The sequence below is a fragment of the Raphanus sativus genome, chromosome 4 (genome assembly GCF_000801105.2).
Source record: "Raphanus sativus cultivar WK10039 chromosome 4, ASM80110v3, whole genome shotgun sequence".
In the NCBI taxonomy this organism is placed as follows: Eukaryota; Viridiplantae; Streptophyta; class Magnoliopsida; order Brassicales; family Brassicaceae; genus Raphanus; species Raphanus sativus.
In genome coordinates this window covers 13,619,372-13,757,795 of record NC_079514.1, presented here as the reverse complement: position 1 = coordinate 13,757,795, position 138,424 = coordinate 13,619,372, and the positions used below count along the sequence as shown (strand labels likewise).

Genomic DNA, 138,424 nt, shown 5'->3' with positions numbered 1-138,424 from the left:
CTTTTCTTTGTCTATAAGCTGGCTCTCATGGAAGCTATGACCGAAGGCAACTCTAAACACGATACTCGCTGTTAGCCAGAAAAGGGTTTTGCTCAAATCTACTGGAGATTGATCGACCGCAGACTCGGATAGTTTCTTGACTAGCAAGTTACACTCTTCCTCTCTGATATATCCAAAAGATTGAACCTTTTTCAAACATAATACCTCACGCACCAAGAACTTACGTCGCTCTTTCCACTCTTCACTGTATGGTGTAAAACCGATATCTTTAAAATCTCTAGAGATTAGCCTCGTTCCGACAAGCTTAGGCCTGCTGCAACAGTCTAGGTCATGAGTTTTGAGGACTTCTTCAGCTGCTTCTTTAGATGAGATTACAGTTACAGGGATGAAACCTAAGTGGACAAGTATAACTTGTCCTGCTCTTTGGGCTAGACGTTGGAGTGACCTGTGAGGCAACTCTCCAACTTGGTGTAAGCTTCCGATGATCGGAAACTCTGGAGGGCTTGGTGGGAAGATTCCATTTAGAGCGACTGATCTTCTTGCCGACAAAGATCAACCAAGTGATGCAGGTTATGAGAAAAAGGCAGAGCAAAGAGATTGCCATTTTTTTTTTCCTAGGTTGTGGAAAAAATGAAATTTGATATTGCTCTTTAGTATTGTAAATTAATAGATCCAAGCGGCAAGAAGAAAACAAATTTATATGTTGGGCCTTGAAAGCGGTAAACGTCAGCAATGAATGCTTCTATTTTATTAAATTTTATTTTATTGGAGTCAAGCTAGTTTATCTGCTTCAAATTCATTTGAAATTAATTATATGAGATGAGTTCTTCATTATGTTTTGCGTAGGACTGGCGCTGGTTGAAAGTGATGCAATGAAGATGTTGAATTTGGGAAGAAATGACTTGAATTGATGCAAGTTGAATCTATTCTTCTTTTTTCAACAGAAAGATATTTTAGACTAAGAAGAATCTAAACCTGCTAAGATGGTGAAATTGAATCGACATAAAATTATAGCTGAATTTGAATCTATTCAACATGTTGATACCCACTTACATAAATCATTGTCACAATCCAATGAAGGTTATCGGAAAATGGAATTTGATGTAGCTCTTCTGTTTTTAGTATTCTGATAGTTACAAGCGGCAAGAAGAAAACAAAAATTTATTGGATTCAAGTTAGCTTTATCTGCTTGCTTCAAATCATTGGCATATACTCTATAGTAGTGTATGTCTTATTGACTTATGACATTTGCCCATTTTAAACTAAACATACATTTTGGGTTTAAGGAGATGATGGACGGGGCTCATTATTTGTCCTCCCTAGGTTTTTTGTTGAGTCTAACTCAAGATAGCTGAGATTAAGACGACTCAGACACCAACAACTACTTCATCCCTTCATGAACTCAATCACCACTGATAGAACCTTCAGAGTCGATGTCAAGCACAGTTTGATCACCACTCGGGTAACCAAAAGGATAAGACCCAAACCAAACCTTGTTTTCGGTTCGGATTGGTTCGGTACCTGATAATGTTCCATGCCTAATTGTTATTTGTGAGACCGAATTTTCGAAAGCAACCAATAAAATTCTTTCTCTCTTCGTTCACAATGGAGGCTTCTCAAGAACCTCACCTTCCAAACTACACGAAAGACAACAATGTTAGCCAAGAAATCAAGAACTTGATGTCTTCTCTTTCTTCAGACAAAGATTTCATGGGCTACAGTCTCTACAACTACGAAGGCTCTCGGTACTATCCCAACACACTCCTAGTGTTCTTGACGTCAAAGATCATTTCCACCCATAAGAGAGAAGATATCATCCTTGCTTCTTGCCAAAGGTGATACCACTTGACTCAATCTCTAGTCTTAGCTGTTGTAAATAGAGAAAAATACGTGAAAATCCCCAAGTACATCATATACTCTTCCAAAACCCTCATGATCCCTTGTCCTATTTCTTGAGCTTGAGCTATACGCTGGTGGCCAAACTCCTTATCTCACAAAGTTTCCTTCTCCTATGATTGGAAGAATGATCTCACTCCTCAAAAGGCGAAAACGATTGAAGAGATTGTTGGATGTTAGACTACGAGGCTTGGTTTTGACATTTCAATAAAGTTGTTTTGATATGTTATGTTGTTGGCCTCGAATTTAATCATAGGTAGTGAAGTCTTAAGGTTATTATTACAAACCAGCGAGGTTATTATTAATTAAAAACTACCTCCAAGATTCTAAATCAGCACCACCATATTAGACAAAAGGGTAGGGGGTCAAATGACTAATTTCCTCACACTTGCGGTACCTGCAATGAAAACAACAAAGCATGGTTTGGATTTCAAATTTATATATTTGATACCATGTAAGAAGAGTAGAAGAAGCTTGTAAACAAACCTCTTGATATGATCAAGTATGGAAGGCCTTGCCCCTGGTGGAATGTTCACTTCTTGCTATGATCATTTTCATTCATCTGAAGGAAAAAAAAACGTGTGAAGTAAGAAGAATAGATATAATACTCTTTGTATTGATCAATGAACAATCAATCAATCACGTTATACAGTTGTCCTGACATAACAGTGAAAGCAGCAGTGTAGAAGAGTGTGGGTGCAGGTCGTACTTTAAAGCCTTGTCTCACAAAAGAGAGTGCCAACCCAGCACCTGATGCTGAGACCAATCTGCAAAGTTGTCAAAAATGTCTGTTGTTATATACATAAAAAATGTCTCATCAATCAATATCACAATCCAAAGAAGACGTCTTGAAAGCATTGAAAGCATAGATTAGGGAAGATTCTCAGCAACGGAAAGTGCCATAAACAAAGATGATAAAAAAAAAGTAAAAATGTTTGGAAAGAATGAAAACTGTACCGAGACTTAAGATCATCTTTGGCCTCTCATAATGGATTCAAATCCAAACAACGCAGCGATCAATACTGAAAACTCCCGAGCACCCATACGACCACACTGATTCAAGGCAACCAAAATTCTCTTTTGATTAGAAAAATGAAATAACTACTTGGGAAAAATGGGCCGGGGTTTAGTTAGGGTTTTATGAAACCTGAGCTCGACTCAGTGGGGCTAGGACTCGAAAGCAACGCCTGACCTCTGGGGGCATGGTCATTCCTGCTATACCGCCGTAAATAGCTCCCCCGGCACCCCCGATTGGGGTAGCGATGACGGGTTCCATCGTTAATGTTCCTTCCATTTTCATTTCCTCTCTCTCTCTCTCTCTCTCTCTGAATCTTTTTTTTTTTTCATCGTCTATGATCACACCCAGCTCTTTTTATACCGTAACCTAAAGCAACAACTAACCATAGGTGAGGTGGTAGAGTTAACCCTTGGTACTGTAACCACAGTCCATGATTCACGCAAAGCAGCAAGTTACTTACCAGCATGCTTTCTTGGTCTCATCTGAGTGAGAGAGATCACGTGGGTTTACGGTTCTTACCAGCAAGGCCCTTGATTTTCCTCTTCAAATACAAACTCTCTACTCTCTTCTTCAACTAAAGCTGATAAGCTCCATTTTGTTAATAAACAGCTCTTGGATTCAAACCAACTCCACAAAACACAAGCATTACTTATTGACATTTCTATAAGGTTGTTCTATCCTCTATTTCTTTACTTTCAACCACACATTAAACTGCAGCAATTAAAGTTATTCTTGGCTTCCAACTTTCATTCCTGGTTAAATCTCAAATTTAACCACATGGATGTGGTCGGTGGTGTCCCTAAGAGACCTGAGTTTAAATCTGCGCCAATCTATGTGGCTAGGCAATATAAGGTATTTAATTTTCTTTGCGAGTCTGTGATCAGACTTCCAAAGGACTAGTCGGTTGGGTCATAACCCGCTGGATATCCTATTATACAAAAAAATATCAAATTTATTATTAATCAAGTGTTATATATAGAAAGGCTAACATGAGTTCATGGTGTGTGCATGTACTACACTACACGCAGGGATGGCAATTGGGCTCTCCCGTCTCGTCCCGTCCCATCTCCAACCGCTGCGGGTTCGGCTTCTGCCGGTACACATCAGGCCTGTTCCACGTGGGATGCGGCCTTCAACCTAACTGCCCAATTCCGTACCGCGAAATATGCAGGCCTTCGCGGGCCATCCTGCGTGATATCAAATATTACATTGCTTGTTTCTACATGCACAAACAAACATAGACAAGAATTGAGTTTCAGCTTGCACATGATCGAGCATATTTTTACAAGATCAATACATTAAGTTTATACAAAATAAATGTTTTTATTATCATTTATGATAGCTTGAAAAAACTCCACCATCAAAGGAGCTCCATAATGTCTAATTCCCTTCTCTCTCTCTCTCTCTCTCTCTCTCTCTCTCTCTCTCTCTCTCTCTCTCTCTCTCTCTCCTCTCTCTCTCTCTCTCTCTCTCTCTCAGGTGAAAGCAGAAATGGAGACTTAGGATCGGGGTCCCGCGATTTAACCCATCTCGCTTTCGGCCCGTCCTGCTTTGAGCCCATCCCGCTTTGAGCCCGTCCCGCGAGGCCCACAATTTTGCGGACTTATCAAATGGAGACTCAATCCCGCCCCGCAACAAGCCTTTACGGGCCAGGCCCGCGGTCCAGGTCCTTGATTGCCATCCCTAACTACACGAACCTAAAATCTTTTTAAAAATAACTATCTATATTTAATATTTTAGTGAAAATTAATATTTCTTAAATTTTTGGATTAGTTATCGGTTGACAAATATCTCTAAATTTTCATGAATATGTTAAACTTTCATCTCTTTTTAATATTTTTCTTTTAAATATTTCTTGTCTTTATTTAATTTTATTTGTTAAAATATTGATTGAAATTTTACCAATCTAAACTATTAAAACAGAAGTACAAATAAAATTTGACCCTGAATTTTCCTAAATAATTACAAGTGAATGACTGAATGCCACTGAATTACTAATAATTATTAATGGGTTAAGAATTATTAATTTCATGCTATATGTCAAACGTAATCCATTGATGGACCTAAGTAACCCATTAGTCATTCACCTAATGTAACTTAATTATATTTCTTTTCTTTTTCTTCTAAATCAACAAAAAATTTTGGTCAACAATCTACACTAAATTCTGACATATCCATTGATGGACCTAACAAACACTTTTCTTTGGCATTTGGGAAAAAAACGTAATACAAGAGGGTAAATATATACTCTTGACAATACATTTTGTAGTATACGATGGCAATGTCTTAATATTTTGTTCTCATTCTTCAGTTATACAAATAATATGAACTTTATATCCTCTACAAATAACTAAATATTATTACATAATAATTATACGATATTATTAATAATAATCGAAACAGATTTGAAAATTTCTTTTTTTAGAAAAAAGAGAAATACTTAGGTTCACCCTAAAATGAACCTGTAAATTCACCCAACAATAGGATTTCGTTATTTCATATTCAGTATCTTTTAAAAAAGAAACAAAATATTGTCAAGTTTTTATTATGTTTTTAAAATAAAAATAAATATAAAATAATTATAGTCGCAAAAAAAAAAGATTTTATATTTAAAATACCGCCAACAAAACACTAAACTCTAAACCTTAAATCATAAACCCAGACCCTAGGATAAATTTTAATCTTTGGATTTAAAAAACAATATTTTAACATAGTCAGCAAAAAACACTAAACTCTAAACCCTAAATACTAAACCCTTGGATAAACCTTAAACCCTTGGGTAAACCCTAAACCCGTGGATAATCCTAACTCTAGAATTAAGAATTTATCCAAGGGTTGAGATTTACCAAGGGTATAAATTTTATCCAAAAGTTCAGGGTTTAGGATTTAGTGTTTGGCTGACGGTATTAAAAATATATTTTTAATGTATTTTTGTTTGCAATAATTTTTTTTTTAGTTTAAAATATAATATAAATTGACAATATTTTATTTCTTTTAAAGATACTGAATATGAAATAACGAATCTTATGTTGGATAACCTATAGGTAACCTAAGCATTTCCTGGAAAAAAACAATTTTAAACTTAACTCACTAGATATGTTAAAGATATTCGCCTTCATTTCACTCACCTTCACATTTCCATATTTTACGTTAGTGTGATAGACTCCAGATTAACCTTCCATATCCCAATTGCTCCGTGTTTAACAAAAAACATATTCCTTGCCTCATAAGAACCCTACAATCAATTAATATAATTATTAAGAACCGGTTTAATTCAGTATTCGCATTTATTAAATATGATTTCATATTTTTCCATATTTTATGTTACCGTTGTACACTTCTAACTAACATTCTTATTCCAATCGATTTATGTAATTATCAAAAACAAAAAACCCGCACGGACGTACGGGTCAAAATCTAGTTCTTATTAAAACAGAAACATTATTTTGAACCTAACATTTAGTCATCTATACTATTATTTGAGAAATAAATTTGCTGATTTGTTATATTCTCCATAATTTAGGATAAATCACTAATTTAATTAATATTATTATTTAAATTTTATTTTAATATATATAGATATGTTTATCATGATATTGATAAATAAATATTAACTAATTCTACTGACATATATATACAAATATTTTTGACAAAGTATTTTACTATATATACATATCATGATATTTAGGATATTTAATTATATATATATAATATTATTTATTTTAACAATAAATATTAACAAATTCTACTAATAATATCGTAATTTCTAAGTATAGTCAATAGTTTTCATAAATAGATTTCATAAATATTTTTAATAATATTTATATATTTTAATAAAATAAACAGTTTTGGAAACATGATAATTACAAATATTCCATCTACCTAAATATTTGATATTATTATTATATAAATTTTCCATGATTTTAGGTGAGTCCATGATTTTAATAAATAATTTTAATATTATTTATTTATTAGATAATAATTTTAATATATATATATCTCGCACAATACACAAATCTTAACCTAGTAATTTAATAAAACAAAGCAATAAAATTGAGTTTCAAACTCATTTGAAAATAATTTTATGACGATGAATTTTTAAAACAAAATAGACTAGACTTTTGACATTGGTCCATCTTAAGTAAACATGTTTGATGGTTTAACGAAGACTAAATTTTGATCCGCGCTTTGAAAGCGTGGGATAATTTTTCGATGAAAAATGTTATATAGTTGTGTTTCTCTTCATTATAAAGTAAATTTCAACATAAAATCATAACCCGCAATCCGAACCGAACCCAAACCAAAAACCTGATTCTTACCCGATCTGAAATGTAAAAAAATATCAAAATGGATCTTGTAGGATGGTACAAATAATATTTGAACCCAAAATGTTATTAGCCGAATCTAAACGAACAACTCAAAAAACGAAAAAAAACAATTAAAAATCTGAAACAATCCAAATGTCCAAATTTATCAGAAATATAAATATTTGAAACATAAATATGTACTTCAAAATCCAACATGGATCCGCGGTCGAACCTGTAAATCCTGCGATCCGGTATGTATTCCGGTTTGGGTTTTAAGAAAAATCCATTATTTAAAAACTCGGTAAATTTCATAAAACCCCGCTGGAATCCGGAACCTGGTTGAACCAATACGTAACTTTTAGTTTTTTTTTGGAATTTTCAGTTACATTATTAGGATCTTTTTTTGTATTCTAATTAAAAGTAAAGTTTTTAGTTTTTTTTTTCATAAATAAAAAGATTATATGATCATGTGGATTATAAATATATTAACAAAATTAGGTTATGTGGTTTGACATTAGTTTATTTTGTTATAGTTTATTACAATTTATATTACTTTTGGCTTATTTTGAATAAATTTTAATTTTAGTATTCACATTATACATTTAAATACTTATAGATTTTAAGTCTTGATATGATTTTATGTTATGTCATGTATAACTCTTAACTTGTTAAAAATTGTTAAAAAGTATTTTTTGATATTTTGTATGTGGAAGGAAAAAAAAATAAAGTTAAGTATTTTCCAAATGGTTTTTAAAACATAAAAATTTCTTATATGTTCGTCTTCGGTCGATCCAATAATCCGTGACCCGGTAATTTGCAGTTTTGGATCGGATTTCTAAGCAGTGAGTTTTAGGATGTGATATAAATTAGAATCAAGATGGAAATGTTATATCCAACCATAATTCATACTTACAAATTTACCAAAAAAAAAACCTAAGATGTAATATAAAATAAAACCAAAATTCAAAATGTCAAATCCGTATTCCAACAAGTATCTGATCGTCCAAAATTAACTTAAAGTATGATATAGAATTTACAATTACATAAAATAATAAGGAAGGTTAATTAAACTATATTATTAATATTATAAAAAATGCAGTGTATATGAAATGTCAACGTCAAATTTTTAATAGATATACTTATACTTATATTAATTAAATTGATTTTGTTGGCACATATGTAGGAATTTGTTGCATATCTAGTAGATATATCATTATTAATAGATATTTATTACATTAAAAATATTATGTAATAATAACTAATAGATTTATTTTAGTTGGGCTGTTGTAATTTTTTATAATCCAAAACATAGTCGATAAAAATCGCTCATGTTTTAATAGTATTGATGGGCCGGATTTATGTGTTGTCTTTGGAGTTTTCTAGGCTTGGATTTTGGCTGTCCAATCAGATTAGGTTCATGTTCAATCAGGTTTCAGTTTTCTGGAAGCATGAAATTTGATTTCATTTGGATATTTTTAAAGTTCTATTTGGATTCGATTTGGTTTCGATTCTGGTTTTCTCAGATTCAATTCAGATATATTAACACATCACAAATCCAACTGAACCCATTTTAACGTCGGGTTTGGTTCTATATCAGTTTCGTTTAAACAAATATTTATTTGTGACTCGAAAGTACAAAGTTTAATTCACAAACTTGATAAGGGTAAATAATTTACTCCAAACACAGATAAGAGTCCTGTAAACGTAAGAAATTAACATTATGTAAACTTTTATAGTAATTGGTAAAATTGTCTCCGTTTCCAAAGTTTTTTCACCCACCAGATATAATATATTGTTGATTTATTATGAAAATGGATAAGAGAAGAGCAAGTACGATCGTGATACTTAGCCAAAAAAGTGCGATCGCGATTCGTCAATGTTATTGCATGCATAGCAGTATAGCACACAATCTGAATTTGTCCTTTGTTCCAACTTTTTGTCTTCTCGCAGTAGGTTCCCCGTCCATTTGGTTGAAAAGTTCCTCTGAAATTTATCTTCTATTATTTTCACAGAGATTTGCCTTATAATATGTCAAGATATGTAAATTAGATAAATTGAAAGGTTTGCTCGTACACGGAATTGAATATTCAGCGGGAAAAATGTTTGGATAAAACTGAAATTAATGACATGAAAAATTAGATAAATTGAAAGGTTTGCTCGTACACGGAATTGAATATTCAGCGGAAAAAAAATGTTTGGATAAAACTGCAATGACGTGAAAAACTCTAAAAATGCATGGACAGACACGTCTCTTTCCACCTGGTAAATGTGAAATGATTGATCATACTTGTAAATAATTTAAGAAATCCTATGTTTTTGCTTTATATTATTAAATCGTGATTAAAGCTAAATTTTATTAAATAAATTTGCATTGAATTTTAATAAGTTGGTGTTGAATTTCTTTTTAAAATACACACAATAACTTGGATATAAACTCTACAAATTTATAAATGTCAATTAAAATTCAGATGTTAAATTTTATAATCAGTGGATTTTAAAAGATCTAATTCCTTATAAATTTTCAAAATAACTAATTAAAATACCTTTGTCCATAAAAAAGAAAAATTTGTCCCAAAAAAAATAATTAAAATACCATAGCACTTTCTTTAATAACCCCATTAGAAAAATAAAAACATCAAACCCAATAAGAAAGTACAAATTAAAAATAAAGAGAATAAATACAGATAACAATACAATACATCAAACACCACACAAAATATTTCACACAACTATCTATGGACCAAATTTAAATCGTGTCAAGATTTTACAGATTGAGTTTGGTTGGTAACGTGGTCAGAAGTGCATGATGACAAAATGCGTTATTGTGGCTTCCACATGTTACAATGCACCTAGTTTAAATCGTGTTAATATTTTGTGGTTGTAAGATAGTTTGGTTAGTAACAAGTACATGATGGCAAAAGGCGTTCTTGTCGTTACCACAATGTGTTTTATACTATCCACATGTTTCAAGAGGAAAATAGAAAGCCAATGATGTGTGTCCTATGTCCATTCATGTACAAGCGATCTTGAAGGTCTAATAGGATCTAGTAATCCGTTTATATGTGTTAACACATCCAGTTATTCCAACGATTCAGAAAGATCGACAAACAAGGCCACAAATCGCATATGCAAACATAACAAACATTATTGACATCCTTACAGCAACTGCATAATGTTAATTATTTAAAACATTAGTTTGTTCTCATCACATAACTCGAACTGGAACTAGCTTCAGAGGTACTTTCTTGACGATAGTAAGAGTACCAGCTTCTTCCATGTCTATGTCGTCAATGGTCATCCCATCAGGCAAGCTCCAATCAAAGAAGTAAAGCAAGTTCAAGAGTCCCAACTCTACAATAGCCATCCCCATGGGCATCCCAGGACACATCCTTCTACCAGAGCCAAATGGTAAGAACTCGAAATGTTGTCCTCTATAATCCACAGGCTTATCAATGAACCTCTCGGGTTTAAACTCCTCCGGGTTAGTCCAGAGTTTGGGGTCTCTTCCTATCGCACCAGCGTTGATCAGGATCTGTCTCCTTGGGGGAATATCATAGCCTTGCACTTTGATGTGAACCACAGTTTCCCTTGGGAGTAGAAGAGGAACTGCATGGTGTAGTCTGAATGTTTCTTTGATCACCATCTTCAAGTAAGGAACTCTATCGATATCTTCTTCCGTGATTGTCACCTTGTTGTTGCCAAGGCGTTCTCGGATCTCGCCTTGAACTTTCTTCATCAGTTTAGGGTTTCTAGCGAGCTCCGTCATTGCCCATATCATGTTGATGGCCCCTGTGTCTATCCCTGCCAAAAATATATTCTACCAAACAAACAATATAATCTAGGTTACAACCGATTCAAAAATAAATAAATTTATATATCTATGCTAATGTGTTTAGAGAAGTTGGAGAAATATTCTTGACTTACACTGACGACCCCTCTGATATGATCTACCGTAAAGTTTAAGGAATCATTTTCGCCTTGTTTGTGAAGCACGTCCAACATAGCATCGATGATGTCTTCATGTTCTTTTGTTCTTCCAGGACTCAAATGATCATCGACCACACGTCGAAACAGATCATCGAGCTTCAAGAAAACATCGTTGAGCCTCTTGTGCTGTCCTGAAAGCCGGTCAACGAGCCATCCAAGTCCAGCAAGTGGGAAAAAATCGGAGCAAGTGAAGCTACCTAGGGCAGTCTCTGCTTCGAACACGAGCTCTTCGATCTTCTCTTTATCGATAAACTTGCTCTCGTAGAAGTTTTGTCCTAAGGCAACTCTAAACAAGATACTCGCGGTTAGCCAGAAAAGGGCTTTGCTCAAATCAACCGGAGTTCGATCTACGGAGGATTCCGACAGTTGCTTGACCATGAAGTTACATTCTTCCTCCCTTATACGCCTAAAAGATTGAACCTTCTTCAGGCAGAAAAGCTCACGCACGGCTAGCTTGCGCCGCTCCTTCCACTCTTCATCGTACGGTGTGAAAGCGATATCTTTAAAGCCCCGCGAGAGTAGCCTTGTCCCGACAAGCTTAGGCCTGCTGCAACAGTCTAGGTCATGAGTTTTAAGCACTTCTTCAGCTGCTTCTCTCGATGAGACCACAACCACAGGAGCGAAACCAAAGTGAAGAAGCATCACAGGTCCGTATCTTAAGGCCAGACATTGGAGTGACCTGTGAGGCAGTTCTCCGATCTGGTGTAAGTTTCCGATGACCGGTAACTTAGGAGGGCTTGGAGGGAGATTCCATTTAGAGTGTTTAATCTTCTTTACGACGAAGACTAGTGTAACGAGAGTAACGAGGCAAAAACAGAGCAAAGGGATCGCCATTTTTTTTTTTTTTTTTGTACTATAGAATCGAGAAAATGAAAATGAAATTGCTCTCTTTTTGTCTCATCTATATAGTTCAACTCGGCAAGTTGTCGTCATAGCAGAGTTATCTGCTATATTAAATAGCGCATATTATTTATCTACTATATAAAAGTCTAGTGAACTATCTCATTGGTATAGACAAAATCAACCTAAACCTCAGCGGGTTGTTTTGATAGATTGAGATAACTTTCAAATATAAAATATAACCGAATATATATACTATGAATCTGTTTTTGTTACATCCTATTAATCTTTTATTTTAAGGATTTAGTACTTTAAAACGTTTTTTCTAAAACGTTAATTATTTCCCCCAAATATTTTATTAAACTATTTGTTATCGTGAAACTATATTCATTCAATATTTTATTAAAATATTTGTTATCGTGAAACTATATCCATTCAATATTTTATTAACTACGGTTGTTTAAAAATCTAAACATTTCGAAATTAACTTTTTAAAAAAATCTTATAAAATTAGTATCAATTCATATAAAGTTAAGGTTTAAAATTAAAGTTTTAATTTGCTGTTACCTTTTAAAAAAAACAAAAAAAAAACAAGTGGTTAACATAGAGTTGGAAAAAAATTTGAATCCGAAAAATCAAACCAAATCCAATCCAAAAATAGTATTATTGAACCCAAATTGAAATAAGTTAAAGATTTCAGCAAATTCAAAATTTTGATATCTGAAAATGAGAACTGTTCAATCCAAACTGAAATATTTTGGGTATTCAAATCCGAACAAAATTTATATACTTAAATAAATTAATTATTTTCAGATTTATTATCCGAACTATATAAAATATTTTGAATTTGTCCAAACTATTTGAATATATATATAAAAAACTATTTGAATATATATATATATAAATGAATATCTAAAATAGCTAAAAATCTCAAAACATAAAAGTACTTGAAACATCTATTGATTATTTATCCAAATATTCAAGTTAATTAGTTTTTATGTTAAGTTTAGATTTTTTTAATACATTATTCAAATTTATATGTTATATATTATTTCGTTTTTAGTTTTTTTGAAATTTTAAATATATGAATTTTAAATTTAAAAAATAATTTAAATAGATTATCAAATCTAAGTTCGCAAAGATTCGAACCGAACCCATTCGAAATTTATAAATACACGAATAAGATTAAAATATTTGACCCTGAAAACCTAAAACCCAAATAGACTCGAATCAAATCTGAATGGATACTTAAATATCTACTCCTTAGCCATTAACATCTAAATAGTACAATTCGATAAAAATAAATTAATTAACTATTAAAAATTCAAAATAAAATTATATAAAACTAAATTGATATAATATATATATCTTTATAATTAAGTTAAGTTTTAAATATCATTTTTAAAATAAATATATATCTGCGCAAATGTCCGGATTCAACTCTAATACAATTTATAATTATGTCACCAGATTGAATTTTCTGTTGCAAATAAGGAATGGAAACCGATCAAGTTATCTAGAGGTGGGCCGGTTTTGTCACATATTTGTTTTCGGATGATCTGATCTTGTTTGCGGAGGCTTCAGTATCACAGATCAGAGTTATTCGAAAGGTGCTAGAGAAGTTTTGTGGAGCATCGGGACAGAAAGTTAGCTTGGAGAAATCTCTAATTTTCTTTTCCGAAAATGTTCATCGTGATTTGGCCAATTTGATTAGCCATGAAAGCGGTATTAAAGGTACCAAGGAGCTGGGAAAGTATCTAGGAATGCCGGTTTTACAGAAGAGAATCAACAAAGAGACGTTTGGGACAGTTGTTGAGAGAGTATCGTCTAAGCTGGCTGGATGGAAGAGGAGATTCTTGAGCTTAGCAGGGAGGATAACTCTTACTAAGTCCGTTCTCTCATCAATCCCGGTCCACACAATGAGTTCAATTGCATTGCCTATGTCGACTCTGGTTCAGCTGGATAAAATTGCTAGATCCTTTATTCGGGGTACTACTGAAGGAAGCCGTAAACAACACTTGCTGGCTTGGGAGAAAATTTGTAAACCAAAGCGAGAAGGGGGACTTGGTATACGAACAGCGAAAGAGATGAATATTGCTCTCTTAGCTAAACTCGGATGGAGGGTTTTGAATACACAAGATGGACTATGGGTACAAATCTTGCGCAAGAAGTTCTGTATGGGTGAGATACATGATGTATCATGGTTGGTACCTAAGGGGAACTGGTCACCGACGTGGAGAAGCATGGTATTGGGAATCCGAGCAGCTGTGATCCCAGGGACTGTTTGGATACTAGGAGATGGCCGGCAAGTACGATTTTGGAAGGATAATTGGTTATTGAATGAACCTCTCAACGTCACAAGTATGGTGGACATTCCGGAAGAGTTGATAGAGGCAAAAGCTTATGATTTATGGCAGCCGGGGCTAGGTTGGTTACTACAACATATTGAGCCATATATCTCGATGCAGAACCGTTTACGTTTAGCCTCGGTGGTGATTGACGATGTTACAGGGGCGAGGGATAGAATGTCATGGGGAGAAAGCAAAGACGGACTCTTCTCTGTCAAATCAGCGTATGCGCTCTTGACAAAGAATGAGTCTCCGAGACAAAATATGGAAGCTTTTTACAGTCGGGTCTGGCGGGTTATGGTACCAGAACGAGTTAGAGTTTTCCTATGGCTGATATCTCACCAGGTAATCATGACTAATATGGAGAGGAAGCGCCGCCACTTGAGTGAAAATGGGATGTGCCAGCTGTGTAGAAATGGAGATGAGACGATCCTCCATGTCCTTCGTGATTGTGAGGCTGCAAGTGGGCTATGGAGAAAACTTGTGAACCAAGGAAAGCAACAGAGATTCTTTACACAACCACTCTTCTCGTGGTTGTATGAAAATCTTACTACGGAGGAGTCGACGAACGGAGATCAGTGGCCCGTAATGTTTGCTTTAACTGTGTGGTGGTGTTGGAAATGGAGGTGTGGATACGTGTTGGTGAAACCGGAAGATGTCGCGATAGGGTGAAGTTTATCAGAGACAAAACGCAGGAAGTGATTCTCGCAAACAAGAAGCTGAAGCCTCGGTCAGCTGGTAGGACACGAGTGGAGAGGATGATCAGTTGGAGTAAACCAATAAACGGATGGTGCAAATTAAATACAGATGGATGTTCTAAAGGTAATCTTGGGATGGCGACAGCAGGTGGAGTTATGCGGGATGAGCATGGAGAGTGGAGAGGAGGTTTTGCAATCAATATTGGTATATGCTCAGCTCCACTGGCGGAGTTGTGGGGTGTGTATTATGGCCTCTATTTTGCATGGTACAAAGGGGTCCGGAGACTTGAAGTGGAGATTGATTCAGAGAGTGTGGTGGATTTTCTTAAGACAGGGATTCATGATTCTCATCCCCTGTCATTCCTAGTACGGTTGTGCTATGGCTTCATATCAAGAGACTGGTTAGTCAAGATTTCACATGTGCATAGGAAGGCTAATTGTCTAGCAGATGGATTAGCTAACTATGCGTCCTCTTTACCTTTCGGCTACAGTATTTTGATTTTGTTCCGGAGCATGTTGCTTCCATTTTGTCTGATGATATTCATGGGGTTGCTAAATCTCGGATGATTTTCTTGTAAGGTTTTTAAGTTTGAATAAAAATAGGGGACTTTGTCCCCTATCACCTACCAAAAAAAATATAGTCAATGGTTTCGCGTCATGCTAAAAAGTAAAAGGACACCCACTAAAAGTCTAAAAAGTATCACACTGATATTGTAGTATTATCAACTTGATTTACCGATATTTTGACATATCATGTGTAACTTTACAACATTTAATACATTATACCGATCTAAAGGTTTACTATAAGCATAGCTTCCCAAAACACATCCACATAATATTACAGATGTCCAAAAAATTGCTTTCCACGTACGAATCATATCAAAAGAGATTATGTTATCACTTGACCACCCTGCAACGTCTCTGACTATGACATTTTCAACAAGTCTCATCCTTGCCTTTTTTTTTGTGCACTCTCCTCCTTGCCTTGGTTCCTTCATACATCTAATTTGTTGCTCAATTTATCCTTGCTTTTGGTAAAGCCTTGTTGAATCAGTGCCGGTCAAGGAAACTCTGGGCTGGGCTGAAAGCAAATTCTAATTATGGCCTATTAATTTTAAAAAATCACACATAAGTGTTGGAAGTTTCCTTGGTCCAGTGGTTTAACTAAAGGTTCATTAATGCTTTTACATTAGAAAGTCTGGGTTTCGAGTCCAGTGAAGACGAAATTATGCGAATTAAGGGAGAGAAGGCTTACAAGAGGTTCTGCAGCATGGCGCAAGGAGTACCGTCAGGCATGGATACAATAGAGTGGTTTAGGTGAGATGATGCAGTCAGTGACGGGTAGAATTGTCGGCTGTAAAATCGTTTGTAACGTTCTCATAGTTTGTAATAACATAATTATCCAGAATTAAGAAAAAAGAACATTAGCATAAGCATTATGTTCATCATTATTCAATCAATATTTATCACAAAAACATTTAGAAAAATATTTACAAGATGATAATGCATTTTCAAATGTTCTTTACTCAATGCTCTCATATGGAGCTTTTGGTAGAGCATTTAGAGTTAGAATATATTAAAATTTTAAAATTATTATATATAATTAACTTATAAGAAATTGCCTAGGATAACTCTAAAAAAAGTTTTTGTCACAAATATAGCCCTCAAAGATAAAAAATGACCAAAATATTTTATTAAAGAGGTAAACTTACATTTATAACCATTGGGTTAACTAATCTAAATCTTGAGATTCAAAGTTAAGGGATGGAGTTTTGGGTTTATGGTTTAAAATTTTATAAAATTAGAAATAAATACTAAAATTTTGGAAATAAAAAATTTAAAATAGTATCGAAAATCATTATATTTTTTTTATTTTTTAATAATTTTTATTTATTTATTTGTATTTATATATCTAGGGTATATAAGTCTTTTGCCCCCCTTAAATGAAACATTTTAGTCACTTTCTTTTTTGTGTGCTATTTTGTGACAAAAACATAAAAAGGTCTATTTAGGAGCCTTAAAATTATTTTTATTTAATAATATAAAATTATTTTACAATCAAAAAATAATTTTATATTTAAAAAAATAAAATGTGCTATTAAATATTTTAATTTTTTAAATAACAATATTTTATTAAAATTAATATAATTATATAATTACACATATCATTCATTATTTTTAATAAAAACATAGCATAATATATATTATATCATATATTATAAAATAACCATATCTATATTATTTAGAAATAAATAAATATGTGTCATATATTAATTTTTATGATAATATTATATATGAATCATTTGGTGCTCTACCAAAAAATAATGATAATCTATAAATAAATTATATATAATTAATTTTTTATTTAATAATATCAAAATATTATTTTATATGCAAAAATAAAATTTATATTTTTAAATAAATTTTTTACATTTATTTATTTTAAATAATAATATTTCACATTTAAAATTTAATTTAATTTCTATAATTAAATAAGATTCATTATTTTAAGTAACAATTATATTATTAATATTATAATTTAATATATATTATTTTAAAATAAATATATTATATACTAACTTTTATGATAATTTTTAAAATTATATAATGTTATTGCTTTACCAATCACTTTATTAAAAGTTTTAAAGAAAGCATACATCTTCTGCAGTATACAACTTCTATAGCATACTGCTATTGTTTCTTAATCACCGGTAACAATCGAGACCATAGTCAAACTACTACCGCAAAGGCTTCGAACCTCTCACCTTATTGGACTTCAAACCTCTCCCTTTATGCTAGCCAAATAACAAGTTTGACCAACTAAGTTACTGAAACACTAATCAGAAAACAGCTGAAATTTTAGATATTGTAAAATGGGCCAGAAGCACGTTCTTGTGCCGCTTCTTCCCAGGGCCGGTACTTGTTGAATACATCAGCAACTTGATCATTTGTTTTGCAGTACCAACATTATTTCTACATTATTCTGTTCTTTTCTTGGATAATACACATTGATATTGAAATGTTTGGTTTTGCCATGAAAGACCGATTTTTTTGAGATAGCAATAAGTAGTTTTATGATCCAAACTGCTTGATTTACCCAAATATTTGCTGCAACATATCCTGCTTCTGCTGTTCCTGAGCTACAACATCCTGTTTTCTTAATACCATGAAAACATTCTGATTTAAAAGTGAAAAGAAACATGTTGTACTTCTCATATCGTCAAATAAATCCAGCCAAACACCATCAGAAAATCCAGCAATCTTAGGACTATGAGAACATGTATACTTGATGCCTTACACTGTTGTTCCTCTAATATATCTTAAGATTCTCTTGGCAGTTTGAAAATGAAATTCACTGGCACAATGCATAAATCTTGAGAGGCTTCGTAGAAGTCTTCTACTTAAACATTTCCGTAGAGGTCTTCCACGAAAGACTTTTCCGTGAAAGACTTCTATGTCAATGTTTGATAAATTTTTATTTTATTTAAAATTAAAATGATTTTTTAGTTTTCTTGTTAATTCATGTATATTAGTCAATATTGGAGCACATGAATGAAACTCATAACTTAATTGGTGATAATTATGAGGCTACCGACATTCATTTTATTAATGTTTTTAACTAATGAGAGAAGATTTATGGGGAAGTTTTCTACGTTAGTTTTTCTACAACTTGTATTTTCAACTTCAAACATATTTTTAACCTTCAAAACTGTTAAATAATTTCAAGAATATCAAGTCATGTGGTTTAATGTGTCTTCTTAGATCATAATTTATATTTTTTTAACACTCATGAGATTTAAATTTCTGTTAAAATTTAAGTTTTCCGCTTAAATTTTGATTTTCTTCTTATATTTTAATTTCCCACTTAAAATTCTCCGCTTCAAATTTTAAGTCTTATGAGAAGTCTTCTAGTGAAATTGTTATATGTTTTAACTTTGAACTTATGTAATATTTGATCTTTTGTGAATTTAACTAAGTGTTTTGAGAAGTTTTCTCCCTTAATTTTAGTAAATTTGACAAAAAAATTATACAATTGTGTTTTGCTATTGAAGTTGTAATAATTTCAATAATGTTAAGTATTTTTAGCAAGACAATATTGTAGACCTGAATCTATTTACCAAATTCTTTTCATTAACATCTCTTCAAATTTACAAAAGCACAACTAAAAGCTACACATACAAATCACAAAATATAACATAAACAAAACTATTGTTACCCATGGAGTTAGAGATTATTCCTCCACAACGATAAGTTTGCACTCCACTTGATATGGGAGAAGACTCTGTCAGAAGACTTCCATAAAATCTTCTAGTGCATTATATGTAAAAAAGACTTCGCTGAAGTCTGACTCAGATTTGAAAAATCTGCAACTCCAAAAATGTTCAATTGGTTCAAAACAGAGAAATGAGTTGAAGATGAGAAATATCTACCTTTATGGAATGCACGAAATATATCTAAAATTTATAGATCTATTTTTAAAGAAATGGAAGATGAAAACTATGTAATAAAAAACCTGAAAAAATAAAATAATTAATAAAAAGACATAAGAGAAAGAGAAATTGATATAAAATTTGAAGTTTTCAAGTTCAAAGAGATTAGAGAGAGGTTAAAAGGTTTTAGAGTAAGAAACAATACATTTTTGTTGCAGCCATGTGGTTTAATGTGTCTTCTTAATTCATAAGATATACTTTTAACTTTTATGAGATTTAAAATTCCAATTTTCAATTAAAATTTAAGTTTTCTGCTTAGATTTTAATTTCCAGGTTATATTTTAATTTATCACTTAAAATTTTAAGTCTTCTGAGAAGTCTTCAAGTAGAATTGTTATATGTTTGAACTTTGAACTTATGTAATGTTTGATGTCTTGTGAATTTAACTAAGTATTTTTAGAAGTCTTTTCCTTTAATTTTAGTAAATTTGACTAAGTTTTGGTGTTATCGTGTTTTGCTATTGAAGTTATATCAATAATTTCAATAACGTTAACTACTTTTGGCAAGATAATGTTGTAGACATGAATATATTTACTAAAATCTCACTAATATATCTTCAAATTTACAAAAGCACAACTAAAAGAATACACATACAAATAACAAAATATAGCATAAACAAAACTATTACACATGGAGTCAAAGATCATTTCTCCACAACTATAAGTTTGGAATCCACTTGACATGAGAGAAGACTCTGTCAAAAGACTTCCAGGAAGTCTTCTAGTGCATTATATATTAGAAGACTTCGCAGAAATCTGCCAAAGTCTGACTCAGATCTGAAAAATTTGCAACTCCACAAATGTTCAATTGGCTCAAAACAAAGAAAATGAGTGGTAGATGAGAAATATCTACCTTTATAGAACATAAAAAAATTCATATCCAAAATTTATAGATCTATTTTTAAAAGAGTGGAAGATGAAAACTATGTAATATAAAACATGAAAAATAAGATAAATTAAGGAAAAAAAGACATGTGACAAAAAGAAATTAATATAAATTTTGGTGTTTCAAGTTCAAAGAGATTATAAAGAGGTTGGAGAGTTTAGAGTAAAAAACAATACATTTTTTGTAGCCATTTGAGATGAAATGGAAGAATGTGTAAATTTTCTTTGTATAGAGAGAAAAAAAATCTAATAAAGCTAAATATTTTCCATTTATAAGACTTTTATGGAAGTTTCCTAATTCTAAATTTACTATTAGCCGAGAAAACTTCTCCAAAATTCTTCTAATATATTATTTATTAGAAGACTTAAGTCACTAAACCCTAAAATCATATAACTAAGTAAACAAAATAAACACTTCATGAAACTTAATATCAACTTTTAAAGTGTTTAATATACTCAAAACTAAATACATATAGTTTAATTGGTTTTATAGCTAAACACAATATGAAAAACCAACGCATGTTCAACCAGTAATTAAATGATAAAATAATAATAAATGTTATCTATTACAAAAATAAAAATTTCAACACGGACGCACAGACCAAAGTTTAATAGGTTAAGATAATATTTTCAAGATTATTAGCTGGAAATTTACAAACCGTTTCTATTAGGACATGATTACATAAATACAGATGAAAGCACGTAAATATATATAAAGAAATATGCTTAATTTATAAGGAAAATTGTTTTTTTAGTCAAAAAAACAACAACTATGTCCTCTTAATATAATCTCTTTTGTTTTATGTCCTATTAGGCTAGATTTTTTCTAAATGACAATACTATCCTTAAATTTCAATTAAAAATTCAAAATTACAATTAAAAAACTAAAAAAGTTAAAAAATAAAAATTAATAATCTCAATTATTTTTTTAGCCCCAAAAAACGAATTTCATTTCTTTAAAGATTTTCTTTTTTTAAAGATTTTGTTTTTAAAGTTTTTTTTTACTAAAAGATATTTTTTACAAAAAAAATATTTTTTTACTAAAATATTACTATAAAATTGTTTTTTTTTTAAAAGAAAAAAACTTTTAAATTTTTTTTTAAAAAAAACTTTTAGTAAAAAATATATATTTTAGAAAAAAAATTTTAGTAAAAAAATTTTTTTTTAAAAAATATTGTTTTACTAAAATATTTTTTTCTAAAATATATATTTTTTACTAAAAGTTTTTTTTAAAAAAAAAATTTAAAAGTTTTTTTTCCTTTTAAAAAAAAACAATTTTATTAATAAATAAAGAAATAGAATATTCTCAAATATTCTCTTCTAATATTATCCTTATCCGTAGAATATGTATTCTAAAATAGGTAGAATACAATAAACATGTAAGAAATCGATTTCTACTAGTTTTAGATTTATAGTAATATGTAAATTCTGGTTTCTACAGGTTTTAGATTTATATTAATGTGTAGATTTTGATTTCTAGAGATTTTAGAATTATAGATTAAGCGTAGAATGTGTTTTGAAAATATTTTTAGATTACATTATTTACGTAGAACACATATTTTAAACTGAATAGATTCAATGAAAAAAGTATATTACACTTTCTACTATGTAGAATGTCAATTCTACCTTTTTAGAACAAAATATAAATTATGATTTAAACATTTTTTAAACTGAAAAAAATATATCAATAAGTTGATATAGGTATTTCATCAGTATTTACTAATTTTTAATTTTTTTTTGTAAAACAATTTATTTGATTTATTTTAGAAAATAATAAAGGGTATTAAAGAAAAAAAGGTACAAAAGAGAAATTAGATTAATAGGACGTAGTTGTTGTTTTTTTTGCCTAAAGAAACATTTTCTCCTGATTTTTAAGCAGATACAAATAACTTTGCTCTTGGAACTGGGTGTCGTAGACTCTTATCCACAAAGAGTTGTCCAAATTTGCTATTATAACTGGGGCGACGTAGACTCTTGTCTAAGAAGATATCTATAATTGGACTTCTCTATTTAATCAAATATTTTTCATTACATTAAAAAATGTTTTAGTGAAAGGAAACTGACAATATACGTGTTGTTTATGAAAACGTATCTACGACAATTAATGTAAATCTCCTATACGGCTACACCCGGCGGTAGGCCAAATATTATAGTATTTGCTAGCCGCCATAATTTTACATTAATCTGTTTAATATCTATTTGTAATTTTACTTAAAATCGGCTTAATATTAGAAATGATAGGCGAATTGATATTTTAGTTGAGTGGCAAGGTGAGAAGTACGGGTCTGAAACATAAACATGTTTCAAGTTTGATTTTCTTGACACATCAAATTAAATCATATTATTTTGATAATCTAACACAGATAGAGATCTTGTGACCGGATGATAGTGGACATGGTTGAGTTGCAAGCACATTTCAGATTTGATATTTTTACTATGCAAAATTAAATTATATTATTCTGATTAACTAACGCAGATATAAATCTATATTTTCAGATTCATTTAAAAATTTCAGACTTTAGAACCCATTTAAAATCTTTGGAGAAAAAGTCCATGGCGAACATTATCTCCACTTGATTCAATCAAATTAAAAATTTAGTTTAAAAAAGCATAATTAGTTTTTTTTACACATTAATATTTGTTTCCAACAATACACTGGCTAAAACTCGTTTGAAGTTTATTTTTTCGATTTTAGAGAATGGTTGTTTAGAGGAATTATATAAATTGCATGATTCAAGGAACTAAGTCTGAATTGATTGTATCCTTTTTTTTATTGTATCCTTGTTTAACTAAGCCTGAATTGATTGTATCCTTGTTTAACTTAATTAAAAATAACTAAAGGACATGTCGAATTACATATTAGTATGCTTTTATATAGAAAGTTAAAGTTGACTCAAAGCCATAAAGGTAGCCTCTTATCTTATAAATAAATATAGATTTAATACACGTGATTAGGTCCAACATTCCAACATTAGGATTCTTCCATTCAAGTAATGCCGTGTTTCACCCAAAAAAATTTACTTCAAAAACTGAAGTTTAAGGTTGAATTAATTAGTACTAATGTATTAATCCTTATATTTCATAATAAGTATTATTCTAAAAACATTTTCTTTCTGTTATGCAAAAAGTATCACTTTGTAATTTCAATACATATTATACTCACTTTCAGCTAGGAGTGGACAAAATATTCGTGAAATTTGATTAGATTCGTTATTTATTTCGATTCGATCCGAAAAATCTGAATATCCATAACTTTACGAATCCAAACAAATACTAAAATTCAATATTCGTCAAATAAAGAGCAAATCACAAATACTGATCTATAAAAACAAAAATCCGATCCTATCCATAGTGTACATATGCATATATATAATTTATCTTTGTATAGATTTTTAGTTATTTATCCACTAAACTAATTATTTGGTGATTAATTTTTTAAAAGTATGTAGTTTTTAAATACTTTGTAATGAAATATTACTATTTTATATTAAAAATTATTTTTCTTTTTATGTTTTCAAAAAATAAATTTTTATTATTTTTACCAGATCGACGGATTGAATTGGATATCTAGTAAAATATACTGAATTTTCTGGATATTATATATGTGATTTGATCCACTCCGTACGAATAATCTATTTTTTTTATCTGATTCGCTTTGTGCCTGCTCCTACATTCTGTTGAAAATTAATTACAAATTACATTAATTTTATAAATAATTTATTTATCTTAAATATTATTGGTTAAAGAGATGTAATTAAACTTACTTATATTTCTTTCATGTCAAAACGACATTTATATAGAAATAAAAGAAGAAGTATCATGTAAGTGTGTAACATGATTCTTTTTTTTTTTTTTTTTTTAATGTAAGTGTGTAACATGATTCATGTACTTAGAAAGTTGAAGTTGACTGAAACCCGTCAAAAGGTGGCTCATACCTATACAGTACTTAAAACGTGTGTAGGGTTAAAAACACGTGAGCGTTGCTTTTAGAGCTGGGAATTTGATTCATTATCCGCGGGCCCCGCCCCGTTTGACCCGCCGCGGGGCGGGTGCGGGTCGAGTGATTTGAAAAAAATTGTTCGCGGGTGCGGGTGCGGGTCGAGTGATTTTAACGCGGGATGGGTGCGGGTCGACCGAATTTAAACTGCGGGTACCCGCCAACCCGCAAAATTAAAAAAAAAAAAAATTTCTTTTAAAATATGATTTTTTTTAGTAAAAATTATGTTTTTTATTATAAAAATAATAAAAAATACGAATATTTTTAAAAATTTAATCAAAATATATTATTTATATTATTTTTTAAAAAAATATTAATTAAAATAATTATTTTTATTATTTTTTATATTATCCGCGGGTCCCGCGGGTTACCCGCTAATTTATGCGGGGCGGGGCGGGTCTTACATTTTTAGATGCGGGTCAAGCGGGTCGAATTTTTGAATCGAAAAAATGAGTCGACCCGCAGCGGGGCGGGGCGGGTCGGGGCGGGTCGACCCGCAAACCCAGCACTAGTTGCTTTCTTCCCATACATGTAATACTGTGTAGTACCCAAATAAGGACCTCATACAACTTAACTGCCTTCAAAAATATAATTATTCTAAGACCATGATTAATAGGAGTTATTAGAAGTGGAGTTCTTAACGTAATTTAAGAATCGGATTTTAACTTTAATCATGTTCTAATTCAAGAAATTAAGCAATAACAAGATACTAGGTAGCTATTTCATTTTTTTGGAAAGAAAAAATGATAAACGGAACCCATAATAGTTGAAAATGTAAAAAAAATATGATAAGAGATAATAGAACCAAAAAACCTAGAAATTTTTGAGTTCATTTTCTAGGTAAACTTATAGGTTCATCCATTAATGAGAATTGATTATTTCATGCGCAATTTTTTAAAAAAATATATATTTAGAATTTATAATTTAGGGTTTAAGGTTTAATAATAATTTTTACAGCTAATACTATTTTTTATTTTCTTTTTTGTTTAGATAACAAATTTTAAATATTTTTATTTTCTTTTTTGAAAAAATTTATATATGAATAATCAATTCTAATTGGTTGATGAATCTATAGGTTCACCGAAATTTCTCCAAAAAACCGTTTAATAAACAGACATTTATTTAATGCTTTCAAGAATTTAATAAACAAACAAGTGACGTTAGGGAACCTACACAAAACAATAAACAGACAAAAGAATTAATCGTAAGACTGCGAAGAGCCGAACATAGGGAATTCAAACGGTGTCATCAGCCATCAGTAATGAATAACTGGAACCAGCTCAAGCGGGACTTTCTTGGCTATGACGAAAGCTCCAGCTTCTTCCATGTTAATGTCTTCAATAGTCATACCATCGGGCAAACTCCAGTCAAAGAAGTAAAGAACATTAAGTAGACCGAGCTCCACGATGGTCATCCCAGTGGCCATCCCGGGACAGATCCTACGTCCTCCACCGAATGGCAACAGTTCAAAATGCTGACCCTTGTAGTCTATAGGGTTATCTATAAACCTCTCGGGGATAAACTCGTTAGGGTTCGTCCAGCAATTGGGATCGCGTCCTATTGCGTAAGTGTTGATCTCAATCATTGTGTTTTTAGGAATGTTGTAACCTTGAATCTTGATGTCAGACATAGTCTCTCTTGGGAGCAAGAGCGGAGCTGGTGGGTGTAGTCTGAAAGTTTCTTGTATCACAAGTTTCAAGTAGTGCACTTTCTCCAAATCTTGTTCCGTGATTTTTTCTTTGTTGTCTCCAAGAGTTGCTCGAATTTCTTGTTGGAGTTTTTTCATCACTTTTGGATGTCTTGTCAGCTCTGTCATGGCCCATATCATCGTTATCGCTCCTGCGTTTACTCCCGCCAAAAATACATCCTGGTCATATAATAAACAAGTTAATGTTAGTAACAATATTTAAATGTCAATATCATGTGTAGACAAAATTATGTGAAAAGATTGCTATACTCACCGACATGACTCCTTTAAGATGGTCATAGGTGACTTTAAAAGAGCCTACTTTGCTCTCTTTATTGATCATATCCAACATGACACCAATGATGTCTGAATGATCTTGAGATTGTTCAGGCTTTAAATGATCATCGATCACATGTTGAAAGAAATTTACTAAGTCTTGCAAATGCTTTGTGCAAATCAGAATGTTGGCCAGAGATCCGGTCTATAATCCACCCAAGACCCGCGGGGAAGAAATCAGTGAACGCGAATGAGCCAAGATTGGTCTCAGACTCGAGCACAAGTTCTTCAACTTTGTCCATATCGACAAAATCGCACTCGTGGAAGTTCTGTCCAAAAGCGAGTCTACATATGATACTCGCGGTAAGAGAGAAAAGAGCTTTTCTCAAATCCACCGAAGTTTGTGTCTCGGCAGATTTCGAGAATTTCTTGACGAGCAATTCACTCTCTTCTTCTCTGATATACCTGAACGCTTTAAGTTTTTTGGAGCTAAAGAGCTCGAGCATCGCAAGCTTTCTCATCTCTCTCCAATCATCACCGTATTGAGCAAAACCAATGTCTTTGTAGTTGTAAGAGAACAACTTGGTCGCGGTTAGCTTTGGTCGGGTACAAGTCTCGAGATCATGAGTCTTGAGAACTTCTTCAGCTGCTTCTCTTGTGGAGAAGACAACCACAGGGACCACGCCGAATCTAAGAAACATCACGGGTCCATACTCTTGAGAGAGTTTATGAAATGACTTGTGAAGAGATTTTCCAAGTTGGTGTAAGTTTCCGATGATCGGAAGACCTATAGGTCCCGGGGGAAGCTTCCCCTTAGATTTTGAGAGCCTTTTGAAGAAAATAAAAAAGAGAGGCAATGACAAAATGAAATAGAGAAACATCGACATTCTTGATTTGATATTTTTCTGTTGTTGATCTCGTTATTGCGTGTTGTTGTTAAGTTGATTTGTGTTTTGAGTGAATATTACGTGATTAGCAGAACTATATAGGTATTTTCGAATCAAACGCTCAGGTACTCCTGCCCGAAAAAAAAAGAGCTGTGATACTCCTGCCCGAAACTGCCCAAATTTAGAATTAAATAATTCTTTATTTAAATACGAAAATTTATTAAAAGACCACATGACCAACAGAAACTTGCATAATTACAACCCAACCAGGACCATTTCGCGGACCATCCAGACCCGATCTATGAAATTCGGATATCTTTCTCTATAACTTTTGAAATCTTTGTAAGAATTGGTGTGATTGTAAATATTGGTGAAACTGTACATCGTAATAAATCATCAACAATATTCTGTATATAATACTAAGTTGAACTAAATTTAACTAAATCGCACTTTTAGATTTCAAATGTTTTATTATGTTATTTTTTGGACAGAGTTGTTGTTATTGATATATCTATTGAATTTTGAATTTAAAAATAGTTTATATGCTATAAATAGATTTTGGCCAAACTTAGAAATGTTGTACATATTTAATAAAAGTAGAAATGTTGTAAAAAGTAAAAATGTTGTAAAAGTTGATAAAACTAATCTCCAAATGGCTAGTGAAGTTTATTTGTTAAAATAAAAGTAGAAATGTAGTTAATTTTTTAATGATATATTGAAGTTAAAATATACAAAGATTAGTTTATAGAGAGAAACTAGATGATTGAAACTAGAGACATTACATTAAGTCAAACATAGTGAAAGTAGATAAAACTACATGCCATAAACTCGAGAAATAAACACCACAACTAATCTTCAATTGGCCAGTTGGCAGCTGTCAAGTGAATTTCATTGCAGAAGTCCCAAACTTCACATTGCCAGAAACAACGATCGCACCACAACACCGGTTCTTCTATTGCGGAGGAGCAGCGGCAATCATTTGAGAAGATGAGATTCTTTATTCTTTCAAGTAGTGACATAAACTCTTGAGGTTTCTCGTAACCCCAATGGCCTGAGGGTAGAACAGTCCGGATCATGCAATTCATCCGATGAACAAACTCACGACTAAAGTTAGGATAATTGTGAAACAACCCTCCATCATCTACACTAAACGCTAAGTTCAGCATTCCATCTACAAACTTGGCCAACTCCAATCCTCTCTCAGCAGCAAGACGGATTTTCTCTATTCCTTCATCAAGTAAATGAAGTTGAAAGAACTCATGCATACCTCGTAGGTAGATGGCCTCTGGATTACCGGCTTGGTAGCACCTAAGTCGGAATGTTCTTACAGCATTAACCTCTTCAATCCAATCATTAAAGCCAAAGAGATTAGCAGATTGGTAGAAGTAGTCGTCTCTGCCTATTTGATTGAACCCGGAGAAAGCAATTCTAGCACTACCGAAGTCCCGGATGTGGTTTGTTGCTACCTTTGAGAGAATCTTATGGAGGATGGAAGGAGGGACAGATTCCAAGTAGAAGTTCGACATAGAGTACAAGGATGATGAAAAACTTGAGAGATATTCGTTTAATCGAGTAAATGGAAAGATTTACGTGTTATTTATAATAGAGATAAGATTGCATTTACTATCCCACTTAAGGGTGTAATTTGATAGACGGCTTAAGACACGACTTTTCACTGCAAGTACAGGGAATAAGAACATGTATGTTTGAATAAAAATAGGTGTGTTTGAATAAATGAAACTATGTAAAAAACATTAGGTGAGAAAACTAAGAAATAATAATTGAAATATTTAGTTTGAGAAAAATCTGTCATTTCATGATTTATGACCTAATTTATGACCATAGCTTCGTGACCCTTGATATTTGCAACGCTACACGACTTCTCACGCACGCTTCTGACAGTTTAAGTGAAACTAACTGATATTAATTGTCTAAATTTATGAAACTAAGTAAAATTATATTGAATTTATAGTGTAAATATATGGAACTATGTAAAAATTAAAAAATTTAGGTATTATATTGTTTTATATTTTGAAAATAAATATAATATTATGGATTATTTACTGAGCAAGCAATAAAAGAGATCATAAAAATGGTTGAGAAAAATCCAGTAATTAATGGTATTGATGGACAGATGAGAGAGTAATTAATCGATTGAAAAAGTCTCTAATAATAATCATTACACTCGCAACCCCTCGCGACTCTACACTACACTTGCATTGAAACCAAACGTGAAACGTCACAACACTACACCGTCTAGAATCATCACCATTGCATTTAGTTGTAGTTAAACTCCAACACTGCAAATTCTCTCATTTCATCTCATATCCGAGTTCTATCTTCTCTTCTCTCATCTCTGAGTCAAATTCTCTCATCTCTATTCAACAAGATGACAGACTTCTACAATAAGCTTTCCCAGATTTCCGAGGCTTCTTATAACCCCGACGTCAAGGCTTGGCGTTTCAGAGTCAAAATACACAGGGTCTACCCTCTCTATTCCTCGGTTACCAACAGGGTTATGCCTTTCTATTCCTATGTCCTAGCAGATGAAGATGTAAGTGTTTTTTCATCATCTCTCAAGATTTTCATCATCTCTCAAGATTTTCATCATCTCTCAAGTTTTTCATCATCATCTCTCAAGTTTTTCATCATCATTTAACTTGATCCTTGTACTTTATTTATGTAGGGGTGCAAGATGGAGATGACCGTTTATGGGGATTATGAAAGTTTTAGAGGCCTCGAAAACAGGGAGGGAGAATGGGTGGAAATCTTTCGGGTAGGAGTTGAACGTTCCTGTGTAGGTTTCAATGCAACTAACTCTCGGTTCAGACTAACTGCTTCGCGACTCACACAAGTCCGCATGATCGATCCTCTGAACAATCGGCTTTTCATGGACTTCAAGAACATCCATGCAATCCCTCACATGTCCCACAAGGAACGAAACTATCCCATAGGTATGAATGCTGCTAAAATAAATATATTCACATATAGTCGTCACATATTTAGTTTCAGAACTTTGGTAGATGTAAGTGAAACTAAGTGAAACGAACTGATTTAGTTGAGTTACACTTATATGGTAGATACAATTGGAGTGGTCTTCAATACGGAAGCCCGTTTCGATGACCCTGCAAGACCAAGGATGATTTTTTACATAAGGGACAACATGTAAGTAGAAAGCAACATATGATCCAAGCAAAGTTTATTTATATTGTAATTGGCACACGTTTTCTTTATTCTGAGAATCTCTTATTCTGAATAGTGACAGCCAGATTAAATGTGTGGCAACTGGCAAGCAGGCCTATGCCTTCCGGGATGGTCTTGAAAATGTGGAAGGTGGACAGGTGATTGTGGCCCTTAAGATGTGGAAGGTCTGCAAGAGTTGGAGTAAGTGTAGTTTCTGTGGCTAGTTTTAAATATGATAGTGGACTAAAACGTTTACTAAAAGCATTTACATTAATACAGATTTATTTGAGGCTCCTGATCTATGGCTTCAGACCGAAGGTGGACTTTCAGACTTCAGGTTCAATCCGCGTTTGACCGAGGTTGAGGACTTCAGGCAGTCTCTACTGAACAGCGACCCTTATGTTCAAAAATATGGGATTGAAGGTCTTGTGTAAATTGTTGTTTCAACTTGTTTCACTTAATCTCACTTGTTTGAACTTTTGGTTTCACTCAATCTAACTTAATCCTCTGTTCGACTTTTTCGTATAAATAGGTCAGATATTGACTCGATATTGTGTTAGTTTCACTTTCTCAATTGTCTAACATACTAAAAATAAAAAATAATACACTTTTTCGATAGATCAAACAAATTCCAAACAACATGGTTGTTCAACTTCGCATAACTTAAAAAAACATAGCTTAGCAATAACAGTTAGTTCTAGGAATTGGAATTCTCTTAGGAATTTCAATTACTTTTTGTACATCATAATTCCTAGAACTAAAACGATGGTAAGAAGAACACAACCTCCTGATATCTTTATCATGGGCATCTTTTTGGGACCTTCGCGGATATCTCCTTCGTTCCTTATTGTTGCTTTGAGACTCTGAACTTCTTCTTCGAGTATTCGAACTTGGTAGTCCAGCTGCTGTATCTCATCGGTGAAGGCTTCGTCAACCCATTTGAAGACATGATTGTCGTTCTCGAGCTACATGATTTTTTTTAAAAAACGAGTTAGCGTGATTCATAAGCGTTCCATATGTAAACAACAAACGGATGTACCCTCTGTGAAGCCGCAAAGAGACACCGATAATACCGGCGATATGGGTTTGGATTGCTTTTGGAGATGAGCTCGGTGACGCCCACCCCGCACCAACACCCAGTAGGTATCCCCGGAGTTCGTACCCGTCTCCGACCATCGGTCGTGGATGATGAAGCGGCGGACATCTAGGTTTTGGGAGGAGAGGGAGTGAGGTCGAGGAGAGAGATTTAGGAAAGAGAGAGAAAATGAAGATAGCAAATGGGGAAAACCTAAAAAATGGGTGTTTAATACTTCGATTGAACGATTCTGGGGTTTTAGTAAATTGGGAAGAGGGAAATTAGAAATTCGAAAAGCTGAGCGGGAAAATTAATCCCAGGGTTTTTTCTGTTGTAAGTTTCACCAAGTACTCAGTTTTACAGAAAGCGTCAAAGTTGCACTTTTTAATTATTTCTATTTATCTTAGTTATACTCTACTTAAATTAATGATTTGGTGGTTACACCAATGCAATTATGTTTCCTAAGTTCATTTCCCATACGATCACGTACATATAAACTTGATTTCGTGCCATAGAGTTATCAAATCTAACTCAGTCAGTTTCAGCGATAAAGCTATGACAACACATTGTATTTCCTATACAATTGCTACGAGCAATGAGATGGAATTTTAATAATTTTAATAATTCTTATTAAATCATAATTAACATAACACTACTAATAAACTAAAAGCGTACTACTTCCATGACTTATAAAATTAAATTAAAAACTTTAGAGTTTACAACCATGTTATTCAGTTTACATAACGTAGTTATACCAGTTTCACTTAGTTATACAACACACAAATAAAATTTATTTCACCTCAAAACGTTCCCATATGATAAAAACACCAAAACCGAAAGTGAAAGGTAAACATCAAAACAGAAAGTGAAAGGCTTAGAACTTAATTTAGACCACTTCATACATCAAAACTGAACTGAAACCGAAAAGGTTTACAACATACTCTTCTTCTGTTTCTTGTGGGGATGTTCATCGTCCTCCAAACCTGTTCCCACATTTTCTTCTTCTCCATATCCACTCTCACGCTCACAATAGTTCCTACTACAACAGCTCTCTCCAACTCTCGACAGTTGCTCGGTTATTTGAACTATTTGTAATTCTTCGATGTCCTCCACATGCAAAATACTTCTCCTTTCCTCTCTATCCACTGATGTTAGATAAACAAACACATCTTCATCATCCAAAATATACGATTGCCTCTTAGGTTCCACTACCAATGGAATGTAACCCAAATTGAGCCTCTTCGTAAACGGATCTATTCCGATCTTCCTGCATATCTTCTCTTTCAACAACGAATAAGTGATCTCCTCCAACGATGATGTATTAAAGGATATAGCATACAAACGAGCATCGGTTGGAATCCATTCATAATCATCTCCATCCTTAGAATAATGTCCATCATAATCAAAGTGTATGTTCGTCGAAAATGGAGACATTGTCTGCAATAAAAACATTTAACCACTTAAAGTTATACTTGTTTTTTCAGTTACACCATTCACGTTATACTTGGTTACACAGTTACACCATCAAAGTTATACTTCGTTATACTTGGTTATACCATGTCACAGAGTTGTGTCAGTAACCAAATAGAGTACTGATAAGCAAGCAAGCACCTCTAATCTTCGATTGAATCATCATAATACCCTCACATTCAATCATTCCTTTCCGATCCTCGATTAGTTCATGAAACCCAAATGAATAAGAATTTTTCAATTAAAACTATAAATTTGGAGTCGAGTCTTCAATTCCAATTCAAAACCAAATTGTTATCAGCTTTGATTCCCGACATTCAATTATGAGTTCGTCTATGGTGAGATACATACCCTGTATAACGGAATTAATAGCTCGATGATCCAGCATCCAAGCGACGAGATCGAGTTCGATTGGGAGGAAGAACAAAGAGGGAGGGAATGATCGGAGTGATCGAGTCGATTCCGAGTCGACTCGGGAGGGGCGAGTGGAGGAGAGGAGATGGGATCGGAGTGATCGAGTCGAGTCCACATTCGATTAATTTATTCATTAAATTGGTCGGGGGTATTTTAGATATTAACCACATTCTTCAAGAGTATGAAAACAGATAAGAGTATAGCAGATCACATGAGAGTATGGTAGATCACTTTTTGCCTCATTAAGAGTACCTGAGCACTCGACTCGGTATTTTCGTACGTGCATGGTGTTAATGTTGACTAAGTCAGAAAAATTCACCAGATTAAAAAGTTTAGTTTAATAAAAGGAAGCTGACAACTTTACGTGGTCCATTAATTCGCATGTCGTCTAGGACAATTATTTAAAATCCCCGATGCCCGGCGGCCAAAATATTCTAGAATCGGTTGCATCCCCAAGCTTCCCTTAAACCGGCTTACAGAACCGGTTTGGTTAATATATATGTAGCTAGTTTAGTCGTTTAACTGAAATTGATCCTTTTTTCTGAAATGGCTTAAGATTAGTTGCAATACTTCCAGTTTCTTCTTACCATTGAGTAATGGCATTTTCTTAGCCTAAACTAATAGTTTCTAATAATACGAGTTCCACTAAAAAAAAAAAAAAAAAACGATTTAGTGGAACTCGTATTATTAGAAACTATTAGTTTAGGCTAAGAAAATGCCATTACTCAATGGTAAGAAGAAACTGGAAGTATTGCAACTAATCTTAAGCCATTTCAGAAAAAGGATCAATTTCAGTTAAACGACTAAACTAGCTACATATATATTAACCAAACCGGTTCTGTAAGCCGGTTTAAGGGAAGCTTGGGGATGCAACCGATTCTAGAATATTTTGGCCGCCGGGCATCGGGGATTTTAAATAATTATGTAGCTAGTTTAGTCGTTTAACTGAAATTGATCCTTTTTTTCTGAAATGGCTTAAGATTAGTTGCAATACTTCCAGTTTCTTCTTACCATTGAGTAATGGCATTTTCTTAGCCTAAACTAATAGTTTCTAATAATACGAGTTCCACTAAATCGTTTTGATATTTGTTTTCCGATTTACAGAAGGTTCTGTTAGCTAGACAGGTCCTCTGTATTAAATAACTCTGTTAGCTAGAGGAAACTAAGTTTAAATTTATTTTATCATGGGATAATTCATAATTTCATTAAAAGAACAAGTTGAATTAACTTGTATCGCACTTTCAAAGTTAAACTTGGTGGAAAGCAATTGGCGGATTACGTCTACCACCCGCATATGTACTCCATAAAAGACCAATGTTTGTTACTTTATTATAATAAAATATTAGTAGCCATAGATCTTTGCTAAAAAAGAAAGTAGCCATATATCACTTTATAAACACATATAGAACACGTGATCAAGTCCACAATTAGCTATCCATCATTCAAATAATGCTGTAGAAGAATCAAAAATTGTAGACTCAATAGAATTCCAGAAACAAATGAACCAACTGTATTAAGAGAAAAAAATAACGAAGGAAATGCGAAATCTATTTAACAAAATCCCATAAAAAACCAGCGAGCTTAGGATAGTGGCACCTGAAGGATTACTCCAATACAGCGTACGAATTTTGCTGGCCATCGAAACTGTCTTAAATGGTAAGAATATATGGCTACTGCAAATTTCGTGGGATTAGTCGGTTGACCTCGATCTCTGGATTTCCACGCTTATAAAAAAAAAGAGTTATTCTTGGGTTCACCCCTAGAATGAACCCAAGGTTCACCAACCAATCATATTGTTTTATTTTCTATGTAGATTTTTTTTAAAAAGAAAATAAGATATTTAGCATTTATTTTTAAAAATAAAAAAATAAAACAAACAAAAAAATAGTATTAGTTTGAAAAGAAAAAAAATTAATATTATTAATACAGTCTACACTAAATCCTAAATCATAAACTAAACTCTAAACCATAAACACTAAACCCTAAACTTTTAGGTAACCTCTAAACCTTTGGGTAAACCCTAAACTCTTGGATAAAATCTAAGCTCTTGAATAAATCTTTAACTCATGTCCTAAACACTAAATACTAAATAATAAACTTTTGGGTAAATTTAAAAATTTAGGATTTACTGTTTGTGGTTTAGTGCTTAGGACTTGAGGTTAAGATTTATCCAAGAGTTTAGGGTTTATCCAAGGGTTTAGGGATTACCTAAGAGTTTAGGATTTAATGTTTAGAGTTTAGAGTTTAGTTTGTGATTTAAGTTTAGTGTAGACGGGGTTAATAATATTAATTTTCTTTTTTTTGGAACTATTTTTTTGTTTATTTTATTTTTTTTATTTTAAAAGTAAATGCCAAATATCTTTTTTCCTTTTTAAAAAAAATCTTCATACAAAATGAAATAATATGATTGGTTGGTGAACCTTTAAGTTCACTCTAGGAGTGAACCCAAGTATTTCTCATAAAACAAATCCATAAAGAATGTCAATAATCCCTCACTAAAAACTTTTTTATCAAAAACCCAGATAAAAACTACAAACTAGAGTATATTTTAGTTTTTTCTAAGGCAGATTAAACTAGAAGATCTTTAACTACTAGGTAGAGTTTCAATTGTTGCTAAAAAATACTTGTAGTTAAATATATATAATAACCAGACGTCCTTTCTTTTTATTGTGGCCACATGTTGCATAATCCTCCATTGTTCTGACCGTAGATAATTAGATATCTATGGTCATTTTTCATATGCCCACGGTAGATTTAGATTAATATTAGTTGAATATAGAATATATAACAAAAAGGTACGTAAGACATTATGAACTAGTGTTTTTTAACAAAAAAATAAATAAATTTATGATTAGTCTTATTTTTTATCAAATTACTTTTAATAAGACTAGTAAACGTATAATATTATAGTTCATGAAAAGTACTAAAAAGGTAATTTAGAATTTTATAACATATATATATATATGCTTATATCTATCTACCTACAAATATTAACTGTTATCGCATAATTAAAAAAAAGAACTTAGAAAAAATGTACTGGAATTAATAGGAAGCATTAGAGTTGAAAACGACAGTTACGGACGTGAGTGTCGGAATTATAGATACTTGAATCAGTGACCACCATAAAGAGGACGGGAGTGTAACTTGGATGCATGCCCCTTATACAACTCGTATCGGCTGGAACTTATGAGTCGAAGACGGAAACTTCAGAGGTTGTTAAAGCTAAGTTCAAAAAAAAAAAAACTTCAGAGGTTGTCGTCGTGTACACTAATTGCTACGGTAATGAGAGTAGTCTAGAAGCAGATTGCACCGGGCTTATTTGTGCTATGCAACCAATTTGGATATGTGGACCCAGATGGAAAGAGATTAGTATGTAACAAATGTATTCTGACCCCATCAATTTGGTGTAATTAAGTCCCAAAAGATGAAGATAATTGTTTGGTTAGCTTTTGGTATCACCACCAGTTTTTTACGCATATGTTATTCTTATAAAATATAAATCATCTAACGCCATATATATTTGTTAATTTTTTGGTTTAAAAAATCTTTTAGGCTGCTGTATATATTGAAATCTAGATTTCGCACCCACGTACACACGATAAGATCGTACTACGAAGATCGAAAATTCAAAGTTTTACACTAACACTTCTCGAGAGATTACAAACCTCGAGAGATTACATTGACGGTCAAATGTTTGAATAGTATACTATCTTAAAATTTCTAGAAATCAAATACTAAAGTTTAACGTTCATTATTCACATACATGTACACACCCGTATTCATATAGTTAAATATCATAAGTATTTATGATAGTGCACGTTACCCTAGTAGACCGGCATGAAGACTAATTATAAAGAAAACCCTAAAGTTTTAACATCACCAATTGTCAATAGTATTACAAATCAGGGAAAGATGGCGAACTAGTGAATTAAAACTAATACTATACTCTGATCAATTATATTTAAAAATTGGAAAACTAAACTGCTAGAGGTAACCTTAGCTCACGCAGTTTAGGAAACAGACACGACACAATCTGTGACTTTTTTCTTAGAGGAGTCATTGGTTCCCGTTTAAAGTCAGCATCCACGAAAACTGTTTGATTGAAGTAAAGATACCTAAAATTCAAATCTCGCAAAATGGAATACGTGAATAGATATTGTAAAATAACACAATGACATAGTCCTACGTCACGTATAAACTTTTTGTGTTTTTGACATATACGTCAAGTAAAATTTTGCTTTTCGTTTTGAAGTTTGTTTGACCAACGACTCGCATACGCCAACAAAATCTACTACTGCTGCTTCATCGGAGGTGCCAAGGTTCACGTAATCGTACGAGAAATGTAACGTTTCCTCCCACGAAAATGAAAAATATAATTTCCTTACTTCTCATATTATAAAAACTAAAATAAAGTAGAATTATTACCATGAATGAAAATAGATGAAATCATTGATATGGGCAGCATCACAAAAAACAATCGTATATATAATTTTCTTAACTAAATGGCCGTTTATTGAACTTATCTTATTTATATCCTGCACCTTAATTACCAAATACTAGTATGTTACAAATATTTTAGTTCATTTTTCCCTTGATTGATAATCATGTTTTTATCACTTAAATTATATTCATGTAATTATAATGACTACTTAAATGAAATGAAATATTAATATTAATATACATAACGATATGGTTTATGATAAAGTTGTCACTTCCAGATAAATGATACACCTAGACTGAACATTTTGAAGATATTTATGAAAGTATTCGATGAATCTGATTATTCTGACTTGTAGTTGTATGCTTTCAATGATTTAGATTTCATAAACTCTTACAATATCTAGCTAACAAGTAACATTAGTATAAAAAAGAAACTGAAGTGAAGAAAAAATTAAAGGAGGGCATTCTAAAACTTAAATTTTCATTTCTCCAACTACTATTTTATAATAGTCAAGTTGATATAATTTCACACTTCTCTTTATATTCATAATAATTCCAACTAGATGATATATATCTATATATATTTATATATCTATATACTGAAAAAAAAAATATATATATATATATATATACTGTTTCTAGAAAATGTATTATTGTTTCCCGGGTCCATTCAAGTTACCTCGCCAGCCAATTGATTCAAACCAAAAAAAATGCCGGTGGTTCTTCATCCGTACAACACTACTTTGGGCCGTCGGGAGAATTCAAAGTTCATTTAGAGTGAGTTGCCATTATTCAAATTTTCCAATCTAACAAATACAAAATCTTGATTTAGTCAAATCTTTACCACTTGCTACACTCATTGGCTATTTATTAGGCATCGCCCACAACTCATTGTCACTCCAAAACATAAACAAGAAACCTACAGAAAGAACAAAGAGAGCGAATCAAGAAATGTCTATCTTTCTCTCTTTCATCCTACTCTTACCTCTCCTTTTAATCTTCTTGAAACATCTCTCGCCCTCTAAAGGGAAGCTTCCTCCAGGGCCTATAGGTCTTCCCCTCATTGGAAACTTGCATCAACTTGGAAAATCCCTTCACAGATCTTTCCATAAAATCTCTCAAGATTATGGACCCGTGATGTTTCTTCGATTCGGCGTGGTCCCTGTGGTTGTCTTCTCCACAAGAGAAGCAGCTGAAGAAGTTCTCAAGACTCATGATCTCGAGACTTGTACTAGACCAAAGCTATCTGCGACCAGGTTGTTTTCGTACAACTACAAAGACATTGGCTTTGCTCAGTACAATGATGATTGGAGAGAGATGAGGAAGCTTGCGATGCTCGAGCTCTTTAGCTCCAAAAAACTTAAAGCGTTCAGGTATATCAGAGAAGAAGAGAGTGAATTGCTCGTCAAGAAACTCTCGAAATCTGCTGAGACGCAAACTTTGGTGGATTTGAGAAAAGCTCTTTTCTCTCTTACCGCGAGTATCATATGTAGACTCGCTTTTGGACAGAACTTCCACGAGTGCGATTTTGTCGATATGGACAAAGTTGAAGAGCTTGTGCTCGAGTCTGAGACCAATCTTGGCTCATTCGCGTTCACTGACTTCTTCCCCACGGGTCTTGGGTGGATTATAGACCGGATCTCTGGCCAACATTCGGAGTTGCACAAAGCCTTTGCAAGACTTAGCAATTTCTTTCAACATGTGATCGATGATCATTTGAAGCCAGGACAACCTCAAGATCATTCAGACATCATTGGTGTCATGCTGGATATGATCAATAAGCAAAGCAAAGTCGGTTCTTTCAAAGTCACCTATGATCATCTAAAAGGAGTTATGTCGGTGAGTATAACAATCTTTCATTTATTTATTTTTGGTTTACTATCTAACAATCTTTTGAGTGATATTTTTATTTTTAGAAAATACCCTAAAATAGAATTAGAAATATTTTCTTCAAACATAGTATACAAAGAGAAAACATTCTGTTTTTTTAGATTCAAAAGGCAAAACTAATATTTGTTTGTTTAATGATCAGGATGTATTTTTGGCGGGAGTAAACGCAGGAGCGATCACCATGATATGGGCGATGACAGAGCTGACAAGACATCCAAGAGTGATGAAGAAACTCCAACAAGAGATTCGAGCAACTCTTGGTGACAACAAAGAAAAAATCACTGAACAAGATCTAGAGAGAGTTCAGTACTTAAAATTTGTGATCCAAGAAACATTCAGATTACATCCACCAGCTCCTCTCTTGCTTCCAAGAGAGACAATGTCTGACATCAAGATTCAAGGCTACAATATACCAAAAAACACAATGATCGAGATCAACACTTACTCAATAGGACGTGATCCAAATTGCTGGGAAAACCCTAACGATTTCATTCCCGAGAGATTTGTCGATAGCCCTGTTGAGTATAAGGGTCAACATTACGAGTTGTTACCGTTCGGTGCTGGCCGTAGGATCTGTCCTGGGATGGCTACGGGGATAACTATCGTGGAGCTTGGTTTACTCAACGTTCTTTACTTCTTTGATTGGAGTTTGCCTGATGGTATGACCATTGACGACATAGACATGGAAGAAGCTGGAGCTTTCGTCGTGGCCAAGAAAGTTCCCCTTGAGCTTATACCAACTCCACATCAATGGTGAAGTCATGAAAAAAGTAAAACGGTCTATTGATTACATATCATAACATCGAGATTTCTCAGCGTGGCTTTCTTGCATTGGTTTGATTTTGATATTACAGAAAATAAATATTACGGTCACTATGAGTTGTAATTGGTAGTTTTTTAAAAGAAATTATGTTTCAATGTGTATAAATCATGTTTTCAATAAATAAAAGCTTCCGATTGTGACATTAGTTATCATCTTTTTGGTAGTATCGTCAAAGCTGATTTAAGCGACTATTTGAATACATTGCAACAAGTTTGAATCTGACATGAGAAAATTTCAGGTAAACTGTAAATTCAGCTAAACGCAAAATTTTTAAATATTGGGCCACAGACGTGCTAAGACACCCACCACAAATTTAATAGGCGGGCCAGGGACTCACGACAGTTCATTTGTCAGAAGATGGATAATAAGCCAATAGGGGACGTTCTCCACGCGCAACGCTCGCCAAAATCACACGCCACTTCGGGATTTATGATTTTTACTTTTTATAAATAACAAATACCTTTTTTGAAGAAAAAAACGCAAATAACAATACTTATTGGTCAAAGTTTTAAAGCTTCTGCACACAAGGTTTGAGATTCGTTGTAGTTGTGCTACAAAAGGAATATGTCCATCGATCCAATTGTTACATGGACATCTAAATCGTGAAAATATTATTCGGAGAGTTGTTCATCAGTATTACATAGCTGATAGTTGACATCATATGTAATATATTATAGAAATTATATGATGTTGTATTTTGAGATTCGACTAATGTTAAAAATATATTGGTATTGCCACTATTCACTAATTTGGGCTGAACATCACTATTTACTATTCGGTTTATATTTGTTATTTATCTTATATTCAGCTTGAAAATCTAGTATTTGACGTTGTCATGTTAAGTAACAAGTCCATAAATCATCCCCTAGACTATATTTGAGAAGTGATTTTGTCACATGTCTTCTCTACAATCAGTTTCACAAAAGAATGATGACATGGCTAATAAAATTGATGACATGGCTTCCAGAAAAATATGACATGGGTTATTCCATTAATTGTTGATTATATTTTAGGTAAACTTTTTAGAATATGGTAATAACTCATACATTACATTTAACATTGATATTTATTTTTGGTAAACTTTTTTAAATATGGTAATATCTCATTTGTCATCTATTAAATAAATATATTCATATATAAAATTACAAATTTCAAAATGTTATTTTATTTTATTTTCTATAATTATACAATCTGATTACTAAAGCTTTCGAAATTGCTACATTAAAAAAATAGATTTCTAAACGTATAATCATTAGTTTCTTATATATCTACAAATTTTATGAATATTGTTTAGTTTAAATTTTTGATAATTATACAATTTTATATCATTTTTTTAGTTTTATACAAATTGATCTAATTTGTGAAAAACATACACATTGATTTAATATATTTAACCAATATAAATAGATAGAAAATACTATCTAAGATTATTATTTAAATATATACATATATATTCTTCAATATATATTTTTAAAAAACCATTTTACCTTAATTAAATATTTAACTAAATCAAATCTATATCTAAATACTGGTAAAAAATAATAAAATTTATATTATTGAATAAAAACTTTATATTTAAATATAAATTAAATTTTGAAAAATTTCTTAATGCACATGGTGCAGGAAAACACCTAGTATTATTGTAAATACGGGTTAAACATCAAAAATCATTGTGTTTCCTAATACCTGGCTCATTATTTGTTTTACTATTTATTTCTCGTTATTTGCTTTACTATTTTTTTCCTCTTTATTTGTTGTAAAAATGCATAGTCCGCTATAATATTTGCTACCTGTTAAGTTATGTATTTTTGCATTCTAATAATAATCCAAAAGAGTATTGATTTTTGAATATTTGATATAACTAGGTGTTTTCCTGCACAATGAGCAGTAAAAGAATTTTAAAATATTTTCTAAAAGATAAATATAAATTATATTTATTTTTTATTAATATTATAAATTTTCTTTTTTCTTATCAATATTTTAATATAAATTTGATTTAACTGAACATTAAAATTAAGATAAAACCAATTTTGTTTATTTTGAATTATATTTAAGAATGTGCATGTATATATTTAAAATTATAATCTTAGGTAGATTTTTCTATCTATTTATTTTAATTAAATATATTAAATAAATATGTAAAATTTCAGAATTGTCAAAAATTAAAATTAAACAATATTTATAAAATCTGTAAATATATATAAGAAACTAATGATTTTACGATTTAATTTGATTTTATGATTTAATTTTATAATTTTCTAAAAATATGTATATATTTTTGAAATATTTTTAATTTAAATGATATTTCAAAATTTGAAATGCCATAATTGAATATATTTATTTAATGATGATTTATGCGTTATTGTCATATTTTTAAAAAGTCCAAAAATATAAATCGATAATAAATATAATATATGAGTTATTACCATATTTTAAATTTTTTATCAAAAATATAAATTAACATTAAATATAATTGTCCATGTCATATTAATCTGTAAGACATGTCATCAATTTTAGTAGCTATGTCACAATTATTAATCTAGATGTTTTCATGCACCATGTGTAGTGATGAATTTTTTAAAAGTTAAATTTTATATTTTAAAATGTAATTTATTAATATTATATATTTTATTACTTTGACTAATAATTAATATAAATATCATTAATTAAGCATAAAATTAATAGAAAATATTTTTTATTTTAAATTATATTTAAGAATATATATGTATATATATAAAGTTAAAATCTTAGATAAAAAATTATTTATTTCATTTGGTTAAATTATTAAATCAACTTGTACAAAATTACTAAAAATCATATAAAATTGTATAGTTATCAAAATTTAAAACTAAATAATATTTATATAATTTCTAGATATCTAAAAGAAACTAATGATATTACGATTTATTTTTTTTTAATTCAGAAAATTTAGAAAATTTTAGATAATAAAAATTTTATTATTATAAAAGTAAAATTATATAATATTTCGAAATTCATAATATCATATTTGAATATATTTATTTTAGTGATGATTTATGAGTTATTACCATATTCTACAAAGTTTACCAAAAATATAAATCAATATTAAATGTAATATATGAGTTATTGCTATATTCTAAAAAGATTTCAAAAAATATATATTAGCATTAAATGTAATTGTCCATGTCATATTTAACCATATGACATGTCATCAATCTTAATAGCCACGTCACAATTTTTTGTGTGAAAACGATTGTAGAGAAGACATGTGGCAAATCATTTCTCAAATATAGACTAGGGTATGTATATATATAAATTTAAAATCTTAGATAAAAAAATTATTTATTTCATTTGGTTAAATTATTAAATCAACTTGTACAAAATTACTAAAAATCATATAAAATTGTATAGTTATCAAAATTTAAAACTAAATAATATTTATATAATTTCTAGATATCTAAAAGAAACTAATGATATTACAATTTATTTTTTTTAATTCAGAAAATTTAGAAAATTTTAGATAATAAAAATTTTATTATTATAAAAGTAAAATTATATAATATTTCGAAATTCATAATATCATATTTGAATATATTTATTTTAGTGATGATTTATGAGTTATTACCATATTCTACAAAGTTTACCAAAAATATAAATTAATATTAAATGTAATATATGAGTTATTGCTATATTCTAAAAAGATTTCCAAAAATATATATTAGCATTAAATGTAATTGTCCATGTCATATTTAACCATATGACATGTCATCAATCTTAATAGCCACGTCACAATTTTTTGTGTGAAAACGATTGTAGAGAAGACATGTGGCAAATCACTTCTCAAATATAGACTAGAGAATTGTCTCAACATAGTAAATCAAATGACTTAAAGCATCTCTAACCCAAGATTTTATTTTAAGGGAAGAAAAACTTCAAAATTAGGATTTGGGGTAGATTGCTCTAACCATGAATCTTCAAAAAAACCTTAAAAGATTATTCAGTTATATTATAGTTCTTAATATTAACAAAAGTTACTAATAATAATAAATCCTGACAAATACGTTCAAAACATACATTTGATATATTATACAACACAAAATATTATTATATTATATAAAAATAATATAATTTCATATAAAATAAACAACAACCATACCTACAAATTTTAGAAAGTTACATACAAAATACCAAATTATTCAAGCATTATTTTCATATTAAGTGTTTATGTAATTTGCTTTAATTTGTGTTAAATTTTTGTTAAATTTGTGTAATGTTCTTTTTATTTTGTGTGAAATTTATTTAATGTATTTCTTATTGTGTGAACTTTATTTTAATGTTATGTAATATTTATCTTATTATTCAATTTTGGTGTACTTAAGATATTCTAATTTAATTTTAGTCTATGTATTTGTTAAAATAAATAATTATAAGAACCAAAAAAAGAAAAATAGTTTTGAAGATTTTAAATTAGGTTGGAATGACAAAAATCTCAAAATAAATATTTGGAAAGCAAAAGTATCTCTCATATGCCTAGCTCTGTTTAAAAGTTCTGATACACTTAGTTTAAAATTTAAACATTAATAAACAAATAACAAGTATTACCAAATAACTAACAAGTATTTAAAATTTAGACAAGTACTTGATTAACCAAATACCTGATCGAATCAAACATTAGTACAAATTAAAAATTGTAATAAACACCAATAAACTAAAACCCGTCTCATAAGTGTAAACATTTTAGAATCAAATCCCTACTCATAAGTGTAGATTAGACCAATACACATTACTGGTTTTGGGCATAAACACCAATAAAAGATTAACTCTTAACATTAAATTTTTTTAGAGCTTAATATATAAGTTATATAACCTATAAACTAGTTTTAAATTTTAAATTAAATTGTTTATAACATCCAAAATTTCTGATAACTGTTTTTCTGGTATAATTTGAGAAAGGCTTTATATATAATTTAATAGAATCTTTTTTATATATATAAAACAGTAAAAATACGGAACAAAATAAAAATCGTAAATAACTGGTTTATTAGATAATTTGGGGAAAACTTACCACTCTCATATTATAATCGAGATATCATATATTAAATGTCTAACATCATATATATATGGAATTTGGGCAATATATGAGTTATGTAACAATTTTTTTTAGTTTTGAGTTAGTTTGGATAGTTAAATTCCAGATTTATATAATATTAGAGTTTACGGTTTAGTTCAAAATGTCATTTTCCATATAAATATCTTTTTATTAATATAACATGTAAATTATTTCATCTTGTTATGTTATTTCCGAAATATTGTTTGAATTTTTTTCATTAGACCGCTTTTATTAACATCTCGAGAAGGCTTATTAAATATTTTATTTTGTAAATAAAAGATTTTCAGACATATATAAATATGTGATGATTTTTCACTTTTGAAGTTGTTCCTGGGTATGATCCCTTTTAATGACACCTCCAACCTACTGCATATATTACTCCAAAATGAAGTAAGTAATGAAACAATAAACAAAAAATAAAAATTTATTTTATAAATAGAGTAAATTTTTATTTTTATATATTAGTTCATAGTTTAATCTGTTCTGGAGTAAAATACGAACTCGGGTTGTGAATAATTAATCTTGCGCTAATTTTCTTCTTTTCCTTCATATTTATAACTGGGCCAAACTCTTAGAAGGATAATTCCAAATGAACTCTTGTAACAAGTTACAGAAAAAATCAAACCATTGAAATTTCAGTACTTCAGTTGAATGCTAAAATCGTTCACACATACATTTATAACTGAATCAATTTTGAAGAACTATAATTCCAAATGGACTTTTTTGAAATCACGAAAATCAAACCATTGAAAATTTCAGAACTATAGTTGAATCCTAAAAGCGTTTTTCAACTATATCAAGTCACACACGCAAACATACAACGGTAGAAGGTTGTCAAAGAAAAAAAAAGAGACATATAATGGTAGAAGAAAAAAAAATTCTCAAAAAAATAATCGCAGAAGACACAAACGCTTATAATTGATAAGAAACAATTCGTTATCATCTTTATTTGAAGTATCTGAGGTTAAAAATATCGGACATTCTTATAGTCCAGCTGATAAATAATTGAGATTTGAGGATATGCTGGTAGTTTTGTCGGTACGACTCTGCTTGCATTAAAATCGACCATAGCCACAAATGCGAGGATGACAATTTCCTAAAGGCTAGTGACTATTCAAACATTTGAAACCGTCATTTACTGTTGAAAACAATAACTAAGATTTTAACTAGTTGTGATTTTTTAAAATAGTATTTTCTACTAACCAGTCAATTTAATTAAAAAGAATTAAAGAAAATATTCAGCAAATTAAAATGTTATGTAAATATTTTCACCTTTGATATACAAATTTTCGTTTAACAAAATTTGTTATTGTATTATAAATTTCAATAAATTTATTTAAAATTTGTGTACATTATTTATTTTGACTTTTTTAAAAGCTAAGTTTTGAATTCTAATAAAGCTATTATATATAGATTTTATAATTTAAATGTTTAAGAACTAGATGAAATAATTAATAAATATAATTTTAATTTTATTATATGTGTATAATTTTAGATTTTTAGTCTTAAATTAATGAAAATCAAAGATGTTAATATATTCATACTTTGGAGTTGCGCAGAGTAACTTTTAATACAAATTAAAAATTTATGAAAATTTCAAAAATTATATTTTACAGTTATTCTATCAACTAACCCATACTATAATGTAATACCATAACTTTTAAAAAGTATTCTAATGTTAATAAAAATCATTTTAAATTAAATATATATTTCATTTATTTATAAATTTTTATGGAACGAAAATATCCATTTAGAATTTTTATAAGTGTTTCTAATAATATTAATAGTTAAATACAAATTTATTTAAATATTACTATATAATAATAAGAATAGAAAATTTATTAATTTGATGTGTCTCACATCTTTTAATTTATTTTTATAAAATTAAGATTAAATCAAGAATAACAAATTTTTAATATGTTTCACATTTGTCAATCTTTTTATATATTTTTACTATAATTTAATGTGTTTGTTAAATCTCATAAATGATTAATATATTACATTATTGACGAAATAACTCGTAAAAACTATAAGTATATAAATATCAACTGTAACATATTCCTGTATTATAAAATAATAGAAATACTACTTAAGTTTTAATATTCTATTTTATTAAGTAAATATATATTTGTCTATTTTTTAATATGGATGTCAGAGTGAATTACCTCGCTCACGTCAGTTCAACTCATAACGAACTCGAGTATTTCATTAATTAGCTTAGCTCGGCTCATATCGAGAGTATTACGGTAATTATGATTTTATCGGTTTCCAACATGTTCTTTTAGAAATATCGACTGCCCCTGTTTACAACATGTTCTTTTAGAAATATCGAGAGTTTATTTTAGATAATCGCTTAGATTTTTTATGTAAGAGTGAAGAGCATAGTTATCCCAACATAGACATAAATATGAGTTATAGTGTATAATCATTTTTGGCTAATTTATTTAGAGTAACATTTCTAATGCTGAATCATTATTTTATTACAATTTGTGGAATCTCCTTTAGTCCAGCGGTTTGACTAAAAGTTCATTAATGCTTTTACACTGGAAAATCTATGGTTCAAATCTCAGAAAATACAAATTATGTAGATTATGTAGAAAAGACTTAGAAGAGATCTACAGCATAGTGTAGAACATATCATCGGACATGGATCTCATATGACAGTTCAGAATAGCACAGTCAGACATGTATTCTTATATGATGGTAAAATTGCCGATTTTATAATTGTTTATATAATATTTCTCATCGATGTAATGCATAATTAATCAGACGTTAAAAAAACTGATTCGATAACCAACAATACTACTTACCTATAAAAATTTACATCTAATTGTATCATCGAAATTTGTCCATTGAAAATTCACATCTCACTGTATTTATTTGCAACATGTTGAAACTTTTCTCCATGTATGTATAATTGTTTTATATCTATATCTTTTTGAGAAATTAAATTCTGGTCCTACTGTTGTATAACTATTAAACTCATTTAAACTATCAGGAGCTTTCACTATTTAAAGTAATATTTAATTTTATTTTGAGGTAATTATAGGAATGCTCACTTCCGCTTCCGCATATCCACTTGGCTTTGGCCTTTAGGATTCCTAGGAACACTATAAAATCAGTGCGCCAAAAACTAGGCGTGGAAAAAAAAACTGAAACTAAAAACTCGAATTGAGACCGAATCAAAATACCCGAATCAAAATGAAACTGAGAACCTTCAAATATCTGAATAGTTCTCATATTTTTTATATCCAAAATAATCAAACCGAAAACCGAAAAGATATCTGAATATAAAAAAAATATTGATTATATATACCTATAACATAACTAAATATATTTTTATAACTTAAAATTTTATTAAAAGAACCTGAAAATATTTGAAGATAATTTTATTATAAAATATCCGAACTACTCGAATTATCTGAAAGTATCCGGATATTTTTATCCGAAATATCTAAATTAATCTGAAATATCCAATTTTTTGTATCTAAACTATTCTAATTATTTGATATTTTATATGAACTATCTGAACTATCTAAAACAGAACAGGAACCAAATGAGAACCGAATTACATTCGGATATTTTACGGTTTCTAATTTTACTATCTCAACAAAACCGAACCAAAAATAAGTCAAGTAGTAAATAGATTCTTTAACCCACTACTCGAACTAGTTGAAAACTCGAAATATCCGAAATGTCCATGCCTAGCCAAATCAATCAATGGTAGTAGCACACATGTATTTTCATTAATGCTTTCAAGTGAGCGAGTCTATCTAAATTTATAGAAATAAATCATAAGCATGTTTTTCATTTTTAAAAGAGAAGCAAAATAAAGGGTAATTTTTATTGTAATATTTATTTGCATCAGTTTCTCAAACCATATTTGAAAGTATCTTTTATTTAATAGATTTAAGGGGGTGTATTCAATTTAATATTTGATGTGATTTGATTTTTAATAGAATTTTAGATGATTTTAATAAGTTGCAGAGATTTAGGTGATTTTTGTTAAACTACTCTAGAATATCACCTAAAATCATGGGATTTGAGTTTTAATTTTTTTTTAACTAAGAAACTCCACCCAAACACCCTAAAATCACCTCAAAACTTTAAAACTCTACAACTTAAAATATTTTCAATAACAGTGGATTTCGGAGTACTTTACGAAGTGTCAAGTTCAATAACAGTAGATTTTAAATGATTTTTTAAAATTCATGTTTGAATAACAGTAGATTTGTCATTTTAATACAAATCACCTAAAACTTTCGGTTGAATACATTTCCTTTACTCTAAATTTTGCCATTGGTGTTACACTGTTACTAGTTACTACTCATAAATATTGAAATACGTTAAGACACTGATAATATCTCATTCGGCTTTTTATGGAAATGACTATAGGCCCATCATGGTTAAACTATTATTTTAAATAATGTTTTGGCCATAGTCATTATATAATTACTATTAACTAATTCAGAATTGGCATAAAGCCATAAACATACAGCGAGCAAAACTTTTTTTTCTTTTCCCCTTCGAGCAAACATAAACATCAAGAATGCATCATTTAGTCTTTTATATAAAACTAACGTCTATCACTAATTATCTCTTTGATCCTTTACATTAAATAAGAAAAAATAGAATTTTAATAGTTAATAAAAATAAAACTAAATACTTAATTATTTCCTAATTGGCATGGAAAAACCTAGAACAATAACTAAATTAAAATTCTAACCAAACTTAAAAGAGAGAGCATAAAGAAGAAACCAGTTTTAGCAAAAAAAAAAAAAAAAAAAGAAGAAACCAAACTTCCAGGTTGTCTCCGTTTTCAACAACAGACCTTCATACGTACACGCATTTAATAATAACATATGTTATATGAAATATCTAATTATATAAAGTAGAGATTGAATCTCTCCCAAGGTGTCCACGTAGGCAGACATGTCATTAATTCGTGTCCTCTTAATTAAAACACACCGTATCATTAACTCGAGAATTCAATTGATGTGGGCTCATATATGTGTTTTGGGCCTTATGTGGGAATTCACGATCAAACCTTCTTTGCCGATCAAAGCCGACGTCTTTGGATAATCGCTTTCTCGATGTTCTTCACAACGACTTTTCATGTCTGGGCACCGTTACGGAAAAGGCATGTATTCAATCATCGTCATTATCGCTCTCCTTAAACGATCTCTTTCAATACATCCCCTCAGTTGCTTCCATCGTATGAATCTACTACTATAAATATGTGTGTTTGTTTTCGTGAAATTCATCGGTTCCTTCCTCTCAATCATTATATTTCGTACAAGATCAGAGATTATAATGGCTTCCTCCTCTCTTCTGCTCGCTGACTTGAAGACTGGGTGTTGTAGCAACGCCGTCCGTCGAAGTACGACTGCTGTAGAAATGCGGCGAGCTAATTAGATGTCCTGAACATTCCTCGATTGTTCATGTGTTTTATAGGCTGCGAGAATGCGATGGCCCAGTTTGTTTGAAGGAGTTGATCCCGCTTTGGAGGAATGGATCATTGATCAGGTGCATATTCTAAATCTAATTATATATTTAGTGATTAAAGCTTGCTATTGGTATGTAAAGCTCTGATTTTGAATGAATGTGAAGCTTCAAATTCGTTTTTAAGACCTATAAGCTGGTTTTTGTAAACACCGACACTGTTCATAACTTATAAGCTGTGGTGGAAACTCCGACACTGTTCCATCTTCTTTCATTCTACATCTCTATCGACGGTTCTGTTATGTGCTTTCTCCTCTTAAGATAGATTCTCATGTACAGGTCAGATATTGTGCTTTGGATATGGTGACTCATGTTGTATCTCCCTAATGAAGTTTCTTCTCGCTCTTTGTATGTTATGCAGATGTGCCCTTCGTAGATGCCAGGCTTGGTGGAAGAAAATAGTTTGGATACTCAGGTTGTACCGGTCCCTGGCTCTAAGTTAATCATGGCACCTTCTCAGTGGAGCAGTAATATCGTTAGTAACTTGGTATGTATCTCTTTTTGGTTATGAATGATGGGTTTTTGATTAATGGTAATGTTGCGTTCTCTATGAAAAATGACTCGCTAATCCCACATGCACGCATTCTGCTATGTTTTGTTGGGTCTTTTTATTTTTGATTGTGTCATTATGGCTTTAATCTATGCAGACAGACTTTCTAAAAATGTGGAATTCGCTTTGTTTTCTGCCTGAGCATGATGATTCCATGTTGTATGGTGCCTTCATGTTACATTAGTTGAGAGAAACCCTTGATTTGTTTTTGTTAATGTGGACTCAAACTATTTACACATGTAAATATAACACTATGTATTTTATCTAGGAGGACACTACCCTCCAAAACCTCACTTGGACATTGACAGGCAGAGCATAATAAGCAGTTAAGCACTGATGTAAGTATCTCACCCTTCCACTACATCATTATAAACTCAACTTTGAAGTCCGGTGATTAACAAAAGAATTCTTATTTGGGCCTGCAGTCGTTTTTAACAAGTGCTCAATGGGTCTATGATGTGATGTTAGAACCTAGGCTTGCAGTTTGTTTAGTTTTTTTTGTTTTGGGTTCTCTTAGCCATTGATAGGTTTGGATTGAAATTAATTTTAATTAGATAAGAGTTTGTGAAATGCAGCTGGAAAATACAGGTTATGCATTGCATATTACAAGAGCTTATGATGATTCCGAGGTGGAATCATTCTTGCACGAAGCCATCAATGTTACTGCAAAACATTATGTTCTCGAGTGCATTTTTATGAGAGAAGTGAGTCAATTTCTGTTCCTCTTTGGTTGAATTGTCATGCCTCCTAATGGAGTAAGAGTTGCTATGGAAATGCAAGCTGAAGCTAAAGTAAAAATAGAGCCCATAAAGGAACAGTTTGCTTGGTGCTCCTCAAGTATATAGAACAAAACATGTTTTATTCCGTGTATCAAAATCTGTTTTCTAACCCATTCAACATCGCTATATAAAGAAAACTTATTATTTTTTATCTTTATATTTGAGATTCAAAATAAATTTCACTACAATGTAATTTTCCTCTATTTTTTTAATTTCCTTTTTCTGTTCCTAGATAAATTGGGTATGTTGATGTTTATAATGTATAAAACACCATCTGCTTATAGAAAATTGTCCGTAAGAGATTCGAAGTTTGAATCTGGTCGTTTTGATGGTTTTGTTGCATATACACTCTTTTTTGTATATTCTTTGTTTGAGATGGTTCTGTTATATATACACTCTTTTGTATACTCTTTGTTATATATTCAAAAACATTGAAAAGAAAGCTAACTTTCTTTACAACAAACAAGTTAAATATAAAATGATGAGAAAATGAAAAGAACTCTTTTCCACAGACATCAGATATCACTTATAATATAAATATTTTCAAATTAGAGAAGGTTATTGACAATCAATATTTTCAAACTAGAAAAGGTTATTGACAAATGAATGAAAATACATTCTAAACTATAAATAGTGTCAAACAAAAAGCAATGAAATATTTCTTAAAGATTTTTTTTTTCAAATGATAAAATCTAAAGAACAACAACAAATATAAGGGAAATCTGGCAGAGAGATTGACGAACCTCATTATACGGTGAAGAATTTTAAAAAACATAATTTTAAATATTATAAGTATTCACTTGATTGTTAATTAAAAAGATATCAGATGATCTTAATTTTTTTTCAAAAGAAGTTAGAATTATTTGCTGCTTTATAGTTTCTTCTCATGGAAAATCCAAATAAACAAAACTAAAAGAATAATTGGATCATAACTAAGATTTAATTACCTAATTATTCAGTTTACTCACCATCTTATCTGTATTTTATAATATTAATAAGAAAATAAAACTTAATTTAGAAAATTCAAAATTTATGTATAAACAGTTAGAGTGTATGAACAACAAAAAAAACAACCTAATCTTAGCGGAATTCAAATGACATGGAAAATAATAATTTATATCTAGCTTCATCAAATAAAATAAAGCCAAACTACATTGAAAAATAATTTATATCACAAAATAATTTATATCACAAAATAATAATTTATATCTTAGAGTATTTTTTGGTTTCATAAATATAATCTTTTTAGAGATGAAAAATAGCTACATTGAAAAAAACATTAAAATAATAGTATTCATTAACAAAACCACAAAACATAAAATGTAAAAAAATTGCAAAACTAAGAGAAAAAAAATAAAATAAAGCCAAACTATTTACCTAATAGTAAACTAATATAACTGAGCTCAAAAGACAGAGATTAAAGGTATTTTATTTACAATTAGATTTACATTTTCACTATGTTACTCAGGTTTTTAATATGATATTCGGCCTAACATAAACCCTAACAAAAAATAATCATGTAGAGCTTAATCCATCATACCAATTATATTTACAAGATCTACAAGCCCATTTTTGAGATTCCAAAATATAGTAAACCAAACCTAACCAACTAAGTAAGAATTTAAAATTATCAAAAATATAGAATGAGGACGCCATATACATTCAGTATAATATGTTTTGAAATCTTCAAAACATATCAATGTCACAACTCTTTAATAAACAACTATTGTAAACAAGCAAAATATATCTTATCACATATAATTTCTCCTCAGTTAAAGTTTTATAAAAGACAAAAAATCATATCATATACCATTTTTTTGCAAATGAAAACTTTAAAACACAAACAATAAAATCATATAAAATATAATAATTTAAATAAAAAAATAAGATACATTCCGCCCGTAGGGCGGGCCGATCCTAGTGTATAAATATAATACCTCTTCAATACAAATTAGGATGTATGCACAGTGCACTGACGGATCCTAGAAATACAAGATAACTTTCTTTAAACCGTATAGAGAAAAAGAAAGTATTTTCTCTTATTCACCTCAAAACTTTAAAACTCTACAACTTAAAATATTTTCAATAACAGTGGATTTCGGAGTACTTTACGAAGTGTCAAGTTCAATAACAGTAGATTTTAAATGATTTTTTAAAATTCATGTTTGAATAACAGTAGATTTGTCATTTTAATACAAATCACCTAAAACTTTCGGTTGAATACATTTCCTTTACTCTAAATTTTGCCATTGGTGTTACACTGTTACTAGTTACTACTCATAAATATTGAAATACGTTAAGACACTGATAATATCTCATTCGGCTTTTTATGGAAATGACTATAGGCCCATCATGGTTAAACTATTATTTTAAATAATGTTTTGGCCATAGTCATTATATAATTACTATTAACTAATTCAGAATTGGCATAAAGCCATAAACATACAGCGAGCAAAACTTTTTTTTCTTTTCCCCTTCGAGCAAACATAAACATCAAGAATGCATCATTTAGTCTTTTATATAAAACTAACGTCTATCACTAATTATCTCTTTGATCCTTTACATTAAATAAGAAAAAATAGAATTTTAATAGTTAATAAAAATAAAACTAAATACTTAATTATTTCCTAATTGGCATGGAAAAACCTAGAACAATAACTAAATTAAAATTCTAACCAAACTTAAAAGAGAGAGCATAAAGAAGAAACCAGTTTTAGCAAAAAAAAAAAAAAAAAAGAAGAAACCAAACTTCCAGGTTGTCTCCGTTTTCAACAACAGACCTTCATACGTACACGCATTTAATAATAACATATGTTATATGAAATATCTAATTATATAAAGTAGAGATTGAATCTCTCCCAAGGTGTCCACGTAGGCAGACATGTCATTAATTCGTGTCCTCTTAATTAAAACACACCGTATCATTAACTCGAGAATTCAATTGATGTGGGCTCATATATGTGTTTTGGGCCTTATGTGGGAATTCACGATCAAACCTTCTTTGCCGATCAAAGCCGACGTCTTTGGATAATCGCTTTCTCGATGTTCTTCACAACGACTTTTCATGTCTGGGCACCGTTACGGAAAAGGCATGTATTCAATCATCGTCATTATCGCTCTCCTTAAACGATCTCTTTCAATACATCCCCTCAGTTGCTTCCATCGTATGAATCTACTACTATAAATATGTGTGTTTGTTTTCGTGAAATTCATCGGTTCCTTCCTCTCAATCATTATATTTCGTACAAGATCAGAGATTATAATGGCTTCCTCCTCTCTTCTGCTCGCTGACTTGAAGACTGGGTGTTGTAGCAACGCCGTCCGTCGAAGTACGACTGCTGTAGAAATGCGGCGAGCTAATTAGATGTCCTGAACATTCCTCGATTGTTCATGTGTTTTATAGGCTGCGAGAATGCGATGGCCCAGTTTGTTTGAAGGAGTTGATCCCGCTTTGGAGGAATGGATCATTGATCAGGTGCATATTCTAAATCTAATTATATATTTAGTGATTAAAGCTTGCTATTGGTATGTAAAGCTCTGATTTTGAATGAATGTGAAGCTTCAAATTCGTTTTTAAGACCTATAAGCTGGTTTTTGTAAACACCGACACTGTTCATAACTTATAAGCTGTGGTGGAAACTCCGACACTGTTCCATCTTCTTTCATTCTACATCTCTATCGACGGTTCTGTTATGTGCTTTCTCCTCTTAAGATAGATTCTCATGTACAGGTCAGATATTGTGCTTTGGATATGGTGACTCATGTTGTATCTCCCTAATGAAGTTTCTTCTCGCTCTTTGTATGTTATGCAGATGTGCCCTTCGTAGATGCCAGGCTTGGTGGAAGAAAATAGTTTGGATACTCAGGTTGTACCGGTCCCTGGCTCTAAGTTAATCATGGCACCTTCTCAGTGGAGCAGTAATATCGTTAGTAACTTGGTATGTATCTCTTTTTGGTTATGAATGATGGGTTTTTGATTAATGGTAATGTTGCGTTCTCTATGAAAAATGACTCGCTAATCCCACATGCACGCATTCTGCTATGTTTTGTTGGGTCTTTTTATTTTTGATTGTGTCATTATGGCTTTAATCTATGCAGACAGACTTTCTAAAAATGTGGAATTCGCTTTGTTTTCTGCCTGAGCATGATGATTCCATGTTGTATGGTGCCTTCATGTTACATTAGTTGAGAGAAACCCTTGATTTGTTTTTGTTAATGTGGACTCAAACTATTTACACATGTAAATATAACACTATGTATTTTATCTAGGAGGACACTACCCTCCAAAACCTCACTTGGACATTGACAGGCAGAGCATAATAAGCAGTTAAGCACTGATGTAAGTATCTCACCCTTCCACTACATCATTATAAACTCAACTTTGAAGTCCGGTGATTAACAAAAGAATTCTTATTTGGGCCTGCAGTCGTTTTTAACAAGTGCTCAATGGGTCTATGATGTGATGTTAGAACCTAGGCTTGCAGTTTGTTTAGTTTTTTTTGTTTTGGGTTCTCTTAGCCATTGATAGGTTTGGATTGAAATTAATTTTAATTAGATAAGAGTTTGTGAAATGCAGCTGGAAAATACAGGTTATGCATTGCATATTACAAGAGCTTATGATGATTCCGAGGTGGAATCATTCTTGCACGAAGCCATCAATGTTACTGCAAAACATTATGTTCTCGAGTGCATTTTTATGAGAGAAGTGAGTCAATTTCTGTTCCTCTTTGGTTGAATTGTCATGCCTCCTAATGGAGTAAGAGTTGCTATGGAAATGCAAGCTGAAGCTAAAGTAAAAATAGAGCCCATAAAGGAACAGTTTGCTTGGTGCTCCTCAAGTATATAGAACAAAACATGTTTTATTCCGTGTATCAAAATCTGTTTTCTAACCCATTCAACATCGCTATATAAAGAAAACTTATTATTTTTTATCTTTATATTTGAGATTCAAAATAAATTTCACTACAATGTAATTTTCCTCTATTTTTTTAATTTCCTTTTTCTGTTCCTAGATAAATTGGGTATGTTGATGTTTATAATGTATAAAACACCATCTGCTTATAGAAAATTGTCCGTAAGAGATTCGAAGTTTGAATCTGGTCGTTTTGATGGTTTTGTTGCATATACACTCTTTTTTGTATATTCTTTGTTTGAGATGGTTCTGTTATATATACACTCTTTTGTATACTCTTTGTTATATATTCAAAAACATTGAAAAGAAAGCTAACTTTCTTTACAACAAACAAGTTAAATATAAAATGATGAGAAAATGAAAAGAACTCTTTTCCACAGACATCAGATATCACTTATAATATAAATATTTTCAAATTAGAGAAGGTTATTGACAATCAATATTTTCAAACTAGAAAAGGTTATTGACAAATGAATGAAAATACATTCTAAACTATAAATAGTGTCAAACAAAAAGCAATGAAATATTTCTTAAAGATTTTTTTTTTCAAATGATAAAATCTAAAGAACAACAACAAATATAAGGGAAATCTGGCAGAGAGATTGACGAACCTCATTATACGGTGAAGAATTTTAAAAAACATAATTTTAAATATTATAAGTATTCACTTGATTGTTAATTAAAAAGATATCAGATGATCTTAATTTTTTTTCAAAAGAAGTTAGAATTATTTGCTGCTTTATAGTTTCTTCTCATGGAAAATCCAAATAAACAAAACTAAAAGAATAATTGGATCATAACTAAGATTTAATTACCTAATTATTCAGTTTACTCACCATCTTATCTGTATTTTATAATATTAATAAGAAAATAAAACTTAATTTAGAAAATTCAAAATTTATGTATAAACAGTTAGAGTGTATGAACAACAAAAAAAACAACCTAATCTTAGCGGAATTCAAATGACATGGAAAATAATAATTTATATCTAGCTTCATCAAATAAAATAAAGCCAAACTACATTGAAAAATAATTTATATCACAAAATAATTTATATCACAAAATAATAATTTATATCTTAGAGTATTTTTTGGTTTCATAAATATAATCTTTTTAGAGATGAAAAATAGCTACATTGAAAAAAACATTAAAATAATAGTATTCATTAACAAAACCACAAAACATAAAATGTAAAAAAATTGCAAAACTAAGAGAAAAAAAATAAAATAAAGCCAAACTATTTACCTAATAGTAAACTAATATAACTGAGCTCAAAAGACAGAGATTAAAGGTATTTTATTTACAATTAGATTTACATTTTCACTATGTTACTCAGGTTTTTAATATGATATTCGGCCTAACATAAACCCTAACAAAAAATAATCATGTAGAGCTTAATCCATCATACCAATTATATTTACAAGATCTACAAGCCCATTTTTGAGATTCCAAAATATAGTAAACCAAACCTAACCAACTAAGTAAGAATTTAAAATTATCAAAAATATAGAATGAGGACGCCATATACATTCAGTATAATATGTTTTGAAATCTTCAAAACATATCAATGTCACAACTCTTTAATAAACAACTATTGTAAACAAGCAAAATATATCTTATCACATATAATTTCTCCTCAGTTAAAGTTTTATAAAAGACAAAAAATCATATCATATACCATTTTTTTGCAAATGAAAACTTTAAAACACAAACAATAAAATCATATAAAATATAATAAAAAAAAAATAAGATACATTCCGCCCGTAGGGCGGGCCGATCCTAGTGTATAAATATAATACCTCTTCAATACAAATTAGGATGTATGCACAGTGCACTGACGGATCCTAGAAATACAAGATAACTTTCTTTAAACCGTATAGAGAAAAAGAAAGTATTTTCTCTTATTTTAAGATAATTTTATTTTCAGTTTGTTAATGTTGGCGCATTGGCACAAGTTCAAGTGGAACTTTCTTGCCAATAATAAGCGCACCTTCTTCATCCATATCGATATCTTTCACTGTTGTTCCCTCAGGCAGTACCCAATCAAAGAAGTAAAGCAAGTTCAACAGTCCTAATTCGACCATCGCGATCCCCATTGTCATACCGGGACAAATCCTCCGACCAGAACCGAAGGGTAAAAGCTCAAAGTTAAGTCCTCTGTAATCAATACAACTATCAACAAATCTTTCCGGTTTAAACTCATCTGGATTCTTCCAAAGTTTCGGGTCGCGTGCTATCGCATAAACGTTGATCATGATCTGGTTCTTTTTAGGAATGTCGTAGCCTTGAATATTGATTGGTGACATTGTCTCTCTTGGTACTAATAGTGGAGCTGTTGGGTGTAATCTGAATGTCTCTTTGATCACTAGCTTGAAGTAGTTAAGTTGGTTAAGATCTTGTTCTGTGATTTTCTCTTTCTTTTCTCCAAGTACCGTCCTAACCTCCTCTTGCACCTTCTTCATTACACTTGGATTTTTTATTAGCTCAGTCATTGCCCAAAGTATGGTCCTAGCACTTGTGTTTACTCCGGCAAGAAATATATCCTAAATTAGCAAACCCTTTAGCATAAAAGAAAGAAATATATCCTATATCCGATAGTTTCAAAAAAAGAGAGAAATGTTTACTAGTTTAAGACCATAATTATATCATTAGGAAAAAGCACATAATGTATTTAAGAGAACTGTTTACAGAGATAACTAGGAAAGTTATAATTTTCTTATTTCTTCCTGATAGTTGGACATGGAAACTAAAAATCAGATTCTTACTTCAATATTCTCAAGCCACCACCACATTGATTGTCATGCATTCAACTCCTAGTATCACTATCACATATAAATCGATATATATATGTATGATGTTATGGAAATAATTTTTAAAAATATTGTAAAATAACTTATTCAAATATAGAATGTTTGTTTTGGATATTTTTAAAGTTAAAAATCTTCGTTTTCCAGGCATTTATCTAAGGACAAGACTTAGGTTCACCCCCTATGGTGAACCTTTAAATTCACCACTCTCCTTAAAACCAATCAAAATGCAATGTAGATAATTAAACAAAAAATATTAAATTATAAAAAAATAGTTTAAAAAAGAAATAACGTTAATTTTAATAACGTTAACTAAATACTAAACCCTAAATTTAAATTCTAAACTAAAACCTATACCCTAAACCCAAATCTTATACCCTAAACCCAAACAATATATCCAAAACTCAAATTCTAAACCCTAAATCCAAATGCTATACCCTAAACCCATTCTATATCCTATATCCTAAACCCAAATCCTATACCCTAAACCCAAACTATATACCCTAAACCCAAACCATATACCCTAAACCCAAATCTTATTTCCTAAACCCAAATCGTAAATCCTAAAGCCAAATTCTTAAGTTTAGGGTTTGGGTTTAAGGTGTAGAATTTAGGTTTAAGATATACATTTTGAGTTTAGGGTATAGGATTTGGGTTTAGGGTATAGGATATATGATCGATTTAGAGTATATGGTTTGTATTTAAGGTTTATGGTTTGGATTTAAGATTTAGAATTTGAATTTAGGGTATATGGTTTGGGTTTAGGGTATAAAATTTGGATTTAGGGTATATATTTTGGGTTTAGAATTTATGATTTAGGGTTTAGAGTTTAGTTTGCATCATTAAAATTGACTTTATTTTTCTTTTTAACTATTTTTTTAATAGTTTAATATTTTTTATTTAATTATCTACATGGCATTTTGATTGGATTTAAGGGGAGTGGTGAATTTAAAGGTTCACCATAGGTGGTGAACCTAAGTCTTGTCCTTTATCTAATTATAGTTCATCTAAATTAGCACAAACCAACATGCACAAACACAAACTACATAGCACTCAAATCCAGAATCCGAACTTACACTATGGAATACTAGTGCCAAGTACAAACTATTAATTGAATCAGATCCTCATACCATAATTCAATCCTTTAGATTAAGCAAGAAAGTTAAGAAAACACTGAAAGAGAGATTATTTAAATGGCTTACAGAGATGACTCCTTTGATATGATCAGTAGTGAGCTGAAAATGACCATCTTCGCCTTGTTTATTCATCATATCTATCATCACATCCACCACATCTGGACTCTCTAACACTCTTCTCCCTGGCTTTAGATGATCATCAAGCACTTGGTTGAAGAAACCGTCCAGCTCTGAGAATAGTCCTTCTAAGCTCTTGCTTTGACCCGTAACTCTATCAACAATCCAACCGCCGGGAAAGTAATTAGAGAAAGCAAACTCCGCCTGAAGTTTCTCCGACCTAGACGCTAATTCCTCCATACCATCTTCATCGATGAACTCCGACTCGTGAAGATTTTGACCGAACGCGAGTCTACACACGATACTAGCGATCAAAGTGAAAAGGGCTTTTGTCAAATTCACGGGAGATCGTTTCTGAGAAGCTTCAGTGAGTTTCTTGACGAACAAGTCATTCTCTTCTTCTCTGATGTACCTAAAAGAGCTGAGCTTCTTCAAATTGAGTAGCTCCATCACAGCAAGCTTTCTCAACGATCTCCATTCTTCCCCGTAAGGAGCGAATCCAATGTCTTTGAAGTTGTAAGAGATTTTCTTGGTTGCTACGGTTTCTGGTCGGCTGCAACAATCTAGGTCGTGGGTTTTGAGAACTTCTTCTGCTGCTTGTTTTGAAGAGATTACGACAATAGGGACAAAACCAAAGTGGAGTTTCATCACTGGTCCGTGGATTTTTGAGAGTTTTTGGAGACATTTGTGTGGTAATCCTTCGAGGTTGTGTAAGTTTCCGATGATAGGAAGTTTTCTTGGGCCTGGAGGAAGATTTAGTTTTGAGGTTTTGAACTTTTTCGTGAAGATTAGTGTTACTAAGAGAAGTAGCGTAAGCCAGAGGAAGCAGAGGAAAGTTGACATGTTTTTGATTTTATGTGTTCACTATTTTTTTTTTTTACTATTTTTCCGAGTGAATGAGAATTTGAATTTAAAGAGAAATGAAATTTGAATTTTCAACATTGGAATAAAGAAAACACTTGCGAGTTCAGACTTAGGACTTAGAAGGATGATCTCTTCACGGCTACTCTGAATTCACTTCTCGATAATAGTCCAACCGTAAATGATGATGTTGAAAATATAATTCAACTCCGAGGACTTTTAAAAAAATATAAGTGGTGGATACATTAAATATGAATATAATTCAACTCCGAGGACTTTTTTAAAATAAAAGTGGTGGATCCATTGTACATATGAAATAAGGCTGAATCACTAAGAAATCAATTATAATTGACAAAATAACTATAAAATTGACCAAAATATTCAAAGTATTTAGTTGAGCGAAATATTCAAAGTATTTTGTATCTTATAGGCCAAAATATCTTCTTCTTTTTTCAGTTTTTAATACTTTTCATATTTTCTTATATTATTTGTTTTTCAACCTTATGATAATCAAAAATTTAATTTTACATATATACTAATATAATACGTTTCATCACTAGTACTTTTAGAAAAAGACATATATATTTTAAGGTAAATTAATTGTTTTGACTAGAATAAAAATAATTAATATTATATTTTTGAAAATACAAATAAATAGAACACAAATTAATTATTAAATATATATATATATAATTGATTTTTTGAGTTCTTAAGTCTATATTATTATACACGATCGATACAATTTAGTCAAGTATTGTTGATGTTGTTTTTAATTTCATTTGTCATACTATTTTTCTTTTGCATAATCACTACAAAAAGCTGAAAAAATGATAAACACTAATATATATATATATATATATATATATATATATATATATATTCACTATTTATACCAGATCTGTTTTTTTATATTTAGTTTTGAATTATTTACTTAAGACTATTTTTATATGTGTTAGTATATTTTAAAATTTTAAATAGTGTTCACTTTTAAAATGGCGCATACACCACTTTTTTTTATCATATGCTAACCGTTAACCAGCTTCATGGACAGGTAAAACTTACAGTTGTAACACAAATGTTATACCTAATTTCGACAATAAAATTGCTATATTCCTTAGGTTTATTGCTATGTTCTTTAGGTTTATCGGAAACTCGGTTATTGGCAGATTAACCCATATATGATAGATGTATCCAGGACAAAATTATTTCTAGATATCACTCAATTCTATAAATATCTACTTTCTAAGAAATGGTAGGGATCTGCATAGGATCAAATAGGGTTATGGTATGGATATTTTAGCTTTGTTATCTAAATAAACTATTTGTATTTTATAAAATAAATAAGGGTAAATTTGTAGAATAATTATAGTGGAAGAAAAATTAAGAATACAGTCATGCATTAATATCGTGATAAATCTCACATTTTCCGTTTGTGACCATTTGTTAATGCATTGTGTGATATTATACTAACTATATTTTGTAAAATTCAGATATATGTTTTAGAAAACAAAATTGTTTCATAAAGTTACATTTTATATTTTAATGCATTTTATCAACTAATAATAACTAATTGTGAGCTTAAAATTATATTTTCTGAATTTATATTGGTTAAAAATTATGGAAAATAAAAACTCACAAAAAATTATATATTTAATACTGAAATTTAATATGTTTTATTAATTTGTGTAGAAAGCTAAAATATGTATCATTTGAAACTGAGGGAGCATAAATATAACAAGTAGGTAACTTTATGTTGTTATTAATTGGAAACCTGAACTCTCTTTGTAATCATTCGGAAAAAAACTCTCGGCTAAATCAGCAAAATGCAAAGATCATTCCGTCGAGATAATATTGTTCTTTTTAATCTTAAATAAGGTAGTTATTAAAAAAATTGTAAACAGTATATATATGGAGGGAAAATATAAAACATATCTTTATAATATTATTTGAGAATTCAGTTTCCTATGTGTTACGATCACGTTAATTCTCATAACGATTAATTATTTAGTTGTCCTTAATGAAATAAAAAAATATTATATATGATTACCACTAATAACAACTATTTTTTCCTTAATAAAACTTAAATAAACTTTTTAATTAAATTTTCCTTTTTACAAAAGCATAAAAATAAGAAACGTAATATTTTAAAATGTAGTTTATTTATATGAAAACTTGTTTAGTTTTTATTACCTTTTATATTTTCTCAAAAAAACATGAAAATATAGATTTAAATATATATCTACTTTTTGTCATCTAAAAAACTATTAATTATGTATATTAAACAAAAATTCACAAAACAAATTGAAAAAAGTAAAATAATTTAGACATTGTCTCTATAAGATAATAATATTTTATTATGGACGTTTTATCAAATTATTAATAATAAAATAATTTAAAACACACAAAATCATCCATCTAATATCATATTTTTTTACAAAAATTAATTACATGTATAGACAATCTTAATAAAGTAAAGTTTATACCTAAATACCATCCTTGATAATTATTTTCTTTTCCTTTTTAATAAAAACTTTAAATTTCTTTTTATTCCTTTTAAAAAAAAACTTAAATTTCCTTTTATAATGGCTTAATAAAATACAAGTAAATATTTCTAGAATATAAGAGATAGATTATACATAAACGAAATTTATTTGTATTTTTCTTCATATTGTACAAAAACATTAAAAACAAAAATATCTATCAATTTTCAAAATATAGACTTATATATTTTATAGTATACATATATAAATTATGCATAAATATATTTATAAACCTAAGGAAAACTAGAAAAAAACTAATTAGCAAACTTATTTTGTTTTAGTCTAATTATAACCGAAACATTATGATTAAAAATGATATAGCCCAATGTACCAAAATACAAATAATGAAACCAATCAAAATGTGAACAATTAAATCAACCAATTAATATGACATATCTATTTATATATATTCAAATACGTAAATAAATTTTCAATATATTACAAATTATGTTTATTAATGCGTATCTGATTTACTATTTTTTCTACTTTTCTTAAAAAATATATATCAAATTATACAACATTTTATGAAATATATTTAGAAATAAGAGGATAAACTGAACTGCCTACTAATAAGACAATTTTAACCCGATAAAAAAATCATCATCAATTTAACAGAAAATATACAACTCAAAATACAAAAATGAATAGTTGAAATAATACAAAATATCATACTTAAAATCACATATTTAATTAAGATAGAAACATAAAGATACTTAATACAATTTTATATATACAAATAACAAAATTACTTAAAACAAATAAAGTAAAATACTTAGTTGCAAATGTTTATTTCCGTATACGAGCATGGAAAATCGCGTAGTACTATGCTAAATATCATTTTTATCTATCAAGAGGTACAGTTTCGTGTCTATTAGGCTTTTTGATTTCTTTAAAGTTGAGCCATCACTTAATCATGAAGAACTGGAAGTAGCCGAAGAGGAATTTTCTTAATAACCGTAGTATCACCAGCTTCGTCCATGTCCAAATCTTTCTCCTTCTCAGGCAATCTCCAATCAAAATAGTAAAGCAAATTCAATAGTCCCAGTTCAACGGTCGCAATGGCTGAAGCCATGCCAGGGCACATCCTCCGTCCAGAACCAAATGGTAACATCTCAAAGCTCTGTCCTTTGTAATCCACAGGACAATCAATAAACCTTTCCGGGATGAACTCTTCTGGATCTTTCCAGTGTTTAGGATCTCGACCTATAGACCAAGCGTTAACAACTAAAAGTGTTTTTGGCGGAATGTCGTAGCCTTGGATCTTGATTTGACTAATTGTTTCTCTTGGAAGTAACAAAGGAGCTGCTGGGTGTAGTCTCAAGGTTTCTTTGATCACAAGCTTCAAGTACTGAAGCTTATCGACATCTTCTTCCTCGATTCTCTCCTTTTGTTTGATCCTGATGCAAGCTCTGATCTCGTCTTGAGCTTTTCTCATCACCCGGGGGTTTCTAACAAGCTCTGCCATTGCCCATATCATGGTGATGGCACTTGTATCTACTCCAGCAAGATATATATCCTAGGTCAAGAAATGGTTAAGAACACATAAAACATAAGATATAGATACTTCTAAAAATAGAAAAAAAACTATTGTAAGGTATATAGATACTTCTAACATAGAAAGCAATGAATTTTGACGAAAAGAGTTCAACTAGCTATATGCTTACTTGCATGATTCCTTTGAGATTATCAATGGTGAGCTTGAAAGATTCATCTTGTTCTTGTTTATGCATAATATCTAAGATCGAATCGACGATATCAGGACGATCTTTATTTGATTTTTCTTCAGGGTTCTTCAAGTGATCATCAATTATATGATTCAGCAAAGTATCAATCTCCACGAAAACTTGGTGAATTCTCCTATGTTGTCCCGACAAATAGTACATAAACCATCCCAAACCAGCAGGTAAAAGATCAGAGCTACTTAGAGACGCAGTTCTCTGGACCTCAAACATGAGTTCTTTGATCCTCTCCTTATCAACATGCTTGTTCTCCTCGAACCGCTGTCCAAAGGCAGCTCTGAATATGATACTTCCGACTAGACAGAAAAGTGTTTGGCTCAAATCCACTGGAGACTTCTTCTGAGCCAACTCCTTCAGTTTCTTGACCATCAAGTCATTCTCCTCCTCTCTGATGTACTTGAAAGATCGAACCTTCTTCGCGCTGAAAAAATTGAGAACAGAAAGCTTACGCAGCTCTCTCCACGCCTCACCATACGGCGCAAATGCAATGTCTGTGCCATCACGAAAGAATGTTGGTGAGGCGTTAGTCTTAGGTCTGGTACAACAGTCTAAGTCATGTGTTTTAAGAGCTTCTTCAGCTGCTTCGCTCGATGAGATTACAACCATTTGGACAAAACCTAGCTGGAGTAGCAACACGGGTCCATGTTTTTTGGAGATATCATGAAGACATCTGTGAAGCAATCCTCGAAGCTGGTGCAGGTTACCGATGATCGGAAACTTCGGTGGGCTCGGAGGAAGGTTTTGTCTCGACTCTTTGATTTTCTTCACTAATATTAACGAGAAAAGGATAAACGAAAAGAAATACAGAACAATCGACATTATTTTCGTTGTCCTCTATTTTGTGTTCTGTTTTTGGTGATTATTAAATCTATAAGCAATAATGCAAAGGAAATAAACATACTTAAAAGGCTTCTTGACCACAGAAACACAAGTCAGTGTCCATTCATATACAGTTACCGTGTCGTTTACTGTTATTTAAGATAAGCTTTGAGAGGTTAAGACACATTCTCGTGCGAACTCTTGTAAAGTATCTTAACCTAGACCAATCAAAACTCCAAAACTCGAGTAGTTCTTATCCTAAATCATTTCAACCAAGTAGTCATAAATCACTGCTCCTACAGTCAAGTTCAAACTATTCGATTATGTTTCTTTATCATTCTATTAAAAGATGGATTTCGATATTGAATTAGGTAGATCATTTTCACACTATTCACATAAGGGTCATTTAAATACATCAGCTCAATCATTTTTAATTCTAATTTTATTTTTGAATGTATGTTGCAAAAGATAAATGCATTTTGATAATATCAGTAATCAAATCATTTTTGTTTCAAATCACTCTAATATATACTATCATATACCACAAATCAAAATGTTAAGATAACTTGGGATGAAGATTGAGAGAAGCAACCGAACAAGTGCCAATTTAATAATTTACTAGCGGTTGAAGCAGTGGCAGTGGCCTAGTAAACCAAGTAGCAGTTCAGCACAAAAATATTAATTTACTAAAAATCTAGAAAAACACTAACCTTTAAATTTTGCATATGTATATAAAAGGTCACAAAGTTAGATAATCACCACCCTAATCGCTCGTTTTAGTATTTCATCCTAAAATCTCCCTCTCATGCGGAACTATCACATCCAACATGTATGGACCAGGTGTCTCCAGCATGATCTGTATAGCCCCTCGTACTTCCTCTCTCCTCGACACTCTCCTCCCTGGAATCTTATTAATTTCTGCAATCTTGATCATATCTGCTATTATAGTATTCTCGGCCTCATCACCGAGAATAGATTTCCTGTAACATATATCTCTCGCCTGGGAGGAGACACCAACGTACTGGTTGTCTAGCATAACTATCTTCACAGGAAGATTCTCTGTCACGATAGTAGGCAAGTGTGGCACATTCGTTAGGAAACTCCCGTCTCCATCAATGTACACAACAGTCTCATTAGGGTTTGCAACAGACGCTCCAATGGCAGCGGAGAGTCCAAACCCCATGGCTTCGAAGCCTCTTGATGCTAGCCAGTGCATGGGTTTCTTACACTTGTAATGCTGCGCTGCCCACGTGTGATGTTGCCCGACACCAGTACTTATAAAGGCATTACCATCTGTTAACTCGTTAAGAACTTGAATCACATACTCTGGAGGGATCCCCTCTTCTTCTTCAGGTGGCGTGAAACTCAACGGTGTGTGTTGCTTATACTCTTTCAACTCAATCCTCCAGAGTCTAAAATCAAGGTTGAGCTCATCGGCTCTTTCCTCAAGAATCTTGTTCATCTCTTGCAAAGCCAAGTTAACATCCACACGCACTGGTACAAGACGTCTCTGGCAATCTCCCGATGCGTCGATGTCGACGTGGACAGTTTTAGCATCGCCAGGTAGAGGCTCATCGGAACCAACACCGAAAGCTAGCAAAAGATCGCATTGCTCTAAAGCGTGGTTCGCGTACATCGTCCGCTGCATGCCGAATGTTTGTAATGAAAACTCGTCGTTGGAAGGGTAAGATCCAAGTCCCATTATTGCACTCGTGACAGGGATTCCTGTGAGTTGGACAAATCTGTTTAGTTCATCGATGGAGTTGAGACAGCCACCTCCAACATGCAACAAAGGTTTCTTAGACTCCTTTATCAACCTAACAATCTGGTCCCAGTAAGATTCCCAACTGGGAACAGCATAACATTCCTGAATAGCCTCTGGAAGATTAATCAAAACTAGTCCGGGACGACCGGAAGTTGCTAGAAAGAAGGCTTCCTCGATGATCTTGGGGATATCCTCTGCATTCATCACTTGAAATATATGTTTCGTCGACAAACGCATTGACGCCTCCTCGCCAATAAAGTGTTGGCTGGTTATGGCCACAAGAGGGACGTAGGTGTCAGCTAGACAGCTAGTGAGATAGTAGTCACCTCCTTTGTGGTGGTGGTCGGAGGAGGCTATAATACAGATTCCAAGTTTTCCAGAGGACCGAGCGTAACCCTCAGCTGCAAAAAGAGCACTTTTGCCGCTTGGAGAAAGGATGTGACGTATCACGGAGGAGCGGTTGAGCGCGTCCTGGAGCTCCGGGGATATGATACGGTGGTATGGGAAGACTTTGTCAACGCGTTGCCTGGATACGGATTCACTGTATGCGAAGACTGTTTCAATGCCTTGACGTTCAAGGGACTCGACGAGGATATCAGATCCCCTGCGGGGTTTCTTGGGGTCATATCGGGAGAGGTCGTCGTTGGGAACTGCAGAGCAGAAGAGAGAACCGTGTTTACTACGGCAACGGGTGTCGGAGGGTTTCAGAGGATTTAAGGCAAAAGGAAGGGATAGTTTCGAAACTGGGAAAAGTGTTTTTGAGGAGGAATGGTCATGATGATATTTATAGAAGGAGTTTGATATATTTGTGATCGTCGCCATGATATAGCTGGCTGCTCAGAAGAGGAGAAAGGATAGCCGAAAAAGCTGAGACACAGCGATGACCTTATAAACTAAGGAAGGGTGTAACCCTGAGACAAATATATTTAGTATTTTATTTAGATAACAACAAGAGATACTTTGAAAATTATCCGTATTCATCATAGATATTCCTGTATACATTTTCCATTAATTGATAAATAAATAAAACTTCTTCTCTTGTATGCGAGAGCCATAATGCTCCGTAGTTAAACCTAGCCCTAAAATTTGCGTGACTTCCAAATCATTGCGTGACTTCCAAATCGTAGTTATTTGCTCTCCATGATTTTAGGTATTTGATTTAAATTTCCCCTTATCATATAATTAAATTAAACGAAAAATTTGCTTATATGTCATATTCTCTATGATTTTAGATATGTGATTTAAATTACTCATTTATTATATAATTAAAACGAAATTATATTAATAATAATATATTAAATTTTATATTAACTAATTGATTATAGATTAATATGATAAATTATCAGTTTATATATATATATAAGAAGATAATTCTCATATAGATATTTTATTGTTATCTGGAAAATCAAAATTTTATATTATAAAATGTTAATACATAAAACAATTTAAAATTAAATATTAATCAGTCAAAAGTAATTTTGTTTATGTGTCATATTTTCTATGATTTAAGGTTTTTATTTATTAAATAATTAAAATAATTTTATATTAAAATATTAGATTATAAGTTATATTAGATAATTGATTACAAACTAATTTGATACAATCATCAAAATAAAAACTTCATTTAAAAAATATAATTTCTATATATTTTTTTTATCTGGAAATAATTTTTTTTATTATAAAACTGTAAGATATAGAACAATATATAATTAAATTTAACCAATCAAAATTATTTGTATAAAATATTTTCTAAAATATTTCTAATATACATGTGCTTTTAAAAGTTTATCACAATAATAAATATATACATATTGAAGAAATTTTTTATCATATATATATATGTTTGATTTAAATTTTTTGTTAAAGCATAAACAATTATTTATTATAATAATTTTTAAATTAATAAGACATAAACTAATAATTAGTTGTAAATGGATTATTCCCTGCAACACCTAGTTTATAATTATAGACAATCAACTTTTGGCTACAAGTTCGTATATATACAATTTATAGGCAATACAATGTGTGTTTCATTGTTGAGATAAATATTAAACTTTTGTCACCGAGATAACTCTTAGTTAAATACTGTTTTATGAGAAAAAGGTAGTCATGGCTTTGTTTTTTAATCTTAAAAAAAAACTCAAGAAGTAGTTTATAATTTTTTTTTTTGAACTTTAGTTTATAATCTTATGGTGAACTTATTTTAGAAACACAAGACCTTAACGCTTAACAGGAACAAGTAGAAGATCATGTTTCTTGTAAATAGTAAGTCCTGGAGCTTCTTCCATCTTCATATCCTCACATTTCATTCCTTCAGGCAACTCCCAGTCAAAACGATTCAGCAGATTCGCCAGACCAAACTCAACCATTTTAGTCCCCATGTAAATTGCAGGACACATTCTCCTACCACTCCCAAATGGCAACAACTCAAAGTTATGTCCTTTCACATTAATGCTATTATCCATAAACCTTTCCGGAATAAACTCTTCTGGATCTTTCCATGCCTCTGGATCTCGCCCAATAGCCCAAACATTCACTTGAAGCCTTGTATTGACTGGAATTGTGTAGCCATTGATCTCAAATTCTGTCATTACTAGTCTTGGTAGCAGAAGAGGTGTTGTAGGATGAAGCCTCCATGTTTCTCTGATCATCATTTTCATGAACTCTAGCTCCTCAGTATCTTCTAAGCTGATTAATTCTTTTTCCCCAAATTTTTCTCGGATTTCAGATTGAACTTTCTTCATCAGGCGTGGGTTTTTTGAGAGTTCCGCCATTGCCCATGTCATTGTTATTGCAGAAGTATCTATTCCCGCTAGAAGAATGTTCTGAAAACAACGATAATCAAAATTAGGAATACGTAATACAATCAAAAATTTAAATTAATATTGTATATTGTTATATATGCTCTCTCCATTGCATAATATAAGATGTTTAGAAGACTTTGCTGTTTTAAACTTAAGATTTTAAAATTTTCGTATATTGACTTAAATTTTATTTAAAACTATTTAACCAATTATAGAATTTTAGTGATTAACTGAATTATTTTAAATTTATAGTTTTCATGGTGTTTTGGGAGAAATATAAGTTTCTTAATTTTTAATTTTTGTATGAGAGAGTATGTTTAAAAAAAAAATCGTACTTACAATGAGGAGTGCTTTGATATTGTTTCTTGTGAATTTTGCTTGTCCAAGAACAACTTTTTCCTTTTCCAACTTCATGAGAAGGTCCACGAAATCTTCATTCTCTTCTTTACCTTTCTTTAGATGCAGATCAATCATCTGTTCACAGAAGGCATCAAGATCTTGTGCGCTTCTCTCTCTACGTTTATGTAAACCCGTGAATCGATCCAAGATCCAGCCAACATAAGGGTAAAAATATGAGGCAGAGAAGCTCCCTAAGATCTCAAGTGCCTCAGGGACCAACTCGTTGAACCTCTCACTGTCAAGCACAGTGTCTTGGAAACTCACACCAAATGATGCCCTGCAAACCACGCTAGCAGTTAAAGAAAGAAGCTTCTCGCTCAAGTTAACCGGAGATTTCCTAGAGGCTGATTCAGCGAGTGAAGTCATCAGTTTCCTCATCTCCTCGTATTTGATGGGTTGAATCGAATGAATACGTTTGATGTTAAAGAGTTCTTGAACAGAGAGCTTCCTTATTTCTTTCCAGTAATCATCAAACGGAGAGAAAGCGATGTCCTTGTAGTTGTAAGAGAGCTTCCTTGAGCCTGAAGAAACCATTGGTTATGTTATCATAATCAATACAAAATCGAAACTTTAATTACTTAAAAGTACCTGCTAATGATGGACGGCTACAACAATTAAGGTCAAAGACTCTTAGGGCTTGCCTTGCTGTATCAGGAGTAGAAACTACGATCATTGGGACTGTACCAAGCTTCATAAATATCACTGGACCATACTTTTTGGAGAGTCTCCATAGAGACTGATGTGGCAATTCTCCAAGCTGATGTAAATTTCCGATGATCGGAAGCCTTGGAGGACTCGGAGGAAGTTTGGAGTTTGATTGTTTGAACAGTTTAAGGAAAATTATTGAGACTAGGGTAAGGACTAAAAAGTAGAGGAGATAGAGAGAGGTTGCCATTTTTCCCTTAATTGTTTGATCTGTGTTTTCTGTTTCTCAAATAGTTTAACTGAAATTGTGCTTTACAGCTAATGATCAACTTCATTACGGAAATATGTATGATAACTTTTTTACGTGGAGGATATATAACTACTTGACACAAGGCTCCGGTTTTATTCATTGCTATGATGTATAACGTATGTCTCTTTGTGCGTGAAGAGATAATGTTCTGGCTGTAAGTCCATTATTTGGATTTAAATCTCGGGTTGTTTTCTTGGTTTCTAAGCTTGGTTTCACTGTTTTCGTTCTCCAATTTATCTTTCAAACAACTTTTGTATCTAATTACTTTACTCTATTTGACTCGTTTACCGTTATATATATTTTAATTCTCTACAGAAAATTTAAATTGTTTTTCTGATAAGTCAGTGTTTTGTCGGTAATACGTACGTTTATCAATTATTATGATCATTGTTACATGTGACTTATATTGTGTGGATGAGAACTCTCACGCAGACGCTCACTTAACCACTTCACAATTATTTCACATCTATATTATTAAAGCTGAAATTTCTTTTGATACTATTTCAAAATTTAGATATCAGATTAAATATTTCTTTTTATTTATACATTTAGCCATTATATTTTTTTTTTATTTACAGATTATGCATTTGAAAACTTAGATAGCATATTAAATGAAAGTTATTTGGAAACTTGGATAACATAATAAATGAGAATTGTTTGGAAACATGAATAACATATTAAATATTTTTTTAATTTACACATCTAGTCATTATATTTCTTTCTTATTTACACAATCTCGAAATATATAGTGTATGTTATATAAAACTTTATAAATATAGTATTAATTTATTAATTTTATTCAAATATAAAAATTTAAAGAAAGTTCGATTTAAATCTGTATTATGTTAATTAAACAGGTATTACGCTATAGAGAGTTTATGATGCGTGGAGTTATCATGTTATTCTTTTTTCCGTAGAAAACTAATGTAAAAAATTAAAATATTGAGTATGTTATTTCATTTTAAAATAAATTAACAAAACACATCATGTTAATATATGAATATTATAATTACATAATGCATTTCATAAATTTATAATTTTTTAATATAACACTGTGTACAGATAAAAATTATTGCTGTAAAACAATATATTTTACTCTATATGTAAATTAGAAAATATATATATGAGATTCTTTTTATAAAACCAACGGTTTATGAATTTACGTTGAATACAAGATCACTCAAACATCCACGCGGAGCAAGTTCTAGTTATTATGGTTTAAAGTTACATAATTGTGGCCTTAACTTATCCTTGCTCAACTAAATTTCTATAACCTTTTTTTTTGAATTTCTATAACCTTATTATTGGTTGATGATAATATTATGAGTTGTGTTATTACACTCCAATGTGTAGAACACATTTGTATATGCAAATTACAAACATAGATAGTTGCATAATTACGGATTGTTGATGATATGAATTAAACAGGCTAATTTTAGGAACTAAGAAATAATGAAAAGAATGAGTATGTAAAATTTATAACAAAGTGACTTATATGCTTTTTGATATTATTACTTTTAGTTTTTTAGTGTGTCTCCAAAGTGGAAAGCAACTCAACAACTTTGATCAAGGCAGCAGAAGGATCAGAGCAGATTTCAGAACTTCATAGAGTTTTGTTGGATATTAGAATGTTTGTCCTCTCATTTTGAATCTCTTTCTTTTGGTTGGATCTCTAGAGAGATTAGAGCACCCGCAATAGAGGTCCTTAAAGGGGAATCCTTAGAAACAAAATAATTAAATAATCGGTAGGTTCCACTAAAAATTAAGGATTCGATCCTTAAAATCTTTAAATAAATATCAATTCTTAAAGAATCTTTAATTTGTGTCGGTCCGCAATTGGTTGATATATATTTTTTTTAATCTGAAAAAGAAAAAAAAATAATAATTAAAAATTCAAAACATATTATTCCTAAGAACTCCTCTTGAGTAATACCATTGCGGGTGCTCTAAATGTCATTGCCGATAAACTGGCAAAAGAAGCTCTGTTTGTAGGTGATGCCTTTATGGCTCCCACCTAACACTTTTTATGGATTAATGCAAGTAGTGTTCAAAAAAAAAGTGTGTCTCCAAAGATTAAAATAAGGATGGAGTAAAGATAGCAAAAGCAAAAATTCTGAAATTGATATCTTTAAAAGTTATTATAAGAACTAGAATACATTCTACATCTATATTGAAATTCACAACAATCTAGGTTAGATTTGACATTGTGCATACACTCGGTGTGACCACTTAATCAATTGAACTTCAGACGCGCGAGTGTTTTGTCGGTAGCTTGGCAGATTGTGAGAATACCAGAAATATATCACAAGATTGTATAACATGTCTTTAGCAATCTATAACTCTGTTCCCATCATTTATTTTATATATGGCTTATAGTGGTTTAAAAATATATCGAGATCATGTTACACACTGATCATAATAAATGCCTTGAATTTATAACACAAACGACATCATATAACACAAGATGTAATACTTTCTAATAATATCGTCTTGACGTCTTGCATTATACCCAAGTGGTTCTTGATTTAATCGTTTTTCTTTATGTATAGCAAAACCCCATACTTATTCTGGTTCTTAGCCTTCTGTCTGCATGTTCAATTATTTTTCTGGTGGTTCAGAGAAACTTTTTGGTACATCTCTTTTATATAATTAATCCAGCACAGAAATTAATCTCATCTAGACCCATGAGTATCTAACGAACAATATTATCATCCTCACGCTTTTTCTTTTTTCATGAGCCTCAAAAATAATGAAGATACATCATGTTTTCCAGTGTATTCCATAACTTTGGCATCTAGAAAAAATAATACATTTTAAAAGTACATTGTTATCTAACAAACTATTACACTTTTAAAATTATCTTACACATTTGGTAGAGCTTTCGTTGACCAATAGGACGACAAAAAAGGAACAAGACATTTCTTTATATATGACAATAGTGACGTATTGTAGATGAAGAACTCATTTGAAAGTGATCAATGATCTAAGTACTTCATAGGAACAAGTAGAAGCTCACTTTTCTTGCTCACACTAAGTCCAGGAGATTCTTCTACGTCGATGTCTTCAACCGCTATGCCTTCTGGCAATTTCCAATCAAAATTACACAGCATATTTGCAAGACCACACTCAACCATTGTTGTTCCCATAAAAATTGCAGGACAGACTCTCCGGCCACTCCCAAACGGTAACAACTCATAGTTTTTCCCTTTTGAATCAATGTTATTATCCATAAACCTCTCAGGAAGAAACTCCTCCGGGTCTTTCCAGGTATCAGGATCACGCCCAATGGCCCAAACATTCACATGAAGCCGTGTCTTGGCGTTTATGGTGTAGCCGTTGATCTCAAATTCTGACATTGCTTCTCTTGGAGAAAGAAGAGGTACTGGAGGATGAATTCTCCATGTTTCTTTGATCACCATTTTCAGGTAAGTTAGCTTATCTGTGTCATCAAGGCTAATAATGGATTTGTTCCCCATTTGGTTTCTGATTTCAGATTGAACTTTCTTCATCACTCTAGGGTTTCTAGTCAGTTCTGTCATTGCCCATGTCATTGTGACTGCAGATGTCTCGACACCTCCTAAAAGAATGTTCTATGTACAAGAACAAATAAATAAACATGTAAGAATTATCATATTTTAGGAATTAAAAACAGAGTAAGAAATGAATTGGGAATACAAGTAACACATATATTGAATTGAAGTTATATAAACTACAAACATTCTAAGAAGATATAACCCTTTTAGTTATACGAGAACATATTCTCTTACTAATATTACAAACTGTTATTTTATTATATATGAAGTCGAATGGAGCTAGTGTTTCTTTTATTGCTTAACACTAAAGTTTTGTTGTAGTTCATTTCTAATATTTTTGTATAATTGTAACAAATGTATATATTTTTATATAATAATTATATAAATCCAAAACACTGAAAACGAAAGTTGATGAATTTTAAAGGAAAAAACTTAGACCAAAACTAAATATAGATCAATATTAATTTATGGATATGAGTTTTTTATTGAATCTTTACCATCAAAATAGCCTTGATATGGTTTCTTGTGAGATTGTCATTTCCAAGAACAGTTCCTTCCTTCTCTAACCTCAAGAGCAGATCAACGAAATCTTCACTCCCTTGTTTCTTTTCCTCTTTATGCAGATTAATCACATATTCATAGAACGCATCAAGATCTCTCACGCTTCTCTCCCTCCTCCCTTGTAAACCCGTGAACTGGTCGATGATCCAACCCACGTACGGAATAAAGTCAGCGGCAGAGAAGCTTCCCAACATCTCGAACGCCTCGCGGACTAACTTATTAAACCCGTCACTGTTGATACCAGTCCCCTCAAAACTAACACCAAATGCTGCTTTGCATACCTCACGTTTAGTTAAATCAAGAAATGTTTTATTCACACTGATAGGTAATTTCTGAGAAGCTGATTCGGCAACTGAGTCGATCAGTTTCTTGACCTGCTCGTCCATGATGGGTTTAATGGAAAGTACTTGTTTGGTACTAAATAGTTCCATAACAGCTAGCTTCCTTACTTCTTTCCAGTAATCACTAAAAGGAGAGAAAGCTATGTCCAGATTGTTGTAAGAGAGTTCTCTAAGCCCTGGGGAGTGACACAATACCAACAATACGTTAACCATTCAAAACTTTACTATGTGTTGTGAGATTTACATTAATTACCTGCTACCGTAGGACGGCTACAACAGTGGACGTCATGGTCTCTTAGAGCTTGTTTTGCGGTTTCAACAGAAGAAAGCACGACCATTGGGACTTTTCCAAGGTTCAAAAGCATCACGGGACCATACTTCTTTGACATATTCCATAGAGATTGGTGTGGTAAAACTCCGAGCTGGTGTAAGTTTCCGATGATCGGATAACCAGGAGGAGAAGGTGGTTTCCGGGGTTGCGGCCTCTTTGAACTTCTGTAAGCGGCGATTACCCCAGAAAAGATTAGGAAGAGAAGTGGTAGAACCCAAATGTTATCCATTTGTATTTTTCTGAGTCACGACTCATAACCAAAGCTCATGCCGATATATACAACTTTAATAATTTAATTTATGAAAATGGCAAAAAGAATTATTATAATAATCAAATGTGAGGAAACGCCGAATTTTTTGACTATTTATTTATTTATTTTTTTTTGAAATTTTTTTTTGACTATTTAGTGAACACAAAAATTGTGAAGAATATATTCTACATGAAAACTAGCAAATGATTTGCACTATATAGTGGAGAGTGATTTACATAGAGTCTTTCACGTATAAAGACAATTTTTTTTGAGTTTTTATTACATGGTAACTAGTTTAGATTCGCGCTTTTGACGGAATAAATATTATATATAAATTACTTTCATGTATTATGTATTTTTATATATTATGAAATAATAAATATATATTAAATAATTAAAATTTAGTAACTGCGTATATAATTAAATTGATGCAAACACATAATAAATTTCATTAATTCAAAACAAACATTTTTTTAGTTTTGATCATTTGTATTTTTATAACAAAAATTTAAAATCACATAAGAAAAAATCAAAGAAAAACTGATTTATTTTGGAGGCAGAGGATAGTGTTAAAACATTTTTTATGAAATGATGTACATATGAAGAGTATAAATAGTTTGAAAAATCGTCGTAAGAAAAAAAGAATAGTTTAAAAAATCAAGGGGAGTCTAAAAAACATCTGTTTTTTAGTTATATTGATTACAATCATAATATTAATCTAAAAAATTCAATTATCCTAAACTTTGAAATATTTCTTCAAAAATATAAAATTGAATATTTTAAACTACCAACTAATCTACTTCTGTTTGATTTCTCGTCAAAAAAAAAAAAAAAAAAAAAAAAAAAAAAATTGAATATTTTTATATTAATAATTTTAATGAGATATTAGTAATGAAGTTATTCTCATTGACCTATTGGTGAAATGGTTCATACATATACGTAACTGACTGATCTCAGCTCTCAAAAGGATATTTAATTTATTTCTTGTGCTTTAGTTGACAAGAATCTTCACAGAACTTGTTGGTGCTTTTTTCTGCTAACTCAGAACTTGTTGGTGTTTAGTACGCAAGTAAATTACTAGTATTACATTTACAGGTCAAAGATTTAAGATCTAATTGAAAAAAAGTTACAAGCAAAAACCTTTGGTATTGACAAGACGTTGTAGCCCAATGGTTAGGACGGGTCCCCGCCTGCACCCAGGTAGGGGGTTCGATCCACGCCGGAGGGAACTACCTTGCAACGCTCTTGTCACCCACACGGATATGGGCCATGCTTTCGGCCCATTTGAAAAACTGGGAGGGGCGTCTATCCGTGGGCATTCCTTCCCCTTGGGGATTAGTCTGGGCCTTCTGGGCCTGGGATACCCCCAGGTTAAACAAAAAAAAAAAAAAAAAAACCTTTGGTATTATTCATTCTTTCATGTATAACATTCAATAAAGTTAAAAAAGTCTTAAGACAGCCTTCTTAAGTTAGGAACTTTAACTCTACTTAGCAAAAATTAATAACGCACATAAAATCAAATGATTTAAATTAATAAATCAGACAGAGTTATCAATGAGTACAGTAAATTAATTATTTTCCGAAGATAAAAAAAAATGGAGCAAACGAAAATAACAATACGTTAGCGTTTGGTACTGCATCTTCTAGCACGCATAGCTCCAGAAGGAGGACTATTCAAAGAAAAGCTGCAATGAGTATGCAACGTATAAGAGTACCTAAACAAGGCCCCTAAGTTCGAACGTGCATGAAACGTTCCTCTCACGTTCAACAAAACCGGACCGTTTTCAATCTGACGCTGCAGCTCCCGGCTCTGCGTTGGCTCAAGCTGAACTTGACTGGTCACGAGATGAACGTTCGCAAACATGGACATCTTCTTAGGAACCTTGAAAGGCTGAATGTACTGAGACGCTATGAGAGTGTTGTAATAGTAAAGCTCGAACGTCAAAGAGGTGAACTCTACACTGCTTTTCTTGTTTGGGTTTGTGAAGTTTGCCAACATGGTTAGGTCTCCGTTTAGTAGAAACCCCATGTCGAGATAAGCAGCGTTTAGGTTAGCTGATGAGATGTCGATGTGAGGAGAGCGTGGACGGTACACTAGGTAGACGATTAGGACGACTAGACCGCTGAGAATAAGAATGATCCAGAAAATAGCACAGCAGAATGCGGCTGACCATGTCGCTGCGTTTGTTTGGTCTCTTGAAGGTCGGTCTCTTGAAGGCGGTGGTGGTGTCCGGTGGCTACCACGGTGATGCGGTGATGGTGTTGGAGCGGTTCTCCATGGAGTTGGTTTGGCTATGGGAGGTAATGATGTTGTATAACCGCGTGGTGCTTGTGGTGGAGATGGAGATCGTTGTTGTTGTTGTTGATGATGACCGTCAGGGCTTAATAGTAACGGTCTTTTAGCAGAGTTTGGATTCTTCTTCCGTGCTGGTCGTTTCTCTTCAGGGCTTGATAGTACTGGTATCTTGGAAGAGTTTGAAGTCTCCCGTGGGGGTAGTCTCTCTTCTGGTCTTAGTGGTACAGGTATTACGGAATGAGGCGGTTCGTGGACCGGTCGTTTACCTTGATCTTCTGGTCTTAGTGGTACAGGTATTACGGAATGAGGAGGTTCGTGGACTGGACGTTTACCGTGGCGATCACGAGGCTTGATTTGGATTCCTGGTGCAGCTTTCGGGTGAGATTTCGAGGTTTGATGTGGGGGTGTTTGTGAGGTAGAGGCACCACCACCTTTGAGGTGTTGGTTCTGAGATGGAAGGCGCGCGAAATGGGGGTTGGTTTCATAATGATGATGATGAGACATTTAGAGGGAAGAAGCTAAGAAAGCATCAAAAGAAGATTTTGAGTTAGGGAGAGGCTAAAGATGAAGGGAGATTTCAACTGTTACCCAATGTCTAAATGAGAGATTAGAGAGAAAGAGGAGGATAACTTGGTGACAAGTTCAAGTAACGATGCTTGTTGTGTGAGATAATCTGTCCAGAACATAAATAATTGAAAGTAATACATGGAAGCAAGTAATCTTTCTGTAGATTCCTTGTCCTTTGAAGTAAACAAAAAAGAAAGATAATCTATCATCAAACAGTCTCTCTTTATTTTTCTCGCTTTATAAGTTCATTGTACATCACTCAGCCACTTTCTTTTTTTTTTTAATCCAGGAGAGAAATGGTTAAGAGCTTGTTGCCTACCCCCTAAATGAGTTTTCCACTACTATGTAGTAGCATAAATAATGACTGGAACAGAAAAGACAATACAAGTAGAGAGGCTTGCAGTCATTACAAGGCGCAGATAAGCAAGCAGGACACAGTGTCCTATCATTAACTATCTTAACATCCCATAAACAAACTTCGAGAGTAAATGTACTTCATGAATCTGAAGTTGATCATAGAAAAAAACATTATTTATAGAGTAAACAACTAACAGTGATCCAGGATTATACCAATTCCAAAATGATTTCATTAATCAAAAATAACTGTTGATATATTATCACAGATACTAGCACTGATCAAAGATTCATTCCCCGAAAATGTAATGTAGAGAAAGATGACGAATGTTTATAGCAACACCGCCCAGCCCTCATAGACCTCTGCAAAGAAGAAGGTGAGAGAAACCATTACACATCACAATCTGTTGTCAAGAGCAGATTCCTAGACTATATGTTCTTGAGAGCAAGTGTGACTAAATGATTCCCATATATTCATTCCAGCAACCATTAAACCCTAAATGTGAACACTTTGAAGCTATACCTGACTTTCTTAATGAGGATGGACTGGAGTTTGCGAGCAAAGTCAATGGATTTGATCTTGCGTTCAAGGTTCTTCCTAGCGAGAACCTTCTTCTCCGAGTTTTTGATGTGATGCGTCTGCTGCGCTTTTATCAGCCTCTCCATCCCGCTCGACTGCATCTTCCTCTGCAGTATCGTCAGCGCCTTGTCCAGATCCCCCGAGAACACCTTCACCCTTATCCCTCTCTCCTGCTGCAGCTGGTTCTGACTCCACCGAGTCACCACTTCCGTAACTCGCTTCGCTATCGCGTTCATCTTCTTCGCCAAGAGCTTCGAACTGAGTGATAATGATGGAGATTGAATGACGACGACTAGGTTAAAGAAAGGGCTTAGCGATGGAGGAAATGAGACAAATCAGAGAGTTTGTGGGGTGGTTATGTTAGTTATATTAATTATAGGGTGTATTTTGCAAATACTCAAAACACTGTTTGTCATGGAGGAAATGAGACAAATCAGAGAGTTTAAGGATGTTTATGTAATTATAGTAAACTATGGGGATGTATTTTGTAAATATAAAATAAGCTACACCTCTGTTTGAGTTAGAGAGTGTTGACTTTGAAGTGAGAACAACAAACAGAGTCTTTCAAAAAAAAAAAGCTTTTCTCCAAATCTGTAGTGTTTTGAGAGTCTCTCTCTCTCCAAGCTTTCTTCCTCACTGTTACAAACTGTTAGCTCTCTCCACTGAGATTGAGATTGAGTGAGATCATAGAGGGAATCGATAAAGCAAAAGCTGGCGACTTTCAGCCCTCGGCGAGCAATGGCGGAGCTGCGGCACTCGGGCTCCGCCGGGAGCCGATCTTCCTCCTCTCCGCTCCGCGTCGGAGACGAGGACTCTTCCTCTCCTCACGTGCACGATCACTCACCCAACGGCGGAGACGACGAAGACGGACAACGCCCACCGCGTAACCGTCCGATCTGGTCGGTATCTGGGCTCCACTCTCTGTTCCCTTTCCTCGGCGGCGACGATCCTAGGGTTTCTCCTCAGAAGAATAAGATTTCGATCCTTTTGATATTGATTCTCGCCGTCGTGAGCTTGATCTCCGTTTACGGGATCGTTAATCACTTGGTAAAGTCTCTTCCTTTCGATCTACGAACGAGATCTTCCATGCTTTTTGATCTATGTTGAATCGATTTGGGAAAGTACTCGCTTGCTTATGAGCACTTCTCTCTCTCTGTTGATTATTGTCTGCAGAATGCACCGTACTTGTGTAAGAAAGATGGGATTGTGCTTAACTGTCCTCATGTAAGTGTTTTAGCTTTGGTGTGTTTTTGTCAAAAGGCGTAAGTTTTGAATCCGTTAGATCGAGCTGTGTGTTTGTTTGCGTTTGGTAGGTAAAAGAGTCACCTTCTCCCTGGGAGAATCCTTTGTCTGCAACTACTTCTTGGAAGCCTTGCGCTGAGCGGCGGATTGGTGGAGTCTCAGGTATTAAGAACTAGAAGGGATCTCTATTGGCATTGTCTTTTTTTTTTCTCTCCTCCAGATTTGTCTTTTTTTTTGTGAATGTTTGAGAATAGTTTTTGTTTGATGTCAGCTTATTAGCAATTCTCATTTTTAACTTTGTTTTTCAGATCTTCTTCCTGAGAATGAAACAAATGGATATGTTTTCATTCATGCTGAGGGTGGTTTGAATCAGCAGCGTATTGCTGTACGTATCTCTTCCATGCTTTTTATCTCCTTTTCCTCTTTCCGCTGTCATATCATGGATCAATATGCAAATGGCTACTGTTTTTGGTTCTTTCTCATTATGGAAGCTTGAGTTATGCCTTTTTACGGCTTTTGTTTACAGATCTGCAATGCAGTAGCTGTTGCCAAGATTATGAATGCAACTCTGATTCTACCAGTACTGAAGCAGGATCAGATTTGGAAAGACCAAACGTAAGCTTGTTCAGATATTCTTGATTTTTTTCTTCTAAGTTTCTAGTTAGTGCTGCTACTTTGTATTCTAGTTATGATTATGTTAGCACATTGATAATGGAGTCAGGTATTCTCTCCATTTTTTTCATAGTTTCACTGAATCTATTAGCTTTCTTTTGCAGGAAATTTGAAGACATTTTTGATGTAGATCATTTCATTGATTACTTGAAGGATGATGTCCGAATTGTTAGAGATATACCTGACTGGTTCACTGACAAAACAGAGTTATTCTCTAGTATAAGGTCTGCTTTATCAACTCTTTATCTATCTGTTGTTTTTTTTTTTATCAAATCTATTTATTGATTATAATATATACTTGTTTGAAGATTACAAAAGTGAGCTTGTGGTTTTATGGCGTCATCTGGTCCTCCTTTTGTGTGTATCTGGTTTAAAGTGGATTAATACTTTTTAAATTAGGTAAGACTTTGACCGAGTTATTTTCTTGTCTTCTGCAGAAGAACAGTCAAAAACATTCCCAAATATGCAGCAGCTCAGTTCTATATAGACAATGTTTTGCCACGAATCAAGGAGAAGAAAATAATGGCCTTGAAGCCTTTTGTAGATCGACTTGGGTATATAATCTACATTCTCTATAGTTTAGCTCTCTGACTTTTTGGAAATTTTCTTAAAACATCCTTGTGGTGCTGGAAAATTCTCAGGTATGACAATGTTCCTCAAGAAATCAACAGGTTACGATGCCGTGTAAACTATCATGCTCTCAAATTTCTCCCTGAGATAGAACAGATGGCTGATTCTCTCGTTTCAAGAATGAGAAATCGCACTGGAAATCCAATTCCCTATATGTATGAAAATATCAGACATCAAGAACTTTGTTTTTTAACTTGAGACTTTAAAGCATCTTTTTGACTCAAGAAAATATCATTCTCTCTTCTGTAGGGCTCTTCATCTTAGATTCGAGAAAGGAATGGTTGGTTTATCCTTTTGTGATTTTGTTGGGACAAGAGAAGAGAAAGCTAGAATGGCAGAATACAGACAAAAGGAATGGCCTCGGCGCTTCAAGGTGACTTTTTCAAGTGGTTGATAACTTGTATTTGGTGCTCTCAACCGCTGGCTTAACTAACTTGCTTGACATGTTTTGCAGAATGGTTCCCATCTCTGGCAGCTCGCCTTGCAGAAGCGCAAAGAAGGTCGATGCCCTCTTGAGCCAGGAGAAGTTGCTGTGATCCTACGTGCAATGGGCTATCCAAAAGAAACACAAATCTATGTAGCATCTGGTCAAGTCTACGGAGGCCAAAACCGTATGGCTCCTCTAAGAAACATGTTCCCAAATTTGGTAAAGAACACCGAACCCTATCTCATCAAAATCTGTCAGGAAGCTTAGTGTCTCTCACACAATCTTCCTTTCAAAACCAGGTAACAAAGGAGGATTTAGCAGGGAAAGAGGAACTAGCAAGCTTTAGAAAGCACGTAACCAGCCTGGCTGCTCTAGATTTCTTGGTTTGTTTGAAGTCGGATGTGTTTGTGATGACACACGGTGGAAACTTTGCAAAACTGATCATTGGAGCAAGGAGATATATGGGTCATCGCCAGAAATCAATCAAACCGGATAAAGGGTTAATGTCGAAATCATTTGGGGATCCTTACATGGGGTGGGCAACGTTTGTGGAAGATGTAGTTGTAACCCATCAAACAAGGACCGGTTTGCCTGAAGAAACTTTCCCTAACTACGATCTTTGGGAGAATCCTCTCACTCCATGTATGTGTAAAGCTTGATGATGCTTTTGTGTCAGAATTGTGAGCTGGTTGGATTAAGATAAAAAGAAGAGGAGATGAGTTTGGTCTGGATTTTGTGGGAGGAGCAAGAGACTAGATATTTGGTAGTTTGTTTTCTTCCTTTTCCCTTATTTTTAACCCTTTAAAAGCCTTTTCTTTGTAATCATTTTGACATTATGTAAAGTTGCTAGTGAAGAGGAAAAAAAAGTTACGAAGATACATTGAGCTTTGAGACATGTTTGAAACTCCGATTTGAGATATACAAATATGAAAAGAAGATGACTTGCAGAAGAATAAGAGAACACATGTGTCTCCCTCCCAAATGAGAGAACTGAATACATTCCCTCGAGAATGTTATTAATCATCTTCTGCAGCCGAAACTGGCTCCAATGGAGAAGTGCATGTCGCCTTTTTCAACCTAAATCCGGTGAAGACAACAATATCATCAGCCAAGATAAAAAAGACATTCCCAAAGCTCTTCAGAACAAGTAGAATCTTGGAGGAGCTTTGTGTAAGAGCCACGACACGAGAACGGCAAAAGATTCAGTATCGATTCAAAAAGAATCTCATGGTCCTGCTCTGTTCCTTCTTCTTTGTAGTCTTGCATGACTTATATCAGATCAACAGCTTTTTTTTACCCCTACTCCTACATACAATGTCCTTTCTCGTCCTACAGTGATGTTTCATCTTTCTTTTTCTTTTTGGCATAGTGATGTTTCAGCCGAGTAAAATAGAGTTATGTATTTTGGGAAAATAATGCTTCAATACATTCGTTTTTCTTTTTGGTAAAATAATCTAATTATATTTGTTGGAAAAAAAAGAACTATGCTTTAGTAACACTTCTCACAATAACAATCAGCAAGCAACATACAATACAAATTATTTGGAAAATGATTAAAACTCTGATGTCATTTGGATTTTTCTTATAAAACAACACTATGTTTTACTCTAAATAACAGATGATTTTTAATGAAATAGCATCTTATTTAGAATTAAAAAAAAATCACAGATACATCATATACTCGTATACATGTCTGAATAAAGAAAATCATACACATGTCTAATTAATTACCTACCTAATTGGGCGTAATAATTATGCCATTACAATTTTTAAAAAAGTTGGTTTAAAACGAGTTAATAGATGATTCATTATCAACCGTTCATTTCGTACAGTCAACCGTCACTTACTTTACAACGTAGCGTGACCACCCACTCAAGCCGTAACTTCCTTCAAACTCTCGATTCTAATTGGCACGCCTACCTCACGCGCTACACAAACGCGTGTCTCTCGGTTTCCCCGTCCATCTCTCCTTCGTTGAGAAGGCAGCATGCAAAAGAATAAATCCCATTTCCTTCATGATTTTTCCCCACAGAAATTAAAAAAAAGCTTTTCATCTTCACGCAAAAGGAATAATAATCTCCCAAAACGGTTTTCTTCAATAGATCAAAGCTTTTCAATCGAAAACCCTAGATCTTATTCCGATTTAGATCTCTCTCTATTTCAGATCTGAAGAGTGAATTGAGATATGTCGAAGCCCTGGGGTGGGATTGGAATCGGGGCGTGGGCGGACGAAGCGGAGAAGGCAGATGAAGAGCAGGCGGCGGCGGATGTGCAGAGTTTCCCTAGCTTGAAAGAGGCAGCGAGCAATGTTAAGTCTAAGAAGAAGAAGAAGATGACTCTATCCGAGTTCGAGGCTTATTCAGCAGCGCCTGCAGGCAGAAACTCTGTTGGATTGACGCAGCAAGAGATTCTCCAGCTGCCTACTGGTCCTAGGCAGCGCTCGGAGGACGAGATGCAGCCTGGGAGGTTGGGCGGTGGGTTCTCTTCTTACGGAGGTCGTTCTGGTGGGATGGGGAGAGATCGGAATGATTCCGAAGGTTCCTGGGGTGGTAGTGGTGGTGGGAGGAGAGCGTATGGTGGTGGTGGGTTTGATGATGATAGGAGAGGAGGTTCTCCTAGGGTTTCGGAGTTTCCTCAGTCTTCGAGAGCTGATGAGGTTGATGATTGGGGGAAAGCTAAAAAGTCGATTCCTTTTGATCAAGGACGGCAAGGAGGTGGTCGTTATGGTGGCCTCGGAGGCGGTGGTGGTGGTAGTTTTAACGGCGGTGGTGGCAGTTTTGGCGGTGGAGGTGGTGGTGGATTCTCCAAAGCTGACGAAACTGATAACTGGGCGGCAGGGAAAAGACAAGCTCCGGTTCGGTCATCTACATTTGGGTCCGGTTACGGTGATTCAGGCCGTGAGCCTGACCGTTGGTCTAGAGGAGTAGCCGTAGGTGGTGTTCAGGAGGAACGTCGTCGTTTGGTTTTAGAGCCACGGAAAGTTGACTCAGGAGGAGCGAGTGAGACTCCACCAGCTGCTGGTGCTAAGACGAGTAAGCCGAGCCCGTTTGGGGCAGCTAGGCCAAGGGAGGAGGTTTTAGCTGAGAAAGGTTTGGACTGGAAGAAACTTGACTCGGAGATTGAGGCTAAGAAAGGAGGAGGTTCTCAGACGAGCAGGCCAACAAGCGCACATTCTAGCAGACCTTCTAGTCCTCAGTCTAACAGGTCTGAGAGTTCGGGTTTGAATAATGTGGTGAAACCTAGACCCAAGGTGAATCCTTTTGGAGATGCCAAGCCTCGAGAAGTGTTGCTGGAGGAACAAGGGAAGGATTGGCGCAAGATGGATATGGAACTTGAGCATCGCAGAGTTGACAGGTCCTTGCTCATCTGGATTTTTTTGTGTTTTACTGAGGGCTGTAGATCTGTTTCATTTCTATGCTGCATTTATCTGAATATTGATTTTCTGCTTGACCACTGCTTAAATGACAAAGTTAAGTATGAATTGACATTTAACTGCTTGATATAGTATGTCATACGTCAATCATTGGTAGATTCAAAGTCTGTTAGATAACTTTTGCGTCTTTCTCTGGTGTTATCTGAGCGATTGTTTTGTGCCTAAATGAAAGTTTTGAGATGCTTCTTGTGTGATCCTTATGTTAAATGGAATTCTGTGATGCGTTTCCTTGTTAGCTTGATGAGAATAGGCTATTGATCTCTGTTTTGTGAAAACCATTTTTTTCCAGGCCTGAAACAGAAGAAGAGAAGATGTTGAAGGAAGAGATTGAAGAACTAAGGAAAAAACTCGAGAAGGAATCCATTGCTCCTGAGATCAAGCAAGAACCTGGCACTAATAATAATCACAACCATGATTTACCAGAAACTCTACGTGGCAAAGAGAAAGATCTGGAAATACTAACCCGTGAGTTGGACGACAGAGTCAGGTTCAGGCAGAAACCAGTTGAGAGGCCCGGGTCTGGTGCAGGCAGAACCGGTTCTTACTCAGAAAGAACACATTCTCGGTCTGGATCAATCGATGAGTCCAGGAGTTTTGAGTCCACAGAGAGACCTAGATCTCGTGGAGCAGTTGATGCCTGGGTTAGACCTGTGGATGATCAGCGAAGAAACTTCCAAGGAAGCAAAGAGCGTGGATTCTTCAGCAACAGGTTAGTCCATTACAATCTAAAATCTCATTCTCTACAAAGATATTTTGCATTTAGGATCATCTTCTTTCAGCTAATCAGAATAGTCAACCAATGTTATACTAATCTCTGGTTCTGGCAGGCCGTCGTCTAGGGAAGGATGGTAAGAAGGAAACGAAGACCAGCCCAATGTTAGATGTCCTTACAGGTGATCCCTGTCAGGCGTTAATTTGTAGTAATAAAAATTTATCATCTCCTTGAAAAAAAACACTCTAATCTTTGGTCCTTTTTTGTTGGTTCATCTTCGGAATCAGAGCCTTGTTGTTTGTTTTTGGTATTCTTGTAAGCGAAGGCGTGTGCCGGAAGAGAATGTCTCTTTCTGTTTTACTTTCTAAAGAAACGTTTGTTTGCCAGTAACCTCAACTCAAAAGTTAATTTGTACTGGAAAAGAAAAAAAACATCTCCACAACAAAGTCAGAATAGCGTTTAAAGCATAAATCAACCAAAATACAACAAAAAGAACACAATACTCGATGCTTACACTGTTCTGTTAAACATACTTCCCTCTATACTTAGGTTTAGGATCTTTAAAGGATTTGGACTCGGTATGAATCTGGGAAGCATCAGTAGAAGGTTTAAACACAGAGGAATGGATATTACCTTCCTCTAGCCACTTAAGATGATTCTCTCTAAACTCTAAATGCATTAAACGAGCAGCTTCTTCAATCTCTTCACTATAAGGCTCTACTTTCACCATTGTAAGCAAAACCCGACTGTAACGCGAGCTCAAGATCTGTTCAGAGACAGCAACCAACTTGAAACACGGGTGCTCGGGAAACTTAACCTCACTGCCACTCTCATCTCTCAGAACCGGGAAGAAAAAGACGAGCCTTCCTTTCATCACCAGCATTCTTGCAGCAAGGTGAAGAAGATCGTGAACACACTCCACTAGACTATATGCTCCGGTGGATGGAATGTGGCCACTTCTTTTGTCCTCTGGAACAGTGTAAGGATCCACTGTCCCTCTAAGGATCTTCCTGCCACCGGATTTGCGTCCACCAGCTCGAACTCCGTAAGGTGGATCACAAATAATTGCATCAAATATCTGGACCAATGAAGACAGAAGACATAAACTAGCGATCTCAACTCAAAATACCAGCGAAGATAGTGAAAACCAAAATAAGAGAGTAAATTACCTCCTTAAGCCCGGAACGCCAAGGAGGAACGTTATTATCCATTCTAAGCAAAGCAACTGGCGCAGGTAGTCCATACTGCATACCCGATAGTATATGTAAGAAACCTAAATATCAAAATAAAAGAAAGAAACATAACAGGGGAAGTAACGGCACCAACCTGCTTGAAATTGCTCCAAACATTACAGTCTGGACCACGTCCATCACGCACTACCCTGATATCAATATCTGCACCCTAATACAACAACCCCTCTGTCAGTTCCAAATCCAAGTACGGGAATAAAGAAACCAAGGAAGGTTACAAAACCATTGTCATTGCGCCAAAACGCGCAGCAGAAACAAGAATGCTCCCTGTACCAACAAAAGGATCATACACAAGTTTCCCAGATGCAGCTTTCGCTTGATTAGCCATCAAGAAGGCCATCTCAGCGTCCATAGCAGTTGGGCCAAGGTAAGTACGAGACTTGAGCTGAAAAGTAGGCAAAAGCTTCCTGTCAGCAAAACCAACCTCCCTCCCAAAAAAGATCCTTCTCTGAACAATAGGTGGGAGTCCATTGCTCTCTTCAGATTCATCCATCTCCATGAGGAAAAAGTTGTGATCTGGGTTCTTCAAGTTAACCTTCCCCTGCAATAATCAAAACGTTAAGTAAGACACACCAAAAGAGAGAGAGAGAGAGAGAGTGAAACAAGAAAGAGCTTTAGACCTCAAAGGGGATATAAGTAAGTGAATGGATCCTCTCCTTCTGCTCATCGAAAGTCAGAGCCTTTCCGAAAGTTTCAACGGAAATCCTAAAGGTGGAGTCAGAAGCGAGAAAGGGGAGCTTGCGAGAATCAGGGAAGGTTTCGATGGAGTCTTTAAGCTCTTCGTAGCAAGTTCCTTCACCCCAAAGCTCGTACATTCCCTTCACCAAAATGCCTACACTAACACCATTTCTTTGAGAAAGAAGGAAGAAAGGTAAGAGAGAGAAGGAAAGAATCATACTTCGCTTGGCGATGTTCTGTGCGATTTCTTCGGAAGAAAGTCGAACGAAGTGGAATGGAGTATCGTTATGGTGATGTTCGGGAAGACGCCATTGGAGAGACTCATCCTCCTCTCCGAAGAGCTCGGCTAAAGCTTCCACCTCTGGCTTTCTGAAGTCTAGTAGCCTGTGGTAGAAGACGCAGAGGAACCACATCTCTTCTTCTTCTTTTTTTCACCCAAATCCAAAACCCTAGGAGAGACCTGAGAAGAGGAGACGAAGACGGAGAAAAGGCGCCGACGGCGACTAAAACCTCTCGTAGAATCTTCCTTTAACGGCCCATTTTCTAAACGGCCCAATATACACTTACATAAATTGACGAAAATACCCCCACGAGATAGTGAATAAGACGATAGGACTCTTTACTTCATATGTGTGTATTAGCCTTCTTATCAATAAATTAGGGTTACGTCGCGAATCACGTTCAGATCTCATCTTCTCCGCTCTCTCTCTCTGGTACGATTTGTTGGTTCTTCTTAATTGTTTTGCTTGGACTGTAAGTCTTTGTTTCCGATTGCAATTCGAGTTACGAATGTTTTGATAATAGGTTTCAATTGAAATTAGCTTCATAAATACATGTGACAACTTCATATATATATATATATATATATTCTGATGTTTTACTAATATCTTAGAGAACAAGATCAGATGTATACTTGAGGATCTGCTGTTCTAAGTTTCTTTGTTTAGCTCCCTTCAATACGATGACGCTTACTGGATCTTCTGGGAGTCGTATTGATTTTTTTTCTCAAACAAAAAAAATTGGGCAGTGTGTTGTAGAAGAAGATGTCAGAAGAGGTGGAGTACCGCTGCTTCATTGGTGGCCTTGCGTGGTCAACGTCTGATCGTGGCCTCAGAGATGCCTTTGAGAAGTATGGTCACCTCCTTGAGGCCAAGGTAATCTCATTTATCTCTTCTTTTAGTGGCTATCTGCATTGTTAGTATGTTACTTGAGATGTTGAAGATGCTTTCAGTGACGTTATTATTTGATTGACATAACTCTCATGTGTTACAGGTGGTGCTTGACAAGTTTTCTGGCCGTTCCCGTGGTTTTGGGTTCATCACTTTTGATGAGAAGAAAGCTATGGACGAAGCTATTGCTGCCATGAATGGGATGGATTTGGATGGGCGGACTATTACTGTTGATAAAGCTCAGCCGCTTCAGGGTGGGTCTGGCAGGGATCATGATGGTGGTGACCGCAGCCGTGATCGTGGGTATGACCGTGACCGTAGCCGTCCATCTGGTGGGCGAGGAGGTTCAGGTGGTGGGGATTGCTTTAAATGTGGCAAGCCTGGACATTTTGCAAGGGAGTGTCCTGATGAATCCGGTAGAGGTGGTGGGGGAAGGTACAGCTCGAGGGATGATAGGTACGGTGCCAAGGATGATAGGTACGGTGCCAAGGATGATAGGTACAGCTCAAAGGACGATAGGTACAGTGCAAAGGATGACAGGTATGGTGATAAGGAAGATAGGTACGGTAGGGATGGTGGTAGAGATGGTGGTAGGGATCGCTATGGACCTGATCGCAATGGCGACCGCTCTGGAGGACGTAGCAGGGATGGTGGCAGCCGTGGAGGTCCAGGAGGGGAGAGGCACAGTCGTGCTCCATATGATCGCCCCAGAGCTGGAGGCTTTCACTAGAATTCTACTCCAAAGGGTATGTTAAAGTTTATTATCAAGTGATGGTAATGCTATAGACTTAAATTGAAGGCTATTCACATCTTATTCTGCAGTGAAAGAAGTGAAGGTTTTCTGCTTTCGGATCTCTTGTCACGTACGGTGTTAAAAGTTGCGATGGATGGTGTCTGTTTTCTTCGATGTATTTGGAAAGCTCAAGAAAGAAGATGTGTCTCTGTTTTTGCTAAAACTCAAGAGTCGGCTATGTTCTTTAAAGTGCTCTCCTTTTGATATGTTGGTCCTTATGGAAACTTGTGCTTGGTTGGTTTGAGACAATTTAAGATGTGCTACTTTATGCTTATCGTAATGAACGACCATATTTGCAAAAGCCTCAGGTATGCGATTGATCTCTACAGAATATCAAGGGTCGACATTTGGTAAAACTTTCAAATGTTTGTTATATATTGGGGATTATTGATTCTGATAAATGATGCAGGATCATCTGTGATACTACTTGGGTTTAGCCGAGAGATAACGACCGGTCTATAAAACTTGTGACGGAATTTGGAAATATACGTTGCTGATACTTGGCTAGTGGAAAAATGATCCTTGTAGATAGTTCATGGTTCAAGTCAAATCGAGTGTTTTCTTCCGAGTAACGAAGTTCTTGTATCCCATGTTCGTTTTTGGCTCGTCTAGTTTGTGGACATCTCTCTATTCTTTGCGGGTTCTCTACTTCTCGTCTTGCCTCTGCTTCTGCTGCGTCTCTTTGCTCGCCTAGTTTATGGCATCTCTCTTGTACTTCTTCTGGGGTTCACTACTTTTTCTCCGTGCCTCTACGACTGCTCGTCTCTTTGCTCGTGGCCCACCCTTATTCTTTATTCGACACATATTTGTCTTCTCTATATATTCAGTAGATGCTTTAATTACATACACTTGCGTGATTTATATGCATATCATTTGGATGCTCCTCTGATTCAACCATTTTTAACATAATTAAAGACTTGATCAGCAACATGAGTTCTGCCGGGATTAGCGTAGTAAACATTGACTTGACTATTTTATAGCAATAGAATAGTACTTTTTCTTCATTTGGCTCCTTATTAGCGAAGCCAATTGAGAGCTTTTTAACCTTCAGAAGAAGACACACAGACGAAACAAAAAGAGAAAAAAAAATGCAAACTCAACTGTATTTGATAACGGTTGTCGTATTAGCATCATTTCTCGTACATCCTCGAGTTTGTTCTCCAACCTGTAGTTTCCCGGCGATCTTCAACTTCGGCGACTCTAATTCCGACACAGGAGGTCTCTCAGCCGCCTTCGGACAAGCACCTTACCCTAATGGAGAAACCTTCTTCCACACCCCTTCCGGTCGGTTCTCAGATGGTCGACTCATCGTTGACTTCATAGGTGCTTACTACTTGACCACATATTCCTTATCTTCCACAATAAAGTTGGAATCTTTGCTGAAATTTCTCACTTACCCATTTGTTGAAATCAGCGGAGGAGTTAAGGTTGCCATACCTAAACGCTTTCCTAGACTCCATCGGTTCAAACTTCAGCCATGGTGCGAATTTCGCCACCGCCGGATCCACCGTCCGTCCACCAAACACCACCATTTCTCAGAGCGGTGCCAGTCCAATCTCTCTCGACGTTCAGTTGGTTCAGTTCTCCGATTTCCTCACTCGTTCACAACTCATTCGCACTCGAGGTACTCAAAGCTTCAACCTTTATAAGAAACATGTGTGCAAGATTATCATAATGTTTTTTTTATATTTGATCTCCTCGTCTTTGAGTTGAAACATAGGTGGCGTATTTGAATATTTACTTCCGAGGAAAGATTATTTCTCTCAAGCATTGTACACATTCGACATTGGTCAGAACGATCTCACTACTGGATTGAAACTCAACATGACAACAGATCAAATCAAGGCTTACATTCCAGATGTTCTCGATCAGCTGTCCAATGCCATTCGTGTAAGGGAGAAATGATACTCTCTCTGTCCACTAGATACTTTTTAACTTTGGTTTACTGAAGTTTACTGTCTTTGGTTTCTTTCTGTAGAAGGTGTATAAGAATGGAGGAAGAAGATTTTGGATACATAACACTGCTCCAATTGGCTGTTTACCTTATGTCTTGGACCGGTGGCCTGTACCGGCTTCTCAGATCGATAAGCACGGTTGTGCAGTTCCGCGTAATGAGATTGCTAGGTATTATAACTCTGAGCTCGAAAAAAGAGTGGTTGGGTTAAGAAAAGAGCTGTCTAAAGCTGCATTCACTTACGTTGATGTCTACTCTATCAAGCTTACTCTCATCACTCAAGCCGAGAAACTTGGTACGTACAAACCGTTAGGTGACTCTAGGACTCGGTTTAGACCGGTTCTAATGGTTTTGTTTCCTTTGTTTTAGGTTTTAAAAGTCCTTTGGTTGCTTGTTGCGGACATGGTGGGAAGTATAATTTCGACAAACTCATCAAATGTGGAGTTAAATATATGGTGAATGGGAAAGAGACCGTGCTTGCAAAGTCTTGTGACGACGTGTCGTTGAGAGTTAACTGGGACGGCGTGCATTTCACTGAAGCGGCAAACCGTTGGATCTTTCAGCAGATAAACGGCGGAGCGTTTTCGGATCCTCCTCTTCCTCTTAAGTTTGCCTGCACCAGATCAGTCATGTGACCAGAGTGCCCTTTAAATATGGGGATTAATAAAGCTTTTTGAACTATTTATATATTATATGCTGTTTAATAAAAAAGATTGGTTGCTTGTTTTTCTTTGTTTTTTTTTGTCTGCATCTACAAAATTGGCTCATGAAAATGAAATGGCAACTACATATCATATTTTATTTTGAATTTTCTAATACATTTTTATAGCAATGAAGTGCAAGTTTTTTGTAACATATCAAGTGATTTTTACCCAAAAAAAACGTATATCAACGTAGATACGACATCACAATTCTACATCATTAGAGCGTGAATTTTGGTATAAGCTTTTTAATCCGCTAGTTAACTAACATTAAAGGTCTAGGTTCCAAAAATATATTAAAGTATCATTTATATAGATTAATGTTGATAAGTTCATATAATATTTTCACTATTATATAAATAAAATTTGTCTAATTATTTGTTACAGAATTATATATTTAATATTTTAATAATATAACAATAATAAAAAGTTATTTTACCTTATATTTTAATAAATTCAAATTGAATTATTTTTGTACAATTTTCTTTCTTTTAACAGCCGTAAAAAGCAGCTCACCACTATCTCACAAGGATGGTAACAAATCGCACCAATCTTTCCTATAATTGCATCAGCGACATATGCTTTCGTCGTCTCCACTTCGCCTAAATAGAGCAATGGTCTCATTCAAGAAGTAAAAAGAAAGTTTATTATTCCACCTAAAGAGGCACATGACCTATGAATCTCAAAGGATCCTCTCGCATATTTCCACGTGGACAATTAATTCGAGCCCGTGGACTAACTACACCGTCGTCCAGTCTGGCTGCTTCGTGAGAGTTACCCTCCTCCCACGACCACGTTCGTTTTAAAAGTCAACTCCTTGTCTCACGCAATCCCCTGTCCCGCGTATCACCTGACGACAACTTCTTCTCCATTTCTTTTTTTTTTCAGTTGTTTTTAGTAAACCCGGGAAGAACTAACTTTCATTATAGTTTTCAGTCAAGTTCATCGAATGTTTTATTGAAGAACACGAAGAGTTTTTCAAGATTTTTTTTTCGTTTAATCCTCTCCTGGTAAGTTTATTTGTCTTATTATCTTTCTAATTCAACTTAAAGAAAAGTCTTTAACTTCTTGATCGAAAGTTAATGTTCGTTTCAAAGAGTTAACGTGTCTTTCTGTTATCTTCCTATCTCCGTATTGTGTCTGAATCTAGAATTCACCGTCTCTTTCAGCTTCGACTCCTTGTTTAATTCTCAAAACAGAGATCAAAACTCCTTTTATTAAACCGAGATTATAAGTTGTGAATTTGTCCTTTGCTGTAATTACTTTGGTGATTACGGGTACGTAAATTTGATATGATAGAAAGCTTGAAATAAGTTTTATATTTAATGAAACAAACTCATCATTTGTGTTACTCGTTCTTGACGAGTATTCAATCTTTTTTTGAAAAAAATTATTGATTTCGCTTCTTGCTTAATGTCTAAAAGATTCATGTTTTCTGATGACTCTGTTTATGCAAGAGTCAGTAGTTTTATCCTAATTAAAAATCTGGATTTACTCAATTTAATTTGAATCTAAAGATAAGTTTCCTTTTTACTTGATCTCATATCTTTTGAACATGATACAGATAATCAAGTCTCGGAGACTGAAGCCTCCACTGAAGGAAACTGTTTCTTGTCAACTTAACCAATTTCAAAACATGGCAAACCGATCAGAAAACTCACTACGCTGGTTTGAGACTTTTAACCAGGCATTTGGTTTAAGGGATATGTTCAAGAAAAAGATTCATCTGTTGTTCTATTTTTTTTTTTTTTTGCAGTTCGATTAGTAGAACAACAAATGGTGGCATAATGTTCATACTAGCGACTTTCGCAGGAATGGTTATCGGATTTTTATTAGGCATATCTTTCCCTGCTTTGTCACTAACTAAAGTAAGCTTTTCATTTCACTCTCTTTTACTACAACAATGTTTTGGTGTGATTTCTAAACATGCCTTTATTTTTTTTGCAGATGAATTTTCCATCAAGCATACTTCCTTCTATTAATACTATATATGTAGAAGTTGAGAAAAAAGAGATATCATCTAGCAGGAGTCCGTCAAAAGGGCTTGGTTCAAGTGATGCATCATCTCATAAGGTGTGTTTTGTTTCTTCATTTTAACATGAATAATCATGAGTTCATGTTTTGTGGATGAGTTACAAGAGTGGTGCATTTTATGCAGATTTGGGTTCCATCGAATCCTCGAGGTGCAGAGATGTTGCCTCCAAGTTTTGTAGCAGCTGAATCAGATTTATACTTAAGAAGATTGTGGGGATTGCCTAAAGATGTATAGTATTCTGATACATATATCATCCTGGTTTTGTAATGAGCTTAGACATCTATGAACCTTTGAGTTTATCTGAATCATGTTTTTCGGTTTTTTTCTTCTTTAGGATTTACCGGAGGTTAAGCCTAAGTATCTTGTTGCTTTTACCGTTGCTTATGAACAGAGGAAAAACATCGATGATTGCATCAAGAAAGTAAGTCTTCTCTTTTGCTCTACCATCTGTTCTTCTAATCTTTCCGCAGAAAAAGAAGCTCTTTGACTCTCTCTCTCTCTCTCTCTCTCTCTCTCTCTCTCTCTCTCTCTCTCTCTCTCTCTCTCTCTCTCTCAACAGTTTTCAGATAACTTCACTATTGTTCTGTTTCATTACGATGGAAGAACCTCGGAGTATAATGAATTTGAATGGTCTAAACGTGCAATACACGTTAGTGTACCTAAGCAAACAAAGTGGTAACAAAATATTTCCTCTTCTTGACTATCTTTCTAAATTTTCATTGATCCCCACGTCTAAAACATCTCTCTGGAATATGCTACTATTGAAGGTGGTATGCTAAAAGGTTTCTGCATCCTGACATTATAGCACCATACGAATATATATTCCTTTGGGATGAAGACCTTGGCGTTGAAAACTTTGATGCAGAAGAGTGAGTCTCTTTTTGTTTTCTTTTGATTTATTATTATTATTAACTCCAATAATATAATAAGATGTTAAGAAAGTCTGGTCGTCTTGCAGGTACATCAAGATTGTAAAGAAGCACGGTCTAGAAATATCTCAACCCGCCGTTGAATCAAGAAAAAAGATCACATGGAAGATTACAAAGAGAATACCTGGAATCGAAGTTCACAAGTAAGAAATTAATACTTACAAAAAAAATTGTAAACAAAACTAAAGCAGAGTTCCAAAAAAAAAAACAATGTAAACAAAACTAAAGCAGAGTTCCAAAAAAAAAAAAACTAAAGCAAAGTTTGTGTACTTCTTGACAAATTCTTTCACCAGAGAAGTCCAAGACGGGGCACCAGGCCACTGCAAGGACCCTCACTTACCTCCATGTGCAGGGTATTGTTCACATTTCATTCGTCCTAAAAAATATATTTAGCTTTCTCGACCTCACGGTTTACTACAATGTTACTTGTTAGGTTTATAGAGATTATGGCTCCTGTTTTCACAAGAGATTCTTGGCGCTGTGTATGGCATATGCTTCAGAATGACCTGGTTCATGGTTGGGGTCTTGACTTCGCGCTAAGGAAATGTGTAGAGGTTAAGATACTAATATAACTTTACTCATATGTGTGTGTATATATTTTCACAGAACATTTTGGAAACTCAGAAAATCATATTTATATAATACAATATAACAGCCTGCGCATGAGAAGATTGGTGTTGTGGATTCTCAATGGATTATTCATCAAAAGATTCCTTCTCTAGCAGCCCAGGTAAAAATAAATGATCAGAATATACACCATTCTCTATACTTAATTACTACAGCTTGATTGGTCATGGTTTTAAACATGAGATAATCTCTTAATAAATTGACCAGGGAACCTCTCAAGATGGGAAATCTGCGTCCCAAGGGGTAATAACTCAAAACACATAAGGTTCTTGAATTATCGGGTTCTAGACCAAGATTATTATTACTGATCTATATGAATATATGTGTTTTGTTAGGTAAGGGAGAGATGTCATATGGAATGGACAATATTTGAGAAAAGAATGGCTCAATCAGAGAAGAAATATCTGAAAGAAATTGCACCTGCTTCTTCAAACTCTACACTTACTTAAACCAAAAACAGAGGAGGAACTAAGTAGAAAAACGTGTTCGGATAACATTTCCAGGAGAAGACTAAAAAATAGATTGTTGATATGGGGATTATGATCATAATGAGCACATACCCAAATGCATACACAATGTAAAAGGAGCTACATATTGTTTCTTTTATTCTTGAAACACACTTGAAGTCTCAACAGTAGGGAAATAAAGTTCTTTAGAATCATTTCATATATGATCATATCTAATTTAAATTTTTGATATAAAAGGGAGAAGTTAAATATCATATGTATTAAGATTACATCTGACATCTTAGTTGTACCGTTTCTGGAATCACTATAGTGATTTTACATCTTAAGCGACTATTTTTCTCTCACCAAGTATTTTTACTTTTGTTGGTATCTTTGTTTTATATCGCTAGTCGCTCCCACACCGAACCGGACTTAGTTATAACTTATAAGACTACGATTCCGACAAGATCAAATTACGACTTTATACCGTTCTCTCTTTACTTCATAGCCGCTAAGAAATCTCGAGTACATACACTACAACTCATTTGAACAAAAGGCATAACGGCTTTTTAACGGATGATGATAAGCTGATCTGATTGAGACGTGGCTCTAGTAATGATAGCTTCTCAAGTTTTTGGGCTGGCTCTTGAAATGAGGCTTTACTTAATTGAGGCCCATTAAACGTTAACGAGCCTACATTAACCACACGTCAACAGACCAATACTTTGAAATTTACAACTGTAGCATATAAGCTGCAACCGGTAAATTAATATGAAATTAATGAAATAAAAATAAATGAAATTATAGAAATGTAATACAGCAAAAAAAAAATATATTCCATTCATTTATAAATAAATTTGTTATAGAATAGTTTTTTTTGTATTTTATCGAATTATTTTTAGAATTGGTAGAATGATCATTCCATTCTATTCATAGCAAATGGTAAAAAAAAATTTATGGAATCAACCATTCCACATCATTTTATTCTAAAATATTGTAATTCAATCACACCCACAGTGTTGTAACTTGTATAGTTCATGTGCTTGTAATAGTTTAGGATGACTAGTATTGTGTTAGAAAGTAAATTCTAAGAGATACTACGAATGAAGAAATTTGTAGTATATAAAAATATTTTTTTGCAATGCAATCAGTGACGGATCTAGGATTCTAGTTTAGGAATGTCAAAAATTAAATAGGATCTTTTTAATCTAAATAAAAAAAGAAATAAAAAAAGTTGTTAAAACGGTTTGAACCTTAGTCTAGAGATGTCAGCTTAAGTGAATCACCACCAAAACAGACAAAATTCACTTGTACAAACTTAACAAATCAAATATAATATATATTTTTAAGGTGTGTCAGCTAACCGAATCCTCCTCTGAATGCAATATTTTTATTATATTGGAAGGAGATGATGCTTTCGACTTTTGTTGTCTTGGATTACTTCCAGTGGCTCTAGAACTATTATTAATCGGAGGCACTTTAATAAGTAACTCATTTAAACAAAAAAAAACTTATAACTAAAAAGTACTTTACAAATTTATCCTACGGGATTCCATATTCTGGAATCTTTTCACTATTACTTCGTTTGTCATATTTTCAACCAATTCTTTTTCAACAAAACAAACAACACAATCATTTAAAAACTGATCACTTATCCGATTCCGCAAGCTGGTCTTCACAATCTTCATCGCTAAAAAAGCATTTTTCAACTGTAACGGTGGCAACAGGTAAAGTCAAAACTAGCTTCAAAAGCCGATAAACCTGAGGATGTGAAAGATGTTTCTTTGTCTTCACCATCATACATGCAAGATCTCCAAGATCCTTCAAATTAGAAAATCTTCCATCTTCCTGAATATTGTCAATGTAGAGACCTAGTTGATGCTCAAGAGTAATCCGCTGGATAGGACTAAAATCTTCAGGATAAAACTCAGTCAATCTCATAACTTTTAACTGATCAAACTCATGAAATGAATTAGTGGGGCTCAAAGAAGCAATGCAGCCAAGTAATTCGGTGTTTACCTCATCAAAACGGTCATTAAACTCTTGAATCTGCATATCCAATATAATGTAAAAACACTCCACCTTGTAATGATGCAAGTTAGTTGTATTGCTTTTTTTCCTTGAATTCTTTGAATCAAATTCATCATCCATATCCAGGAAATCAATCTTGTTGTCCTCACAAAAGGAAGAGACTTTAGTGATCAGGGGCGGACGTACATTGTGCACTATGGGGGCACGTGCCCCCTACTACTTTAAAAAAAATTGTATATAGTTTGATTAAGTGTAATCATGTTCGAAAAGCAAGAATCCTATTATATAATTGTTATATGATCCATAGATATAATGTACCCCAACATAAAATAAAAGATAATTTCAGTTTTAAGGCCCAATCCAATATAAAAGGAAATTAATAATGGAAAACTTTAATTTTAACCTAGTTAGTAATTGCTCACGTTTTGATCTTTGTGTTTTTTTCTTTTGGCTTTTGTCGCAGGCAAACAAAAAGACTACGACTAAAATGTTCAGCAAAAAAAGATAAAAGGTAAACTAGATGAAAATTTTGATTTCTTCGATCTAAATAGTAAGAAACTGCGAGAACATAAATTCTAGTCTTATGCTAATTTTTTAATTTTTTTTACAGAAACAAATTCAATGGAAAAATATTTCAAGCCTAAAAGAAAATTTGTGTCTACATCTGAAAACCATGAAGATAATTTGCCTTCTCCAAAAAAGAATGACTCTGAAGTTGATTTGAAGAATTTACCTAGTGATCCTGGAGATAGGAAAAAGATAACTGAATATCCTTCAAATCAAAGAGATGAGGTAAGACGCAAATATCTTATGAGAGGTCCTTGTCAACCTCGTGGTCATGAATTTCCTAAAACATTGTTTCAAAGTAAACTGAGACGATTCAATCCCGCTTGGTTAGATCTCTATGGCGATTGGTTAGAATATAGTGTGAAAAAGGATAAAGCATTTTGTTTGTTCTGCTACTTGTTTAGAGATTACACTGAGAACAAATGTGGAAGTGATGCATTTGTGGTCAATGGATTTGATGACTGGAACAAGACAGAGAGATTACGTGCTCATGTAGGAGCAGTGAATAGTTTTCACAATAGTGCATTGAAAAGGGCTGACTATCTGATGAAACCAGAACAATCGATTGTTCATGCTTTTTATAAGCAGAATGACGCTGCTAAAGATGAATACAAGATTAGATTGAATGCTTCAATTGATGCTTGTAGGTATTTGTTAAGACAAGGACTCTCGTTTCGAAGTCATGATGAATCGGTGAATTCAGTTAACAAGGAAAACTTTGTGGAGCTTGTGAAATATACTGCAGAGCATATGAGCTTATAAGTTCAGTTGTGTTAGAGAATGCCCCCAAGAACAACCAGATGGTGTCCCACAAAATCCAGACATATATAGTTCATTGCTTTGCGGAAGAAGTTATTGAATCTATTATCAAAGAAGTTGGTCATGATGTATTTTGTTTGTTGGTGGATGAATCTGCAGATGTTTCTGACAAAGAGCAAATGGCAATAGTTTTTCGCTTTGTTGATACACATGGGATAGTTAAAGAAAGGTTTGTTGGTCTGGCTCATGTGAAAGAAACATCTTCTTTATCTCTGAAGAGTGTTGTTGATTCATTGTTTGCAAAACATGGATTGAGTATGAAGAAGTTAAGAGGACAAGGTTATGATGGAGCGAGTAATATGAAGGGTGAATTCAATGGTCTGAGAGCTCTAATTCTGAGAGAATGCAGTTCTGCATATTATGTTCATTGTTTTGCTCATCAGCTTCAGTTAGTTGTCGTTGCAGTTGCTCAGAAGCATTTTGAAGTTGGAGATTTCTTTGATAAGATTGTTGTCTTGTTAAATGTGGTTGGAGCTTCTTGTAAGAGGAATGATAAGATTCGAGAAGACTACCAGAAAAAGTTGAAGAAAGAACTAAGAAAGGTGAAATTAAGACAGGAAAGGGACTGAACCAAGAGGTTTCGCTTCAAAGACCTGGTAAAACTCGCTGGGGTTCTCATTATAAGACTTTGCTGCGGTTGGTTGATTTGTTTGCTTCTATCATTAAAGTGCTTAAGTATGTTGAAATCGATGGAAGTGATGGTATCAAAAGACGCCAAGCTAATGGTCTTCTCAAGTACTTTCAAACCTTTGATTTTGTGTTCTACTTACAATTGATGTTGCTTCTTTTTGGGATCACAAATAGCTTGTCCAAAAGAAGGATCAAGACATTTTGAATGCTATGTCACTTGTGAAATCCACCAAGCAACAATTGTACAAGATCAGAGATGATGGATGGGAATCTTTGATCACTAAAGTCTCTTCCTTTTGTGAGGACAACAAGATTGATTTCCTGGATATGGATGATGAATTTGATTCAAAGAATTCAAGGGAAAAAAGCAATACAACTAACTTGCATCATTACAAGGTGGAGTGTTTTTACACTATATTGGATATGCAGATTCAAGAGTTTAATGACCGTTTTGATGAGGTAAACACCGAATTACTTGGCTGCATTGCTTCTTTGAGCCCCACTAATTCATTTCATGAGTTTGATCAGTTAAAAGTTATGAGATTGTCTGAGTTTTATCCTGAAGATTTTAGTCCTATCCAGCGGATTACCTTGAGCATCAACTAGGTCTCTACATTGACAATATTCGGGAAGATGGAAGATTTTCTAATTTGAAAGATCTTGGAGATCTTGCATGTATGATGGTGAAGACAAAGAAACATCTTTCACATCCTCAGGATTATCGGCTTTTGAAGCTAGTTTTGACTTTACCAGTTGCCACCGCTACAGTTGAAAGATGCTTTTCAGCGATGAAGATTGTGAAGACCAGCTTGCGAAATCGGATAAGTGATCAGTTTTTAAATGATTGTGTTGTTTGTTTTGTTGAAAAAGAATTGTTTGAAAATGTGACAAACGAAGTAATAGTGAAAAAAATTCCAGAATATGGAATCTCGTAGGATAAATTTGTAAGGTACTTTTTAGTTATAAGTTTTTTTTGTTTAAATGAGTTACTTATTAAAGTGCCCCCGATTAATAATAGTTCTAGATCCGCCACTGTTAGTGATCAAAGATTCTCATCCATCATCTCTGATCTTGTACAATTGTTGCTTGGTGGATTTCACAAGTGACATAGCATTCAAAATGTCTTGATCCTTCTTTTGGAGAGCTTTTGACAAGCTATTTGTGATCCCAAGAAGAAGCAACATCAATTGTAAGTAGAACACAAAATCAAAGGTTTGAAAGTACTTGAGAAGACCATTAGCTTGGCGTCTTTTGATACCATCACTTTCATCGATTTCAACATACTTAAGCACTTTAATGATAGATGCAAACAAATCAACCAACCGCAGCAAAGTCTTATAATGAGAATCCCAGCGAGTTTTACCAGGTTTTTGAAGCGAAACCTCTTGGTTCAGTCCCTTTCCTGTCTTAATTTCACATTTCTTAGTTCTTTCCTCAACTTTTTCTGGTAGTCTTCTCGAATCTTATCTTTCCTCTTGCAAGAAGCTCCAACCACATTTAACAAGACATCAATCTTATCAAAGAAATCTCCAACTTCAAAATGCTTATGAGCAACTGCAACGACAACTAACTGAAGCTGATGAGCAAAACAATGAACATAATATGCAGAACTGCATTCTCTCAGAATTAGAGCTCTCAGACCATTGAATTCACCCTTCATATTACTCGCTCCATCATAACCTTGTCCTCTTAACTTCTTCATACTCAATCCATGTTTTTGCAAACAATGGATCAACAACACTCTTCAGAGATAAAGAAGATGTTTTTTTTTCACATGAGCCAGACCAACAAACCTTTCTTTAACTATCCCATGTGTATCAACAAAGCGAAAAACCATTGCCATTTGCTCTTTGTCAGAAACATCTGCAGATTCATCCACCAACAAACAAAATACATCATGACCAACTTCTTTGATAACAGATTCAATAACTTCTTCTGCAAAGCAATGAACTATATCTGTCTGGATTTTGTGGGACACCATCTGGTTGTTCTTAGGGGCATTCTCTAACACAACTGAACTTATAAGCTCATTATGCTCTGCAGTATATTTCACAAGCTCCACCAAGTTTTCCTTGTTAACTGAATTCACCGATTCATCATGACCTTGAAACGGGAGTCCTTGTCTTAACAAATACCTACAAGCATCAATTGAAGCATTCAATCTGATCATGTATTCATTTTTAGCAGCGTCATTCTGCTTATAAAAAGCATGAACAATCGATTGTTCTGGTTTCATCAGATAGTCAGCCCTTTTCAATGCACTATTGTGAAAACTATTCACTGCTCCGACATGAGCACGTAATCTTTCTGTCTTGTTCCAGTCATCAAATCCATTGACCACAAATGCATCACTTCCACATTTGTTCTCAGTGTAATCTCTAAACAAGTAGCAGAACAAACAAAATGCTTTATCCTTTTTCACGCTATATTCTAACCAATGAATTTATCCGGTAGGTTTTCACAAATATCGTTTAATAATGGTCGACGATGACTTAGATTTTTATGTCGTCCGTTCAATAAATACAAAAATGTATGGTTATGAAGTATCCGATATTGATCTTTAGTTCAGTCAATGTGATTCTCATTTAGTGAAAAGCCGACTATTAGTTAGGAAAAAGGATATTTCTCTCTGAAAGATAAGGGTTTGCGAAGAGATAAAAGAAAGCTGAGAAAACGAATTGGTGGAGAGCCTTTCAAATGTAATTTTTGATGTAATTTTAATTTTGTCTGACAATGAATGGTAGACATTTCCATATGGCTGGCTCATTGAAAAGTGAAAACAAAACAACCAAACAAAAATTGTTCGTCCAGCACTGTTTATACAACCATCATGAAAGAAATAAAACTGGGAGACAAAGTGGGACTTAATGTAATCGTACATCGAGTGAAATAGAATGAAATATAAAACAATCAGATTTTATAAATATAATTTGCGTGTTACAAAAAAAAAAAAAAAAAAAAAATATGAATTTGCATCTTTCGTTGTTTCCTCGAGCCTTAACCAACCTAATTTAACCTCTCTTTTATTTGAGTTTTATTTTTCTATTTTTTTCGTCATCGACGTGTACAAACTGGTACTAACTTTATAAACCACACTGGTATCTATGCATCTATATGAAAGACAAAGTTCGGTTTTTTCTCTAACACTTCATACTAGATTATCCATATTCAAATTCTACGTTCGTAGTACATGAATATTTCTAAGCTGAGAATTTTTTTGGGCAAATTTTTGATATCTTCCAAATAACTTGCAAAAGTAGGTAATTCCTCTAGTTCTAAAACTATCTTCACTAATTGGGAACAATCTATTACAAACATGATCCAAAATTATCTCAAATTCTTCATACATTCTATTGCCCAAAATAACATTTTCACCTCTAAATGAAAAAGAGAAAAACTAACTTTGACATTTCTTTACTCTCATTAAACCAGCACAACTTTATAAAGTACTATACGTCCTGAAAAAAAACACTCATTGTTTTTCCAAGAACCATATGTAAAACACCAACGTCATCGGATTGATGGAAATTTTGAAATCTCGACTTGGCAAGTTACTGCTTGTGTTGTTGCCACTTGTGAGTCCGCTCAAAGCTTTGATTATGTTTCCGCAAGTTTGAGAATTTTATTTATAATTAAGAGATTTATGTGTACTGGGTAGTTATAATAATTTTTGAATAATAATATATTTTCAGTCGATATTTAAATATAATTAAATTTTATATTTTAACTTTATTAGTTTAAATTAAATCTATAAAATCAATTGATTATTTGAAATTTTCTTCAACTATTTCTATTTAGATTTAGTTAAATTGCAATAAAAATAATTTGTATTTTCTAAAAATAAAATATTACATTTGGTAACTATATTTATTTAAATATCTAAATATATAAATTCTACGAAATATGGTTTTTGTTTTCTTTATAAGATCATTAAACTAAAAATAATTAGTTAATCTAATAAATCAAACGTCAATCGTTCCATTAGGTATATTATTGACGATTAAACATGAATAGATTGTTTTTACACTATTTAATAGGTTTTGATTAAATTTTCAGACATTTAACTATCTACAAAATTTTGGCTTGGTTAGTGATATCTTAATTATGTATTTGTTAAGACACATTTCTAATTAATTTTTTAAAATATATGTATATAAGTTTTCTATATTTTATAATCTATAGAATATTTTTATATTTGTGAATATATTATTAGTTTACTTTTATTAATGTTAGTGATAATATATAAATTATTACTATACCTTAGAAAAATACAAACAAAATAAATTTATATAAATGAAATGATCTATGTTATAATTTTATTTGATGTCATGTCATATTTTCAGAAGTCATATCATTTTTCTTTTTTGAGAATAAATGTGGCGATAACATGTAAATATTTTTGAAATATTATTTGCTAAGTTTTTGAGTTCTTAGTCAAAATAAATTAGTAATTTTTTGATATCAATGGAACAAAATATGTTTCGATCACCTTTTTGTGGTGAAGAAGTTTCTTATCACTTTTATTTCAAATATTAAATCATATCCTGACTAAAAACAAATCAATAGATGGAAAATGAAATGAAATAAAATGTAAACGATAGAGAAAATCGGGACCAAAATTAATGGTAGCAAAGACAAAGTGTGTTTTGTGGTGGTGATGTCACGGTCCCAGTGGGAATATGATTCCTCTCTTGTAGACAAACCTTAGACAAAAACCATTATGGTAATTAATTTTATCGTCATTTGCCAATAAGACCAAATACAAATCTGGTTTCTTCCTTGTCGCGCATTATCTGTTCATAAGTCTGACTAAATATAAACAAACCCCTAATTTTGGAGACACTGAACGCCATTTTCAACTATTTGCTGCATGTAGTTGCATACGTACATCAATAACTGCAAACATATTCAAAGTTAGATGATCTGTCAATAACTGCAAACCTATTCAAAGTTAAATGATCTGATAACACTAGTTGTTTCTCGTAAGAACCTCACAAATTTTGGCAGATAATCAAACCAAATTGTTTTTGATTACTCTATATATAATTTAACTACAAGAGTTCTAGATAAACATAACTGATCATTGAATTGTTAGGATAAAAATACTAATTCACTCAGCCGGATACCTGTTAGCATATTAATGTGTGTAGATGGACCGGTTTAAGAAAGAACGAAAGTTTATACGTCTATTCTGTAAAATTAGACCCCGTTTTTATATAAGTTCATTTTGCAAGTAATGAATTAATTAATATTTCATATTTGTAATATGATATCTCATTTTATTTTTTATATATGTGAGATTCCTGACATAGTTTGATCCTTTTATTTTTATTTTTGGTAAACTGATTTTTTAAAAATTTAACTATCAATCTCCACTAAGGAAGAAGGGATAGTTTAAACCTAACAAGGCAGAGATTGCCAAACGATGGTCCAAACAATGATCTTACAAGTCGTCAAACGAGGCATTTATAATAACTTACGATAAAAAGTCAAATTTGAGGCTTTTTTTTTGTCGACAGCTCATCTTAGTCAAATTTGAGGCTTAAGTTCTTGAATTCTTGAAATGACAAACCGCACCATTAGAAATGAAACGTAGACATTTCAGAAACATCGTTTGCTTCCAAAGGGATACGTTGTAAGCTAACAATCACGTTCTTTCATTATTTGACAAGCTGATGTTGCAAATCTATTGGAGAAAAATTAATGACATATTATTATAGACGACTCTTATGATAAGATGATTAATCAAAGCGATATGACAAAAATAGAATCCTAAGCTGATTGGTTACAACTGTGGGGCGCCAACCACATTTTTTCAGCAGCTTTCTTAAGCAGAAAAGTAGACCTATTTGAGGGCGACTTATACCTGCCTGCTTAACCGACGATTGCCGTTTTCATCGATTTAGTTACTAAAGTTTGCTTCATAACAAAACATTAACATCGTTTTTAATAGCATATTTGCTTATGTGTGTGAGTGAGTGATAATTTTATTGGTATAACATGTTGTTAATATAAAGCTTTGGGTTTACTAATTTCCGCTAATCATACCACTTTTGTATACCACTTTCATCATACTAATCCTGTTTTATTAAAGCAATCTCATCTCATCTCATCTCTCAACCTTCCTTATAAAAAGTAACACTTACCAAAGTGATGATTATATTTGAAGTACAAAAACACTTGAAACAGTGCTTAAAATCATCTTTATTTGAGTAGGAAATAAAAAGAATGAATTAAGACAAGCGGCGTCGACTATGCAATGATAGAAAAACGATGGACAATCACATGGCGCTTTGCCTTTTGTAGTCACGAAAAAAATACAATCTATTAAAAAATTTCCAATTATTAGTATTATCTCATTAATTGTCAGATAGAAAATCCAAGATGGATACTCCATGATCGATCTTGATAACCCAACATCTGTCTAATTCGTTGAAACAAATTAACGCACTTAAATTTAGCTGCCCATTGATTCTTTTCAACTTGCACTATAGTTTTGTTTTTAAGTATCATTTACTATCTTTTTATATGATTCACTCACTGAGATCAGTTATGCAATTGGAAGAATCATACGGTAACTAAACTGTTGTTACCGGTGAGACAACAACAAAATACTTTTGCATCAGTAAAGATCTTTTTACAATACGTAAGTTGTTCCATCATTCTATGAACATGGAAAAGTTATCTATACACACCACATGTCATGCTTTGACATCCAATAAAAAGGATCAAATGCATTTTCTTTTGACTAAATAATAAACCATATACAATTTTGAATTTTCTATATTTTCATCATATGAGGAACAATCATCATCTTTAAAATTATTGATATTCCGACTTCGTACGAATGTCTGACTACGAAAAAGATTACTATATATAATATAAAGAAAACAAATGTGGTTTCATTAGATGGGGTCTCTCTCTGATACATAACCCATTAGATCGTAAAGGGAGAATTACATAACCTATTAGAACCATGATATTAGTCGGAAAAACAATTATTCATGATATGGAAAGGAAAAAAGTTATAGGCAATCATGCTAAATGCTGAGTTTTGGACAGTAAAGGAATGGTTGGCAAAAAGAATAGATAGTAAAATGATGAAATAATGAAAGAATGTGTTTCAACTTTTTTTTTTCATTTTTAGTTCGAAAAGCACCATGCTTGTAAATATTCTATTTTATATTATTACTGATGACATAAGTATGTGGTTTCACTTTTTGAACCTAACCAATTATTGGTTTTCACACACTGTTACAGTGTAGTATTAGCTAAGTTTAACCTTAAAATTTCGGACGTTCAACACTAATGGTCTATTTGGTTATACTCAAGACCGTCTCTGAAAATATTACACAATCAAAAATTAAGTTAAACATTGAAACGAAGAACCGTATTGACAATTGTTATTCCAGTGAAGACAAAGATAGTCTTTCGCCTGAGAGTTTTCCGATGAATTGATAGTGGATTGGGTGCAAGAACTTTTCCCTAGATGGACGGATTGGCCAAACAAATTATATTACTTTTCTTTACTTAGAAACGAATCAAACACACAACAAAATACAACAATCAAACGTAACATATAATATTCATACGTGTAACTTCGTATCAGATCCATCTTCCATTTCCAACAACTAAATTAGTGCATTTACTCGAATGTGTATCATGAATTTTGGGAATAAGAACGAAGATACTGTGCCTTGAGAAACTGTGTAGTATTGGCCAATTTTTGAGGATTTTAAATTGCTTGAGTCACTAATATTTTGAAGTCACTGTTAAAATATACTTGAAGAAAAACAAAGTTGTCTAAACTAGGAACACCTTGATCTTAGGGGTGGTTAAGCTTTGGCCTTACACTACTGCTTATCACCTTCAAAATGCAACTAATCTCACATACCTCACTTTCTCATACAAAGAAGTACCGGAAAAACGGCCATTTCATACCCAACATATCTCGATATGTTCAATTCATATCCGACTTATATGGCCGTGCCAAAACATACATGAACTTATATGGCTGTGCTAAAACATACCCAACTTATATTTTTTTGGCAAAATCATACACCAGTCGCCACATCAGCTGTTAAGTCATCTATTTTTGCTCGCGTGGATGCAACATCAGCTAATTTTGCTGACAAATATGCCATGTATATAATTTAAAAAAAAACTAAATAAGTTTGTTATAAAAATAATTTTTTATAAAATATAAATTTTTATTTTATATTATTTAGTAAAATTAACAAAAAAAAAATTAATTGAATTCTAATCTTATATAAGAGATTTCGATCATATCAAAAACCGTCCTTATAAGAGTTATATATGTATTTTAATTAATTATGATTTTGTTAATCTAAATTAGCTCTTAATATGAATAAATTTTTAATTAAAATACATATATAAGTTTGGGTTTAGAGTTTGAGTTTGTAATATATAGTTTGGGTTTAGAGTTTAGGTTTTGGGTTGAGAGTTTAGTATTTGGGTTTAAGGTTTAGAATTTGGGTTTAGGATTTAGGGTTGGGTGATTAGTGTATATGGTTTGGTTTAGGGTTTAGAGTTTGAGTTTAGGGTTTTGAGTTTAGGGTTTTGGGTTTATGGTATATAGTTTGGGTTTAGGGTTTATGGTTTGAATTTAAGGTTTAGGATTTGGGTTTAGAGTTTAAGATTTGGATTTGTTTGTTTCTCTTTGCCGATACTATATGATATTTGTAAATAGTATAGAACAAATTATGGTATGAGTTTAGGGTTTAAGATTTGGGTTTAGGATATATGGTTTGGGTTTAGATATATGGTTTAGGTTTAGGATTTAAAATTTGAGTTTAGGATTTATGATTTGAGTTTAGAGTGTATGAATTTGTGTTTGTTTGTTTGTCTTTGCCTATACTATATGATATTTATAAATAGTATATAATAAATTATGGTATAGGTCGAGTGTAGGTTCTTTTCTTTCTCCCACCACCTATTCTTCTCTTTTACTTTACGCAGTAACAACATCATCTCTTCATCCGCTGCTCTTATTTATACCTTCACTTTTACTACTATCAGTTATAAAATGATCTAAGAAGATAAACTAAATTGTATTTTTTTTGGTTTATTCTATTATGATTGGGCGCATAAAAAATTTGGTAGATGCTCAGGTGTGTTTCTGTTTCGAATCACATATACATCGTATAGTCTTGATATGGTATTTTTCAACGTTTGTAGCATGTTTCTCCTTTCACCATTTATATTTGTACTAGTGCTTGGACTATGTTATATGATCTATAGTATAACATATTTTGATTATGTTTGCCACACAATGTGATGCGCTTATATTCACGCTCACGTAAGTGGAAGGAGAAAAATGTCAAGCTTTGGCTCTAATTGTCACATTAACTATTCAGTAGCTATATACTTAATTTTTTTAGCTCTTATGAATATTGAGCAAAATCACCCTTATATCATCATCGTCTATTATTACTTTTTTTGATCAATCGTCTATTATTACTTTAGCTTTTTTTCTTTCACCTGTAAAATTTAAAATAAATTATATTATATCTAATACTTTGTGCTTTCTGCTGAAATTGATTATACGAAAGTTCTCAGGTGGTGTGACAAAAAAGCGAATCATTTCTCAAAGTAATCAGCTAACCTTAAAAAATTACATTCTGCGAATAAAAAATTAACTATTTTATTACAAAAGCACTCGTTTATAAATTTGTGTGCAACAGATTCTTGTTTGTTGTACACTCTCACCTTAAAGTCTTTCACATTCGTTTTCCGACAAGAACATCGACAATTTCCAGAGAAAGGATTAGTGTTTTCTCGTCCAAATCCAAGTTTCTTTCCTGTGATTAACGTTACTTTAGCTGCTGATCATCCAACCGTCGTCGGAGCTCCACCGGTCTCTTCTTATTCTTTTCAGTTTCCGGCAATATTTACCATTTTCCGGCAGTAAATCCACCGGTTACTAGAACTTGAGACAAAAATTGACGATCTCCGGGAGGCGATTCTGTTCTGACATACACCAATTCCCGGTTTCGACAAAACCCATAATCTAATTTATTCCGGCGAACCGGAACCGACTTTACCGGCGACTTTCTTTTCATACCGGAAATGAAGTTTATGGAATTAGGGTTTCGGCCTGATACATTCTACACTGTAGAAGCAGTAAGGTAATAACAAGAACTCAATCGTCTCTATCTCTCTCTCAAATTTTCTAATTTTTTTTGTTAAATTGTTCCGACCAATCTCTGATCATTTTTGCTGTTCGGTCTGAAAATTTTACAGGTCTGTGTCTTCTGATTTACTGAATGATCTTATAATCCAAGTAAAATCCACCAAATATCTTCTTCACAAGGTAATAATAATCCACTTTTTCATAGTAACATTTTCAAGATTTGATTTCTGAGTTTTTTTTTATTTTTTTTTGGCGCAATTTATATTTGCAGTTTCCGATGTTATCAAAATGCTTGCGTTTAAAGAACTTAGTCTCTTCACAATCACAAGAACCCGAAACCTCACAAGAACAGAAAGTGATACAACTCGTTGACTTTCCCGGCGAAACAGAGGCTTTTGAGCTCTGTGCTAAGTTCTGTTACGGCATCACGATCACTCTCAGCGCTCACAACGTAGTCGCGGTACGATGCGCAGCGGAGTATCTCGGCATGACGGAAGAAGTCGAGCCCGGAGAGACAGAGAATCTTGTCCAAAGACTCGAGCATTTCTTGACTTCTTGTGTCTTCAAGAGCTGGAAAGACTCATTCGTCACTCTTCAGACCACAAAGGCTTTACCTTCGTGGTCTGAAGATCTCGGGATCACGAGCCGTTGCATCGAGGCGATTGCCAACGGTGTAAATGCATCTCCAGGTGACGATTTCGCGAACGTTATGGAGACGGGGTTGTCGAGAAACCGGTCGAGGAGAAGAAGAGATGAAAGCTTGTGTAATGGTAAGGCAGAGAACTCGCGTTGGTGGGGTGAAGATTTAGCTGATTTGGATTTGGATCTTTACCAGAGAACAATGGTGGCGATAAAGTCATCGAACCGGAACGTATCTCCGAGATTAATCGGTAATGCTCTTAGAATCTATGCTTCTAGATGGTTACCAAGCATTGAAGAATGTTCTCCGGTTTTGGAATCGGTTATCTCTCTTCTACCGACAGAAAGATCAGCTGTTCCTTGTAGCTTCTTCCTTCAGTTACTGAAGACAGCGAATGTTATGAACGTTTCGCCTGCTTCGAAGATGGAACTCGCGGTGAAGGCGGGAAACCAACTTGATAAGGCAACGGTAAGCGAGCTGTTGATACCCTTATCGGATAAGTCAGGTATGTTATACGATGTGGATGTTGTGACTATGATGGTGAAGCAGTTTCTGTCTCAGATCAGGCCAACAAGAACTCAACATAGAAGGTCTCGTTCAGAAGAAAACATGGAAGAGATACAAGAGATCAGAGGATCTCTGTCTTCTTCTTCTTTTCCTCCGTTGTTGGTTAAAGTAGCAAAGCTTGTTGATTCATATCTTCAAGAGATTGCTAGAGATGTGAACTTAACGGTGTCTAGCTTTCTTGAGTTGGCTGAATCGATACCTGATCTTTCAAGGATCAGTCATGATGACTTGTACAAAGCGATTGATATCTATCTTCAGGTAAAAAATGTTACAACTAGAAGCTATTATCAACTTTAACATACACTAGATCTTGACTCACGCTTTGGAAGCGCGTAATATTTTATGATGAAAACTTCAATAATAATTTAACAAATATTTTGGTAATTTTTAAAGAGTGTGTATTTAAAATATTTTTGCATTTAAATCAGTGTTTTTAAATTCAACCTGATTGTGATTAAACCGGTTAATCCGGAGATCTAACAATTCAATTTAGATTTTTAAAATATTCATATTAAGAAAAATCACTAAAATCTGAGACTAACCGATTGAACTGATGGATGACTGATATGTAATCTAATTTGATTCAAATTGTAGTAGTTTCATAATTTGTAATCTTATAATCCAAATTTTAAAATTCATTATTTTGCAATTTATGAAATTATGACGTTTTTACAAAATTTTAAAGAGAAAATGATAGATACAAAGTAACTAAGATTAATTATTGTATTGTTTGGAAACATTGATAGTAGTATAAAAAAATATTGTTTGGAAATATTGATAGTAGTATAAAGAAATAAGTATATTGTTTGGAAACATGGATAGTAGTATAAAAAAAATAAACATTAGTGATTTAATGTAGGTTTAACTATAAAATATAAATGTGTATTTAATTTAAAAACTTACAAAATAAATGTTAGATCCAATAGAATGTTTCTGTTTTAATAAGATAGACTGATTCAGGATTCAGGGCGGTCTAATAGCATGTCCAATGCACAACCGGAGCGGTCGAATAAATATCAAAAATATAGATATAACTATTGACTTTTAAGACTACGTCATTACATTTGTAAATATTTTTTTTTTTGGTCAAACCTTTTCTTACATTTGTAAATATATCGTCAATATTTTCTGAATAAGGTTAAAATTAATTGGAGACAACACTGCATTGATTGTTATCTCACACCCTTTATGTTTTCAGGTTCATCAGAAGATTGATAAGACTGACAGAAAGAGGTTATGCAGAATCTTGGACTGCAAGAAACTATCAGTAGAAGCAAGCAAGAATGCTGCACAAAACCAGCTGCTTCCACTGAGAGTGATTGTGCAAATCCTATTTGTGGAGCAAGCACGAGCTGCGATAGCTACAACAGCAAACAATATCACCAATAATGAAACAGCAGTTTTGAGAAGAAGTTTTACAACAAGAAGAGAAGAAGATGTAGAAAGAGTTGAAATTAAACCTAACGGAGGATTTCAGAGCACTCCTTCGAGGTTTATGGCGTTGTGTTCGATCCCAAGACAACCTAAGAAGATGTTTTGCAAGTTATTGTCGATCAGTAGGAGTTTAAGCCAACGGATCTGAAAAGAAAAGATGGTGGGAGATTTTTTGCTCTACTGGTTTCTTGTCGCTCAAGTCAAGTGTTTTCATTGTCTCTTTGAAGCTTGTTTGATTCTGGAAATATTCATTTGTCATACTACCACATTGTATACCGAATAATAAAGAAAAATGTACATCAGTTTTTAATTAATTTCGAGAAAGGAGAGAAGTGTTTGAGAGAAAGATATTATTCTTTAAGTTCAAAAAAAAATATTCTCCTGTCACAAACTTGCACAATACGGTATAAACAAGGTCATGATGTGTTTACAAGTAGTCCATCGGAAAACTAGTAGAAGAAAAACTTGAGCAGAACTCAGATTTGGTGAGATGCGATTTTTTCCAGGCTTCTTATCTCCACCATCACCTAGTTCTCCCCCAAATCCAATGGTCTAAATCAGACCAGAAACAAAATTAGTAACCATGGAGGTTTCCCCATGAGAGACAGCCAGGTTCATCTCCATATCGCTCAGCCTCAAAACGGATCCTCTCTTTTTAGTTAAGTTACATGGACTTCCGCCAAGTTAATCGACAATTAATGTATTGGTTCAAATCTATTATATATTAGTTATGTCCTATGGAAACATCAAGCTTCAAAAATAAGAATCACATAATCTTTAGAGCTTTAAGCTCAATCCATTAATCTTTACTAATCCAATATTCTACCTCGAGATAATGACTGTTTTAGCCATTGATCTTTTATCTCATGATTCTGAGGTCCAACAAAGGCAGCACCATACCAGAGATATATGGAGTAGTTGCAGATATTCTGAATTATGCTTGTAATTTTGATTTCATCTCTTTATTTGTATTTCGAGAGACAAAAACAAAGAAGCCGATGGACTGACTAAACATATCATGTTGAAACAGAGGCACCTTTGACCTCTAGCTAAGTTTGAATGAATGAAAGTTTGTGTTTCAAAAAAAAAAAGTCCAAAAACAGAGTAATTAGATTTAAGACTTTAATACTATGTTAAGTTTCCTAAAATTGAAATTTAAAACTAAATGAAAATTAAGTATTGATCCAATACTCTTATAAAATACTTGTGTTTCATCAAAACTGTAGAAACTTGTATTGTTACACATGATTGTTATTCTCCCGATGGAATTTGGAATCCCATTTTGATCTCGTTTATATGTTAGTCAAGATACTTCAAGGAATACATTTCGCTTATTGAAGCTGGAAAGTAACGGTGTTTCTTCAGCTGGATTGATAATCTCTCCAGACTCTGTGATCCATGTCCGATGTTTGTAGGTAAAGTATAGATTCCCAAACAAAATCTTTGAAATGTTAAGCACAAAAGTAAAACAATTTTCAAACATTTACAATAAAAGACAAGAACCAAACCTGCAATGTGCTATGCTTTCAGGGAGTTCGGTTAGATTGTGGGCAGTCACTTAAGAATCCTAAGGCTAAGAAACATTCATATAGACTCAGGAAGAGATTCAAGAAAGTTTAAGAAACATCAAACACTTCTCAAGATTCTTCATTTTCAAGATTGCATCAGGTATATAAACTGTAAAAAACGTTTTATAAACAGCTTCAGAACAAAACAAATGAAATGTTAAACTGCACATATTAAGCAAGTTCATGGTGGAGTAATCAACCATGTCAGATGATTTCAAATTTTGGGGATTTATCAAGATTTTGATCCATGGTTTTGTGATTTTCGTTCAAACTAATCGAATATTAGAGAGGTTTAAATAAAGGGAAGTTAGAAAAAAAGATTCAATGCTGAACAAGTCAAGCATATTGAGTTTGATGTTTCATGTCTGTGATCAGAAGTTAAAGTTAGTTGAAAGTGTCGAAGTGGACCAAAGAATTTAATATGATTCCATGATGATAAAGTCAAACAGCCATGTTTTTGGAATGATCAAGATCAATCCGGTCCACCTTATATTTGATTCTATTGAATGTTGGCTTGTGTAATTGAGTGGTTAAGTTAAACCACTTAGTTTACATTACAGTCCATCCAAGCAAATGCTTATGGTTTCTGTAGTCTTTCTCCTTTTGTTTTATAGTTTCTTTTATAGCATAACCGCCGCCTGAAGTTTAAGAATGTCTTTGAAAGTATGTTTAGCGATTATCCATCCATCGTTGCAGTCATCATTCCACTATATTCTGTAGAATAAGGTGCCTAATTTGGTGTTATACAGCCTAATTTATTTCCACCTCGTTATAGCTCCTAAACAATGCCTAATAGTACGTCCATCTCAAGTAGTTAAGTAAATAGATTCATTGCCTTAAAAATATCTACAAGTTCACGTCCCTGTTTTTAGGTCATCATTATTCACGCCTCAATTTAAATCGTACTTGGTGTCTTCTCCTCTCCCACTCAACCTAAATCCATTGAAACATTATTTTCCGAAACTAGTATTATACTTCCTTCTCCGCACCAGCTGTATTTCGGGACCCATTTTAATTAAAAAATCGAATCTTATCATCATTCATTATCACCTCTTCTTCTTTTTATTCCCAAACATTATTTTGTCTTCTCTCAAGCTTATCCCCATTTTCCGAATTTCATCTACCCCATAAAAAAGCAATCAGAGAAAATACAAACGTCAGAATACATACCTCTTAGTTAAAATAATCTAAACAATGAAAATTAAAAATTGAACACATACCATAAACGAGTATACTGGTTACGCCTTTGGCTTGAACTTTTTTTAGAAGATTGCCTGCAGATGAAAAAGGGTGATTAAAGATGTTAGTTCAACAGAAATTATAATATACCAACAAAACATTTTTGAAAAAATAAACCACACAAAAAAGCAAGTGGGAAAACTCGAGAAATAAAAAAAAATTTAAAAAATATTAAATAAAAGTAAACCATAAAAAGAAAAACCTTAAAGAAAAAGTGTTCGTTTTAAAAAAAAAAGTAATTCACAGAAACGGACAACAGGTGTAATGACAACCGCTAAACGGTGACGGTGCAACAAAACAGAATAATGCAACGGAAGAGTAGATAAGGTAGGGATGACATATGTCGGAACGGCCACGAGTTCACCAAAACCGGAGTACCGATAACCGGAAGCAATTGGAAAACAAAAGAAGGAATGAAACCAACTCACCCCCAAGACAAAAGAAAAGCTTTTAGGATGATTTCATTAATGGCGAGGGTCATCGTCACAGAGAGATAACGTACACCTTTATATCTCTCTTTCTTTTACACTTATATCAAGAAGATTTTTCTTTCAAGTATATAGATTCGATTTTTCATATATATTTTTGTTTTTTTATTAATCTGATTGGTGGCTTGGGGTTATTGCCAGTGATTGCCGTTGTGGACGAGGTACATATTCCTCGAACTACGGTGGTGGACGTAGCAACCGTAGCACTGATTCTTCGCCGTCGTCGTTAACCTCGGCGGCGACGGAGGTAGCGGTGGTTTCGAAAGCGACGGAGATCTAGGACTCGATGAGTTAGAGGAAGTGGTGGAAGATGATGACGACGGCAGAGCCAACGGAGGAGGCGAGATCGTCGATGATTTAACGGATCTCGGCGGGTTTAGGAAGACTCTGATCTTCATTGAGGAGGAAACGAGGTCGTACTCTTCGATTAGATTCGCTAGATCTTCGTCGCACGTGACGGACACGAGCGCGTCGAGATCTTCCGTAGGAAGCTGACACCGTATGGTGACGGTGGATCCACCGCACATCTCCGCCATCTTAGACGCTAGCTCTGTTACACGCATGACACGCGCTTCCTTAGTTTCTCTCTCCACAGAATCGTTTTTAAAAATAAAAAAATCAAATAAGAGCGGGAACTAACCGGAAAATAAGACGGAGCGGGGAACGGCGAGGACGCGGGTGTGACCGCCGTTATAACGGAGTTTGCCGTCGGGATAACGAGGTAAAATTTTCCCGCCGTAGCTACAGAGAAATTTGATTGTGGAGTTGGTCACCATAACTACTAGTCTACTAGAGAGAGAGAGACAGAGAGAGAGAGATTTGTAGAAGAAGAAGAGTAAAGGATTCTTCTAGTAGGTTTGTCTCTGCAAGCCAAGGGATGAGTAACGTTAAGACCGTATTTATAGCGATTTATGAAATGTAAGAAGAGAGAATAGCGAAGGGTATGATTGTCATTCGGTGGACCCATTAGTTACGTAAGCCATAGTCTTCTCTTTTCTTTTTTAATTTCTTTAGTAAACAGGTAGGGAACCCCACGAATAATAAGATTAAGATGACATGATTTTTTGACAAAAGAATTTTTTTATAATTCTTTATATAAAAATAAAGATAGCTATTGAGTCAAATAAATTTAAGATAAGTAGATTTGTGATGAGGTGTTTTTTTGTATTTCCTGTTGTATTCTATGAACAGTATTCATTATCATGCAGCCATATTATATTTCGGTGGGATATAAAGTTTTAGAGCATGATTATCCCAAAGACCCAAAATGGGTCTCTTGATATTTTTTTAATAGTATTAGTAATAAATGTGAGGTCAAGAGACATATTTAAGAGACCCAACATTTTAAAGCCTCCAATGCAAGTCTTTTATTTATGAGTTCTTGAAAAAAAATTTGGGAAACACAATCTAGCAAAATTGTGTACTGATGAATCATATTTACCTGATTCCATGCAAAGTTGTTAAAGACGTCAGCTTCAAGGAGCTCTTGGCAGTAATCAAGCTCATTCTCCCATCCACCTAATGCTTGTAGTGCCCACTGCAGATTGTTTCCCAACATAAAGCAAAGAAGATAACAAACATAGTGAATGCTTTAAACAAGTTCTTGCAATCACCAACCGGCCTATGTGACTAAGTCAAGTTCCTTTCCTGCAAAGTCAGGACCCAGTTTCTCTGCAACCCATCTCCGATGATCCCATTAACAAAACCAAAAGAAAAAACAAAGCAGAACCATTAATCATCTCTGCAAACCCAAGTCAATGCTCCTATTACAAGACATAAACATGTGACAACCATAAGAAGCAGAAAAAAATACATGTGAGAGATGGAAGTGGAAGTGTAGCTAGCTGTCTTGAAATAAAGAGATGGAAGTGGACATCTCTATACATGCGTTTCTACTACAATAAGACTAGAGATAAACATTGATTTCATCAAGAAGCTAAATCAAAATATAGATGAACCTTCTTAGAGAAAATCAAGACAAGAGATTGCTCATGTAACGAGATCTCTATCTTCTTCATATCATACAGTGGATTTGTCAAACCGTTTTTTCTTCATATCACATACGTTTTTATTAATGATTTTAACTTAAATCAACAATTTAAAGAAAAAAAGCCAGAAGATTTCCATAAACCAATTACCTTTTATCCTGGTTATCTACCTTTAGAAATCAAATCATATGAAGATTGTAAGAATCCAAACCCTAGAACTTGAATCAAACTGTTCTCCAGATCTAATTGGACTCGTTTCACCATCGGAGGCTCCGATTCAGTTGATGCAAGGCGGGAGCCAATCCTTGCTTACAAACCAATAAGGCAAAAGTACCTATGTGGTTGTGTCAGCCAATCAGTCCCGAACTGCACCAAGCGAATCTGAGCCCCATCAAACAGAGACAAGATTCGAGGAGAGATGACCAGAGACAGTCGGTTTCGTCGAGGAGTCGAGAGGGAAGGAGAGAAGAGCATCGGTCGAGAGAGAGAAAAGAAACGTGAATGTGTGACGCGTGTCCCAAAAACCCGTCTTTTGTGTATCTTCATCAAACTACGTCTCTTGTTTAATTAAGCAATTTTCTTTTTTTTTTAAAGCTAAAAACACTAAATATGGGCCTTAAGAGACCGCGATAAACATGGTCTTAGTAGTAGCTCAAATTCACATAAAAGTTTGTTACCTCGACCTAGATTTTTTTTTTTTTTGCAATCATAGTTTATTAAAGTTTTGAAGGCCAAAGGAAAAACATACAAAGCCCAAAAGGCCAGTCCACGTACTATATAGCAACACATAACTAGTTCCAAACCCAAAAAAAGATAATGATCCAATCTCATCCATCACCCTACACGTATGAGACACGGTCTAAAGAAAAGACGCGTGTCGAATGGTTAAAATGTCATCATTTCTTTCGGTTTGAACTCGCCGCCGAAACCCCTAGACACCCCATTTCACCACCGGAATCATCCGGGAAATGACCACGACCACCGAAACTCATCCCCAACAACAATATCGGAAGTTAAAGAGATTCAGTAACTACAACCCGTACATCTGAACTTTGGAGAGCTTCATCGATGATACTCGAGATCTCATCCAAACCCGACCACCAAACACAATAACGAAGACTTGATACCGCTCGAGAAGATCTAAGGATACGATAGCCGACGACCACCGAAAAAAACAGCACAACTTTGGAGTTAAAGCAGATCGCCCACCACGAGGAAGGTGCAGCATAGGAAGCAAAGCCGGACATGCAGCCCCGTCGGAGCCATCCATGCCAGAGCCAAAAATGACAGACGACTTTGAGAAGATGCGTAACCGTAAAGAGGAGAAACTAGAGAAAAACCGTGAATCCCGACCGACGACGTGTCTATGGAAGCCCACTGTCATCAGTCGGAAACTGAGATCGGGAAAAGACAATGACTTTAAAAGAGAAAATAGAGGTTGCTCAGGAGAGAGAAAGCTTAAGTTCCTTTCTTTTTTTTTACCTTGACCTAGATATATTAAAGTGTTAGTTGACAAAAAAAAGAAATATTAAAGTGTTATGAACATCAGGTTATGGATGAAAACAATTTCATCTATGCTACTAAAAAATAATACCTACTAGATTCTGCTTTTACTTTCAAAACTATTTACAATGTTATACCATTAACATTTAATTTTAATATAAATATTATTTATTTAAACTAACAAAATATTTTCCATATTTTGTCAATGTAATCATTTTAATTTTTATGTAAACTATATTTTTCATTTAATTTGAATATCATTTTTAATAAATTTGAAAGAATCTAGATAAAACACTGTTTAAAAAAACAAATATTAATTTGAACTTTCATTTCCAAACACTTTTTATAGAACATTTTTTTGAAACACAAATATAACAACTTTAAAATTATTTATTTTCCAATAAAAGTTATAAAATCAATCAAATTTTATTAAGATGGCTAAAAGAATATTCATTCTTTTAAAGTGTGGATCAAAATCTAATTGTTATTAAAGTAGTTAGTGGTAAATATTTGTGTTTGTATACTTTTATGTATCAAGTCAGTACTCATTATATAAATAGATTAATCAAATGATAGTTGTATAATTTAGGAATATTTAAGGGAAAAATCCAAAGAAGAAATCTAAATCAATAAATATGCTTTTGAAATATTATCATTTTCAGGTCTAGAACTTGATTTTAGAAAATAGAGTTTGTCTCTTTCTGAAGTTGTGTTTTAGAATTCTGAGAAAATATTTAGAATATTTTGGTTTCTTGGGGGTTTTTTAGAGTTTGGTTTTGTAAAATTATATTTGATCTGTAACAAGTCATTAGGCTCAGTTCGGTTAAGTTGAAATCAGGATTTGTACATGTACAAAATACGATATAAGATTTTAATGGATATTCAGAGGTATACAATGATGTTTCTACACTTTTAGGGCCCTAAGGCTAAGTTTCAAAAACATGAATTTCACAAAAACAATTATATAAATAATTGAAATTATAATTACACTAAATTTTTTTTTAAAAAAAAATCTATTAAGAAGAACCAAACTAAAATGTAAAGAACATAATATATGAACAATCGAGCTCCCTCTAAATATGTGTATATACTCTTGAACTACTACTGTATTTTGAAAACATGGACCTCCAAATACTGATGAAAAATGTGGGAGCCTGAGTCTGTTGCCTTTTTTTTTGTTTAGTGGTAAATAGGGTTCTGTATATAGGTTTATGATTAAGTAGAAAATAAATAAGATGTTTATCTTGGTAGAACTTATGATTAACCTAAGCACTAAAACAACGATGACCAAAAAACATGTTCAGAGGATCAAAGGTGGCCGGTAAATTTGATTCGGTTAGTTCGGTTTAATCAGTTTGGTTTTTGGCAAAACTTGCCTGAACTTCAACTAAATCTTTTCATTTGAATTAGTTTGATGCGATTAAACGCCACATCTAGCGTCAACTAGTGGACACTGTTCCAAACTGTTGTGAACAAATTTGATAAAGATAGAAAGAGAGCTGTTGGGACCCATATCACGTGGGCCACACATAGAAATGGTCCATAGGACTTGCATGGATGTAATGCAAAACCCCATCCAGGACATTTGAGAAATTCTGATAGCCGATAATTTATAAATAATGTCATACATATAAACCATTTGTAACATATTAGGAATATAATTAAAATTTTCTAACTTAGTAATAGGCCATTAGCCATCTAATACAGATATGCAAATAATAATAAGAATGAAACAGTGTTTCAACTATATTCATAAAAAATATTTAAGGTGGATAACGAAAGGATAAACGTAAAGTGGAAGAACAAATTCAAGGTTACATCAACATTATCCAATGATGGCATGTAAACACACGCATCAAAAAAATATGGAAAAAATGAAAAAGAAGTCGAATATTCTTTTGGAAATATGCTTTTCTAACAATATCTATATGACTGTATATGAAATAAAATTGGAAATGAGAATGATTATCTTGTGTATACGTGTGTATCAGTATTGCTTCGATCTCCTTGACCAGTTATTATGAATGGTCATATTGCAACGAATTAATAAATATACCAATATATTTAGTTTTTAATATGCAGTAGCATCCAAAGACAGCGAACAAGGTTATATATTAATCAAGATCTTAAGAAGTAATTTGACTTAGTCGTTCAAAAAAAAAAAGAAGTAATTTGACCTTCTCCCTTCAATCAAAAGCGCAAGAAATGCACTTGTAGGCTCGGGTTTAGTAATTTTGACTAAGAACTAATATTACAAGTGTTTTCTTAGAAGGCCCAATGAGTTCACATGAATAAATTTTAAGTTGAGTAAGAAGGGCACACCTTGTTGGGGTAGGGGTAGCAAGATGGTTCTCTTTTGTATTGATCTCTTCATATACTACCCTCTCCATCCTTCTTACATGATCTTTTTGTTCTCCTTATGTTCTGTGTGTCCCTTTTTTCTTCTTTGATAAGCTTTTTTACAGAAATACTTCCTTTTTTTGGCAACCCTCATATTTTTGTTTTCCTCTCCTTTTTATCCCACTGTTTATCATTTGTCAAGCGATTGGCAACTGAATCTTATAGTATGATGGATCATTTCAATGTGTGCGTTCTTGATGATGTAGGAGTTTTGTGGCCTGAGTCGTGTAAATCTTACAGTACTCTTATGCATTAGCTAGAGTTAAAATAAGATATATAATAACAATCACACACATATGTATATCGAGAGAGATTAGTTTTTATCGTTTCTAACAATACTATAAAACTATGTGATTTTTCTGTGTATGTTATGTGATTTTCCAGTGTTCATACACGGATATAAATATTTATAAAGTAAATATAATGTAATAATTTATTAATAGTTTAATTTCAATTATTTTATAATTTATATAAATAATACTATATTTTTCTAGTTAGACACGTTATTTTGTATATGTAATATATGACTAGTGTGATTATAACTTTAGTATATTAGATAACATCAAATTCTTCGAATTCAACCATAATATTTCTTTTACTAAATAGATTAAAATTTTGAATAATTTGTTATTTCATTTAGATCGGTTTTTCTCATAAACATGTAATATATTCTAGGAATAATATTATATATATATATATATTATTTTTAAAATCAAATAGAAAAATAAACTTAGGTATTTATCGATTCAAAATACATAAATAAAAATAACGATAATATTTTGAAATAAATAAGTCGGTATGGTTTGAAGCATAAAAAATAAATAAACATTACTATAAAATAATATGTTTTTTTTATTTTACCTTTGATTTTAGATATAATAAAATTGATTAGTCTAATTACACATTTTGTGGATAGGTGACATATATTCCTTTTGTATTAAAGTATAATTGTTTTTTATTTTTATTAAGCCAAATCAGATTGATTTTGTTTATCGTAAAAGTTTAGTTTTTAATCTTAAATGTGTATATATATTTTTGTAATATTTCTAATAATTTTTTATTTGTTGATTTTCTAAAAATATTTAAAAGAATAAAGCAATGATTAGCATAAACTTGCATAAAAGAACATAACTGATAACTTTTTTAAGCTCATAAACACATATCTATATTTATAATAACTAAAATATTTTTGTAAATTCTAAGTATATTATACCTTAGATTTATAAAACTAAACTAAAAATTATTTTAAATAATCTTAAATATAATAGTTCAGATTTTCTTATGCACTTTTATTATAGGTATATTGGATTGTACAAATATAAAGAGAGAACATAAAAAAGCAAACTAAATATTAAGTAAAATATATATTTTAATTGTGGAAAATATAATAGGTTTAGTTCATGAAAAATATCTAGGATTATGTTATTTAGAAAAAAATTGTAATTATTTGTTCAAAATATGCTTGTGGTAAAATTAGTTTTCACAAAAATATCATTTAACATTTTAAAACTAAATACCAATTCTTTTAATTATTTTCTTGATAAATTATTTTATATAGATAAAATGTTTTTATAGACATTTTTAGTTTTTCTTTAATTATAAAATATTATTAGTCAAAAATATTATAATAATGAATAAACTATTTAAATAATACTAATTATAAATATTATTAATAAATCACTAATTATAAAATATTATTAATAAACCAGTAATAATAAAATATTATTATTCAACTGAAAATATCTTCGTTTATCTAATCTTTTTGTAATTATCTGAGAAAATATATAGATATAACGCAAATACTTTTATTACTTTGAAATATATTTATGTTGCTTAAGATTATGTTTTAAAGGAAATATTTATTCTTCAAATAATATCAAAATTATTTTTGTTAACTTTCCTTTTTGTGAAATCGCATTATATATAAATATGTTTTTATTGTAAATTCGTTTTTTAATTTATAAATGTTTTTAATTACATATTAACTAAAAAGGAAACTTATAATTAACAGAAATTATTTAAAAAAAGGAAAATCAATTTTAGTTTAGTAATTATATGTAATATTTTCAATTCATTATTGGTGTCATCGTAGTCAACCACCATAAGAGTTAACGTGAATGCGACATATAGAAAATTGACTTTTCGAATAATATTTTAGATATTTTTTAATATTATAGAGATTTAGATACCATTATAGATTTAGTTATAATTAGTTTTCTTTTAAATCAAAAGATTTTTCTTAAGTATTTTAAGTGGTTAATGGTGAAAAATTCATGACTTCGTAAATTTCCTTTTTAGTTTTGTTTTAAAAAAATGCATGTGTAAAATTTGAGACTTTTTTTTGGGTCTAAATGTTAAGATTTATACCATTTTTGAGTTTACATTGTTGTGAAACACAACTTATTACAACAGAAAAAGAAAAGAAGAAAAAAGAGGGAGGAGCAAAGAAGAGAGCAATCTAGAGAAAGTAACATTAACTATAAGGGGAAATGAACTAGAAATACAACTCAAGCAAAAAAAGAGAAAGAGCTGTAACAGAAGGCCGGGATAGAGACAGCAGTCGATCTCGCATCGAACGGTCCACCTTGTGGAAGATCGCCTGTTGTGACGATGATACACCGGTGAAGATGCGGCTGTTTCTCTCCCGCCAAAGGTTGTAGACAATCACTTGGTTGAGCAGCTTGAGCACCACCACAGCACGATCAGCATGAGGTCCGGACAAATGCTGGCACATATGAAGGACGTCTGCGAGGGATGATGGCCTTGACGCCAAGTACCTGCCACAAAAAAACGAGTCCAAGTAGCAACCGCAAAGGGACAGATAAAAAACAAATGTGAAATTGATTCATCAGATGAAGAGCAAAGAACACAACCTGGTGGTACAGAAAGACCTCAGAAAATCAAACGATCTCGGGTAGGCAATCTACCAAGAAAGGCCATCCAAGTAAAGAAAGAGCAGTGTGGGATTTTCTCCTTGAACCACACCACCGAATGCCATGGAACTACTGGGGCAACGACTCTCAGTCTTTCCCAAGTAACCCGGGATGAAAAAGATGGTCCGAAACCTCCGGAGACGTTTCTCCACAAATAAACATCACCTCTGAAATCAGCTGAAGGAACCGGCGTTACAGACAGAATAATCTGAAGAGTTTCTGCAAATTCAGAGCGAGCCGGAGGAAGATTCCAACTTCCATTGTTTACCGCACGAGAAACAGCGGCAGCAAGGGGAATCCTAAGAGAACGGGGACCCATGGTTCCGAATAAGAGATGCAAAGGACCCAGCTCCGTCTAATAGTCGTACCAAAACAAGGCCTTGTTACCATCACCGACGCTGCATCGGAGAAAGCTATGAAGTTGGTCCTTTAGCTGGAGCATACTTCTCTCCGCACTCGAAAACCTTGGCGCATCATTGATCAGCCATAGACTCCTACCATTAAATCGATTCTCTTTAATCCACGGGACCCAAAGTGAACCTGATCCATAGAAAAATAGCCACATACGTTTCAACCTAAAGACCATCTCAAACTCCTCTAGCAACCTGATACCGAGACCTCCCTCTTTTTTAGGAGTACAGATATGCTTCCAGGAAACTCTTGCTCCAGCCGCAGAAGTAATGCTATTTTTCCACAGAAATCCCGAGCACAAAGAGTCCACCTTAGCATAAAACCATTTCGGGAGCACAAACAAAAATTAACCATGCAATAAATCACTGACGAGATCATCATTACCTTACCTGCAAAGAAAAGGAACTTAACTGTCCAAGAATGCAATTTAGAAATTATACGGTCGATGAAAGGCTGTAGGGTGGCTGCAGAGATCTTCTTTGGGCTTAGCGGGAGCCCAATATCTTGTAGGGAAATTACCACGGCGAAAACCAGATAAATCACTCAGAACAGTAGCTTGAATGTCTGTGTATCCCCCATAAAAAATCTCAGATTTGGACTCATTAGTAACCAGGCCAGACCAGTTCCTAAACTGATCCATAACCCTCTTTATCCCAGTTGTAGAACCCCAAGACCCATCCGAGAATACGAGCAGGTCATCAGCGAATAGCAGGTGGGTTAGCTTAGGTGAAACACACAAAGGGTGCAGTCTATAGGATCCAGCAGCTTCCACTTTGTCCAGCAGACGGGATATGACTTCCATGAGCATAATAAAGAGGTAAGGAGAAATTGAGTCACCCTGTCTGAGCCCCTTCTTCCCTTCAAAGAAACCCGCCAATTCTCCATTAATAGCAACTGAAAATTTCGGGGAGGAGATGCATTCTGTGACCCAAGTGATGAACATAGGAGGGAAGTGTTGCGCTTGAAGGACCTTAATTACAAAATCCCAGCATACAGTGTCGAAGGCTTTGCGAATGTCAATCTTGATCATAGCATTCTTAAGACAAGGTGATTTGTTGTAGTCCTTGATAAGCTCTGTTGCCAATAATACATTCTCACCGAGACTGCGGCCCTTTAAGAAAGCTGCCTGGTTGGGACTGACACATTCTGTCAAAATAGGCTTGAGTCGATTTGCTATGATTTTAGAGATAAGTTTGTAGACAACGTTGCAGCAGCTGATCGGCCTATAATCTGTAAGAGAGCAAGCTTCCGGTTTCTTGGGGATAAGTGCAATCGCTGTAGTGTTCATATCCTTAAATAATTTCCCATTTCTGAAAAATTCCCGGACAGCCAAGATGATATCCTCTCCAACTATATTGCATGATGCTCTAATAAACTCAACACAGTACCCATCAGGCCCCGGGCTCTTACTCAGTGGCATTGCAAACAGAGTAGCCTTTACCTCAGCTGCTGTAACTTCACGCTTCAGATAGTTCTGTTGCAGCTCGGTGCACCGAAAAGGGAGCAAATCCTGCAGCTCCTCAGGAGTGACCGGAGAGGAAGGGAGATCTGTAGAGCCTAAGATAGACTGGAAATAATCTGCCGCATGCGTCTTTATCTCATCAGTAGAGTAGATAGGCCGGTCGTTACTGTCCTTGAGGCAGTGGATATGATTTCTAGAGGCATGAGAAGACACCGTCCTATGATAGAAAGGGGTATTTCTGTTCCCCACATCCGCCCAACGAACCCTCGATCTCTGTCTGTAGAATTTCTCCTCGGCTGTAAGCAACACATTCAGCTTATCCCTCTCACTGTGCTCTTCCGTAGCTGTGAGTGTATCCGGCAAAGTGAGTAAAGATCTCTGCAGTGCATCAACTCTATCCCTCTGTTCCTTAACCCGCTGAGATATACCACTGTAGTGTCGTTTATTTAAGCTCCGTAATGGTCTCTTCAAGATTTAAGGGAGCGCACAAGCTTGAACTGATCCGTACCGACGTTCAAATCCGTATTCCATGATTCCCTTACTGTCCCTGTGTAATCCGGATGATCAATCACATGATGAAAGAATTTAAAGGGTTTAACAACCCGGCGTCTTAGAGAAGGCATCCTAAACAAGCATGGGGCATGATCAGACTGAGACGGGTCTAAGAAATCCGCAAAGGAGTCAGGAAAGGAAGATAACCAAGGCTGATTAATGAAAGCATGATCGATTCTGGTAGAGATAGGATTGTCATCTTGACTATTCCTCCAAGTGAATGGTAATCCCTTGGCTTGAGCTTCAAAAAGCTGTGCATCCTGAAGATAAATATTGGCGTCGTGCATACCAGAGTCATCAATCCGAGAAACCAAGTGGTTGGAGTGATGAGAAGTTCGCAGCATCTGATTGAAGTCTTCCAGCACAACCCAAGGCCGAGAAGAAACTGGTGTCGTAGCCTGCAAAACAACCAATCTATCCCACATACTTCTTCTCTCCTCAACCAAATTAAACTCATAGATGAAAGTGACCGTGAAGGAGATGTTTTCAGATAGAAGAGAAATCCCACAAGTAATTGATTGAGATGTTGCTTCATAAATAACCAGAAGAACACTCGGGTCCCAAGCAATAACTATACGGCCCGAAGAATCTTCTGCAAAATTTCCAAAATAGTTCCAACCCCTTGGTATAGCTTCTAAAACTCTTTCTTTATTACTCTCTAAAATATGAGTCTCCAAAAAAGCTCCGGACAGTGGCCTATGGATATTAATCCAGTCTTTGGTTATCGTTTGCCGTCGTGGATGGTTCAATCCTCTTACATTCCACGCAAAAAACATATCTAAAATTTGAGACTTGTTATTTAAAATGTACTAGATTTTGACCCGCACGCCCGTGCGGGTTTTATATTTCAAAAATATATTGCTATTTATTTTTCGTGTCAATATCGAAGCTGGATAAAAAAATTAAATCTAAAGAACCGAAACGATCGCGATCCGAAAGAGTAATATCAAACCCGAACCAAAATTAATTAAATATCTAATTTATTCAAAATTTTGATATTTAGACAACCAAAACCATAATCAATTCGAACCGAAGTACTTTAGATATCAAAATGTATCCAAAAAAAGATTTATATACTTATATACATATTAATTATTTTTACTTTTATTGTATATAAAAACATACAGAATATATATGATTTTTTTAGGTTGGTTTAAATACTTGAAAATATATAAAAATACTCAAATATAAATATCTATATAGTGGAAGTACACTAAACACACCAAAAATACTTAAAATAATTATTGATTTTTTATCCAAAATTTAAACCAAACCAGTTTATATGTTAAGTTTAGATATTATGACATATGTTATTCAGATTTATATACAATATATTATTTTATTTATAGATTGTAAGAAATTCAAAATATATAATGATTTTAAAAAATAATTTAAATGGGTTATCCGAATCTGAACTAAACCCGCAAATATTTGAATATAATTCGAACTGAAATTTAGAAATATCTGAATGTGGTTGAAATCTTTGACCGAGGAAACCTGAAACCCAAAACCCAAACAGATCTGAAACGAACCCGAATGGATACCTGAACGCCGAGCCCAAGTCATAATTTGAACTGAAATTTAAAAATATATGAATGGAGCTGAAATCTTTGATCTCAGAAACCCGAAACCCAAACAAATCCGAAACAAACCGGAATGGATACCTCAACGCCCAGTCCTAGTCACTATTATGTATCATATGTATAATTAATTGTATTGGTCCATCATATAAATAATCAATTATAATTAATAGTATTTTATATGTACCATCTTATAAATAATCACATATATTATATTCTTAAAGTTTAATGTGAAATATAAAAAACTTAATTTAAATTGGTATATGAAATTAATTTTTTGGTTTTATTTTTCTTATATATATTGAAAACATTTTTTAATAATGGTGATTGGAAAATATTTTAGTAAAAATAAAATTTTGAATATATGCATATTTTAAATCAATTTTTGATATAAATAAACTTTAAATTATTATTTTGATTTGAAATATGTATATAAAATTTAAATTTTATTTTATGCTTATTAAAAAATGTTTTTAGGTATTTAGATTAGTCAATTTTGTATATTTTAAAACTGATATACTTTTATCCATGTTTCAAATTTTTAATCTTTTGCATCAGTTTTTATGAATTATTATTAATTTATGATATTTTGTTTTGAAAAATTAACTCTTGAAATTTTTATATTTGACTAAACTAAATAAAGTAATAATATTGTTTTTAAAATTATTTTATATAATATACTATTTATATTTCAGTTTGTGTTTTTATTTTCACCATAATTTTTTTTGAATAAAAATAATTGTAAATATAGTAACAGAATTGTAAATAAAAATCAATATAAAATGAATGTTGTTTAATTTTTTTAAAACAATGGCTAAATTTTAAATAAAAGAAGTATTAAATATGTTATTAATGTTTCTAAACAATTCTCATTCTTATTAATTTATTGAAAATACATTGGCTAAATGTGTAAATAAAAAAAGTATACATCTCTACTATCCATGTTTTCAAACATATCTCATTTATTATATTATCCATGTTTCCAAACATTATCTCTTTTATTCTACTATCCTTGTTTCCAAATAATCCAATTGTATACTTCAACTTTAGTAGTATAGATTAAATATTAGGGCTTGATATTGTAAATAACTTCAAAAAAACAAAGGCATAATCCCTTTAATGGTATAGATTCCGAATAGTTATCTAGATAAATATATTTGGATATTAGTTATTTACATAAATATGTTTGTGATTAATGTCATATTTAAGAATATAAAACTTGATTTACACGTTCTGTAACCTATACGATCTTGAAAACTAATTTATGATTCCTTATATTTTCAATAGGTAAAAATATACATGATTAGTTATTAAGATAATATATTTAGATCTGTTACTAAAAATAGTACACAGTCGTCATATATGGTTACTTATTCGAATATTAAAGGAATATGATATGAAGATTGTGTTAGTAAGTACTATATTTTTCTGGGTTTGAAGGGACTGAATTTTGAATGTCCGTGCTTGTAGGCATAACAAAATCTGTTTAGTATAACATTGTTATTTAGCATCATTTTCAAAAACATTATGAATATAATATTCGTGAAATCAATTTTTTTTAGTTTAATAACTACAAATGTGACTCTTATAGTAAATTTCTCTAATTATATTTGTAATTAATGGAAACCATGTTTTATGTGAAGTTTATTCTGATTTTTTACAGAAAAAGAGGATTCATATTCCACATATCATGTCAGTATATAAAATCTTAAAAATGTAGCATGTAAGATTGGTCTAATTTGTGATGATTTTGCGTTGTATTTCTCAATGATTATTTTATGGTATATGTTGCTCAATAATTAAGTTGACTGAACTACTCAATTGATGCCGTTTATTATAATTGTTAAAGCCTGTTGTTTATGATCATCTGGTTAGACGTATTATTTGGTTAACTTACTTTTAATTTAAATGTAAATGGTTTGATTTAAGTGTTAAAAATGGTTAAGACAGTGGCATATATTGGTAAATACTGTGGAAAATTTAGGGTTAAAAATATTTGTACTTCAGTTTTAATAGATTAGATACATGACTAATCGTAACTAAATTTTCAGCAAACTGATATGTGTATGAATTGATTATTAGCTATAAACAAATGCATGATAAAATTCATAAAAATCTAGGTTTAGTTTAAAAGAGGCCTTTGTTTTTTTTCTTTCTCTTCTGGTTTAGCTGAACAAAAGATAAGAAAATAAAAAAATAGGATACATATGTTCATTAATAATGTAATTTATACATTATTCATTTTCTGGTTTCAATTTGATTTTTTTTAATTTCGAAAAAAATGAAACGATCGATTTTATCAAACTATTTCTCATTCAGACAATCCCCCGTATTCAATTTTAAAGGTACAAGAAAATCGAAATTCTGTTTTCGCAGACTATATAGAGAGAATTTTACAAAAGGACAGGGCGACACGTATGATATGAGTGGGGAGATATCGACGAGTTGTTATTTCTGCGACAGACACGCAGAGAACCATTGCTTCTCCCATTGGAAACGATAAGCCCATCTCATCATAAATGTTGGACGTATTTATACCTTATTTCCCATTCCTTTTTATAAAAATGTATATGCAGTACAAGTATTTTAAAACATTCTGTACAATATAAACAGAGCCTTGATTGATTCCTTTGGATCAATTAATCAGTTAGTCAAGCCCATAACATGAACAATTGTTTTGCTGGTAGCTGACAGTTATATGTTATCATGAAATAAAAGCATCTTTAACAATGACACCAAATTTTACTCCAAAAGTAAAATTATATATTATTTGATATTTTTAATTTTAATAAATATCTATATTTTTATTTTTTGTAATTAATAAGTAACTATTTTTTGACATTTAGATATTATTAATAAATGATCATAGCATTAATTTATATATTATAAAATTAAATGCGATAGATATTTGGGAATGAAATTACACCAAAATTGGTTTTTTAGTGTCACTGTTGGAGATGACTTAAATACGATAGACATTTGTTCTGTTGGTCATAGAACCCTGAATTTAAATTATCTCCAATAGTTTACTTTATTTTTCACTTTAGAATAGAGTGATTCTATAATAGAGTAGATTTTTATTCCATCTATTGTTATTCTCATAAAATGTTTTAAATATTCGTAGTATATTATTTATTAAGAGAAATATGGAAGTCTAAGTACTGTATAAATGTTCATCATAGAAGTACCGGGAAAACGGCCATTTCATACCCAACATATCGCGATATGTTCAATTCATGCCCGACTTATATGGTCGTGCCAAAACATACATGAACTTATATGGCTGTGCTAAAACATACTCAACTTATATTTTTTTGGCAAAATCATACACCAGTCGCCACATCAGCTGTTATGTCATCTATTTTTGCTCGCGTAGATGTAACGTCAGCTAATTTTGCTGACAAATATGTCATGTATATAATTTTTAAAAAAACTAAATAATTTTGTTATAAAAATAAATTTTTATAAAATATAAATTTTTGTTTTATATTATTTAGTAAAATTAACAAAAAAAAATTAATTGAATTCTAATCTTATATAAGAGATTTCGATCATATCAAAAACCGTCCTTATAAAAGTTATATATGTATTTTAATTAATTATGATTTTGTTAATCTAAATTAGCTCTTAATTTTTTTGGCAAAATCTTATAAAATTTTATTTTATATATGTATTTTAATTAAAATTTTATTCATATTAAGAGCTAATTTAGATTAACAAAATCATAATTAGTTAAAATACATATATAACTCTTATAAGGACGGTTTTTGATATGATCGAAATCTCTTATATAAGATTAGAATTCAATTATTATTTTTTTGTTAATTTTACTAAATAATATAAAATAAAAATTTATATTTTATAAAAATTTATTTTTATAACAAAATTATTTAGTTTTTTAAAAGATTATATACATGGCATATTTATCAGCAAAATTAGCTGACGTTGCATCCACGCGAGCAAAAATAGATGACATAACAGCTGATGTAGCGACTGGTGTATAATTTTGCCAAAAAAATATAAGTTGGGTATGTTTTAGCACAGCCATATAAGTTCATGTATGTTTTGGTACGGCCATATAAGTCGGGTATGAATTAAACATATCGCGATATGTTGGGTATGAAATGGCCGTTTTCCCTACAAATCTACATAATTTTTTAAGCTTCCCAATGAACCATGATCTAGTCATATTGATGGAGTGTGAATGCGTAACGTGGTCCCGGTAGGACCGATAAGGTGACTAGGATATTGGGAGTAGCGTTGAGCAAGTTGGATGGAGTTTGCAAATACAAGGCAAATGTCGATTTGGCATGGCTCGGGTAACACGTGTATCCACCGAGGCAATCCCAATTTAGAGTTTTCTAGTTGGTCCTTGCTATTTTGGTAGAATGTAATTCTTACTTCTTTTGTACTACGGTTATGTGTGTGGGAATCTTTGGATCAGTTTTGAAAAAAGTACAATAATATTATGGTTGCCTTTTCGTTTAAGGAATAAAAAACAAGTTGGAGCAATAATTTATTACTTGATAACAGCGATTGCTCAATTTTGATTTTTGAATTTGGGTTTCGATTTGCGGTTTATTCTTTTGTTCTTCTTCTTCTTCTATTGAACTATGAATTATCTATCGTTCATGGACACAAGCAACGCAGATTGTTCGTATGTAATAGTCCTACCAGTAGTCAACCATAGAGATGGTGTAAAACGTTTACCAAACATTCTCTCGACAGAGCGTCAAAATTTCAGGAAAGACTTGCCATGGATAGTAATGCAGAACATGTACCAGCTTTTGGGGGAATATTTTTCTTAAACAGGCTCGTTATGTAACAAGCTATTTAGTACATTTCATGCACCATTGCCATTTGAGCTGGGTCAGGCCTTGTTTGAGAGCCACTATTGGACTTCGGACAATCATACTAATTCCTAAATTATATGATATCAAGATAACTGGGCTTTTAAATCCAATTAACTCTAGCCCAATTATATTTTAGTACTGTGCAAGATTTGTATGTCACAAACCTAGAATGAGACTCTTTATTGATGAGATGAACCAACGATGGGGCTTAAGTGTTTCTGCACTGGACCCGCCCGCCGGCAGAATGCATGTTGAAATCAGTCACAGTTTCTGTATAGTTTTTGTCAAAATCAAGTGGCAGACGAACCGATCTTCTAAGGAGCACCACATTCGTCTGTCTGATCTGATATATGGAAAAAATATAGCCTATGATTTTTGCTTTATTTGCTAAAGTGTTCGCCTGATCATTCATATTCTAAAAAATATGAAACAAACTTACATCTTCAAAGTCTTCATGTAATCTCTGGAACATCTTGATATATGTTGGGAATGTTGGTCAATCCCTCGGGTTTGTATTCATATCCACCAGATTTGAGCAGTCGAGGTTCTTATTGCACGTATGTAATCCAAAATACTCAGAACCCATTTGATCCTTAAGACTCCACTGTAAGCCACGGACACTAACGTTATTGATTCATGACGAATTAATTTAACATATAGAGATTTGGGGCATCCAAGGTGGAACTTTTTCAACCTCTGTAGTAGGAGGGT

At 32.9% G+C, this 138,424-nt stretch overlaps 23 protein-coding genes, 2 long non-coding RNA genes and 2 pseudogenes across 34 annotated transcripts in view; 11 read left to right on the top strand and 16 right to left on the bottom strand.

Moving 5' to 3' along the window:
* LOC108835322 (cytochrome P450 71B17-like) overlaps positions 1–624 on the bottom strand; it is a 1,786-nt gene extending 1,162 nt beyond the window's left edge. Inside the window, 2 exon segments of the mRNA XM_057007273.1 lie at positions 1–510; positions 512–624. The exon segment at positions 1–510 is cut by the window's left edge and continues 297 nt beyond it. Coding sequence (XP_056863253.1) covers positions 1–510; positions 512–604 — 603 coding nt within the window. The 5' untranslated portion in view covers positions 605–624.
* Positions 625–10,359: 9,735 nt separating this feature from the next.
* Positions 10,360–12,090, bottom strand: LOC108851798 (cytochrome P450 71B20). The gene is made up of 2 exons (XM_018625267.2): positions 11,146–12,090; positions 10,360–11,038 (listed from the first exon to the last, which is right to left on the bottom strand). Exons 1-2 carry the CDS (start codon positions 12,040–12,042, stop codon positions 10,427–10,429), a joined length of 1,509 nt encoding a protein of 502 aa, XP_018480769.1. The 5' UTR covers positions 12,043–12,090; the 3' UTR covers positions 10,360–10,426.
* Positions 12,091–25,600: 13,510 nt separating this feature from the next.
* Positions 25,601–27,759, bottom strand: LOC108851795 (cytochrome P450 71B21-like). The gene is given in 3 exon segments (XM_018625712.2): positions 25,601–26,332; positions 26,427–26,579; positions 26,581–27,759. Coding segments are annotated over 3 exon segments (1,500 nt in total). The 5' UTR covers positions 27,316–27,759; the 3' UTR covers positions 25,601–25,720.
* Positions 27,760–28,163: 404 nt separating this feature from the next.
* Positions 28,164–28,841, bottom strand: LOC130511127 (putative F-box protein At1g67623). The gene has a single exon (XM_057007981.1). The coding sequence runs from the start codon at positions 28,839–28,841 to the stop codon at positions 28,164–28,166; it is 678 nt and encodes a 225-aa protein (XP_056863961.1).
* Positions 28,842–30,106: 1,265 nt separating this feature from the next.
* On the top strand, positions 30,107–30,948 carry LOC130511578 (uncharacterized). Its single transcript, XM_057008738.1, has 4 exons — positions 30,107–30,269; positions 30,396–30,480; positions 30,575–30,699; positions 30,778–30,948. The coding sequence occupies exons 1-4, from the start codon at positions 30,176–30,178 to the stop codon at positions 30,930–30,932; spliced, it is 459 nt and encodes a 152-aa protein (XP_056864718.1). The 5' UTR covers positions 30,107–30,175; the 3' UTR covers positions 30,933–30,948.
* Positions 30,949–31,226: 278 nt separating this feature from the next.
* Positions 31,227–31,702, bottom strand: LOC130511126 (uncharacterized protein At4g04775-like). Its single transcript, XM_057007980.1, has 2 exons — positions 31,538–31,702; positions 31,227–31,463 (listed from the first exon to the last, which is right to left on the bottom strand). Exons 1-2 carry the CDS (start codon positions 31,700–31,702, stop codon positions 31,227–31,229), a joined length of 402 nt encoding a protein of 133 aa, XP_056863960.1.
* A 7,076-nt stretch (positions 31,703–38,778) lies between these two features.
* LOC108851794 (cytochrome P450 71B22) lies at positions 38,779–40,755 on the top strand. The gene is made up of 2 exons (XM_018625266.2): positions 38,779–39,736; positions 39,930–40,755. The coding sequence occupies exons 1-2, from the start codon at positions 38,849–38,851 to the stop codon at positions 40,542–40,544; spliced, it is 1,503 nt and encodes a 500-aa protein (XP_018480768.2). The 5' UTR covers positions 38,779–38,848; the 3' UTR covers positions 40,545–40,755.
* Positions 40,756–50,731: 9,976 nt separating this feature from the next.
* Positions 50,732–52,845, top strand: LOC130510656 (uncharacterized). 3 transcript variants are annotated; one of them, XR_008944367.1, is made up of 5 exons: positions 50,732–51,225; positions 51,310–51,480; positions 51,563–51,688; positions 52,020–52,089; positions 52,327–52,845. It is a non-coding gene; the product is annotated as an uncharacterized LOC130510656 (long non-coding RNA). The 3 variants fall into 3 exon arrangements; XR_008944368.1 differs by lacking the exon at positions 51,310–51,480 and having other exon boundaries at positions 50,735–51,225; XR_008944366.1 differs by having other exon boundaries at positions 50,736–51,480.
* Positions 52,846–55,511: 2,666 nt separating this feature from the next.
* Positions 55,512–57,625, top strand: LOC108851797 (uncharacterized). Of its 3 annotated transcripts, XR_001949389.2 has the most exons (5): positions 55,512–56,005; positions 56,090–56,260; positions 56,343–56,468; positions 56,800–56,869; positions 57,107–57,625. It is a non-coding gene; the product is annotated as an uncharacterized LOC108851797 (long non-coding RNA). The 3 variants fall into 3 exon arrangements; XR_001949390.2 differs by lacking the exon at positions 56,090–56,260 and having other exon boundaries at positions 55,515–56,005; XR_008944374.1 differs by having other exon boundaries at positions 55,516–56,260.
* A 1,572-nt stretch (positions 57,626–59,197) lies between these two features.
* Positions 59,198–62,384, bottom strand: LOC108833497 (cytochrome P450 71B23). The gene is made up of 2 exons (XM_018606917.2): positions 61,452–62,384; positions 59,198–59,985 (listed from the first exon to the last, which is right to left on the bottom strand). Exons 1-2 carry the CDS (start codon positions 62,343–62,345, stop codon positions 59,374–59,376), a joined length of 1,506 nt encoding a protein of 501 aa, XP_018462419.2. The 5' UTR covers positions 62,346–62,384; the 3' UTR covers positions 59,198–59,373.
* A 3,185-nt stretch (positions 62,385–65,569) lies between these two features.
* Positions 65,570–67,521, bottom strand: LOC108833496 (cytochrome P450 71B3). The gene is made up of 2 exons (XM_018606916.2): positions 66,568–67,521; positions 65,570–66,419 (listed from the first exon to the last, which is right to left on the bottom strand). The coding sequence occupies exons 1-2, from the start codon at positions 67,459–67,461 to the stop codon at positions 65,811–65,813; spliced, it is 1,503 nt and encodes a 500-aa protein (XP_018462418.1). The 5' UTR covers positions 67,462–67,521; the 3' UTR covers positions 65,570–65,810.
* A 525-nt stretch (positions 67,522–68,046) lies between these two features.
* LOC108833498 (acetolactate synthase 3, chloroplastic-like) lies at positions 68,047–70,116 on the bottom strand. Its single transcript, XM_057009825.1, has one exon. The coding sequence runs from the start codon at positions 70,046–70,048 to the stop codon at positions 68,246–68,248; it is 1,803 nt and encodes a 600-aa protein (XP_056865805.1). The 5' UTR covers positions 70,049–70,116; the 3' UTR covers positions 68,047–68,245.
* Positions 70,117–71,330: 1,214 nt separating this feature from the next.
* On the bottom strand, positions 71,331–73,419 carry LOC108850344 (cytochrome P450 71B34-like). The gene is made up of 3 exons (XM_018623894.2): positions 73,018–73,419; positions 72,370–72,950; positions 71,331–72,051 (listed from the first exon to the last, which is right to left on the bottom strand). Exons 1-3 carry the CDS (start codon positions 73,322–73,324, stop codon positions 71,446–71,448), a joined length of 1,494 nt encoding a protein of 497 aa, XP_018479396.2. The 5' UTR covers positions 73,325–73,419; the 3' UTR covers positions 71,331–71,445.
* A 2,647-nt stretch (positions 73,420–76,066) lies between these two features.
* LOC108851793 (cytochrome P450 71B26) lies at positions 76,067–78,408 on the bottom strand. Its single transcript, XM_018625265.2, has 3 exons — positions 78,073–78,408; positions 77,415–77,995; positions 76,067–76,974 (listed from the first exon to the last, which is right to left on the bottom strand). Exons 1-3 carry the CDS (start codon positions 78,377–78,379, stop codon positions 76,360–76,362), a joined length of 1,503 nt encoding a protein of 500 aa, XP_018480767.1. The 5' UTR covers positions 78,380–78,408; the 3' UTR covers positions 76,067–76,359.
* Positions 78,409–79,433: 1,025 nt separating this feature from the next.
* Positions 79,434–81,530, bottom strand: LOC108851792 (NDR1/HIN1-like protein 13). The gene has a single exon (XM_018625264.2). The coding sequence runs from the start codon at positions 81,198–81,200 to the stop codon at positions 80,022–80,024; it is 1,179 nt and encodes a 392-aa protein (XP_018480766.1). The 5' UTR covers positions 81,201–81,530; the 3' UTR covers positions 79,434–80,021.
* Positions 81,531–81,746: 216 nt separating this feature from the next.
* On the bottom strand, positions 81,747–82,517 carry LOC108851791 (uncharacterized). Its single transcript, XM_018625263.2, has 2 exons — positions 82,141–82,517; positions 81,747–81,980 (listed from the first exon to the last, which is right to left on the bottom strand). Exons 1-2 carry the CDS (start codon positions 82,431–82,433, stop codon positions 81,971–81,973), a joined length of 303 nt encoding a protein of 100 aa, XP_018480765.1. The 5' UTR covers positions 82,434–82,517; the 3' UTR covers positions 81,747–81,970.
* A 253-nt stretch (positions 82,518–82,770) lies between these two features.
* Positions 82,771–86,065, top strand: LOC108851790 (protein PECTIC ARABINOGALACTAN SYNTHESIS-RELATED). The gene is made up of 11 exons (XM_018625262.2): positions 82,771–83,244; positions 83,371–83,421; positions 83,511–83,601; positions 83,748–83,824; positions 83,966–84,054; positions 84,216–84,335; positions 84,549–84,665; positions 84,753–84,896; positions 84,991–85,114; positions 85,196–85,387; positions 85,468–86,065. The coding sequence occupies exons 1-11, from the start codon at positions 82,936–82,938 to the stop codon at positions 85,825–85,827; spliced, it is 1,674 nt and encodes a 557-aa protein (XP_018480764.1). The 5' UTR covers positions 82,771–82,935; the 3' UTR covers positions 85,828–86,065.
* A 1,134-nt stretch (positions 86,066–87,199) lies between these two features.
* On the top strand, positions 87,200–89,703 carry LOC108851787 (eukaryotic translation initiation factor 4B1). The gene is made up of 3 exons (XM_018625257.2): positions 87,200–88,522; positions 88,891–89,310; positions 89,429–89,703. Exons 1-3 carry the CDS (start codon positions 87,354–87,356, stop codon positions 89,451–89,453), a joined length of 1,614 nt encoding a protein of 537 aa, XP_018480759.1. The 5' UTR covers positions 87,200–87,353; the 3' UTR covers positions 89,454–89,703.
* Positions 89,704–89,707: 4 nt separating this feature from the next.
* Positions 89,708–91,747, bottom strand: LOC108851788 (uncharacterized). Its single transcript, XM_018625258.2, has 6 exons — positions 91,462–91,747; positions 91,184–91,395; positions 90,787–91,104; positions 90,640–90,714; positions 90,483–90,557; positions 89,708–90,391 (listed from the first exon to the last, which is right to left on the bottom strand). The coding sequence occupies exons 1-6, from the start codon at positions 91,652–91,654 to the stop codon at positions 89,837–89,839; spliced, it is 1,428 nt and encodes a 475-aa protein (XP_018480760.1). The 5' UTR covers positions 91,655–91,747; the 3' UTR covers positions 89,708–89,836.
* A 78-nt stretch (positions 91,748–91,825) lies between these two features.
* Positions 91,826–93,504, top strand: LOC108851789 (glycine-rich RNA-binding protein RZ1A). Of its 4 annotated transcripts, none has more exons than XM_057006941.1 (4): positions 91,826–91,954; positions 92,269–92,395; positions 92,514–93,156; positions 93,210–93,504. In XM_057006941.1, exons 2-3 carry the CDS (start codon positions 92,285–92,287, stop codon positions 93,138–93,140), a joined length of 738 nt encoding a protein of 245 aa, XP_056862921.1. In that variant the 5' UTR covers positions 91,826–91,954; positions 92,269–92,284; the 3' UTR covers positions 93,141–93,156; positions 93,210–93,504. The 4 variants fall into 4 exon arrangements, with proteins under 4 accessions (XP_056862921.1, XP_018480762.1, XP_018480763.1 ...); XM_018625260.2 differs by having other exon boundaries at positions 91,827–91,954; positions 93,233–93,504; XM_018625261.2 differs by having other exon boundaries at positions 91,847–91,954; positions 92,279–92,395; positions 93,233–93,504.
* A 713-nt stretch (positions 93,505–94,217) lies between these two features.
* Positions 94,218–95,958, top strand: LOC108832346 (GDSL esterase/lipase At3g26430). The gene is made up of 5 exons (XM_018605835.2): positions 94,218–94,526; positions 94,618–94,827; positions 94,924–95,093; positions 95,182–95,452; positions 95,527–95,958. Exons 1-5 carry the CDS (start codon positions 94,292–94,294, stop codon positions 95,790–95,792), a joined length of 1,152 nt encoding a protein of 383 aa, XP_018461337.2. The 5' UTR covers positions 94,218–94,291; the 3' UTR covers positions 95,793–95,958.
* Positions 95,959–96,467: 509 nt separating this feature from the next.
* LOC108852037 (uncharacterized) lies at positions 96,468–100,119 on the top strand. Of its 2 annotated transcripts, XM_057006939.1 has the most exons (14): positions 96,468–96,868; positions 97,423–97,526; positions 97,615–97,726; positions 97,806–97,931; positions 98,017–98,121; positions 98,228–98,314; positions 98,453–98,568; positions 98,661–98,762; positions 98,852–98,965; positions 99,116–99,175; positions 99,256–99,376; positions 99,478–99,552; positions 99,657–99,692; positions 99,785–100,119. In XM_057006939.1, exons 2-14 carry the CDS (start codon positions 97,495–97,497, stop codon positions 99,896–99,898), a joined length of 1,200 nt encoding a protein of 399 aa, XP_056862919.1. In that variant the 5' UTR covers positions 96,468–96,868; positions 97,423–97,494; the 3' UTR covers positions 99,899–100,119. The 2 variants fall into 2 exon arrangements, with proteins under 2 accessions (XP_056862919.1, XP_018481029.2); XM_018625527.2 differs by lacking the exon at positions 96,468–96,868 and having other exon boundaries at positions 97,414–97,526.
* Positions 100,120–102,957: 2,838 nt separating this feature from the next.
* On the top strand, positions 102,958–104,890 carry LOC108853237 (uncharacterized; annotated as a pseudogene).
* Positions 104,891–104,994: 104 nt separating this feature from the next.
* On the bottom strand, positions 104,995–107,352 carry LOC130511125 (uncharacterized). The gene is made up of 4 exons (XM_057007979.1): positions 107,345–107,352; positions 105,736–106,320; positions 105,360–105,684; positions 104,995–105,276 (listed from the first exon to the last, which is right to left on the bottom strand). Exons 1-4 carry the CDS (start codon positions 107,350–107,352, stop codon positions 104,995–104,997), a joined length of 1,200 nt encoding a protein of 399 aa, XP_056863959.1.
* A 6,178-nt stretch (positions 107,353–113,530) lies between these two features.
* On the top strand, positions 113,531–117,060 carry LOC108852940 (BTB/POZ domain-containing protein At3g26490). Of its 2 annotated transcripts, XM_018626412.2 has the most exons (5): positions 113,531–114,090; positions 114,206–114,275; positions 114,367–115,203; positions 115,285–115,560; positions 116,501–117,060. In XM_018626412.2, the coding sequence occupies exons 1-5, from the start codon at positions 114,032–114,034 to the stop codon at positions 116,882–116,884; spliced, it is 1,626 nt and encodes a 541-aa protein (XP_018481914.1). In that variant the 5' UTR covers positions 113,531–114,031; the 3' UTR covers positions 116,885–117,060. The 2 variants fall into 2 exon arrangements, with proteins under 2 accessions (XP_018481914.1, XP_018481913.1); XM_018626411.2 differs by having other exon boundaries at positions 113,533–114,090; positions 114,367–115,560.
* Positions 117,061–119,977: 2,917 nt separating this feature from the next.
* LOC108848377 (uncharacterized) lies at positions 119,978–122,569 on the bottom strand. Its single transcript, XM_057006942.1, has 4 exons — positions 121,649–122,569; positions 121,473–121,568; positions 120,672–120,894; positions 119,978–120,581 (listed from the first exon to the last, which is right to left on the bottom strand). The coding sequence occupies exons 3-4, from the start codon at positions 120,805–120,807 to the stop codon at positions 120,163–120,165; spliced, it is 555 nt and encodes a 184-aa protein (XP_056862922.1). The 5' UTR covers positions 120,808–120,894; positions 121,473–121,568; positions 121,649–122,569; the 3' UTR covers positions 119,978–120,162.
* Positions 122,570–128,429: 5,860 nt separating this feature from the next.
* On the bottom strand, positions 128,430–129,297 carry LOC108850343 (uncharacterized; annotated as a pseudogene).
* Positions 129,298–138,424: the final 9,127 nt, after the last annotated feature.

Excerpts from the sequence above, each read along its gene's own strand:
- LOC108851794 (XM_018625266.2), top strand. The coding sequence starts at position 38,849 with ATGTCTATCTTTCTCTCTTTCATCCTACTCTTACCTCTCCTTTTAATC. Across the intron at positions 39,737-39,929 it reads ATCTAAAAGGAGTTATGTCG|GATGTATTTTTGGCGGGAGT; the intron begins GTGAGTATAACA and ends TTTAATGATCAG.
- LOC108833498 (XM_057009825.1), bottom strand. The coding sequence starts at position 70,048 with ATGGCGACGATCACAAATATATCAAACTCCTTCTATAAATATCATCAT.
- LOC108852940 (XM_018626411.2), top strand. The coding sequence starts at position 114,032 with ATGAAGTTTATGGAATTAGGGTTTCGGCCTGATACATTCTACACTGTA. Across the intron at positions 114,091-114,205 it reads TACACTGTAGAAGCAGTAAG|GTCTGTGTCTTCTGATTTAC; the intron begins GTAATAACAAGA and ends AAAATTTTACAG. Across the intron at positions 115,561-116,500 it reads CGATTGATATCTATCTTCAG|GTTCATCAGAAGATTGATAA; the intron begins GTAAAAAATGTT and ends TTATGTTTTCAG.
- LOC130511126 (XM_057007980.1), bottom strand. The coding sequence starts at position 31,702 with ATGTCCGCCGCTTCATCATCCACGACCGATGGTCGGAGACGGGTACGA. Across the intron at positions 31,464-31,537 it reads TCTTTGCGGCTTCACAGAGG|CTCGAGAACGACAATCATGT; the intron begins GTACATCCGTTT and ends AAAATCATGTAG.
- LOC108833496 (XM_018606916.2), bottom strand. The coding sequence starts at position 67,461 with ATGTCGATTGTTCTGTATTTCTTTTCGTTTATCCTTTTCTCGTTAATA. Across the intron at positions 66,420-66,567 it reads ATCTCAAAGGAATCATGCAA|GATATATATCTTGCTGGAGT; the intron begins GTAAGCATATAG and ends TTCTTGACCTAG.
- LOC130511578 (XM_057008738.1), top strand. The coding sequence starts at position 30,176 with ATGATCGATCCTCTGAACAATCGGCTTTTCATGGACTTCAAGAACATC. Across the intron at positions 30,481-30,574 it reads TTTTACATAAGGGACAACAT|TGACAGCCAGATTAAATGTG; the intron begins GTAAGTAGAAAG and ends TATTCTGAATAG. Across the intron at positions 30,700-30,777 it reads GAAGGTCTGCAAGAGTTGGA|ATTTATTTGAGGCTCCTGAT; the intron begins GTAAGTGTAGTT and ends ACATTAATACAG.
- LOC108851788 (XM_018625258.2), bottom strand. The coding sequence starts at position 91,654 with ATGTGGTTCCTCTGCGTCTTCTACCACAGGCTACTAGACTTCAGAAAG. Across the intron at positions 91,396-91,461 it reads ACAGAACATCGCCAAGCGAA|GCATTTTGGTGAAGGGAATG; the intron begins GTATGATTCTTT and ends GTGTTAGTGTAG. Across the intron at positions 91,105-91,183 it reads TTACTTATATCCCCTTTGAG|GGGAAGGTTAACTTGAAGAA; the intron begins GTCTAAAGCTCT and ends TGATTATTGCAG.
- LOC108851790 (XM_018625262.2), top strand. The coding sequence starts at position 82,936 with ATGGCGGAGCTGCGGCACTCGGGCTCCGCCGGGAGCCGATCTTCCTCC. Across the intron at positions 83,602-83,747 it reads GCGGATTGGTGGAGTCTCAG|ATCTTCTTCCTGAGAATGAA; the intron begins GTATTAAGAACT and ends TTTGTTTTTCAG. Across the intron at positions 84,897-84,990 it reads GGAAATCCAATTCCCTATAT|GGCTCTTCATCTTAGATTCG; the intron begins GTATGAAAATAT and ends TCTCTTCTGTAG.
- LOC108851792 (XM_018625264.2), bottom strand. The coding sequence starts at position 81,200 with ATGTCTCATCATCATCATTATGAAACCAACCCCCATTTCGCGCGCCTT.
- LOC108851787 (XM_018625257.2), top strand. The coding sequence starts at position 87,354 with ATGTCGAAGCCCTGGGGTGGGATTGGAATCGGGGCGTGGGCGGACGAA. Across the intron at positions 88,523-88,890 it reads GAGCATCGCAGAGTTGACAG|GCCTGAAACAGAAGAAGAGA; the intron begins GTCCTTGCTCAT and ends ATTTTTTTCCAG. Across the intron at positions 89,311-89,428 it reads CGTGGATTCTTCAGCAACAG|GCCGTCGTCTAGGGAAGGAT; the intron begins GTTAGTCCATTA and ends TGGTTCTGGCAG.
- LOC108851789 (XM_057006941.1), top strand. The coding sequence starts at position 92,285 with ATGTCAGAAGAGGTGGAGTACCGCTGCTTCATTGGTGGCCTTGCGTGG. Across the intron at positions 92,396-92,513 it reads GTCACCTCCTTGAGGCCAAG|GTGGTGCTTGACAAGTTTTC; the intron begins GTAATCTCATTT and ends CATGTGTTACAG.
- LOC108851798 (XM_018625267.2), bottom strand. The coding sequence starts at position 12,042 with ATGGCGATCCCTTTGCTCTGTTTTTGCCTCGTTACTCTCGTTACACTA. Across the intron at positions 11,039-11,145 it reads ATATCAGAGGGGTCGTCAGT|AATATATTTTTGGCAGGGAT; the intron begins GTAAGTCAAGAA and ends TTTGTTTGGTAG.
- LOC108833497 (XM_018606917.2), bottom strand. The coding sequence starts at position 62,345 with ATGTCAACTTTCCTCTGCTTCCTCTGGCTTACGCTACTTCTCTTAGTA. Across the intron at positions 59,986-61,451 it reads ATATCAAAGGAGTCATCTCT|GATATATTTCTTGCCGGAGT; the intron begins GTAAGCCATTTA and ends TTGCTAATTTAG.
- LOC130511125 (XM_057007979.1), bottom strand. Across the intron at positions 105,685-105,735 it reads CATGGGATAGTTAAAGAAAG|AGTGTTGTTGATCCATTGTT; the intron begins GTTTGTTGGTCT and ends TTATCTCTGAAG. Across the intron at positions 105,277-105,359 it reads TGAGGAAAGAACTAAGAAAT|ACTTTGCTGCGGTTGGTTGA; the intron begins GTGAAATTAAGA and ends TCTCATTATAAG.
- LOC108851793 (XM_018625265.2), bottom strand. The coding sequence starts at position 78,379 with ATGGATAACATTTGGGTTCTACCACTTCTCTTCCTAATCTTTTCTGGG. Across the intron at positions 77,996-78,072 it reads TAGCCGTCCTACGGTAGCAG|GGCTTAGAGAACTCTCTTAC; the intron begins GTAATTAATGTA and ends GTCACTCCCCAG. Across the intron at positions 76,975-77,414 it reads ATATCAAGGCTATTTTGATG|AACATTCTTTTAGGAGGTGT; the intron begins GTAAAGATTCAA and ends TCTTGTACATAG.
- LOC108851791 (XM_018625263.2), bottom strand. The coding sequence starts at position 82,433 with ATGAACGCGATAGCGAAGCGAGTTACGGAAGTGGTGACTCGGTGGAGT.
- LOC108850344 (XM_018623894.2), bottom strand. The coding sequence starts at position 73,324 with ATGGCAACCTCTCTCTATCTCCTCTACTTTTTAGTCCTTACCCTAGTC. Across the intron at positions 72,951-73,017 it reads TAGCCGTCCATCATTAGCAG|GCTCAAGGAAGCTCTCTTAC; the intron begins GTACTTTTAAGT and ends TGGTTTCTTCAG. Across the intron at positions 72,052-72,369 it reads ATATCAAAGCACTCCTCATT|AACATTCTTCTAGCGGGAAT; the intron begins GTAAGTACGATT and ends CGTTGTTTTCAG.
- LOC108848377 (XM_057006942.1), bottom strand. The coding sequence starts at position 120,807 with ATGGTGACCAACTCCACAATCAAATTTCTCTGTAGCTACGGCGGGAAA. Across the intron at positions 120,582-120,671 it reads CCGCTCCGTCTTATTTTCCG|AGCTAGCGTCTAAGATGGCG; the intron begins GTTAGTTCCCGC and ends TGCGTGTAACAG.
- LOC130511127 (XM_057007981.1), bottom strand. The coding sequence starts at position 28,841 with ATGTCGAACTTCTACTTGGAATCTGTCCCTCCTTCCATCCTCCATAAG.
- LOC108852037 (XM_018625527.2), top strand. The coding sequence starts at position 97,414 with ATGATACAGATAATCAAGTCTCGGAGACTGAAGCCTCCACTGAAGGAA. Across the intron at positions 97,527-97,614 it reads TCAGAAAACTCACTACGCTG|TTCGATTAGTAGAACAACAA; the intron begins GTTTGAGACTTT and ends TTTTTTTTGCAG. Across the intron at positions 98,569-98,660 it reads GTACCTAAGCAAACAAAGTG|GTGGTATGCTAAAAGGTTTC; the intron begins GTAACAAAATAT and ends CTACTATTGAAG.
- LOC108832346 (XM_018605835.2), top strand. The coding sequence starts at position 94,292 with ATGCAAACTCAACTGTATTTGATAACGGTTGTCGTATTAGCATCATTT. Across the intron at positions 94,828-94,923 it reads ACAACTCATTCGCACTCGAG|GTGGCGTATTTGAATATTTA; the intron begins GTACTCAAAGCT and ends GTTGAAACATAG. Across the intron at positions 95,453-95,526 it reads CACTCAAGCCGAGAAACTTG|GTTTTAAAAGTCCTTTGGTT; the intron begins GTACGTACAAAC and ends CCTTTGTTTTAG.